The sequence below is a fragment of the Elaeis guineensis genome, chromosome 6 (genome assembly GCF_000442705.2).
Source record: "Elaeis guineensis isolate ETL-2024a chromosome 6, EG11, whole genome shotgun sequence".
Taxonomy (NCBI): domain Eukaryota; kingdom Viridiplantae; phylum Streptophyta; class Magnoliopsida; order Arecales; family Arecaceae; genus Elaeis; species Elaeis guineensis.
This window is the reverse complement of record NC_025998.2, coordinates 121,991,662-122,135,840: the sequence shown is the minus strand read 5'-3', so window position 1 is coordinate 122,135,840 and position 144,179 is coordinate 121,991,662. Positions and strand designations below refer to the sequence as shown.

The 144,179-nt window shown below is 38.3% G+C and overlaps 5 protein-coding genes and 1 non-coding gene across 7 annotated transcripts; 3 read left to right on the top strand and 3 right to left on the bottom strand.

Annotated features, from left to right (window-relative positions):
• Positions 1 to 38,315: 38,315 nt before the first annotated feature.
• Positions 38,316 to 44,506, top strand: LOC105060087 (pyruvate kinase isozyme A, chloroplastic). Its single transcript, XM_019855715.3, has 7 exons — positions 38,316 to 38,991; positions 39,502 to 39,589; positions 39,683 to 39,873; positions 40,115 to 40,233; positions 41,422 to 41,665; positions 43,212 to 43,446; positions 43,987 to 44,506. Exons 1-7 carry the CDS (start codon positions 38,485 to 38,487, stop codon positions 44,319 to 44,321), a joined length of 1,719 nt encoding a protein of 572 aa, XP_019711274.1. The 5' UTR covers positions 38,316 to 38,484; the 3' UTR covers positions 44,322 to 44,506.
• A 912-nt stretch (positions 44,507 to 45,418) lies between these two features.
• Positions 45,419 to 45,492, top strand: TRNAT-AGU (transfer RNA threonine (anticodon AGU)). The gene has a single exon. It is a non-coding gene; the product is annotated as a tRNA-Thr (tRNA).
• Positions 45,493 to 49,967: 4,475 nt separating this feature from the next.
• Positions 49,968 to 53,351, bottom strand: LOC105060088 (tubulin alpha-3 chain). Of its 2 annotated transcripts, XM_073259702.1 has the most exons (5): positions 53,121 to 53,351; positions 51,356 to 51,590; positions 50,887 to 51,257; positions 50,342 to 50,802; positions 49,968 to 50,259 (listed from the first exon to the last, which is right to left on the bottom strand). In XM_073259702.1, the coding sequence occupies exons 1-5, from the start codon at positions 53,211 to 53,213 to the stop codon at positions 50,022 to 50,024; spliced, it is 1,398 nt and encodes a 465-aa protein (XP_073115803.1). In that variant the 5' UTR covers positions 53,214 to 53,351; the 3' UTR covers positions 49,968 to 50,021. The 2 variants fall into 2 exon arrangements, with proteins under 2 accessions (XP_073115803.1, XP_010941981.3); XM_010943679.3 differs by having other exon boundaries at positions 49,968 to 50,802.
• A 33,441-nt stretch (positions 53,352 to 86,792) lies between these two features.
• LOC105060089 (malate dehydrogenase, glyoxysomal) lies at positions 86,793 to 97,183 on the top strand. Its single transcript, XM_010943680.4, has 9 exons — positions 86,793 to 86,961; positions 87,626 to 87,841; positions 88,355 to 88,669; positions 88,932 to 89,021; positions 89,155 to 89,238; positions 95,410 to 95,445; positions 95,550 to 95,639; positions 95,743 to 95,837; positions 96,929 to 97,183. The coding sequence occupies exons 1-9, from the start codon at positions 86,890 to 86,892 to the stop codon at positions 96,999 to 97,001; spliced, it is 1,071 nt and encodes a 356-aa protein (XP_010941982.1). The 5' UTR covers positions 86,793 to 86,889; the 3' UTR covers positions 97,002 to 97,183.
• Positions 97,184 to 110,403: 13,220 nt separating this feature from the next.
• On the bottom strand, positions 110,404 to 114,841 carry LOC105060090 (uncharacterized). The gene is made up of 2 exons (XM_010943683.4): positions 112,146 to 114,841; positions 110,404 to 111,461 (listed from the first exon to the last, which is right to left on the bottom strand). The coding sequence occupies exons 1-2, from the start codon at positions 114,745 to 114,747 to the stop codon at positions 110,989 to 110,991; spliced, it is 3,075 nt and encodes a 1,024-aa protein (XP_010941985.1). The 5' UTR covers positions 114,748 to 114,841; the 3' UTR covers positions 110,404 to 110,988.
• A 5,030-nt stretch (positions 114,842 to 119,871) lies between these two features.
• On the bottom strand, positions 119,872 to 138,789 carry LOC105060091 (hexokinase-2). The gene is made up of 9 exons (XM_010943684.3): positions 138,371 to 138,789; positions 137,279 to 137,429; positions 136,985 to 137,167; positions 135,604 to 135,678; positions 135,281 to 135,436; positions 135,059 to 135,157; positions 134,848 to 134,978; positions 131,135 to 131,216; positions 119,872 to 120,455 (listed from the first exon to the last, which is right to left on the bottom strand). The coding sequence occupies exons 1-9, from the start codon at positions 138,625 to 138,627 to the stop codon at positions 120,144 to 120,146; spliced, it is 1,446 nt and encodes a 481-aa protein (XP_010941986.1). The 5' UTR covers positions 138,628 to 138,789; the 3' UTR covers positions 119,872 to 120,143.
• Positions 138,790 to 144,179: the final 5,390 nt, after the last annotated feature.

Sequence of the window (144,179 nt, the reverse complement as noted above, 5' to 3'; positions counted from 1 at the left end):
TATGTTAAGGACCTTTGGACAGGTCTTCGCTTTTCGATTCCGGAGTTCGTCCGGAATGTCTTGGATTATTACGGGCTTTGCCCGACGCAACTGGCGCCAAACTCAGTCCGGTTGATAATCAGCTTTGCTTTGTTGTGTCGGCTCTTGCCGACCTTTCCTCGCATCTCTCTCTTTCAGGCATTCTTTGTCCTCTGATCCCATCCGAAAGCCCGAGGGTGGTGGTTTTTCAATCCTCGGAAGGATCTTTCGTTCATTATCGGTCTTCCATCATCGATCCATGGGTGGAAGAATCAATTTTTCTTTGCTTCTTCTTCGCTACCCTAGGGGTTTCCTTCTCACTGGGGTGACCCTCAAACTCAGCCGAACGAAAACAGTCGGATGGAGGCTGGAGACCGAGAGGACTTTCACCGACTGAAGGACGTGTCGGTGCCGAAGCAGAGAGAGCTCATCATCGAGCAAGCTCTGTACAATGTCGGTCTGAGTTCGGTTCTCCGTTTAGGTACAGTTCGGTCTGTCGGTCGTCTTTTGACTTTTTCATCCATTTTCGGACTTGTGCTAATTTTTTATTGAAATTGCAGAAATGCCGCTGAGAGTAAGACTGACAGATGTCGATATTCGGCCACATGCAGCAAGGAAGAGACCGGCACCCGGGGCCGGACCCTCGTGGCCACCCAAGAGGCCCCGACATCATCCCCGATTGTCGTTGCGAGGGCGGCTGCGCAGCCCGACACCGAACGAGCGTCAGACTTTGAATCGGTCATCGTCCTATCGGCACCGACGGTGCCACCTGAGGTGCCATCCGAGGAAGGGGCGACAGAGGGGGCAGCCGAAGGAGTGTCGGTGCCCCCGCCTATGGAAAAGGTTCGGGTCGAAGCACGTGAGCCCGAACGACCCACGACAGCTCCCGTCGCACCCTCAGGAGGAACTCAGTCGAGTTCAAGCTTCCCATCCTTCTCCGATCTTCGAGTCTGGGTGACTGATCGGGGGAAGGCTCCGATGGCGCCAGCGAACGACACAAGGTCGGCGGACCGCGTTGCATCATCCGACGTTCGGATTTTCGAAGGAGCGTCGGCCCTGGCCAACCATAATTTGGCCAGGAGGTTGTGTCAGGCAACCATTCTCCCGACCGATCGGGAGCTCTTGAAGAGTCGGCCAGTATCCGAGATGCTCTCCTCCTTTTACCCGACCATGATCCCGATGAGTTCTTCTTCCTTTTCTTTCTTCTTCATTATTGTTTTCATCATTTTATTTTTCTGACGACCGGCCTTCCATTTGCAGCTGATCTACAACATGTCCGAGTTGGAGGCCGGGTACCGGAGGTTTGGTGATGTCTGGGTGGCTTGGAAGAATAGGGCCGAAACCGTTGAAACCGAGAAGGTGACGCTGGTGGACCAGTTGAAGTTGTCGGTCGACCGCGAGGCTAGGCTCGAGGAGAAGATTTCCCGACTCACCAATGGCCTAGCCGCCTCGGAGGCCGAACTTCAGTCGGCCCGCGAGCAGGTCCAGCGCAAGACCCGTTCTGTTCACTGGCTGTGGCGTGAGCGGGACGGCTGCATCAGAGAGCTCGAGGCCGAGCACGAACAACTTTGGATTAGCCTGGAGAATCTGGCTAAGGTCGAGGAGAACCTGTCCTTCACCCAAGCCGACGCTGACATAGCAAAAGCCGAGGCGGAGTCGGCTAAAGAGGCGCTGGGCCGGGCGGTGGAGGACTTCCGCGGCTCGGACGAGTACCGGGAGGAGCTTCTCGAGAGTGACTTCGCCTCCTACCGGGTGGGGTATGAGGATGCCCGGGATGCAATTCAGAGTCTGCACCCGGAGCTCGACCTGAGCAGCATCATCCCTTCGGGGTCAGAGGACCAGGCCGCAGAGGAGGAGGCCGACCCAATGCCGGAGGATCCGACGGCTGCGGAGGAGGCCAACCCTGGGTTGGTGGAACGAGCTGCCGAAGGTGAGGTGGCTCCAACCTCCGGTCCCTCTCCGACCCAAGCGGGTATACCGATTGCTCCCAAACTATTTTTGGTGCAGGAAGTCGATTCCGACGAATAGTCGAAGTGTCTGCCCCATTGTCTTTGTATTTTTTGTTTTTTGTTTCATCTTGGATATTTGTAATCGGGCTTTGGCCCAATTTTGTAAGTCTAATTTCAACTAAATAAAATCAAAAACTTTTCAAACTTTTCTCCGCATGCGGTTCAAAGTGTATGTCTCGTCGAGCCATCCTCGAGAGTATAGGTCGTAGCTCCGACATTCCTTGTTAGGATATTTGGTAGGACCCAGCGTAGTTGATCAAGGTAGTCAGTAGCGCGCGTCATGCTAAGGGCAAAGCAAGCCCCGATCGCAGGCTGGCATCCTGACTATCGTACAGGTCACATAGGATCCGATGGTCGAGAGTCGTCCCAACTGTAGGTCGAGCGTGCACGTCGAGTCGGGTGTCGGCCAATCTCCGAACGTGGCATGTCGACACGATCATTCCATAGAATCTGATAGTCAAATAGTGTCCGACGTATTCGGATAGGATAACGATGACAAGTCAAATATCTGTTGTCCGACCTTTGGTCGGGCGTATACGTCACGATGTATGATAAACGGTGGCAAGCCGAATATTCTTCGATCGATCGTGACCAAGTCGGTATGTCGCAAGTGCGACGTAGCTTGTTGACATGATCATGCCGTAGAATCTGATAGTCGAGTCATGTCCGACGTATTCAGATAGGATAACGATGACAAGTCGAATATCTATTGTCCGGTCCTTGGTCGGGCGTATACGTCGCGATGTATGATAAATGATGGCAAGCTGAATATCTTTCAATCGATCGTGACCAAGTCGGTATGTCGCAAGTGCGATTGCGGTCGTCTTGGTGTTTTGCCCTTCTTAGTCGAAGCTAAGTCAGCAAGTTAGCCAGCCGCATTGATCGAGAGTCGACTGTGGAAGGAGCGCGGCGTCAACTTAGAGAGGTTTCATCGCCAGCACTGGCCTTCCGTTAGTGTAGACAGAATGGTTCTCGTAAGAGTCCGATATGCCATCGACGATCGGGCCGTAGGTTTCCAACGAAACGTCGGGGCCCAAGTCGGGGCGTCGAGGCTCGTACTTCTGGCAAGGGCCAACCCTCGATAGAGAGCCGAACTTTGTAGACTCTGGGACTTTAAAATTGAGTTGTATTCCGAACAAGGGCATACAGAACTCACTGATGATACAATTTCAAGTTGTCAGCATTTCAAGTCTGGGGAATAGCCGTCCCTTCCAGGGTCTCAAGTGGATAGGCACCCGACCTGCAAGTATCCACTATCTTGTAGGGTTTTTCTCAGTTCGGGGACAGTTTTCCTTGATCCTGGGGCTTCGAGACTTCCGCCTTCCTGGGGCTTCGAGACTTCTGCCTTCTTTAAAATCAGGTCTCCAGGTCTGAAGAACTTTGGCTTAACTTTAGCATTGTAGTATTGGGCCACTCTTTGTCAGTAGGAAGCCATGCGGAGTTGAGCCTCGCGTCGGAGTTCGGGTAGGAGGTCCAAGTCAACTCTTCGACACTCGGAGTTGCCTGGTTCACAGTATTGCTTAACTCTAGTCGATGGTAGTCCGATCTCTAGTGGGATCATTGCCTCCATCCCATAGGCCAAATTGAAAGAAGTTTTCCCAATCAGGACACGGGGTGTCGTTCGGTACGCCCACATGACCGAGTGCAATTCCTCGACCCAGAGGCCTTTGGCTTCATTCAGTCGAGTCTTCAATCCATGCAGAATGGTCTGATTGGTCACTTCAACTTCTCCGTTGGACTATGGATGCCCGACCGAGGTCAGCTTATGCATGATATGAAATCTCGCATAGAACTCTCTGAAGTCATGGTTGTCGAACTTGTTGCTCCTTGGATTGATTTTGATGATTACAAAGCATTTGAAGAGGTTACTAATAATTTTCGCTTGAAAAAGACTTATTGCATTTCAGGGGCAAAATCATAATTTTACCAAACCATGATTTGAAAGCATCAAGTGCTAGAACAAAAGATTTATGATCCATTAGTGAAAATTTTATAGTTTTTGGACATGTATTTTAAAAGATATTCATGATTGAAAATTTGAGTCGACCCCATGAGTCGACTCATGGCACAAAGAACTGATTGGCACATAGATTTTTTGGCTGGCACAGTCGGTGAGTCGATCCCATGGGTCGACCTCCAGGCATGAGTCGACCCATGAGTCGACCTCTGCTGTTTTTAGGCCAAAATTACAGAACCATTATTTTCTGCTGTTTTTCACAGAGGTCGACCCCATGAGTCGACCCATGAGTATGAGTCGACCCATGAGTCGACCCCTGTGACGGGAAAGTTCCACAATGGCTAGTTTTTAACCTGTTTTAAGTATATTTAATACTCATTTAATATGGGCTAACGGTTCTATTTCAGCCCAGATTGCTCTCCACCATTCTTTAAAGATATAAAAGGGACTAAAAGGTGGGAATCAAAGAAGAAGAGAGATTTTTGAAGAGAGGATTTCAAGCATATTTTTCAGCCCTAAGCAAGAGCTCACTCAAAGCATTCAAGAAGCTTTTAATTCAAGCTCACCAACTCCTCAAGTACTTATTCAAGTCTCCAACCACCTTGAGAAAATCGAAAAGAGCCTTCTTCTCTTTGAGTAAAGTGTATTTAAAGCCTCATTTGCTCATTAAAGGAGCTTCTTTTGTATTTTCTGTGCTATTAATTATAACACTCTTTTTGAGTTATTATTTTTATTTTGGAAGGATTCTAAAATAAGGGAAGGTTGATCCGAACCGTGAATCAGATTGTATTGAGTTGGCTTGTACCCGAAAAATAAGTGGACTAGCTTGGGATAGCTAGAGTCAGAGGTTCCGATGAGTGTATTCAAGTTGAATACTAGTTAGTGGATTGGAATTCTCAAGTAGGAGTTTGGAGAGTGGATGTAGGTACAAGGTTGGCATCGAACCACTATAAATCTTCTTGTTTGTGTTGTGCCTAATTGCTCTTCTTTAGAACTTATTTATTCTCTTGCTTTCTTGCATTTAACCATTAGCCTTGAATCAACTATACTCTCCTTATTTATCTAGCTATTGTTAAATAATTTTTATAAGATATAAATTAAGGTTAAAATTTTTAGAAATCCAATTCACCCCCCCTCTTGGGTTGCATAGCTGGGCAATAAGTGGTATCAGAGCCCGGTGCTCTAGCCCTACTTTGATCTAACCAATCAAAGAGCTAAAGATCTATGGCAACTCAAATTGACACTTCTCTAACCGAGGGGCAGTCCACTAACCGACCTCCACTTTTCAATGGGTCAAACTATACCTATTGGAAAGCTCGGATGAAAATCTTCATTCAAGCACTCGACTATGATATGTGGAGTATCATAGTAAACGGCTCTCACACACCCACTAAAATTATTGATGGTGTGGAATCAGCTAAATCCAAAAAAGAGTGGAATGAGGTTGATAAGAAAATGACCCAACTAAATGCTAAAGCTATGAATGTTTGGTACTGTGCTCTTGATGCTAATGAATTTAATCACATTTCAACTTGCTTGTCTGCTAAAGAAATATGGAATATATTAGAAGTAACCCATGAAGAAACTAATCAAGTAAAGGAGTCCAAAATTAACATGCTCATGCATAAATATGAATTTTTTAAAATGGAGCATGATGAGTCTATAACTGAAATGTTTACTCGCTTTACTGATATTATAAATGGTTTAAAGAGTCTTGGTAAGTCCTATTCTAACAGTGAGCTTGTAAGAAAGATTCTCAGATCCTTACCAAGAACTTGGGAAGCCAAAGTGACCGCTATCCAAGAAGCCAAAGATCTAAACATCCTACCCTTGGAAGAGCTTCTTGGATCATTGATGATACATGAGCTGAGCATGAAACAACATCAAGAGGAAGAAGTCAAAAAGAAGAGAACAATCGTCCTCAAATCCACAGCTCAACTAGATGAAGAAACTGATGACACCGAAAATGAAGAGCAGGATGAAGAGATTGCACTCATTACCAGAAGGTTCAAAAAATTTTTGAGGAAAAGGAAACAAGGAATGAGGAAGAGGCCACTCATAAAAGGGAAACATAGCAAAAAAAAAGATAAAGACCAACTCCTTATCTGCTATGAATGCAAGAAACCGGGATATTTCAAGTCTGAATGCCCACAACTGAAGAAGGATCTCAAGAAGTACAAGAAGAAGGCCATGATGGCCACTTAGAGTGGAAGTGATGACTCAAGCTCCGAAGAGAAAGACTCAACTGAACAAGCCAACTTGTGCCTTATGGCATATAAAAATGAGATAATTTTTGAAACTCCTAGTGACTTTACCTTTGAAGAACTTAATGAAGCTTTTTATGATTTAATTGATGAACTAAAGAAACTATGGGTAAAAAATAAAGATCTAAAATCAAAAAATAAATCTTTGCTGAAACAAAATGAGAGTATTTCAATTGAAAAATCCATCCTGCTTCAAGAAAATTAAAATTTAAAGAATAAAATTGCCAAGCTAAAACTGATAGTTAAAAAATTCACCTTGAGTCTAATAAACTTAATATGATTCTTGAAAATCAAAAGGCCGTGTATGATAAGGCTGGACTTGGATATAACCCCTTGAAGAAATAAAAGTATCTGAAAAACATCTATGTAAACTCTTCAAGTAACAAATTTTTTAATATTACTTGCTTCAAATGTAGTAGAGTAGGACACAAGTCATACACTTATTTCTCTAACAAATCTGTAAACTCAAATGTAAAGAAAATATGGGTTCCAAAAGGAACCATTATGACTAACCTAAAAGGACCCAAGAAAGCTTGGGTACCTAAAGCAAAAACTTGACTTTTGCCTGCAGGTGTGTCTAGCATCCCAAGGAGAAAATAGAAAATGGTATCTTGATAGCGGATGCTCGAGACACATGACTGGTGATGAATTCCAATTCATCACACTTGATGCTAAGAATGGAGGGATGGTCACTTTTGGAGACAATGGTAAAAGAAAGATCATCGATATAGGTAACATTGGTATCACTTCCTCCAAGTACATTGAAAATATTTTGTTAGTAGATGGTTTAAAGCATAATTTACTAAGCATTAGTCAATTTTGTGATAAAGGATATAAAGTTATTTTTGAATCTTCTGTTTGCATTGTAACTAGTCCTATTAATGAAGGTATTAAATTTGTTGGACATAGACATGGTAATGTTTATATGGTAGATTTGAATGATCTATCCAAGATAAACATGCAATGCCTAGTATCATTGAATGCCAAGATTAATGAGACTAGTTGGCTTTAGTATCGTAGGCTTGCACATATTAGCATGCATTCACTTTCAAAACTCATTAAGATGGAATTGGTTCTTGGTTTGTCAAAATTGAATTTTGAAAAGGATAGAATCTGTGATGCATGCCAACTAGGTAAACAAACAAAAGTTTTATTTAAATCTAAAAATATTGTTTCAACCTCTAGACCTTTAGAGCTATTGCACATTGATTTATTTGGACCTACTAGAACTACTAGTCTAGAAGGAAAACGATATGGTTTTGTAATTATTGATGATTTCTCTCGTTTTACATGATTTTTCTTTTTGGCACACAAGGATGAAATTTTTCAAGTTTTCTCTAAATTTTTTTGAAAAGTCACAAATGAGAAAGGATTTTCAATTCAAAATATTCGAAGTGATCATGGAACCGAATTTGAAAATCAAGACTTTGAAAAAATTTATGATGAAAAAAGAATAGGCCATAATTTTTCTGCACCTAGGACACCCCAACAAAATGGTGTAGTAGAAAGAAAAAATAGAATCCTAGAAGAAATGGCCCGTACCATGCTATGTGAAAGTAACCTTCCAAGATACTTTTGGGCGAAAGCTATTAACACAGCATGTTACATATTAAATCGTGCTTTAATTAGATAAATTTTAAAGAAAACCCCTTATGAGCTTTAGAAAGGAAGAAAACCTAATATTGCATATTTTCATATTTTTGGCTGTCGATATTTTGTGTTAAACAATGGTAAAGAAAGACTTGAAAAATTTGATGCAAAATCCGATGAAGCAATCTTTCTTGGTTACTCCTCCTCTAGTAAAGCTTTTAGAGTTTTCAATAAAAGAACCTTAGTAGTAGATGAGTCAATATATGTTGTCTTTGATGAATCTAACGATCTTCCTTCAAGAAAAAATGAAGGGTTGATGATGCAGATCCTCTTATAGAAGGAATGAAGGAGATCACTCTGAAAGATTCAACAATTCAAGATGATAAGGAACATGAAGACAAACAGGATGAGGGAGGTGAAGAACAACAAGAATAACCTCAAGGTACAAATGACCTACCCAAAGAATGAAGGTATGTTCACAATCATCCTAAGGAGCTAATTATTGGTGATCCTATGCATGGGGTAAGAACTCGTTCTTCACTTAAAGATGCATTCAATCATTTTGCTTTTGTCTCTCATTTTGAACCTAAAATCATTGAAGAAGCTGAAAAAGATTATAATTGGATTAATGCAATGCAAGAAGAACTTAATCAATTTGAAAGAAATAATGTATGGACTTTAGTATCAAGACCTAAAAATTATTCAATAATTGGTACAAAATGGGTTTTTAGGAATAAATTAGATGAACATGGAAATGTAATAAGAAATAAAGCAAGATTGGTTGCTGAAGGTTATAATCAAGAAGAAGAAATTGATTTTGATGAGACCTTTGCACCTGTTGCTAGACTAGAAGCAATTAGACTTCTACTTGCATATGCTTGCTTTATGAAATTTAAATTATTCCAAATGGATGTCAAAAGTGCCTTTTTGAATCGATATATTGCTGAAGAAGTCTATGTAGAACAACCTCCAGGTTTTGAAAATTATGCTTTTTCTAATCATGTTTTTAAATTAAATAAAGCTCTATATGGTTTGAAACAAGCACCCAGGGTTTGGTATGAAAGGCTAAGCAAATTTTTACTTAATAATGATTTTTCAAAAGGTAATGTAGACACAACCCTTTTCATTAAAAGAAATCAAGATGATATATTAGTTATACAAATATATGTTGATAACATTATCTTTGGGTCTACTAATGAATCTCTTTGTCAAGATTTTGCAAAGCTCATGCAGGGAGAGTTCGAGATGAGCATGATGGAAGAACTTACATTCTTCCTCGGACTCCAAATCAAACAAACAAAAGAAGGAATCTCCATCACCCAAAGTAAGTACACAAGAAAATTACTTAAAAGATTTGGAATGGAGAACTCCAAAGCATTTGGCACACCCATGAGCCCTTCATGCAAGCTTGACAAGGATGAAGAAGGTAAAAGTGTAGACTTAAAATTTTATAGAGGTATGATTGGCTCTCTACTGTATTTAACTGCTAGTAGACCTGATATTATGTTTAGTGTCTGTCTTTGTGCTCGATTTCAATCTAATCCTAAAGAATCTCACTTGAATGCTGTTAAAAGAATCCTTAGATATTTGAATGGTACTCAAACTCTAGGATTATGGTACTCTAAGGACTCATTAATTGATTTAATATGATATTCAGATGCTGATTTTGCTGGATGTAGATTAGATAGAAAAAGTACTAGTGGAACTTGCCAATTTCTTGGAGTTAACCTAATCTCCTGGTTTAGCAAGAAACAAAATTCGGTAGCACTGTCTATGGCCGACGCCGAATACATTGCAGCCGAAAGTTGTTGTGCTCAAATCTTATGGATTAAGCAATAACTCGAAGATTTTGGTATCAAACTTAATGAAACTCCCATAAGATGTGATAACACTAGTGCTATAAATCTTACTAAAAATCTAATTCAGCATTCTAGGTCCAAACATATTGAAATCAGGCATCATTTCATAAGAGAACATGTTCATAATAAAGATATAATTCTTGACTATATTTGTACTGAAAAATAATTAGCCGACATCTTTACAAAGGTCCTAAGTGAAGATAGATTCTGTGAAATTAGGAGAGAACTAGGAATCCTTGATCCATCTGCTTAAATGTCTCTCCAATCCCAAGGGATCAATGTCAAAAACTCTTTGAACTTAATTCTCACCATTTTTCTTGGGCTTAAAAGCTCAAAATTATCATTCTCATAATTGATCATTGAGCAAATATCCTTCTCCTAAAGTTTCGAATTTTTTGGAAATTGTCTCATCATTTTTTTGAGTTTCAATGTGCCATGAGTCGACCCCTAGGGTCGACCCAAAGGCAAACTTGAAATTTTTTGGCTAAAATCCCATGGGCTCTTTCTTTTTGTTGAAAACCCGTCTTTTGAGCCGACCCATTCCACCATCTTCTTCTTCTCTCCAAGCCATAGGTCCCCTTTCCTTCTTCTCCAAACCCAAGTCCTTCCCCCAAGACTCTTCTCCCATCACCCCTTACACCTCAAATCGACCCTTAGGAATCAAGCTCTTCCCCTTCTCCACCCTTGTTTGGAGCGGATTGAGCGTGCCCTAGATTCTACCCTTCTCTTCCAAATCGGGGTATCACTCCTTCAAAAATCCCTATCCTTCCACTAGAAACTCTTCATCTCACCCTCACATTTGCTCTTCCAAGCTCCGTGATAGTCTCATCAGCGCAAATGGCTCCGAAAATGAAGCTCCCACAAAGAAGAAAGTCGGTCCGCGAGTTGGAAGAAGGCGTGCACAGGAAGAGACAGGCAACCCATACCTCATCAGCTTCAATCCCTGCTTCGGCATCTGCTCCAGCTTCTTCTCGATCTCCATTAAGCTCCAGTAAGATTTTCTTATCTGATAGAAAGGTAGAATCCAGAAAAAATATAGATTTTAGATTTTTTGAAAAAGAGGGGTTCTCTATCGGTTCAAAAATTAAAGATCAAGGTTGGAAATTCTACTGCTCACTTAAAGAAATTACCTATGTGGATTTGGTTAGAGAATTTTATCTGAACTTGAGCTATAGCAATGGAACAGTAAGATCCACTGTTAAGGGTATAGAAATCTGTCTAGATCTTGTGCTTTTGGGAGAAATTCTTCATTTGCCCTGTGAGGGATACTCAAACATAGAACTCCCAGTCAAGAAAGAAGGAATTAATGTGATTCTAGGAAGAACCTTCTCGGGAAGCCTAAACAAACTAGAGGCCAAGATCCTTTCCATTGAGATGAGGATACTACATCAAATGGTAACAAAGCTTTTTTTCCCTAGAAGTGGTAGACATGACCTCCTTTCAGACCGAGACATCTGCATTATGTTTCATGTGATTATCCAAACCCCCCTGAACCTCCCAGTATTAATGATTGAGGCCATGAGAGAAACACTGAATAGATCCAAGGCACATCTGCCTTTCGGTATGGCCCTCACTTTGGTAATCAGGAGGTTTGGAGTTAGTTTTGAGAGAGAGGCAGTAGCTAGGCTTTCTCACTCTGACACCATCAACCAACATACTCTGCACCGCATGGGATTTACTAGGACTGATGGTGGTTGGACTAAAGGAGTGGAAGAGAGAGCTGAGGAAGAAGAACCATCTTCTCCCCTCCATGATCTCAGGGCAGCATCTCCAGACATTCAGTTCGTTTCGGATCACGAGGCTGGCCCATCAGAGTCTACGAGGAGGGACACTCCAGTCCAGTAGCTAGACAGTAGAGCACTTCCCTCAGAGATCAGATTGGCTGACGACCAGATAGAGATGATCTCTCAGCATGTGGCTTCCATACTTTCTCGACAGTTGGGCACTTCAGCTTTTGCACAGGGATCAACATCACTTGATGTATCTGATCAGACATTGATCCCTCACATCTCCACTATCTTCCAGATGATTACAGATCAGTCAGTTTGCATTCAGCAACTTGAGGGTTGTGTAGTGAGATTAACTGCCAGGGTATTCGACTTGCAGAGGCAAGTACTGGATCTAGCCCATCCATAGCCACATGGGGACATCACTGAGGTCTCAGACCTATCTGCAGAGGCAGCCAGACTTAGAGGAGTCTTGGAGAACGGATTTGACTTTCTGAGGAGAGAGATCAGAGGCTCTAGTGAGCATGCTTCCACCCAGTTCACTGCACTGCTACAGTTTGTTTCGAGAGCCTTAAATCTTCTGGACACTATCAGACTATCACTTGTAGCACATTCCTTTGCTTCACAGCCTTCAGGATCCTCACATCCCTCCACTCGTGCCGGCACCTCCATCCATGGCAGAGGCAGACAGGGTCGAGGACGAGCCCTTAGTCGTGATCCTTCATCTCCTTACCCCATCTCCGATTCATCTGACTCTGATCCATCCAGTCATGATCTCTACTAGATCCTGTGTAGTTAGTCTTTTCTTTAGTTTCAGTCTAGGATCTATCTTTTGGGCCATGTAATAATGTTGACTGATTGACTTTTATATTTTGGTATATGTATTGGAACAACTATGTAATCAGTCACTTTTTGATTATAAATATATACTCCTTGACTTTCAATGAATGACTTTCAAATTGAGTTGCTTTTAATTATGTGCAAGCAAAATAACTCATATCCATGATGTAAAATACTATGAATTGCAATATGGTATCCAATTGGTATATCTTTTATTTTTGCCATATTAAGGGAGAGTAAAACAATAAGCAATTAAGAAACAAGCAATAAGCAAAAGGAAGAAATAGAGTAAATATATTCAAAAAAGGGGAGACTAAAGAATCTCTATTGATGCTGTCAAAAAGGAGGAGAAATAATAAAATGAGCAAATGAGATATTTTCAAATGAGCAAATTTTTAAATTTACAAATTGAGCAATTTTCAAATGAGCAAATGAGTAAATTTTCAAAATGTTAAGCAAATGAGTAAATTTTCAAATTGTTAAGCAATAAGCAAATTGTTAGGCAAATGAGCAACATAAGCAAATGGGCACATGTGTCATGTGACAAAGAATCAAAATCATCAGCTCTTCTTTCCAAGCAAATGCATTAATAAGCAATTTTCAAATTGGTAGCAAAATTTACATTTATCTTCAAACTACCTATGATGCATTTCATTCCAATACATGGCTATAATATTCAAATAATGCATCTTCATAACTTTGAAATTCACGCTCAATGTTTTATATATGCTTTTACTCAAGTATTTTATCATCATCAAAAAGGAGGAGATTGTTGCTCCTTGGATTGATTTTGATGATTACAAAGTATTTGAAGGGGTTACTAATGATTTTCGCTTGAAAAAAACTTATTGTATTTCAGGAACAAAATCATAATTTTACCAAACCATGATTTGAAAGCATCAAGTGCTAGAACAAAAGATTTGTGATCCATTGGTGAAAATTTTATAGTTTTTGGACATGTATTTTGAAAGATATTCATGATTGAAAATTTGAGTCGACCCCATGAGTCGACTCATGGTACAAAGGGCTGATTGGCACGCAGATTTTTTGGCTGGCACAGTCGGTGAGTCGACCCCATGGGTCGACCCCCAGGCATGAGTCGACCCATTAGTCGACCTCTGCTATTTTTAGGCCAAAATTATAGAACCATTATTTTCTACTATTTTTCACAGAGGTCGACCCCATGAGTCGACCCATGAGCATGAGTCGACCCATGAGTCGACCCCTGTGACGGAAAAGTTCCACAACGGCTAGTTTTTAACCCATTTTAAGTATATTTAATGCTCATTTAATGTGGACTAACGGCTCTATTTCAGCTCAGATTGCTCTCCACCATTCCTTAAAGATATAAAAGGGACTAAAAGGTGGGAATCAAAGAAGAAGAGAGATTTTTGAAGAGAGAATTTCAAGCATACTTTTCAGCCCTAAGCAAGAGCTCACTCAAAGCATTCAAGAAGCTTTTAATTCAAGCTTACCAACTCCTCAAGTACTTATTCAAGTCTCCAACCACCTTGAGAAAATTGAAAAGAGCCTTCTTCTCTTTGAGTAAAATATATTTAAAGCCTCATTCGCTCATTAAAGGAGCTTCTTTTGTATTTTCTGTGCTATTAATTGTAACACTCTTTTTGAGTTATTATTTTTATTTTGGAAGGATTCCAAAATAAGAGAAGGTTGATCCGAACCGTGAATCAGATTGTATTAGGTTGGCTTGTTCCTGAAAAATAAGTGGACTAGCTTGGGATAGGTAGAGTCGGAGGTTCTGACAAGTGTATTCAAGTTGAATACTAGTTAGTGGATTGGAATTCCCAAGTAGGAGCTTGGGGAGTGGATGTAGGTGTAAGGTTGGCACCAAACCACTATAAATCCTCTTGTTTGTGTTGTGCCTAATTGCCCTTCTTTAGAACTTATTTATTCTCTTGTCTTCTTGTATTTAACCATTAGCCTTGAATCAACTATACTCTCCTTATTTATCTAGCTATTGTTAAACAATTTTTATAAGATATAAGTTAAGGTTAAAATTTTTAGAAACCCAATTCACCCCCTCTCTTGGGTTGCATAGCTGGGCAACAGAACTGTCGCCCATTGTTGGTGATGATAGTGTGTGGCAGTCCGAATCTGAAGATGATGGACTTCTGGATAAAGTCTTCCATCTTGCGCTTGGTGATTTGCGCCAGGGGTTCGGCCTCCACCCACTTGGTGAAGTAGTCGATTGCGACGACTATGAACTTTCTTTGGCCAGACGTCGGAGGAAAAGGGCCGAGTATGTCGATTTTCCATTGGGCGAAGGGCCACGGGGTGACAATAAAAGTCAGCTGGTTGGTGGGCCGATATTGTATGTTGGCGTACTTTTGACATGGCTCACACCTTCGAACCAGATCAGCCGCATCTTTCTTCATGGTGGGCCATAGTAACCTTACCGTAGGACTTTGTAGGTCAGGGATTTGCCCCCCAGGTGACTTCTGCAGATCCCTTCATGCACCTCTCTGAGTGCGTAGTCCGCGTCCATCGGCCCCAGGCACTTTAGCAAGGGAAGGGAGAACGACCTTTTGTAGAGTCGTCCGTCCATCATTACCTATTGGGATGCCATCCACCGGAGTCACTTGGCTTCCGCGGGGTCTTCGGGGCTGGTTCCATCGGTCAGATACTTAACAATCGGATCCATCCAGCTTGGCTCAATCATCAGTTGTAGCACCTCCTCAGCCCTATCGATGCTCGATTGCTCGAGACTCTTTACGAACGTCCGTCCCAAAGCACCGTAGGTGGATGTCGCGAGTCTGGAGAGTGCGTCGGTCCGAGCATTCTCCATCCTGAAAATGTGGGAGATCTCAAAATACTTGAGGTGTGCTACGAGATCTCTCACCTTTTGAAAATATTTCGCCATGGTCGGATCCCGCATTTTGAATTTGTTCCTGACTTGTCCCATAATCAGCTAGGAGTCGGAAAAGACTCTGAGGCTGTCGATCCCGAGCTCCTTCACCACTCTCAAGCCAGCGAGAAGCGCTTCATACTCGACTTGATTATTAGAGGCCTTGAAGTTGAATCGAAGGACGTATTCAGTAACTACTCCCTCCGAGTTGGTAAGCAGGAACCCGGCCCCACTCCCTTGAGCATTGGAAGCTCTGTCTATGTGTAACACCCAGGTTGACCCGGGGTTATATTCATAGGTCGCGGCTTCTTTGGAGCTCCCATCTTCCGACATTCGATCGGTTGTCGGGCATTCTGCAATGAAGTCGGTTAGGACTTGGACTTTCAAAGCAGGTCGCGGTCGGTACTAGATGTCGAACTCACTCAGCTTTATCACCCATTTCGTCAGTCGTCCTGATGTGTCGAGGCGATGCAGGATCACCCTCAGGGGTTGGTCGGTGAGGACTACGATGGCGTGCGCTTGAAAATACGGACGGAGTCATTGCGCTGATATGACCAAGGCAAATATCATCTTCTCCACTTTTGAGTATCGAGTTTCGACTTCATGGAGCACTTTGCTGGTATAATATATGGGTCGGTGAATTCGGCTCTCATCCTCTCGGATGAGTACCGAACTAACCACCTCTGGGGTGGTTGCCAAGTAAAGGTATAATGTTTCTCCGATCTCTGGCTTTACGAGCAGGGGTGGAGAAGTCAGATATTTCTTCAAATCTTCGAAGACTTGCCGGCACTCATTCGACCAAGAAAAGTTCTTTGTCTGCCTCAGGATTTTGAAGAACAGGAGGCATCTCTCAGCCGATCGAGAAATGAATCGGCTGAGCACGATGATCCTTCCATTGAGCTGCTGCACTTTCTTTTTGGTGTTCGGATGCCGCATGTCGATGATCGTCTTTATCTTCTCGGGGTTGGCCTTAATTCTGCATTGAGAAACGAGGAACCCGAGGAACTTCCCCGAAGTCACCCCGAAGGCGCACTTGGTTGGATTTAACTTCATCCGATGTCGTCGAAGAGTCCGAAAAATTTCTTCCAAGTCTTGGACATGATCTGAAGCCTGTATGCTCTTCACCAGTATGTCGTCCATGTACATCTCCATGTTGCATCCGATTTGAGCTTGGAAGACCTTATTGATGAGGTGCTGGTAGGTGGCTCCGACATTCTTCAAACCGAAGGGCATCACTTTGTAACAGTAAAGGCCTTTGGCGGTCACGAAGGCCATATGCTCTTCGTCCTCGAGTGCCATCCGGATCTGGTTATATCCGACAAAGGCATCCATGAAGCTGAGCAGTCGATGATCGAACGTCGCATTCACCAGTTCGTTGATCTTCGACAGTGAAAAGCTGTCCTTCGGACAAGCTCGATTCAGGTCGGTGTAGTCGATACAGATTCTCCACTTTCCATTGACTTTCTTCACTATGACGACATTGGCGAGCCAGTCGGGATATGTGATTTTTCTGATAAAGCCTGCCTCGAGTAGTTTATCTACTTCCTCATCGATGGCCTTCTATCTTTCGGGGGTGAAAGATCATTTCTTCTATCTCACCGACCTCATCCCAGGGGCAATGTTGAGTTGGTGAGTTATTGTTTCCGGAGGGATGCCAGACATATCCATTGTCGACCAAGCGAATATATTGACGTTGGCCTTCAGTAGCTCTATCAACTGCTGTCGCTCCGGATCGGACAACTGCGATTTGATCCAGATCACCTGTTCAGGATTCTTGGCCATCGGGATGGAAATCAGCTGTTCAGCCGGTTCACCCCGTTCCTCCTCTTCCCGTTGGTCCAACTTATCGACCGACAGGAAATCCTCGATTTATTGTTTTGAGTTGAGATTTGGAAGCATCGCCGAGCGAGCTGTTGATCCCCACGTATTTTTTTAGCTCCATTTTTAGTCAGAAACCAGACCAGCAAGTGGTATGTCGAGACTATCGCTTTGAGAGCGTTTAGTCCGGATCTTTCAAGTATGGCATTGTAGGCCGAAGGTACTTGGACGACCGTGAAGATCATACAGACGGTGCTTTATCGTGGTTCGGCCCCAGCCATCATAGAAAAAGTAATTTTTTCTTCCACTGCGACGGCATCCCCAGCGAAGCCTACTAAGGACGTAGAGACTCTCCTGAGTCGGTCGATCGACAGTCGCATTCGAGAGAAGATCGAGTAAAACAAAATGTTAGTCGAGCTTCCATTATCAACAAAAATCCTTTTTACATCATAATTCGCTATTGTTGTCGAGACAACAACAGCGTCATCATGGAGAGTTTGGATTCTTTGAGCATCTTCATCTGTGAAGATGATTACATCATCTTGGTGCGGCCTCTTCGTCGACTCCTCTTCAGCGGCCGTTCCTCGGTCCAATCATCTGAAGATCATATTGATGACTCCGACAGTAGACTGATTGTTCCCTGCCTCTTCAGTCGGTTGGGGTCGTTGGTCGGGAAGGGGCCGAGTCGGTGGGTCCCTTCGGTACTTTTCGAGATACCCTCATCGTATGAGGGCCTCTATTTCATCCTTGAGTTGGATGCATTGCTCGGTGTTGTGACCGTGACCTCGATAGAATCGACAGTATTTTCTTCGATCGAGGCTTTTTGCCTTCAAAGGCGGAGGCCGTCGCAAATATTCCACTCATTCGATCTCCATCAGGATCTACGAGGAGCAGAGAGAGGAGTGTAGGAGTCATATATGTGATGCGTCGGTCTCGGACTCCGTCGTCAGGGCGATCTCGGACTCCGCCGTCGAGGTGAGACCCGTTTGTCGGTCGGGGACCTGCTGGGTTCAGCAGGAGCCTGACTTTTCTTCTGCTTCTCCTTTTGGCCCGTGCTCTCGGTCAGGCATCGGTCGGAAGCTCCTTCGTCCGCGCGCATGTATTTGTACGCGCGCTCCAGCAATTCGACGTATGTCTGGGGGAGGGTCTTGTCTAAGGAATATGTGAACCAGGACCCCCTTAGCCCTCTCTTCATGGCCAAGATAGCCATGTCTTCGTTGAGGTCTCGGACCTCAAGAGTGGCCGCGTTGAATCGGGCCACAAAGTGTCGGAGTGTCTCATTTTCTCCCTGGTTGAGGGAGAAAAGACTGTCCGAGGTTCGTGGCGATTTTTGGTTGGTGCTGAAATGGGCCACAAAAGAATGCTCAAGCTACCCGAAGGAGTGGATACATCCTGAGCGGAGGCCAGAGTACTAGGCCCTGGTAGCTTTACGAAGTGTGGCGGGGAAGCCGATGCAGAGGAGGGCATCGCTTGCCCATTAAATTATCATGAGAGCCTTATAGCACTCCAGATGGTCAACTGGGTCAGTGGAGCCGTTGTAAGGTTCCACATGAGGCATCTTGAACCGACTAGGGATCAGTTCGTCGAGGATAAATCGGGAGAGAGGTTGGATGGTCCAGAAGTCGACATCGTTTGAAGACTTCTGACCATCCACCTGGAGCTGGGCAAGTCGATGGTCGATTTTTTCGAACTTACGTTCGTTGTCGTCTAACCATCGATGTTGAGAAACCCCAGGAGTCGAACCTCCCGACGAATTTGAAAGTGAGGCGGACGGCGTCCGCGGCCGCTTCTCCTTCCTCGCTCGCTCCAGCTGGGAAGGAGAGGGACATCGAGACTGGCAGGTGTCGCGCTGTGGCCGCCTCCCCCCTTCTCGATGGGAGTGATGAGATGGCTGCTCTTGAGGAGGAGGCGGGAGTTGATGTGGGTGTCGGTGGCTACTTTTGGACGGCATAGGGTGTGCCGTCGGTTGTTCCACCGACGGTTGCGCCAACTGGGTCGGTTGCTGTTGGAGGTTTTTGACCGCATCCGTCAGAATGATCATTTGCCGCACGATCGCCGCGATCTGTGCCTCCGTGGTCTCCACCGGGTGCAAAGAGCTGGGTTCTGCCATGGAAGGTGAAGGAGGGGCCTCTTCCCGGCGGGAAGAGTGCCTCACCGATCCGGTAGCTCTCAACCGCTAAGCCCTGATTTTTGTCATCCCGAGAGATTTTTCAAGCTCTGTGGAGCTCGCTCTCTTACCTCCATCGAACCCCCTACCTGGCGCACCAAAAATCTGTTGCGGCCATTCCCCTCATCGTCTGATCGCCGGGAACGGACACCTGCAAAGAAAGTCCACACTGACCGAAGATGCCTCTGACGGAGACTCTCCGACGGTCAAGTCAGAGAGGAGGCTAGGCAACAGAGGAGAGAACCAGGGGCTCAGCTTGAGAAAGCTTAAGAGAGCTTGAGAAAGCTTGCCAAAACTTACCAAAACTGTTGCCTTACCCCCCTTTTATAGTAGAATGCGGTATGGTCCCACCATTAATGGTGCAGACAATTGGAGAGTTGTCAAATCACTAGGGGCTGTCAAATCGACGTGGATTGTCAGGTCATCAGAATTAATCCATGTCCTTGGTAGGATAATACCCCAGGACGGTCGCACCACATGTCCTTGACAGGACAACAGCCCATAGTGGTTGTATGGCGTTTGGACGGACTGGCCGACTATATGTCGGTATTCGACTGCCGGGACGTCGGGTGATGATTCGAAAACACCGTCGGCTGATCTGGTGCTTTGCGGAAGTCGGACGTCGGCTGCCACCTCCGACAATGAGTCGGTGATATGAGTTCGACCGTTCGGCCGGTTGAAAATAGTATTGGTCTGTTCGGCCGGCATACCTTCGGTCGGATATCGTCAGCAGTCATTGTCGGAGTCGTCTGTTCGTTCGATGAGAAGAGTCGGGCGTCGATCGGATCAGTCCGAGGATAAGTCGGTGTATGGGGGTCAGTCGGTATATCCCAACAAGCTTGAATAGGGCTGGCTTAATGTCGAGCTTTCAACTGGGTTTGAAAAGGTCTGGGTGGAGCTGAGGTCTAAAATCTCAAGGTATTTCAGTAACGCTAGAGCGTCAAACTTGGGACCATGCGGTCGGCATGTGCGTCCCGGTACGGTCTTATGGCTCATGCATCCTAGTCTCACATCCCATGTAGGTTAGAACTTACTCAATAAGCGAATCCTCGACGTCCGACGTTATTTGGGGTGTATCTGAGCAATCCTAACCAAAATTTTGGCCTACATTAAGCGTGTTACTGCAAAGCCAGAAAGAGATTTATTGGAAACCGCGTGAGAGACCAGGGAAGATGAGCCGGAAAGAATCACAAGTCTACTTACTGAAAATTTATACGATAGAGAGTCGATCTTCTGATGCTTAAATTAACTAAAATTTTAATAATAATTAAAAAAAATTATGTTCGAAATTAAATTTATCTTAAATTTTTTTTTTTTTATATATATAGAAAAAAAATAACCGATCTTATCGTAGTTTTTCAGGACTCGGAGATATTCAATAAAGGACCCAAAATGTGCACGGCCACATTACAACCTGGATTCCACAAGATCCCATTAAATCATTTTTTTTTTTTATAAAAAAAATTAGTTGATCAATTGATTTTATCAGTACTTCATCACGATTGGTTCTCGATGATCAAGATCGAGAAATGGGAAGGCACCACCACAAAGTGCATTTTACGCACTTAACCTGTCTTGTCCCTATGCTTCCGATAGATCAATCAGAACCTCTGGGACCGATTCCTTTCTTTTTGGTACATTGGAGGCGTAGACCTCAAAATCTGAAGAAAATATAACGCTGGTTTTTTTTTTGGTAAAGAAAATATAACCCTGGTTGCTAGCAAGAAATAGGTGAGGGATCACATCTCCACGGCTCAAATTGTGACCACAACCAACCAGCTAATCCGCAGGCTGCTTTCCGCCCATAAACTAGAATAGTAGCAACCTCTTGTAGTTCTTTTTGGTAGTAGCAGCAGCCTCTTGTAGTTGCTGACACATTACCATCACATAGAAGGAGATGATCCATGCTCTACGTACTCAATGATGTATTTATCCATGATATGACATTCAAGGAATCTCCCCCAATGCATAAATTATCGATGCCAACTGGAGTCAAATCCAAGAGAATAACAGGCAATCACTGATGACCTCGCAAAAGGCTTGGATCAAAAAAGAAATTAGGAGAAGATGGTACGTGCCACCAGAGACCTTCCAACAGCAATCTGACCACCATTAGAATCTGAACCAAAGCTAATTGCCATCAAAAGGAACCAAAGCTGGCTTTCTCATCATTATTATAGAATCTAAAGCGAGTTTTCTTAGTCTATTTGTGTTAGAACTTTCGGTTTTTTTTTTTTTTTTTTTTTTTTTTAATAATTTTCTGGCCTTGGTCGAACTTCCAAGGGTCTCCATGAGTTTTCTGCAATATAAGAGCCTTGAAACTTATAAATATCCCCTCTATATACCTATCATTTCATCATAGAAAATATTAAAACTCTCTTTGAGACTTTTCTCAATTCTTGTATAGCGAGAGGTTGTTCAAGAACTTGTGGTGCGAGGTCACAATTCAAGAGGAGACACTGGTGAGCGGCTAGGAGTCTTCTATTGAGATCATTGTTTGAAGACCTAAGGTATAAGAGGCTGAAGGACACTAAGAAGAAAATGTGCAAGGCCTTCTGGTTATCCATAGCTTTAGTATATCTTTAAATTGTTTTTCATTGATTTTCTAACTTCTAGTTTGAACTTCTTAGTTCTAGATTAAATATTTGCTTTTAGCATTATTTTTGCATACTACTTCAATCTCATGTTAACTAAGAATTCCTTTAGGGTTCTTTGTTTGTACCATTCGTAATTATTGTAAATCGTCTCATTTGTAATGGTAGATTATAAATTGCAGATTTAAGTCCCTTCCATATAGACCACCATCCACTATCAAACCCAAAACTCTACTCTGTCAAGCATGTTATATGCTGCAATGGACAATAGATAATATAATGAATGGCAAATGGTGTCCTCTATCTCCCATTTCAAGACCTCTCTCCACCCTCCCCTCAACAAACCCTAACCTTAACTTGCCACCAACTCACTCCAGCTCTCTCCTCTTTTGCTACTCTTTGCCAAAATTCTTAGATCCATAATTCCTACTCCTAACTTCATCTTGTTTCTTCCTATTTCAAGGCATATATTTTTGGGCTAACTTGAGCTTGATTCGAGTTCAAGATTGCTTGGGCTCTGAGCAATTTGGTTGTGATTCAAGTCGAGTTTCGGCCAATGTTTTTATAAAATTTTTGGACCTAGGCCCAACTGAAAGCCCCAAAAGAATCAGGCTAGCTTCAAGCAAGTGTGACCCCATCACTTTCTAGCTTAGTCCTCGTTACATTGGCTGATAAATCTGTTGACACATTCTTTGTTTCTTTAAATAGATGCTCTAATTTTGGATAATTTCATAATCAAAGCTTAACATAATTATTAGGTTTTGATTTTTCATTAACTACCAAGATTTGGATATCTTGATACTGTACATTAGATAAGATTTTGAAAAAAATATTTATCTTTCCAATTGTCCCATCTACTATCTTGGTCATGATCCCAATCATTGGCTAACATGTTTAGGATCTCAATTTTTCAGAAATCTTACATCTAGAGTATGTATGGAGATCTATGTTCTAAGAGCAAGATGGAAGACACAGCATCAGCTAGAAGGTGCATCGCTTGGTAACATTTTCTTTTTCCAAATACTCTCTGTTGCGATCAACTCCCTGTCATCGGTGATGATTACCTGTAAAACAACATCCTCACAGACCGGAGTTGTGTCGATGGAGACCCTCTAATGCTTAAATCAGAAAAAAAATTGGTGAACAGTAGATTTTTGAATGTCGAGAGTAGCAGAGCTCTAGCTCAAATGTATCTTACCGGTGCTGTTCACTTATCCTCCTTTTATAGATGATTCTGATGTAACCATCGAGCACGTGGTCTCGCTTTTTATGATGCTAAATTATCGGGCCATAATTGTGGAGTTAGTAGGTTGCTAATTTTCATTAATTGCCGTAACACGTAGTCGATAACCGTTCATAGCGATTATAGTATGTGGAACAGATTAGCCAACTATACGTCGGTAGTGTTGATATGTCGGTAAAAGATCCAAGCGAACCATCGGCTAGTAGTTCTGATGTACCGACGGTCTTGGGTCGAAGATTATTCAAGCTGTCTACTGTTGATCGATAGTAGTCGAATATCGGTCGGTCTACCGACAATGAGTCGGTGTTATTTGTTCAGTCAGCCGAAGAATAGTCGAAGTTGTATGTTCAATCGATCAGTCTTTGTTAAATCAAAGTCGGGGTTGGTTGACTTAAGTCGGGGTTCGATTGATTTACCCCAACAATTGTCCCCCACTCCTAAGTCCAAAGTGTGCCATCACGTGATTTCGTCACGTTGGACGAAGGGAGTCATTTTGTATCATATCGAACTCCGATTTGGCTGCTAGTTTTTTCGAGATATGAGCGTCGGCTGTTTTATCATTTCGATGAGTACAAAACCATCATTAGACTGTCATATTGACAGGACGATTCGGTATCAAATGTTAGTGTTGACGTCGTTTTCGGAAGACGATTCGACGCTGGATGATATGATTCTGACAAGTAGATCTTTGTCACATGTTCGAATGTCATTGGGTTGGAGCTATTCACGTGGATAGTAGTGACGTGGCTCGATCTAGAGTAGGTGCATCGAACCGTCCGATTAATGGTCGGCTCAGATGTTATCACGTGTCAACATCTGGTGAGATTTTGATTTGGGTGCTTCGATCCTGACCGTTGAAGGATCCTATATATATATGATCGTTTTCAGCCAACTTTTTACTTTTCATTTGTTTTTTTTTTGCTGTGAAAATTCTGCCGGAGAATCATCCCAGCGTCTGAAGACTTCTTTACCTTGTCTTCAATGGGTCTTTGACTTCAATGGGCCTTGATCATTTAGAACCTCACAATTTTATCTTTTAAAAGGCACCTCACGTTGGGAGAGAAGGTTCCAATCCATATAAGCCATATTTCTCTTGACCCACGACCACAACACCCCCATTTACAATATTATTTAGATATTTATGAACTTTATTTTGTTTTAGTTGGGGTGGGGGTGGGGAGATTATTTCTCCTTAAATGTTAACTGAGGCAAGATATTTTCACATGAAAACTTTTGTGCACCACCATTTTGATTTTTGCATGTTTGAAAGGCTTTGCTCTTCTGAATAACATATCTTCTTTCCAACAAGTTTTCCAAATTAATGGGATTACCATCTTCAAATGAAAATGCTTGAAAAGAAATACATAATAGAAAGTATTTTCCTTTCTTTTTTCTGGACCTTAATATTTGTCTACTAGGCAAACACATGGGTATTTTGTTAGTCACCGCTGACACTTGTTAGTTACTAAAGGCGAAGCGTGACAGTATTTTGTAGTGTTTCACTACCTGGCGTCACATGAAAGTTATGCAGTACTTTTGGGAGCAAATATTAGAAGTTTTTGCTAATCCTTGATTAAATTATCCCAAAGCAGTCCAACAAGGTTCTTTGATCATGAGGACGTGGCAAGCGCTGCGTTCTGAAGAAGCTACCTACGCATCGTAGTTGTGGTGTTTTAGACCTTAGCCCTCGTCGTTAGGTCACATCTAGAACCATGGCTCAGGAAAAGAGACCAAGGAAAATAACCGGCTTCGCCTTGATTTCCATTCCCATCCTGTCTTGCCCAGTACTCCCTTCTTTCTATGCACCTTCATTGCTCTAGATTTTTGTCGGAGAAAATCGACCGACTTCTATTTATCGATCAATCTTCGAAACAGTCTGATCGATATTCGACTCTGATCCATCAAATAAATAAATGATCCTGAAAGTGACTATCGACTATATATCGACTGAGCAGATCGACACTACTTTCAATCGATCGATCGAACCCTCTTTACCGATCTAGATCAATAAACGATCGATGTTCAGACTCTACAGACAAAAGACTACTTCGACCATCGGTATTTCAGAGTTACTAACCGATAACCGATCCCTGACGCATAGTCGGCCGACTCATTCAAATATATCATAACCATCACGGATGGTTACTCCACTAATATCGGAGTATAATCCATGGGGACTAATAACCCATTGCGAGATTACCGTCCTGTGATTCTATGCCGCTAAATATGGAATCATATCCGACGGATATGACCATCTACTCTATAAAAATGGGGTAAGGCAACAAGTTTCGGTAAGCCAATTTTTGACACTGAGCTCTGTCACCGTTTTCATTCTACTGTTACCCATCTCCCTCTCTGACTTAAGCATTGGAGGGTCCTTGCCGGAGATAACTCCAGTTAGTGCGGACTTCATTTTGTAGGTGCTCGTTCCCGACGAACAAGCGACGAGGGGATTGGCCGCAACAGATTGGCGCGCCAGGTAGGGGGAGGCCAAGAAGAAAACTCGCAATGATGAAAATCAGAGCTCAATGATCAACGGCAACCGGATCGGCGAGACACTTTTTCCACCGGGAAGAAGCCCCTCCCCTGCCTCCGATAGTAGAGCCCAGTTCTCCACGCTCCGTGGTTACCACAGACGCTCAGATTACTGCGATCGTGCAACAAATGAATATCCTCATGGAGGCAGTCAAAAGCCTCCAACAACAGCAAATCCAGCCACCACAACCACCAACGGAGCAACCAGTGGCGCATTCAGTGCCTTCCAAGCATAGCAGCCGTCATCCGCAACGATCTCCATCTCCTCCACCAGAGTGGCGATCTCGACTCTCTCAACGGGATGAGCAGCGGCACTCGCGGTACTCTCACGTGCCACCCACCATTTACGGTGCCTCTTTCCTTCCCAATTAGATCGAGCAAGGAAGGGGAAGCGACCGCGAACACCATCTGCCTCTAATTCATCGGGAGGATCAACCCCAGGAGTCTCCCACCACCCGTGGCTTGAAGACTACGAACATAAGTTTGAAAAAATCGATCGCCGACTCGCCCAGCTCTAGATAGATGGTCAGAAATCATCAAACGACTTCAATTTTCATACCATCCAGCCTCTCTCCCAACTTATTTTGAACGAACCGATCCCGACTCGATTCAAGATACTGCATGTGGAGCCCTATGATGGTTTCACCGACCCAATCGATCACCTCGAGAGCTATAAGGCTCTCATGACAATCCAGGGAGCAACCGACGCCCTCTTATGCATCAGCTTCCCAGCTACACTTCGGAAAGCTGCTCGGGCGTGGTGCTCTGGGCTTCAGTCAGGAAGTATCCACTCCTTCGAATAGTTGGAACATTCCTTCATGGCCCATTTCAGCACCAGCTAGAGGCCGCCACGAACCTCGGATAGTCTCTTTTCGATCAAACAAAGAGAGACCGAAACACTCTGAGATTTCGTATCCCGATTCAATGCGGCCACACTTGAGATCAGGGGCCTCAATGAAGACATGGCCATATCGACCATAAAAAGAGGTCAGAGGGGGTCTCGATTCATGTACTCACTGGATAAGATCCTCCCTCGGACGTATGCTGAATTCTTGGAGCGCGCGTACAAATACATGCACGCGGATGAAGGAGCTTCTGACCGACGCCAAACAGAAGGCAAGGGTCAGAAGAAGAAGAAACAGAAGAAAGAAGAAGCTCCGACTAAATCAAGCCGGCCACCTACCGATGAACGAACTTCGTCTCGACGATGGAGTCTGAGGCCGAACTACGACAGGTATAACTCCTATACTCCTCTCTCTGCTCCTTGTGCGTAGATTCTTATGGAGATCGAAAAAGTAGAATATCTACGACAACATCCACTGATGAGAGCGCCGTCGAGGGGCCACGATCGAAAGAAGTACTATCGATTCTATCATAATCATGGTCACGATACCGAACAATACATCCAGTTCAAAGACGAGATAGAGATCCTGATTCGATGAGGCTACCTCAAAAAATATCAGAGGGATCCACCGACTCAACTTTCTATCGATCGACGACTCCAACCAATTGAGGAAGTTGTGAATAACCAACTGACCGCGGGAGTCATCAATATGATCACCAGACGGCTGAACCGGGAGGCAACTTCCGACGAGGAGTCAACGAAGCAACTACAACTCCATGATGTAATAACTCCCTTGAAAAATGATATTCGAGGAATTCAAACTCCTCACGACGATGCTGTTGTTGTTTCGACAATTAGCTAATAAAAGCATGACGGATGTTTTATTCTATCTTTAAATTTTATCTTGATCCAATGTTCATCGATCAGAAGATCGTATCTCCGTATTCTAACTTTTGGTCTGATTTTTATCGATCAGAAGATTTTATCTCCATACTTTAACTTTCGATCTGATTTTTATCGGTCAGAAGATCTTATCTCTATATTCTACCTTTTGGTCTAATTTTTATCGATCAAGATATCTTATCTCCATATTCTATCTGTCGGTCCGATTTTTATCGGTTTGGAGATCTTTTCTCCATATTCTATCTTTTGGTCTGATTTTTATCGGTCAGAAGAAGCTATCTTTATATTTTAACTTTCGATCTGATTTTTATCGATTAGAAGATCTTATCTCCATATTCTATCTTTTGATCTGATTTTTATCGATCAGAAGATCTTATCTCTATATTTTATCTTTCAGTCTAATTTTTATCAGCCAGAAGATCTTATCTCCATATTCTATCTTTTAAACTAATTTTTATCGGTCAGAAGATCTTATCTCCATATCTTAATTTTCAGTCTGATTTTTATCGGCCAAGAGATCCTATCTCCATACCTGCCCTCATGAAGATTTTTGGGCTGGTGTTTCCGTCGTCTGAAATAAATACGTTGTGCTTTGATAATATCAAAATTTATTACTTGGTGGATTACAAAGAGATTTGATTTTTAGGGATATGATTCACCGTATCCTCCCACTATCATTGCTTGAATAGGCAGTTTGAAAACATCAAATAAGAGCATGCTGTTTGTCGGAACCTGGTTAATGGATCAGTTAATTTATGGATCAATCTGACGTGGCCAAATTTGGGGAGGGGTGTGCCAAACCGCTACCTGATAGAGTTGCTGGATTAATGCCAAATGTCATAAATCGGCTATAGGGCCAGCTCATCTGAACCTTGATCAACCTTTAAAAGGGTTTTGCCCCCAACAACCATTCATATTTGCCATCATCTTGCGGAGGCACTGTCGAATTATTTTCAGAAGCTTTTCTATGTTGAACGGCTGTCGGAAATAGCAAGAAGTTCATCGGAGAAGGAGAAGAGTGGCCTATTCTTCATCTTTTGAGAGGATTTCACCTGTTTCCCTTAGGTATCGGCCTTTTCCTCATCTATTTTCTTTCAGCCATAGAGTAGCCTTTCTTCCTTTTAGTCCTTCTTATCTCTCCCTTTTCATTTTTCTTTCAAGAACCTTCTTCAAAAATCATGTCTAAGAGAGGTAGGAAGGGGAAAGAGATTATAGATGACCCACAGATTAGGTCAACCCAACCTATATTGGCTTTAGAGATAGAAAATCCTCCTCGAAAAAATTCAGATATTGATCCGACAGATGAGGGGAGTTCAAACTGTAGTGCGGAATCTCCTGTACATGGTCTCATGGACTATCTTGGTCCAAAAATAGAGGTATTTATTTTGATCGAGGAGAACCTGATGAATCTTCAGGAAAAATATAATATACCTAATGAGTATGAGATGTTGGTGCCGAGTCTCGAAGGTCGGATTTCTGAATCTCCTGAGGGTTGTATAGATTTCTGTGATGAAGCCCTCCGATCTGGACTTTGATTTTCACTACACATTTTTTTCTGTAATATTTTCGATTTCTATAGGATCCATCCTACTCAGATTACCCCAAATGCAATTAGGATTATCATAGTGTTTATAATAATGTTTGGCCTCCAAGGTATAGAACTTAGAATTTTTTTGTTTAGGTCTTTGGTTATTTTGAAAAGACATCTGAGTGAGAAAGGTTGGTGGTACTTCCTATCTAGAAAAAAATATAAGTTTGGACTTAGTCTGTCTTCCTTCATTCATGGCTGGAAAGATCATTTCTTCTTTGTCCGAGCTTCTCTCCCATGAGATTTTAGAACTTCTTGGGGGTGCTCGAACATCAAGCACAATTCCAATACTGAAATCCTCCCCAGAGATGAGGTGGCTGATTTGGCTTTGATAACCACCAAGGTGCCCAAGCTTTTCAAGCTTGTTGATGATCAGATATTATTTGATACCAATATCTGCCTATACTCTCATCAGGATAAGATCGATGTATTTTTTTTTGCTTTCCTTTTCTCCTCTTGTATTATCATATTGTTTTTAAATGTATAACCTTTTGGTGTAGAAATGAGGTTTAACCTGAATAAAGTGGAGGAACGAAAGAGGAAAGAACAATCAAGGCCGTTCGTCGCTGCTCCTATACCAAAGAGGATTAAGGAGGTAGAGCCTCTTCCCACTCGGGCACCATCTCGGTCCTCATCTGCCACCCCCTCTCTTGTGAATTCGGAGAGAGGTAATGCTCCTCGGGGTCCACAGAGTACCTCTCAAGTTGAGCCTCCACTTCGTCAACCGATCGAGGTGAGGAAGAAGAATGAATCCCAACCTGTACCCCCTCCCAAGGAGCCAGGATGCAAACCGACCGCAACTGCCATAGCCCCATCAACTTCAGTTAAGAAAAATGCCGTGACATAGATGTCACTCTTGAAGCAGCCTCGAATAGGTCACGATCTTCTTGAATCAGTGATGCCAACAGTTGATCTAGAAGTATGTTGGAAGAATAAGCCAGAGGAGATCGCAAATCACTGCTACGAGCATCTCATGCATGTAAGTTTTTCTTTCTTTTTTTCTTCTTTTTTTTTTCTCTTCTCTCTTTTTTTTTACGTCGATATATGACTGATCTAAACTTTTACCTTACAGGTCATCGTCGATTTCAAGGTCATATATGAGAACATGGCCTACTTGCTGAAAAATAAATCGGCCATGGATGCCAACCTGATAGTCCTCTAAGGGGAGAAGGAGTCCGAATGCGTTGAAGGGCTCAAAACTCAACTCGAAGAAAAGTTGATGTTGCTGAAGGAGAAGAATCACAATCTCCTGAACCTTCAGTGAAAGATAAATAAACAGGAGATGAAAATCTTTGACTTGCACATACAAGCCGAGAATAATAAAAAGCTGGGGCCAAGGCTGCAGGAGGCAATTAAGGCCAATGAGGCCCATGAAAAGGCCATCGAAGCCCCGAAGAGACAGATCAAGAAGGAACAGGATAAGGTGGTGCAGCTATACAAGGCCTCAGAGAAATTCAAGGAGGAGGTGAGTGAGAGCTTCGAGGGGGCATATGACTATGCATTCAATCAATGCAAAAATCTAATCAAAGCATTATATCCAAAAGTTGATATTTTCAAGGTGACTCCAAAGGTCGCCATCGAGATGGGTATAAAGGGAGAGTCCGAGCCGCCTGCTGAAGCATCCAAAAAATCAGCTAAGGAGTCAGATCGAGAGTTGACCAAGGTGAAAGATATCAAGATCATTGCTGCGGTGCTAATAACTGCGGTACCCCCTACTACAACTGAAGTTCCTGAGGCCGTCAAAGAGCCAAGGCCCATCACTTTTGTAGAGCCGGCTATCGTCGAGACTACCAAGGAGCCAGAGCAAATTAAAGAAGGGTCAACAAAGAAGAACTCTAATGCTCTAGTAGTTATCATGTAACTTTTTCTTTTTGAGATGTATTGATCTGATAAGGGTCTTTTTGGTCCGTAACGACCAAATGTAAGTCTTTCATTTTTGAATGTAATGACCCAATATATGGGTCCTTTTTCCTTTTATTTTCTTTTCAAATTAATGAAAGAAATATTTTTCAAGATGTGTCATGACCCGATGTATACATTCCTGCTACTTAGCAAGTTCTATAATCTTTCAAAGTAAAATAATAGTATGCATTGTAGTTCAACAGAACTCAAAGAATCAGCAATTTTAACTCTTACTAGCTAGTAGCGGATTCAAAGTTAAGCTTCAGATGTACCTTTGTTTGTACAGCTTTTAATAGATTAGGTTCAAGATCTGATTTTGAGTCAGAGATCGATATTTTTAATAGTAATTTCAAGATAATCATTGATTTGGAGATCGGTAGAAGATAACTTCGATCTCGAGATCGGTATTTCGTAAAGCTTCAAGATAACCTCGACCCATAAGTTGGTATTTCATAAAGCCAAATTTATCCTCGATTTTGAGATTGGTATTTTATAGAACTCCAAGATAATCTCGATTTGTAGATCGATTATATTTATTCATGGGGAGATTGTGCCCTTCGAGGCTTCACCAGTTTGGAGATTAGATTTAGGAAGATCTTGTCTCCGTTTGTGCCTCACGGGGCTCTACCAATTTGGAGACTAGATTTGAAAAAGCTTTATCTCTATTTATGCCTCATGAGGTTCTATCAATCCAGAGATTGGACTTGAGGAGACCTTATCTTTATTTGTGCCTCATGGGACTCAACCAATCCGAAGATTGGATTTGAGGAGATCTTATCTCCATTTGTGCCTCACGAGGCTCTACCAATCCGGATATTGAATTTGAGGAGATCTTATCTCTATTTGCACCTCACGGGGCTCTACCAATCTGGAGATTGAATTTTCACAAATTGAAAGACAATATACAAGAATAAGCTCATTGGAATATTTTTATTGATAATATTTTTGAAGATTTTCAAAATTTTAAGTGCGGAGAATAATAGTCCCATCCAGATTTTCAATTCTATATGCTCCTGAATGAATAACATTAGTAATTCGATAAGGTCCTTCCCAATTCAGAGCAAGTTTGCCTTATTTTATAGGCTTAGAGACTTCAGCTCATCTCAGGATGATGTCACCTTTCTTAAACGACCTCAATTTTACTCAGGTATTATAATACTTAGCAATCTTTTGCCTATAAGCTGTCATTTTGATACGGATTTGTTCTCTTATTTCTTCGAGAAGATTCAGATCGATCCTCAGTCAATCAAAATTTATTGTTTCATAAAAATTTCTAACTTTATTAGATGATAGATCAATTCGACTGGAATCATGATCTCGATCCCGTAAGTTTAAAAAGAGTTTCCCCCATTGGAATTTGATATGTGGTTCTGTAGGCCCATAGGACACGTGAAGTTCTTCAGCCTATAACTCCTTTGCTTCTGTGAGCCTTATCTTTAGATCTTGAAGAATAGTTCTGTTAGTGACTTCGACCTCACCATTTGACTGCAGATGTCCAACAAAAATGAGCTGATGATCAATATAGAGCTTAGAGTAAAATTTATTGAACTTGAAATTATCAAATTATCGACCACTATCAGTGATGATTATCTGAGATAAATCGAACCGACATATTATAGATTTTTAGATAAAATTCTGCATCTTTTTTTCGATTATCTAGGCTAAAGGTTCTGCTTCCACCACTTTGTGAAGTAGTCAATAGCTATGACCAGAAATTTTTTTTGACCTGTTGCCACTGGGAAAGGTTCCAGTATATCCATTCCCCAAATTGCAAAGGGTCAAGGGATAGTAATAAAAATGAGCTCAACAGCAGGTTGATGTTGGATGTTAGCATACCTTTGGTATTGATCGCAATTGTTGACAAGATCAGCAGTATCTTTTTGGATAGTTGGCCAGTAATAGTCTTATCGAATTACTTTATAAGTGATCTATTCCTCAAATGATTTTCATATATTCCTTCATGCACTTCTCGAAGTGCATAATCAGCTTTAGACAGTGTCATGCACCGAAGTAAAGGAAGAGAATAAGATTTTTTATATAATTGGCCTCCTTGAAGAACATACCAGGGGGTATGTCATTTAATACTTCTGACCTTAATTGGATCATTGAGCAGAATCTCCTTAGATATATAGTCTACGAGGGAATCAATCCAGCTCGATTCTTAATCGACCTGAAAGATAAAGAGTACTTCAATGCTGGGCCTATCCAACTGTTCGATAAGCACCTTTTGATTCAGCTCAGAAAAACCCGACATGGCAAGATGTGATAGAGCATCAGCCCGAGCATTTTCTGACCTCGAAATTTGGAGTACTTTAAGTTCCTCAAAGCCTTTAGATAATTTCTTGACATTTTGCAAGTAGTGAGCCATGGTGAAGTCCTTGGCTTCAAATTGACCCATACTTGATCGATGACAAATTGTGAGTCAATAAAAATCTTTAGCTTTCTGACTCCAAGTTCTTTTGCCATCTTGAGACCCACGATTATAGCTTTATATTCAGCATCATTATTGAAAGTGTTGAAATTGAACCTTAGGGCTTACTCAGTATTGAATCCTTCGAAACTTGTCAGAATTAGACTAGTACTACTTTTTTGAGAGTTTGAGGCTCTGTCCATATGTAGAACCAAACACAAATTGTTATTACAATTTTCATGATTTTTTAAAATTGATCCATCATCAGGAATAGTGCATTCCACAATAAAATCAGCCAGCACTTGACTTTTGATCGCAGTTCAAGGTCGGTATTGAATATCAAATTTACTAAATTCGATGGCCTATTTGACAATCCGACCTGAAGTATCAATCCGCTGGAGTACCGACCTGAGTAGTTGGTCCATCAACACTATAATAGCATGAGCTTTGAAGTAAGACCTAAGTCTCTGGACTGCTATGATTAAAGAATATATCATCTTTTCAGCCTTTGGTTATCGGATTTCGACATCCCGCAATAATTTGCTTATATAATAGATAGGCTTTTGGATACCCACTTCTTTTCAGTTAAAAACTGAGCTGACTGCATTTGATGAGACTGATATATACATGTATAACTTTTCTCTTTCAATTGATTTTGATAAGAGAGAGAGAGAGAGAGCCAAGATATTTTTTCAGATCTTCGAAGGCAATCTAGTATTCTTCTATCCAGCTAAAATTTTTTATCTTTCTTAATACTTTGAAGAATGGGAGATATCTTTTAGCCGATCTAGAAACGAATCGGCTCAGGGCTACCACCCGTCCAGTAAGTTGATGGATTTCTTTAATGGAAGTTGGACACTTGATCTCCAACAGGGTGCAAATCTTCTCAGGATTTGCTTCTATTCCTCTTTGATTTATAACAAAGCCAAAGAATTTATCCAAGGTCACTCCAAAAGCATATTTGTTTAGATTAAGCTTCATTTGGTACTTTCTGAGCTCTCCAAATGCTTCCTTCAAGTCGGTAATATGTTGGTCTTCCTTAGTACTTTTTACTAACTTATCATCAACATAGACATCCATATTTTGACCAATCTGGTGTTTGAAGACTTTGTTGACAAGATGCTGGTACGTAGTATCTATATTTTTAAGATCAAAAGGTATCATTTTATAACAATATAAATCTCTTTCAGTGACGAAGACTATATTATCTTCATCTTCTAGAGCCATTTTAATCTGATTATAGTCTGAAAAAATATCCATAAAACTGAAGAGTTTGTGATCCGAAGTGGCATCTACTAGCTGATCTATCCTTTGCAAAGAAAAATTATCTTTCGGACAAGCCTTGTTGAGATCTTTATAGTCAATGCATATCCTTCATTTACTATTGGCTTTTCTCACCATAACAACATTGGCTATCTATTTTGGATAATGAGCCTCTCTGATAAATCCGACCTTCAGAAGCTTATTAACTTCCTCATCGATGATCTTTTGCCTTTTTGGAGCAAAGCTTCTTTTCTTCTGCTGAATCGGTCTAAAATTCGGATCTACATTTAGTTTATGAATAATCATATTGGTAAGGATGCTAGACGTATCAGAAGCTGATCAGGCAAAAATGTCAGCATTCATTCGTAGGAATTTGATTATTTTATCTCTCAAATCAGATCTGAGGTTTACACCGATCTGAACTATTTTTTTTGGGTCATCTTTCAAAAAAATAATTTCAAACTTTTCTATTGGTTCACCTCGGACTTTTCTGAGCTCATCTAGCGAATCTGGTACATCAATTGGCATATTCTTTGTAGGCTGCTTCATCTTAGAGGTAATCATAAAATACTATCAAGCTACTGTTTGATTACCATGTATTTTATCAATTTCTCTTGTTGTTGGAAATAGCACCAAAAGATGATAAGTAGAGACAATAGCTCTAAGAGTATTGAGACCAGGTCGGTCAAGGATAGCATTATAAATAGATGGGACTTTAACCATTAGAAAAGTGAGCTGTACTGTTGATTGCTTTGGTTCTCATCCTGCTGTGACTGATAGAGTGATTTCTCCTTCGACAGTCATCAGATCTCTTGAAAATCTGATGAGGGGAGTGCCGACTTGTCTCAGCCAGGCTGCTAGATTTATTTTTGAGAAAGCATCGTAGAACAATACGTCGGCCGAACTTTCATTATCAACTAAATTTTTTTTTACATTATACTTCGCTATTGTCATAGAAATGACAACAGTGTCATTATGAGGGGTTTGAATCTCCTTTACATCTTTTTCAGAAAAAAAAAAAATTTCTTCTATCTTCTATGTTTTGAGGGAGGGACTATCAGCCTTCTACAATGGTCTGGATATCATGTTGATGACCCTGACGGTTGGCTGATTATGATCTTTAGATGTACCTTCTGATAGAGGTCGGTATTCAATAGCTTTGGTCGGCCTAGCATATTTACTGAGGTAGCCTCGATGCATCAAGACTTCAATCTCATCAAGCAGTTGCCTGTATTCCTCAGTATCATGGCCATGATCCCGATGGAAGTGGTAGTACTTCCTTCTGTCCTTTTTCTTTGGGGGAGCTTTCATAGGACCAGACTTTCAAAAATATCCTTCTTTTTCTATCTCCATCAAAATTTGTGCTTGGAGGGTGGACAAAGGGGTGTAAGAATCAAAACACCGAGGTGGATTTCTTGACCTTGAATTTTTTCGAGGTGGATCAGGGCCTTTGCTCTGGGGAGCTTCATCATTCTCTCTTGATCGTTTCTTCTCATTTTTGTCCTTCTTTGCTTGCCTTAAGCTGGCTTCTTCTTCTTCGACCTGAGCGTACTTACGTACTCGATCGAATATCTTATCATAAGTGTCTGAAAAATTTTTATTCAGAAAAAAGATCAGACGGTTGCTCCGAAGTCCTCTCTTCAAGGTAGATATAACTACTGCCTCATTGAAAATTTTCACTTCGAGGGTGGCTGTATTGAAACGGGCCACATATTTTTGAAGATCTTTCCCTTCCTATTGCTAAACAGAGAGCAGGCCATCCACATGCCTCAAGTAAGGCCGGTTAGTACCAAAATAAGTGACAAACAACCTCCCAAGCTGCTTAAAAGAAGAAATAGACCTTTGTGAGAGTCCAGAGAAACATACCCTCGCCGTCTTCTTAAGGATAGCAGAAAAAGCAATGCATAGTAGGACATCAAAAGCTCCTTGTAAAGTCATGAGGGCTCTGTAACCCTCAATATGATCCATTGGATCAATGGAGCCATCAAGGGACTCAATTATGAGCATCTTGAATCAATTTGAAATCGACTCATTCAGAATTTCAGGAGAGAAAGGAGATCGGAGATTGTAGCTATTTTTATATTGGGATCGACCTCCTACCTGCATCTCCACAAGGCGCTTCTCAAGATCTTAGATCTTACGCTCCAGATCACCTCCTTTTTGGACTTTAGCAGTAGTGGAGGTAGATTCACCGTCGTCCTCATCAATGTGATATTCATCTTGATGGGCTGGTTGATAGCTGTGTTAAGGCACAACTTTCAGAGGAGGAACCTCTTTCTGCTGTTGCTCCTCCTTCTTTTGAAGCTATTGAATAGCGACTGTCAGAGCTTGAACTTGTTGAATCAAGAAGTTGAATTGTTGGAGATCAACAATAATTGATTATTATTATGGCGGCACCTCTGGTACCCCTTCAGGAGAGAATGGAGAGGGTTGCTGTGCTCGCGGTTTGACCATCTTTTCCATAAAAGAAATTAAAAACTCCTTCTTCTAGCATCAATCTGCTGCTCGAGGCTCAAAATATGGAATATAAGAGGATCAGATGAAGCTGGATTAGAGTGGCTATAGCGATCTGATCCAATTCTTCTTTGAGAAATTCTACAAAATCAGTCAAAAATCAGATAGAGATCCTCTGGTTCTTAACCCTCCGATGCCTAAGTCAGTTCAAGCCTCGAGAACAGAGGGTAAAAAAGAATAGAAGAGCATGAGAAAAGGGTTTGAATGGAACTACAAAGATCAGACTGAGTGAGAATTAGAGTTTTTCTTCATGAACTGACAGAGTTTCCAGCGATAGAATCTCCCCTAGTCCTAGAATTGTGGACTTACTGATGGAGGATCACTGATCCTCTATTATAGAGGGCATAATGGGGCTGTTACAGAGTTTGTTAGGCCGTTAGAGGAGTTTGTTAGACAGTTAGGGAGCCACCTGTAAGTGAGTCAGTGTACAGTTGTGTATATTAGCCAAAAATGAGGTCATATTTGGTTATATTTGCCAACTGTATGTGAGATCATGGCCAGCTGTGGTCCAATTGAGAGATCGTGGCTAGCTCTCGCGGGATGACGGTTGCCCCTAATGTAGTAATTCACTTCGGTAAATGACCGAGGTGAAATAGAGACTATCAGCCAAGAGATCCGTCATCTCGGATACATAAGACTTTGTGATTCAGGTCGGTAAATATCCGACCTCAATATTCACTTATCAGTAAATTATCACACTATAATTTAGTGCCTTGAGATTGATGATTTCTTGATCTCATATGATGATGCCATGTAGCTTACAGTCGATTTAGTGCGCCAATACTTAGATATACGAATCAAGTTTTCTAATTATCAATAAATTATTTTAAATTTATACATTTCATATTTCAAACATGTGAATGCATACGATGATGGATGGTGACGGAGATTGTTGATGGCTATGGGCCATAATAAGCTATCATAGAGATTATTTATAGTAGTTGGTGCCAACGAGGGTTATTGATGATGGTGGACAGTGGTAAGAATTACAAATGATGACAAAAGGTAGCGAAGATTCTTGACGGTAGATGACGATGGTGAAGGTCATTGGCGCCTCAGGGTGATAGTAGAGATCATGAAAAGCATGTATAATGATGCAAATCGGAGATGATGGTGGGACGGTTGGGAACATCGATGGCAGTATGTCGTAGCAGGGACCATTCATGTGGTGAATGGTGATGAATATTGTATGTTGTAAATCAAGGACGGTGGTCTGCAAAGGAGAGTACTCTTGCCTAAACGGCCTGGGTGAGATCTCACGCATGGCTTTCATCTACCATACATCAGATTCACATGCACAAATCTAAATGCACACAACCCATTCCCAGCCTTGGAGGGAAAATAAATAAACTACCGGCGCCGCTGGCCGTTTGAACCCAACTATTTCCGTGCCCTGCACCCCGTTTTCAATCGTAGTGGGGGAACAATGGTCTCTTCGCACTTTCCGTCTTCGGTTTCTCCGTCCCTTCGCCTAGAAATGGTCTCCCCTTTCCCTTGTCCTCTCCGCCCCCGTTCCCTCTCGGAACCCTAAACCGATAGTCGCACCCTTCTCCCTCCCACCAATCCCCGGTCGATGGCGGCCGCCGCCTGCACCCCCTTCACCCCCCAGATCTCCGCCAAACCCTCCGTCTCTCGGTCCAATTCCCGCCTCCATGGCCTCTCCATTACCCGTTCTAGCCATGAGAGTGTTAGAGCTGGAGCTGGACTCCGAATTCGGTCGTCATTGGTGGTGGAGACCGAGGAGAAGAAAGCTCCTTCCTTGGAGGGGTTTGGATTCGATGTGGTTTCGGAGGCGGAGCTGAAGGAGAGGGGGTTCATGGGGCTGAGAAAGACCAAGGTGGTGTGCACGGTGGGGCCAGCGTGCTGCGGCGAGGAGGAGCTGGAGGGGCTGGCGCGGGGAGGGATGCATGTTGCCCGGCTCAACATGTGCCACAACACGAGGGAGTGGCACCGAGAGGTGATCGGGGCTATCAAGAGGTTGAACCAGGAGAAAGGGTTCTGCATCGGAGTGATGATCGACACTGAGGGGAGCCAGATGCATATGGTCGGTCATGGGAGCGCTTCGTCCATCAAAGCTGAGGTTTTATGCTTCTATTTCTTATCCTAAAACAGCTTGAGTGATTCAGTGGACTGCCTCAGAGAAACTGAATTCGTATTCAAAGTTATTATTATTATTTTTTTCATGTTAATTTAATTGTCTGTTCTGCAAATTGCCTCATTTGCTCGCTGCTATTTTTTTTTTATGTTAATTTACTTGTCTGTTCTGCAAATAGCCTCATTTGGTCGCTGCTAATATTTCTTGATAGTTGTTTAGTTTGTCTTTTCAGTGTTAAGAAGCCCAAATTAGTCTCGCCATGTAAAATAAGTGACGTAGATTTATTGCGGCTGTAGTAATGTTTCTTGATGATGGTTCCGTTTGTCTTTTAGGTTTTAATAAGCAGAAATTCGTCTGTTCATTTAAAATAATTGTTGAAGGCACATTTGGATTTTGTTTCTGCTTATTGTCTGATGATATTTCCCTTAGTTTGCTCCTTATATGAAATGGCTGCATGTTGATGTGGTATTTTTCCTTTACTTTGGTGTGGTACAGGATGGATCTGTATGGTTATTTACTACAGAGAAGTTTGAGGGTTCTCGTCCTTTCACAATTCAGGTGAACTTTGAAGGATTTTCTGAAGGTATGACCTCAATAATTGACATGGATTTGTGGGTTTGGAACATATTGCCTTACAATCCTTTCTTGCATATGCTTTTAAATTTATGTTTGGCAGGTATTCTGGTGGGCGATGACATTGTCATAGATGGTGGGATGGCAACATTTGAAGTCATTGAGAAGGTTGGGGATGATTTGCATTGTAAATGCACAGACCCTGGCCTGCTCCTGCCTCGAGCTAAGTTGTCATTTTGGAGGGATGGGAGACTTGTGGAGATGAACTCTGGGCTCCCAACCTTATCAACAAAGGTTAGCTTTTTCTTTAAATATTTTATAACTAATGATATCATGAGGCTTGTACATAATCACAAGTATGTGTTTAATGGCATTTTTTAACACTATCTTGATTCCTGGAAAATAATTACTAAGATTTTCTGTTATCCATTTTCTCTCCTTTTTTTTTGCCTATAAATTTCACTACTTGATCCAGAACTTAAATCTATATTGGCTATCACTTCCTATTAATTTGTTTTAACTTATCGACATGTAGGACTGGGCTGACATTGAGTTTGGAATATCTGAAGGAGTTGATTATATTGCCGTCTCATTTGTAAAGGATGTTAATGATATCACCAATTTGAAGAGTTATCTTTCCACAAGATCATCAGAGTAAGCAAATCAATAGCCTCAACATGATTCTTTTCTCTTTCTCTACATGGAAACAGATGATTAACATGGTCTATGGTTTCTTGAAATTCAACAAGTTGTATTGCTGTTAATATGGGTTATAGTTAAGAGAAATCATAAATGTCTTGGTTTTAGGTTTTTTTATGCAGAAAGATTGACATTATATTCTTATCTATATTGAATTTATTTTGTTTTCTTTGACATGTACTTTGATCTGGATATGGTTATCCTATGCTTCTGTATTACTTTATCATGAGATCTTCTAAACTAACTAGGTAAATTCACTTTAATTTGCACTGGTTGTATTGATCAAAGAGGCTATGGTGGTGAGCAGGTTTGATGTTCACAGCAGAAAATACTGGAAGCTTACATTCTTAATACTGTAATGCTAATCTATATAATCAAAATTTAGCGAATGAGATGATTTTTGAATATTTTAAATTTTCTTGACTATAGTACAATATCTACAATCACCTTAGGCTATAGTCCTCTTGTGCAACATATGTATACAATGCATGACTATGTCAATGAAAATACAATTGCCCGGTAGATACTAAATTACTGATATGCGTACTGTTGTCATAGCACTATATCAGTAGGACTGTGTTAGACTCACTCAAGAAAGTCAGGCTGATACAATTTGACTTCATGCTGGGAGAGGTATTTAGTGGTATGCAATAAATTTTGGGCATTATGTGCTTAGTAATGGTTACAGTTTAGTGTTATTGGTCAATTATTTGATTTAGAGGGGAAAAAAGAAATTTTTGGAGGTGATTTGACCAATTTATTTTCATTCACTCTTCATCTTTAACTGGTTGAGAACTTCTTTTCTTGTATTGATTGATTAATTGATCAAACCATTTTCATACTCTCAGCATAAGATTTTTCAACTTAAACACTTACTGCATTTCAATATGTATTTATTTTTGGATTTTGAAATAGTAGGATATGGAGCAATAATATGCTAATATATGGGATCTCTTTCTTGTTCTGAAAGCAACCGCTGTTTTTCTTGTATCATATCTGACAAATTATGGATGTCAAGGTCATTCAATTTTCTAGGACTTATTTGTTGAAATTATTCGAAGCAGGTTTCTATGCATCATTTGTTCGCGGTGTTATTCCCTATTTGCATATTCATTATCTTATTTTAAGACTATTATCTTACAGGTTCATTAAAGTTCTAGCAAAGATTGAGAGTTTGGAATCTCTCAAAAATCTAGAACCCATTGTAAAGGCTTCTGACGGGTTAATGGTGGCACGTGGTGATCTTGGAGTTCAGATTCCTCTAGAACAGATCCCAACCATCCAACAGAAGGTTACTTATCTGTGCAGGCAGTTGAACAAGCCTGTGATAGTAGCTTCTCAGCTTCTAGAATCCATGGTTGAATATCCGACCCCAACACGTGCTGAGGTATTATTTATATTTTCCACTTGCTGTTGCTAAGTTTATGTTGCGCTTATTATATAATGCTGCCACTTCTAGGATATGTTTGGGGCTCATAAATCTTTCCTGAAAATTTAATTATTTAACTATCAATAAGGTGGCAGTCCTATATCTGCATCTATAGTTTTTTACTCATCCATTATGTGTTTGCCACTGAAGCCAATCAGAATAACAAGAAGTTTTCTTGGCTATGAAGATTTTGAAGCAATGTGTTTATAAATGGAAAAAATTAATCTTTTACTTTTATGTCTAAAAAGATGACAAATTGTGAATTTATGCTGGCATCTTCTCTGTCTGCCATGCTGCATCAGAATTTTCTTACTTATTATTCTAAAACAGGTGAATAGAGCTGATCATGGGCCTGGTCTCGGGCCTAAACTCTATTCATTTTTAGTCAAACTTTGGTCCAGGCCAACTTAAAATTTGATATTTTCTATGCCTAAGCCCGGCCAATGATCAGCTCTATAGGTGAGTCTGTGTCATATAGCAAACATAAGTACATATGTATGCATGCATACTAAATACATGAGTTGCCAAGCATATATATCAATGAAATACTCATGATTTATTGCACTTTAACATGTTTAACTTTTAAATGAGCTATAGCATAATATAAGCAAAACACATGAACCAAGATGCATGAACAAACATTTTTGTGATGAAAAGGGTGAATCTAGCACAAAACTCATTTGTTATAATTGATTCAAATCTGAAGGGAGAAAGATTATAGCTGATTTATACCAAATTTTACCTAAAGGATATGATAAAACACAAAAATCTTTTTTTTTTCTTTTTTGGGAATTATGAGGAGCTACCATTTTCTACTTGCATCTTGCCCATGAAACCCGCATCCGACGTGTTTTTGTGTTCATAGCAACCCGGAGGTGTTGTAGAAAAAATCATTGCTACTACAGTGATCTCCAGGTGTTTGAAAATTGTTGCCAAGGATCACTTGATGTATATACAGACTAGGAAATGAATTTTGCTCCCATTATGTCTAATATGTGAGCTATGCCAGTAACTTCTGTTGGTGATGGTGATGAAGTCTAAGTACATTGTTAAAGTAAATATAAATATATTACCCTTTTAGGTTATTTCCAGGAGGAAGTCATGTTTTATTGTGAATGCAGAATAGTCTGCAGTCTTATGATTCTCTTATCAGTAATGTATGCATGCATATGCATAAAGAAACAGGAATTTTTCCAGTGTATTCCATCCATCTTAGCTGGATCGCAGATTTGAGGTGTTGCTTATACTCTGATGCTCAAATTTGTGATCAAGTAGGGAGTAGTGACTATTGGCCCCAGTTTTGAGTTTAATAAGGTAGTCTTAGAACAGTGAATGCGTCCTTCTGAGCATTTATGCCTGTTACTGCACCTTTTCTCTGGTTCTCTTGTCAGATTTCATTGCTTTCTTCATCTGGATAAAGTATTTGGTTCCTCTTAATAGCCCTTGGCATTTCTCCTCTTTAATTTTTCTTTTTTAATTACAATTTTGTTTTTACTTTAATAAGGTTGCAGATGTTTCTGAAGCTGTAAGGCAGCAAGCAGATGCCTTAATGTTATCAGGTGAGTCAGCAGTTGGATCGTATGCAGAAAAGGCTCTCTCAGTCTTGTGCATGGCTAGTGGAAGAATGGAATTATGGAGTCGTGAGGAAAACCGGCAAAACCTTCTCTTCCTACCTCAACTTGCAGAGACCTTGCCTGATCGGATTGCCGAGCAGATTTGTAACTGTGCTGTGGAAATGGGTATATCTTTTGCTTCTTTATGTTCTAGTAATGTGGTTTATTTTAGATCATGGAGTAAAAATTGATTCTGATATATATATTCCTGATTGCAAGAAGTTGATGTTATTCCTGTTCAAAACCAGCAGATATTATTTCGCATTTATAAGCCATTGGTTGCTGGATATAGTTATGCGCAACAAATTATAGATATTCTGTTTTCACTTATATGCCATGATAAATCTAGTCACTGGAAAGAAAATTGTGTGACATCATTTATAATTATTTCTATACAAGGTTTGCCGTCTCGGTATCAGATCTCGTATTGATCTCATTCTATTATAGTATCAGTATGCGGTATGGTACGAGACGATGAATTATATCAAGTATCGGTACGGTATGAGATTGTGTACTAGTTCGGTATTGATATGGTATAGTTTATCCGATACAATATAGTAATACAAGTACAATATTGACCGATACAGAACCTTGTTTGTATACTTTGTATCAGTGTATTTTTCTTTCTATTATGCTGAATTTCAACTCTTTACTCTCTATATGCAGCTAATAAACTTGGTGTTGATGCTATATTTGTGTACACAAAGCATGGTCACATGGCATCACTTCTATCACGCAACCGTCCAAACCCTCCAATCTTCGCATTCACTGACAATGATAATGCCAGAAAAGGTATGAATTTGCACTGGGGCGTTACTCCACTTGAATTTCCATTATCAGATGTCGTGGAGGATAATTTCAAGCAAACAATTAGCCTTATGAAGAACAGAGGTACTGTGAGACCAGGGGACATGATTCTGGTGGTTTCTGACTCTGATGTTAGCTGCTCATCTGCTCGACCATCTGTGTCCCAATCAATTCAAGTCCGAACTATAGATTAGGGTGTTTGTTTTTCACTTCATCATGTATTGAAATCAGCTTATTTTTCAGGGACGTAAAAATAAAAAGAAATGACTTGTTTGCGAGCGACGATAGATGCAGTGAGAGTAGTTGTATTTTTACCGGGCACGCTATTGTATCAAGGAAACCTGAACATTTGTTATATTGGAATCTCTGTCCGTCTAAATTCATGTCTTGTGACAAACTTCTAATTTAGGATTATAGCATAAAATAAAATCAGCGTGATGGATAATTTCTCTTGTATGTGAAATCCTAAATGTATTAAAAGATTGTAAGATGCCTCGCACTTCTAGAGGATGAGGTAGCTTGAAAATAATAATTATAAAGAAATAATAAATATACAAAGAAACTCAGAAAGCTTAATGCAACCAAAGAAATAAAACAAATCAAGTAATTATAGTGAGTTGAAAATATTAACATCGCAATAGCATATACTAATTTGTAAATTGATATCATATTCTACGGTTAAACATGATTCAAACTTTTCATGTAGGTGCCTGGATAGACCATGCGAGGCATTCTCTTGAAACAGTGATCTTGACTTTATTATTTAGAGCGTTTTTGGATAAATAGACTAAAAATGTTATTGATGCATGGATTGGGTTAATAAAATTAGTTACATAATAAATTTATCGGTAAATTACAATGATCTCTTTCAAAATTTAAGATAATTTTAATATTTTAAAAATATACGTTTTACTATCTAACTTTTGCTATATATATATATATATATATATATATATATATATATATATATATATATATATATATATATATATATATATATGACGCATAACCACCTACGAATTTTTTTTGTTAAATACATTATCAATATCAATCTATTTTACTAATATCATCAACTATCTAATCTATTTGGGTCTTAAAATATTTTATAATTTTTTTTATTTTTTAAAATTTATATTTTTATATTTTATCAGGAGGATTATATGTATATTTTTAAAATATTAGATGGGATCATATAATTATCTCAAATCTTGATTCCGGAGTTTTTTTGAAGGGAGATGTGGCGCCCTCATCCAATATAATAAAGATAATGAATAAATAAAACAAGCGTTCTGCTTTCGTAGCTCAGTTGGTTAGAGCACCCGTTTAGTAAGCGGGAGGTCTTGAGTTCGACTCTCAACGAAAGCATTTTTTTTCTTCTATTCTGTTTGCTTTTCCAATGGATTCTGCTTCCTTGCTTTTCCAATGGATTCTGCTTCCTTGTGTGCTGCCTTGATGTTTTTTTTCTTCCATTCCGTTGATTACATAAGAGCTGGTGTCCAAGTACAGCTTGCCGATGAAGAAGACCTACTAATAGGCTTGGATTCTACTTTTATTTTATTCTATAATAATGGATTATTCTGTTTGCTTTTCCAATGGATTCTGCTTCCTTGTGTGCTGCCTTGATGCAGCTTGATGGGTGGTTGTGCAACAAGGAAGCTGGTTTCTGCCCCTCTCGTGCATGTTTGAGAAGAAAATCCCTGACGAAGAAGAGACTGCAACTTAAGAAAAACCTTGTCGAAAGGCTTGGGCTCAGTTGGGCCAGCTACTGAAACTAGTCAGCAGCTCGTCCACGAACTGAGTAATCACTTCTGGAGTAAGATGGGCGTGAACTGTTTTGATGTTAATTTTGCAGTAGCGTTTGGAAGAAAGAAAACTGAGAAGAATAAAATTTGTTGTGATCCTGGTGCTCTTGCTGAGGCATCACTTTTTAAAGTAATTATGTTAAAAGTTTCATGCTATCATGTCAAAGCTGTTCAGGCACAACAATAGAGGTTTATTTCATAACCTCGTATATGGATGGCCTGCAATGAGGTGAATCCCGTTGTTAATTCTATGCTACGGAATCATTCCTACGGCTGCTTCAGTGACCATGCATTTATTTAATTCTACGATGTGATTCTCTTGACATTGGGCTGCTAGGCAGGCATTGACTTCTACCTATTTTGATCCGGGCTCAGGGTGTTGTAGTATAATTGTCTGCATACTCTATCATCAAATAACCTTACAATTCAGCAGTTCCCCTTTTTTTTTTTTTTTTTTTCTTTTTTCTTTGTGGGTAAAATAGTGTAGACTGTTTATTGAATACAGAAACTATCGAAGTCACTTACAAAAAGGCCTGACGGGTTTAGCCATAAACCAGACCAAAAGCAAGAACAAAAGAGTATAAAAGATGGTACAAACTGAAATATTGAAAAACTATATATACAAGGAGTATTCCACAGCCAAAAGTAAATGGCGTAAGTACTTCGAGAAAAACCTATGTATAACTAGTGTAGATAACCATCCAAAAAGAACTGCATATGAATATAAACAGAAGAGCACCATCCAAAAAGAAGAGAAGACCTGTATTGTTGATAACCCATATTGTAATAACTAGCTGCTATAATCCACTGATAAGTTGAGCATCTAGAATGGACAGCACAGAAGATAACTTAGTTGCCGACAATAGAACTCATAATAATGAGTGTGTCGATTTGAACATGGAACATCATGCATAAGCTGGAAATAGCAGTGAAGTAACCTCAAGCTGCCTGGTCTGGGGTGATCTATGCCTGAACTGTCTTGGGGGCACACCGCATCGCTATTGAGGGTGACTCCACTGTGGTGGTGTCGTGGCTTCAGGGGGCGGGCGTATAACCCCCTTTTGCAAGATATGTTTACCCTCCTTTCTGGCTATGTTGGTCATGCAGTCAGATTTGTTTTCAGAAAAGTGAACTCTGCAGCAAGCTGGGTAGTGCCATATGTAGCGGAGCACACTAGCGACTGGTTGTGGATTTCTTCTGATGCAATCCCAAGATAATTTAAGAACATTTTATTTTTTGATCTTTCTGGATGTATTCACACAAAATCTGTATGAATGCTCTGTCTCCACCAAAAAAAATAATAATAATAACCTCGCATGTAATATAGTACCATTAAGGCATCCAAATATTTGTAAGAGTATACTTCCAGAGTTTCATTTCTTGAAGAAGTACGCAGCTGCCTAACAAAGCGGATATGTGCAGAAAAAACACAAAAGTAGCTAGCAGTAAGCTTTGAAGAAAAGATGCACTCCTGAGGATAAATTATAGAACAGGAATTTGAACCCTTGACAAGCATGCAGGAGCCGATGTCTTCCTGGCTAATTTTATGGAGCATCAGATGATAGAACCATTGCCGAAGTATTAGCAGCAAGCTAGTATGAGTGACGATATTATAAAACTACAACCCAAAACTATGGGTATCTATTAAAAGGAAACTGATGCTAAGCGCCGCAGTCCAAATATTCCAACTGAACTAGTTAGGTGAGTATGTAGCAAATGTTAAAATATACCTCTCAACACCGGAAGGCAACACCAATGTATATGTGAAGAGTAGGACCATGCTACACCAGTAATTAGAATAGCTATTTGGCTAAGAAATAGCTAACATCAGCAAGATAAAAAACAAAGAAAATAGTTAGACATAACCCTCCTTTGTCCTCCTCAATTTTCAATTTCTCTTTGATTTTTTGTTTTTTCCTTTTGTCCATTTTTCCTTTTTTTTTTTTAACTTTTTTGTTTTTTCTTTTCTTTTTTTTTCCTCATTGTTTCCTTTGGTCATAGTAAGTAATTCTTTCTTTTCTAATTGAGCTGGTAGTCTTTCATCCCCCGTTTGAGTATCTTGTTACCACTATTTATTTTTAATAGTAGTGATATAGCAGCCAGTTTTGAAGTACAGCATCCTGAACCAAATGTAGGGAAGTAAGAAAAGTATCCGAATGCAAAATGATTGACCACTGATTGAGATACCAAACAGTCTAGATTGCACATATGAATCTCGGTTAGTCCAGAACCTTCCTCCTCCGTATGATAAAAGTATGATGCATCTCCACAAATGGCTTCTACAATTTGAATGAAAGTCTTAATTGTAAATTGAAGTACAATCAACAGAGCTTGAGTATCCATTCTCAATACAATATAATCTATATAATAATAATAAAATAATAGATAGATATTAAAAATACCATTCCGTATTGACACATAAGATTATAAAATAATCTCCTGTAATACTATACATCAATTTTTTTATTTTTTATATTTTTTAAATAAAAAATAAAAATATAAATAATATGATAAAAAATAAAAAATATTTTAAATTTATATAATAATAATAAAGCGATACATGGGTATTAAAGATGGTATTTCATATTGACACGCAAGGTTATAAGATAATCTCCCACAATATCACATGTTAAGTTTTTTTTTATATTTTTTAAATAAAAAATAAAAATATAAATAGTATGATAAATATATAATAATAGTAAAGCGATATATAGATATTGGGAGTAGCATTTCATGTTGACACATACAATTACAGGATAATCTTCCATGATACCATGTGTCAAGTTTTTTTATTCTTTATATTTTTTAAATAAAAAATAAAAACAAAATAATATGATAAAAAAATAAAAAAATATTTTAAATTATTATAACTTAGTTTTATTCTAAAAAGGGAAGAAAATAAGAAGCAAATAAGAAGCAGACAGAGTCACGGTCATTAAAAGCTAGAACCCTTTGCCTTCCTTCTATCCCATCGCCAGCATCGCCTTCGAAGCTTGTGTTCTTTATCTACCATCTTCAAAAAAATTAAATCTTAGTGATGTTGATCACGATGAAAAGATGGGGAAAACTCCTCAGAAACAAATGAAACAATCATCTGGACCTAACTTTATGGTGCTCGAGTCTCCATCAGAAGATGCCAATGATATTTTCAAGAAGATATAGAAGATGGAGCTCATCCCAAATGTAGTTACCTTGTTTGATGGGCTCTACAAAGATGGATTGATTCAAGAAGCACTGAAATTATTTAGATTAATGCGTGAGAAGAAAACAATCCCTGAGGTTATAATTTACAAAGCGGCTGTGAAAGGCTTCTACAAGGCATTAAAGTTTGACAATGTAAAGAGAATTTTTAGAAAAAATGTAGAAAAATAAAATATGCCAAATGCTTTTAATTATGCAATTTTGATTTAGGGCTTATACAAAAGAAAAAAATTGGATGATTCTGTTGAGTACTGCATAAAGATGTTGAATGCCGAATATTTATCAAATACAGTAATTTTCATTGATTTAGAAGATCATTTTTGAAAAAAGAAGTTTTCATGGGTCCTTTTGATCTTATCACGAGACCAATTGATGAACATAATTTTTAATATAAAATATTATTATTATTATCAATTAAATTTTCACAATGTAGAGGTTGCTATTTACTTTCTAACTTAAGAAACATCCGCATAAGCAGCTTAATGTCATCAGGAGTTCTTTATTTAAAATTCAGCAGTCCTTCGCAGTAGCAATGGTTTTCCAGCGCACGTTTACTCTTGCGGAAGTAGAAGTCACAAATGTTCCATGTAGTGGCTTCAATTATTGGCTCGTGTGCTTAAAAACTTTTCAGGATGTATTGGAAACTCGAGAATTCAAAGCTGGGAAACATATTTTACAGCTTGTAGAACAGTGTTGACTAACTGCACCGTTGATTCCAACGCCTAAATGCTTAGGCTGATTGGGTCGATTCGCGCCAACTAGAAATAAACGTGACAGATGCCGTCAATGAAGAATTCTGAAAGCAATCAAACAGCCGCGAAGAGACAAAGCCACAAGTGGTAACAACAGATGACATAGTAAATAACACAACATTCAAATAGTACAAGTGATTCAGGGTCTTAGCATCCAACCTAAACAAGCAAATTTAAGAGCAGAGTCACAACCAAAAGACAACAAACATAGAAACATTGCGAACCACATGTGACCAACAGATGGAAGACTGACAGACCGCCCTTCAATATTCATCACCTTCATCACCATCTTCACCCTCAGCAGACTCGGCACCAACTTCCTCATAATCTTTCTCCAGTGCAGCAAGATCCTCACGAGCTTCAGAGAACTCTCCTTCCTCCATGCCCTCACCAACATACCAGTGAACAAAAGCCCTCTTGGCATACATGAGGTCAAATTTGTGATCGATGCGAGAGAACACTTCAGCAACACTGGTGGAGTTAGAGATCATGCACACAGCCCTCTGCACCTTGGCCAGATCACCACCAGGCACAACAGTAGGCGGCTGGTAGTTGATACCACACTTAAAACCAGTTGGGCACCAATCAACAAACTGGATGGTACGCTTGGTCTTGATGGTGGCAACTGCTGCATTCACATCCTTGGGAACCACATCTCCACGGTACATGAGACAGCAAGCCATGTACTTGCCATGGCGAGGGTCACACTTTGCCATCATGGAAGAAGGCTCAAAAGCACTGTTGGTAATTTCAGCAACAGAGAGTTGCTCATGGTAGGCCTTCTCCGCAGAGATAACAGGAGCATAAGACGAAAGCATAAAGTGAATCCTTGGGTAGGGGACCAGATTGGTCTGGAATTCAGTAACATCAACATTTAGGGCACCATCAAACCTCAGCGATGCGGTCAGGGATGAGATCACCTGTAAACCAACAAGATCATTTAAAAAACTGCCCAAGGCGTTGAAAGAGTAGGCCACATTCTATAGAGAGCAATTACAACAGACCTGCGAGACAAGGCGGTTGAGGTTGGTGTAGGTGGGGCGTTCAATGTCAAGGGAGCGCCTGCAGATGTCATAGATGGCTTCGTTGTCAAGAAGCACAGCGACATCAGTGTGCTCAAGGAGTGAGTGAGTGGACAGGACGCTGTTGTAGGGCTCAACAACAGAGGTGGAGACCTGGGGAGAGGGGTAAACAGTGAAGCCAAGCTTGGACTTCTTGCCATAGTCAACAGACAGACGCTCAAGGAGAAGAGAGCCCAGGCCTGAGCCAGTGCCTCCACCAACAGCATTGAATACAAGGAAGCCTTGAAGACCAGTGCAGTTGTCAGCAAGCTTCCTGATGCGATCAAGGCAGAGGTCAACAATTTCCTTGCCAACTGCAAATATACAAGCATATATTTAGTATTTGAAAAAGCATATGAATGCATAGAGACAGCATAGCCATATCAAAGAATAGATAGAATTGAGAAATTACTCGTATAGTGGCCACGGGCAAAGTTGTTAGCAGCATCCTCTTTGCCACTGATAAGCTGCTCTGGGTGGAAAAGCTGACGGTAAGTTCCAGTCCTCACTTCATCAATCACAGTGGGTTCCAGATCAACAAACACAGCACGAGGGACATGCTTTCCAGCACCAGTCTCACTGAAAAAGGTGTTGAATGCATCATCACCTCCACCAATGGTTTTGTCACCGGGCATTTGGCCATCAGGCTGCAAGAAAGCACAGAGTTATAAAAAAAGGTATGAAGAAAAAGCATAAAGTATCACACCCAAATGCTATCCAGACAATCATCAAAGGAAGAAGGATATAATAAATCCTTGCATAAAGGAAAATGACTAAGATTATAAAGCCATTCTAATGATAAAATACAAACAAGAAAGTGGAACCGCAGAAAGGAGGTCACAGTTACAAAAGGCTCTAGATTCCTTATCGTAGATTGTAGCCCTACAGTGGTCACAATCAGGATGAACAATAAAATCAACACATCATGACCATACGTAAGTCAAATACAATATATAACCGATTACTGTCAACATATGCCAATATTATTAGACAACTAACAGAGGAAGGCAAAATCAAAAATCGCTCAGAAAATCTAGAACGCACAAAATTATAGAATAAACAAGGGGTTGGATGTAGAAAGAAAATAGTAATGCTAATTATAGCAGAACAGAGAAGCAGGAAATGTATTTCAAGTACAAGTACATGAACATGGACACATAGAACCCATTTACGAGGGGAGATGATTTAGAGAACGAAAGCGCAGATTATTGGCACATATATCGCCCCAGGCTGCAGAGTTCAAATATATGACAAAAGATGCAGTCAAAAAGTGGGCGGACAACTTAAATTTAGGGACCCATCAAATTAGATCACACCAAGACGAGAGAGCAAAAAGAGATTTGACAGTATCAAATACAAAGGAGAGCACCTATTATCGATGAAGCAGAAAGAACAACGTCAAAAGAATCGATCTAAAGAGATGATACTCATTTTGCGCAGCCGATTCAAAATAACACTAGCAAGCACTAGATCCACAGTGCCACGTAAGGAAATCGACAGCAAACATGATAGGGGAATCTAAAGATTCAGATCAAGCAAAACTATAAAAGAACGATAAAAGGTAGATGTGGCCGATGGGGATTTCGTGCATTTCAAAAACCAAAAAAGAAGACATCATACTAAACGAACATCTGAAAGAATAGCCACCATTCCACCACATCGGTGACCAAGGCGACTCGAAAAACCTAGATCTGAGATCTATAACGACTAGATTAACCATCAACATCACCAAAACCCACATTTCCTACGGATCCTCAACTACTGCAGCATAAAAATCCTAGATATGATAAAAAATCTACCAGGAATCACAGAAACAACTATTCGACGAAAAAAGATCGACCCATCGCCCCAAAAAATAAAATAAAATAAAATAAAACTCACGAAATGCGCATATAAACACGGAAAAGAAACATTTCGTGTTAGGTCCAAACAAAAGGCGGAGGGAAAAACAAATTTCATAAGAAAATCAGCCATTAATGACAGCAAAACCCATCTTTCTAAAAGATCTACAACTATTTTCACCACAAGAACCCGGATCTGAATATAAATCATACAAGAATCAGAGAAACCAAGATCTAGCTAGAACCCGGATGAGGAAAGCAAGGTATTGAAGGAAACCACATAACAGCAGAGGAAAAAGAACAGATCGCGGTAGATCTAAGGAAGCGAGATCGAACCTGGATGCCATGCTCGAGGCAGTAAAGTTCCCAGCATGCATTGCCGACCTGGATACCAGCCTGCCCGATGTGGATCGAGATGCACTCTCTCATCTTCGCTAGAGGGGGGAAAAAGGAACGGAAGTGAAGGCTGCGAAAAGAAAGGGAGAGAGAAAGAGAAGATTAGAGAAGACCGGCGTGTACGAAGACGCCTTCCAATGTCTCCACCACCCTCGCCTCTCCAGGCCTTTTATAGCGAAGGAGGGTGGGGTGGAGGAGCGGGGCGAAAGCAACGCGCTAGGGTTTCTTTTTTAACCGGAGTTAGTTAACCGTGATTAAACGGACGGCTGGCAGCGAAAAGGGACACGGCAACCACCCTGGCGCCATTAACCATGGTTAAACGTCGCGGTCTCACCTCTTCGTGCCTAATTTTGCCGCTCGATTTGATTTCTTTGTGGAAGAGGGCCGAGCGTTCCATCAAAATACGGAATTGCCATTTTGTTCGGAGACCTCGAGATGCGTTCGCTCTACTGATACGGTCTGATCGATATCTAGCGGAAGAAGAAATTGGAGCTGGACTGGTTAATCTGTACCTGCGGGGCAGCTTAACGGGTGAGCCAGATAGACCTGTATGATGCGACGCTTCAACGGCTTTTGCTTTAAAATGAAACCATCTTATTACCAAAAAAAAAAAATCAAACCATCTTATGCTCAATTTGGGCTCTTGGATCGTCTACAATGTGGATGTATGGTTTTGGTCCGCCTAGCACACGTCGCGGATGAATATGATGGTGGGTTTTTAGCCATTCGATGCTTGCGTGCGACGTGGATGGGAAGCAGCAATCATATGCGACCAGGGTTGTAGAGGATCGGCGGCCGGCTTTCGATGTGGGGTCCACCGCGGATCACGGGGCCTCCCAGTGCTGTGACTCTGCATTCCCCTGCCATGTGTTCTGTCCGGGCTTTGCCGGCCAGTGAAGCATTCCCGGTTCGCGATGGGGCCATCCGTCCAAACAATCAAAGGTGAGATTCCCCTGAGATTAGGCATCGATGAAGGTGTGCTATAGATGCAATTTAAAAGCTAATATTTATACATGCAATTAGAAGATATACGATTGTTGCGTATGCTTAATCAGATCTTTAGTCCAAACGTATTAAGAAATTTCTATAAGAGTGTCTAATTTTTAATTTGGTTTTCTTCTTTATAGAAGTTATAAAATTTTTTTTTTTTGCAAAATAATATATAATTGGTGTCTTCGAGATGTTTTTGCCCCACATTTAAGTAAGAGACGGGTGATACAAATCTTATATATACATGCATCATCATATAACTTTTGGATGAAGATAAATTTTAACCATCATCCCAATATGTTCCATCATAAATATCTGCATGTGTATATATTTGTATGTCTATATATATATAAACGGTCCTTAAGGCAGGGATAAGAGGTGCAAATCGATGTATTGGATGAAATATGGTTTGAAAATTAAAAATATCAAAAAAATGATGTTAGTGATAAGTGGAATCCTAATAGGAGCCATCTCTACAGACGGAATAGTGTAGTATACAAATTATGAATATCATGCATAGTATATAAATAATTCTATATCTCATTATGTCCCAGACATATTTGGTTAGATCAAAAATCAAGCATACTTAAAGCCCTCAAAAGTTATACTTGATCGCTTTTCTCTCAAAAAAATATTTGTTTACAAGTATGTTTGATTTCCAATTAAATCGAACGATGAATGAATTGAATGCATATATATAATATAATCCACAATTATCTTCTTTCTATATTTATATCTATCAGATTCGAACTAATCGCTTTTGTAGATATGCTCCATAAGACTACATTATTTTATCATCGTTGAAAGCATATTAAAGTAACAAACATTAACTCATCATATCAGAATATAGTCAAAAATCTCTAAGAGCACCAATGATGCTTTATTAATGATTAAGCCTCAAAGGATTCACACAGTGAGAAAGTAGGGATTCATTGAATTCAATCTTCAATAATTTTCATTTTTCTCATATGTCACATATGCACATATAGTATAAAAGACATGCTATACTAGACTTTCTCTTTTAAGAAGCATATGTCAAGTCTTATATCAACATCGTACAAAACTCAATTCAGATATTTTTTTTACATCTATCTAGAGTTCTCTCTAAGCCCATCTATCAATATATCTCTTAGAGAACTTATGTTTGGCATTATGCACCTTCGAGGCTTACATGATTGTGGAATCATTATATTTAGTCCAAGTAATGATTTCTTAAATTTCAAGATTTCATCTTGATAGTTATTAGGTGACATATTTATTGTATGTACACTTTTATATTTTTTCAATAACATATTTCTGATTTTAATAAGTACACACATATCTAGGACTGGAAGTGGAATCGGGTCGGCCCGAGGCCCATCGGGTCGGACCGGCTTCGGGTCAGACTTCGATCTCGGTCCAAAACTATTCAGGCCAGGCTTGGGCCTGATTTACTTTCGGACCAGGCTCGGGCAGACCTTTGGCCCGGCCCGAGCCCGGCCCGAGCCCAAGCCCGAATCAGGCCCAAAGTCAGGCCCGATATTTCTTCCGCCCTCTAGCCCCTCCTCCACTTTTGCCCGGACTCTAGTTCAATCAAATCGGAGTCGACGGAGTGGGAAGTCTCCCTCTTGATCGGAGGGAGCTGCTGTCGGAAAAAGATGATGCATCGATGTCGGAGGTGGAGGCGGCAGCAGACTTGGCTGTAGGAGATGGCAGTTGCGATGGAGGGGAGTCGAAGGTACTGATAGTGGCGGAGCTCTTCGATCATCAGCCCTAAAAGGTCCCAATCTCGGAGCACCTTATCCGAATCCTCTTGGAAGGGGTTCGGAAAGACGATCAACTTCAGATTGCTGGCGATCCACGACAGATCCCACCAGATGGTATCCCAGATAGGCTCCGTCAGCGTGTTGGGTGGCGATCCGAAGCCGTCGGCCGCAATGCTGCCATAGGAGCTCTTGACGGAGGGGATGCTCGGTGGCACGACAGTGGGAGCCTTCTGGTAGGCGGTGTTCTCTGGTACTTCTCCATTCCCCCCGCCGACCTCCTCCTCCCGCTCTTCCCTCCTCTCCCTTGCCTCCGACCGTCCCCTCCCCCGCTCATCCCCTCCCTCTGCAAGGACCGCAACAGTCTCACCCAGGCCCAATTGGGTTCGGACCTTACACCTTATATCGATTTGGAATCGGGCCAACCCAATTGGGTTCAGGCTCGGGCCCGAGCTCAAACCTATATTTTTTCAAAAAAATCGGGCCTACGCCCAGCCCGAAGCTCGAAAAATTGTTTCAGGCCGGGCTTGGGCAGGGATAGAACCCGGCCTGGCCCAGCCCAATTCCAGCCCTACACATATCTCATCTAAACCCATTATCCATAATGTCTAAGACTATCGCTCATGTGAAAGAGCCGATACATGCCTTCTGGCATACTTTTAATTATGATACACATTCATATATATGCCAGTGCTAGCTCATCATGTATCTGCATTCATTTGATAATTCATAAAAGTAAATAAAGATAAAATTCATTAACATATAAATATCATTGTCTTACAAGTTTTTGATAAATAGTCTCAAATTCTATGCAATCCAAGAGATCTAACATATGATTGGAATAAACCTCTTGATATTGGTTTCATAAATAGATCAGCCACTATCAAATGCGTAGGAATATATTTCAAGATTACTTCCTTTCGAGCTATAATATCTCTAACAAAACTATTCTTAATATCACCATGATATTTTGGATCCTCCATATAACTAATAGCTGCTTGAGTATCATAATTAACTCTCACTGCCTTAGATGTATCTTTTATAATTTTCAAGCTTTGCAAGAATCACCTCAACTATACAATTTCTTGGATTGCATTTGAACATACTATGAATTCAATTTCCATCATCGATAAGGCAATATAATAGAGTAAGAGCCCAAGGTTCTCCCATACCATGCCACTATCTCTCTACTTTCTCCCCAGCTCTCCATCACCAGCACCCCATGCCTTGTTAGCCCCTTCGTCTGGGTCTAGCACCCCTATAACCAAGATATGCTGAACCGGTACCACCAACCGTTTCGATCGACCAACGATATGGTTCGGTATGGTTTCATACCGTACCAAATTGACGATCCAAATCGGAAGAAAAAAAGAGAGAAATAGAGAGAGAGAAAGAGGAAAAAAAAAGAGGAAGGGAAAAGAGCCGGCGGGGCCGGCGGATGGCCTCTGACTGACTGTCGTGGCCGTCGGAGGGCACAGTCCACGCGCGCGGGGCTGCAGGCGTGAAACAGAGGCATCGCCTCTGTTTCGTAAAGTTTTTTAAAAAATATGATTTTAAGTGAAGTCGACAAACGATTTGTCAGCTTCATGATTTTTTTTTTTAAAAGTTCTTAAGTCGACAACCCAGTTGCTGATTTCATAAGCTTAAAATAAAAAAAAAATTGAAACAGACGTCGTCTGTTTCGAAAAAGAAGAAGGGGGCGGAGCAGTGGAGGGGCTCCACTCGCTCGATCGCCCTCAGACCGTCAGCATTGGCTCGTCGGCCATCAAGAGCCTCGCAACGGAGGCACCGTCTGTTCGGTAAGTTCTCCACCCCCCCTCTGAGTACTCTCTCTCTCTTTTTTGCTCTCTTGAAAGTCCTATCGGGTGATACGGGATTCGGAAGCCCTCCGACGATCGCAGCCGGCCACCGTCAGCCTCCGACGGCTCTCACCTCCCTCCCTTCCCTCCTCTCTCTCTCTCTCCCTTTTCGTTCTTTTTTCTTCGATACCGCTGGTGTACCAATTTTACTGATCGAATCATGTCGGTTTCCCATCGATCTGGTACGAGACGGGATATACCGATCGATTCAGCATGGTATGGCAAACTTTGCCTATAACATTCTTCTCCCCCTGCCTCTACCTCCATCTACGATCTCGTCCGGAGACCCCATGAATTGGGCAATGAAGGTGCTCCTTATTGCGCATGGTGAGTGCAAGGTTGGCTTACGGTCGGATTTGGTCGGTGGGTGGTGGCTGACGGTGGGGCTAACCTGCAAGGGTGAGCGCCAGGCCAAAGCTTTAGCTGTTTTCAAGGTGTGAGATTTACTTATGTGTACACATCGTCATTGGATCAGGCGAGGGCCTCTGTGGCCTTGATTTATACCAAATACATAGTAATTTGATTTAGAAATATTTTAAAATTTTAATTTTATATTATCAATAATCTGATTGTCATACCAAATATGTTAATCAAGATTTTCAGTAATTTTACTACAATATTACCTGATGTACCAAACATAATAATTAACATTACTGACAACTTAATGATGGCAATCTATCTTGAAGACAATCTACATTATCTTTCAAGATTGCCTAGCGATGAGCCAAATGCAATGTAGGAGTCTTAGGGCATATGCTATTATTTAAAGTTTTATATTTTGCCATGGAAGTATCTGTGGGAGTACAATCTTACATATAAAATCATTCTAGAACCTTTTTAAGATAAGACTCTTATGAAAGTGCCGACATTTTTTTAGAACCATCTCTATGAATTTTCACTCCAAGCATATATGTGGCTTCTCCTATATCCTTCATTTCAAAACTGATAGACAACTATTTCTTAGTGGTATTAACATACTTCTTATCATTCTCAATTAATAGTATGTCATCAATGTATAAGGATAGAATTATGAATTTATCTTGTTGACATCTGACATAAACACAATGATCCTTATCGATCATAATGAAACCATAAGACGTTAGTTCTCTATGAAATCTGAAATACCGGATGATTGTTTGAGACTATATATTAGTCTTTTAAGTTTGCATGCTTTGTTTTCTTGACCTTCAACTATAAAACCTATATGTTGTTCCATGTAAATTTTTTCATCCAAATTTCTATTGAGAAAGATAATTTTAACATCCATTGGTATAGCTCTAAATTCATAGAAGCCAGTATAGCTAGAATAAGGCGAATGGAGGTGAGTCTTATCACGGGCAAAAAAGTTTCTTCATAATATATACCTTCTTGTTGAGTATAATCTTTCATCACTAGACGAGCCTTATATCTTTCTATAGAACTATTTATCTTATGCTTAATTCTGAGAACCCATTTATTTCCAATATCTTAATGATTTGGAAGCAGATTAACTAAGTCTCAAAGCTGGTTAGTTCTCATAGACTCTATATCCTCTTTCATTGTAATTTTTCATTATTCCCTAGCAGGACAAGCTAAAGACTCTTTAATTGATTTTAGTTTAGTTTTATCATGTGAAGCTATCAAAAAGGCTTCACCATCACTCTTGAAGTGATGTCTTGGAATACTCTTACGAGTCCTTAACCATGATTCTTGTGAAATGTCTACATCACTCCCACTCAACCCAAGAGATTGAGGTGCTATAGTGTTCTTAAGAGTTTTCATATCTTGTGTTCTCATCATCAAGGTCTTCCATCTCATATAGATAATAGTCCTTATCGATTTTCCTCATATTAAAAAATTCATATTCTAAGAATATGACATCTCGAGATCTATCTCAATAATACCTCTATCAGCATATTCACCCATGAACACATATCCCTTTGAATATTCAGAGTATCTTATAAAGATATATTTCTTTCCTTTAGGACCCAATTTACCATATTTGTAAGAAAAATCATGAACATAAGCTATTAACCCCCATGATCTTAAGTTAGATAAATCAAATTTTTTTTCCATCCATAGCTCATAAGGAGTCGAGGTAACTAATTTAGAAGTCACACAATTTAAAATATGTGGCAATCGATAAAGCATCTCTCCAATATGAAATTGGCAGATATGCTTGTGCCATCATATATCTGATCATTTTCAACAAGATCCTATTTCTTCTTTTAGCAACTCTATTTTCTTGCAGTGTTCTAGGAATGGTCAATTGCCTTTCTATTTCTTTTTTATCATAGAACTCTTTAAATTAATAAGATAAATACTTACTTCTTCGACCAGTTCTTAGAGTTTTAATAATTTTTTATAACTGATTTTCAACTTAATTAACATAACATCTAAAGCAATCTAATGTCTTTGATTTATGAGAAATTAGGTATACATAATTGAAACGGATGAAATCATCTATAAACATGATGAAAAATGAGGCTCCATGCCTTTCTCTAATATTCATGGGACCATAGATGACATAATAGATTAATTACAATGAAAATTTTGAACTAATTCCTTTATTAAATGATTTTCTGATTGCTTTTCTCACTAAACAATGCTCAAAATTAGGTAATGCAATTTTATCAATCGAGCCCAAAAAATCCTCTTTAGCCAATCTATTCATTTTTTCTTACCCAATGTGGCCTAATCTAGTAAGCCAAATATTAACATCCATAGTAGAATTACTTGAAAAAATAACCACAGAACAATAATTGTAAATATAATTATGCATATAACGTTCACAATCCAACATAAGGAAACCATTCAATAGATGTCCAGTACCATAATGAACAATACCATAATATAAATCTACACAAGTACTATAAAAATTAAGAATATAATCTAATCCTAGAAAAATAGTTACATCGATCAAGTTTCATCGAATCTCTGATACAAATAAAACATCATATAGGATTAGAGTTTGGCCACCATACAAAACAAGTTTGCAAGTACCAATTCCTTTAACTTCTACTCTATCATTGTTTCTCACATAAATTCATCTTATGCCAGCTGGAACTTGACAGTACTCTACAAATGTATTTTGATCTCTTTCTACATGATCGATTGCTCCTAAGTCTATAATCCACATAGGATAAGAATCAATAAGTAAAATCATATTAAAAATATAAATAGAATGTAAAGGAATTGAGTATAGTGCTACCTTCTCTTGCACGATGCAATTACGAGCAATGTAACCTAGCTTGCCATACTTCAAGTACTTAATCTTGCTCAGATCCTTCTTCTAGAACCATTTGTCTTTTGTGTTTTTCTTAAACTTGTTCTTTTTAGGCCCTTGACCTGTTTCTTTCCTTTTCTTATCTTTTTTTTGAATTTCTTATACCTTGAGCTCGAAGCTTGCTAAAAACTAGATTTAGCCATACAAGCTTATCCATTGGGATTGACGGTCCAGAGACGCTCATCTTCTAGCTCAATATGGTAGGCAAAGTCTTGATGCTATCATTGTGAGTCAAGTTAACTTTTAAATATTTTCAATTACCAGGAAGAGATGTTATAACATCTTGAACTTATTGTTCATTGGTGGGGATATGATCAGTAGCTTGCAAATCTTTTATCATGTTTGATATAGTTCTCAGATGCTCTTTGATAGTATAGTTTGGATGCTTCTTCTATATACAAACTTGATAATTAACTGCCTCAGTCTAGTCATTATGGTATCATTATTTTTTTTTTGAGAAAAGCCTATATATCATGTGCAGTAGAAGATTTTAACAATCAGAAATAAGAACATCAACCATAGAGCTTATCAAAATACCACAAACTTTTTAGTCTCTTTTTTTTCTGATTCAGTAAGCTTCTTGATCTCTCCTATTTTGAGTACTAGTATCCTCACTTGGGTTATCCATGGTATTGTGAACAGCCTCAAACACCTTTTGTTCCTCAAGAACATACTGAATTTTCAATTGTGAGACATTATAATTTTCATCATTAAGTTTTTTACCTTTCTTTAACTCAGTTATGATGTTTAGTGATGCTATATTTAGTGATAACGACATAGAGATGTTAGTTCCCAAAAAAAAAAACTAGCACTTTTATTAAATCTAGCGCACGCACGCATGCGCGCGTGCACACACACACACACACATATATATCAATTTGCCATAAGAAACATACTAAATTAATGATAACCTAACATAAGTAAGAGAATCAAAAGATTACTATATTCCTTATCATCATCTGCATACAAATATCAAATTATCATTAATATAGCATCATCTAGGCAAATTTTTAAAAATATTCTCACTCAATTAAGCAATTACAAAATGAATTAGTGGCTAAACATATATAGCATTCATTACATCATACTTGAAATAACGTAACAATATATATAACATAAATATATACAACTTTTATTACATCATGCTTGAAATAACGTAGCAATGTATACAACATAAATATCCAAAATATTTACAAATGCATAGAGTTAATATCTATTCAAATCTCCTCAAGGGCAAGTTTGATTCCCATATTTTGAACCTAGTGAGGCAAAAGGCCACTATCTTATTTTTCAAAAATAGTACATCTTTCATTATGAAAATTAAGATACATTAATAAGAAGACGGACTGTTTAGCTGCTTTACTCATAAAGCAACTCTCGTATTTTTTCTTAAAAATAGTTATGATTTTAACATAATACAGATTCTTATTTGGCTCATACAATTTTCGTACCATCTCGACCACTCATATAATAAAGATCTAAGTAGGGTTCTAATTAATCTTTATGCCATTCATAACAATGTACCATTCATTTTCCAAAGTCTCAAATATTTTCTTTACAATTTCAACATGCTGAATTATGTCATGTTTGGGAGTTATCCTATAATCCTTGATAGGGGCCCATTTCATCTCTCTAATTATTCCTCTCAAAATCTTCTTAGTCTTTATTGTTTGAACCATCTTTTAATTAAAAAAAAATAATCATATATTAATAATAAATTATATATGATATTTTTTAAATTAATTAAAATATATAAGAAAAAAATAAGCATAAAATAAAAAAAATTTACAGAAGTGGAATTATATTTTTTTGAGTAGTATACTATTTATTATGAATTTTTGAAGAAAAACAACTTTAAAATTATTTTTTGATGAATACGTAATGGCACCTTAAAGAGTATAGGGTCTTGGCTGTAGTGGAAACTCAAAGTAGAGCTTCACTTCCTTTGATCTAATTATTCTAAATCTATCTATAATTTTTCAGACTTTTCTAACATCATTGAAATATTTATTGAATTTTTAAAATTTTAAAAACAATAAATTAAAATTAATTATTTCTCTACCTAGAAAATTAAAATAAAAATTATAGATCATTTTATAATTTTTAGAAATATGGTCTAGAAAAATTTCCAACCAAAATATCTTTGGAAAGATATTTCATGTAGTAGGACTTGCAATCATCCTCAACCTTTGGCAAATAAAATTTTCAGATTTCACTTTTTCTTGAACCAATTTTGAAGGCTCATATCTCTCATATCATGAATTCAAATAATATGTGCCATATATTATTGGAAAGCTCTCAGATCATGCTATTGAATGATACTAATTTTAAAGGCTAAAAATCAAGAGAGAGAAAATTGATCCAAAATTCATAATCTTATCCATCTTTATCTTAAAACTTTCAGAGTCCATAACCTTTCACACTCTCATCCAATTAACCCCAAATTTTGTTGGCATATTCTACATCATTAGAGCTATTGTTTATGTTAAAACCAGTCCTAGATATTCAGTCTATAGGTATATGCCTCTAGAGAATCTAATTTCAATTTTAAGTAAATAACTCATGTAACTTTATAAGTTTAGGCTATAAACAAGTTTTAAACATGTCATATAACATCAAGGAGTAAAGAGATTCGATCATAAAGCTTTGATATCAACATTAAATCATAAATATAAAAATCTATAATTTTAAATTTTTTTATATCAAAATCAAATTAAATTTTTTTCTCACAAGTCAGATCATGATCAAACCACAACTACTGGATCAAAAGTACAATCACAAGATGGAATACACTTGATTTCTACAACTTAAATACCTCCAAGATGAGTGTTTTGTTTTGAACAAGTTTTTTTCAAAACTTTTTATTTGAGAGTGAAAGAGAGCCATCAAAACTATATTTCTCGGCTATCTCAAACCAGTTTTCAGCCAATTGTCGATATGGGAAGTTACCAAAGTAACTCCCAAAACTTGCACTACTGAGTTGGATCGGATTTTGCCCATATGGGCGATCCAAACTCATATTTAAAAACCAACAATTTTGTTAGTGTGGTTTGAAAAAGAGGGAAGTTGGCCTAACAAAGATGAAAAGTAACGATTGCATAATATAAATTTTTCGGCTTCATCATCGAAATACATACATATACATACATATATATATATATATATATATATATATATATATATATATATATATATATATATATATATATATATATATATATATAAAGTGATACATTAAATCAATGGACAATGATTCACATTATTGTATGAACTTATATACCAATAAAGATAAAACACACCTGCATGAGCAGGTTCTCTTTTTGAGGTTAACAACTTCATTGTGGTTTCCTACGCTAGCTTGGTATTTTGTATGAGTTGATGCATATGATATTTAGAGAGTATAAGAGGGACGAAGAGAGTGATTTTGAGGGGAGGTAATAAGGGTGATAATTTACTCTATCCTATTATCCTATTAGATATTCGACTTCACTCAATTCTAGTAGAGTGGATTTTTTCCAACCTACAGCAGCTAAAATCCATCCTAAATCCAATTTGAATATATACATACATACATACACACACTATATATATATATATATATATATATATATATATATATATAATTTTTACAGCTTCATTCGGCGCAATCGATCCCCTCTTTTGAGACTTTCCCTGCTGCATCTCGGAGCAAGTACGGCCGGGGCAGATTTAAGGTTCATAGATTGGAACCAAATTTTTTGAGCAAATTCTAGTATTTTTTGAGAAAACTTTGATAATTTTTATTTGGGCCTCCGATGGTTGAAGTTTCTAATGAGCTAGTTTAAGTTTGAGCCGCAACGGTGCCCAACTGGATCTGAGTTTTACAAGCCCCCACTAGCAGCCTAACAAACTTGCATGCACGAGCCATGATGACCTCGCCTCAGGACTCGCCCATTTGAAACCAACTAACTTAGAACTCTGTACCATACACCGGTATATAATTATTTTTTTAAAATAATAAAATAAATATAATAAAATAAATAAATAAAATTAAATATTATTTTTAAAAAATTACATCTCAATGTATATGTACTATGCATCGTGCATATGCTTTGGGATTTGTCCCGCTTCACTTGCATCTGGTGCATGCAATAATTTATCCTGGATGCGTCTTGGGCCTTTACTATTTTTATGAGAAATCGGACAGTCGGAACTTTCATGATAGGAAAATTCATGGCTACTAAAACCCTTGTGTCCATCTCACGCACGACGAAAGCCTCGGCCGCACTACCACTACCACCTCCTCCCTCCTTGATCCCTCCTCCGTCTTCACCACCACCACCACGTCTCCTATCCCTCCCTCACCGACGTCGCCCTCACCTTTGTTGGGAAAAAGAAATAAAGCAAGCTAGCCTGGTCTGCCAAAGAATTATAACACGAAGGAAAATGAGTTGACCAATAAATAAATAAAAATACTGTTTTTGAATTTTTCTTGATTTTTTTTGACTGGCCTAATTTGTTGGGCCTAATGCATCGAGATTGGATAATCTTCTTGGGCCTTCCTTTGGACATATGGCCCAAGTCTATCCACCTATTGGTCACCGAGTGTGACCTTTGTAACTTTCTCTTCCTCCTTATTTGTAGATAAATCTTTATGGTCATTGTCAAGCTTTACCCTGTTTTATAACTTTATACATGTCTGGTTCATGAGCTTATCTATATTTTATTATTATTTATATATGCTTGATTCCTTGAACAAATTTGACAATGAAATTCTTGGTAACACAATGTCTATTTTTTTTTTTTTTTCAGAAGTAAGATGCTTACTTTATTGTCTCATCATTTGCTCGATAACTTAAATAAGTAGATTTGGAGATACAGAAATGGAAAGTCTTGTTCTTAAGCTCACGCTTGGTACTCAATAAAACTCATCTTTTCTTGGACCGTCAAAAATCAAATAGTTTTGAATTCATATACATATGAATAAAATACCTCATAAACTATCATGTCTCTTTCAAGTTATTCGTCAAAATTCCTAATTGTGATGTTGTAACAGTAGAAGCAAGAAAACCCAAGATGGAATTCCTAATTGGATTCGTGGATGGTGTCAAGCACGGGTCTCCACTGCCGGTAACCACCAATTCTTTGATCGAGAAATTTGGTGAACTTCCCATCCAAAAACCCCTTCTTCCCTCCCTTCTTCTCTTCCTCCTTCCGACTGGCTGCCTTCGAAAACACCCGATTCCCAGATCCATAGCCCTTCTTCCCCTTCCTCCTTCCATCTTTGACGGCCCCAACAATGACCGCCATTTGCTGATTGGAAAGCTTGGATCCGATCTGCTCCACTGAAAGTAGCAAGTACAACTCTTCGGGCCGCAACTTCTCGTCAGCCCACAGATCGGACATGCATTGTGTCCTCACCACCTCCTCAGCAAGCGCCATCGGGTGACTTGGGGCCTCCAACATCAGCTTCGCCACCCCGATTGGAATCTCGGTGCTCCAAAGATTTCCCTTGGCTTCCACCAGGTTGGCCGTGCACGGATGCTTCCCATCCTCTCCATGGCTCTCCATCACGCCGAAGCTAAAAAAAAAAAAAAAAACATGCTACCTTGGACATGTGGCGAATGATTGCTTAGGAAAAAATATATACGTGGCGAATGGAGGCTTCTCTATTCAGAGATCTCTATTTTAATATATATATATATATATTAGATGTTTTACCAAGTGATAAGCAATTAGAAAATAATGTTTTATTTTCCTACTACCACCGGGCAAATAGTCTAATGTTGGGCTATATTTAAATTGAAATATGGTTGGACATGTCAAGCCCATGTACACGCTTCTGTTGGGTTCAAAGTTTTATAAGAGAATCAAATGGGTCCTGCCAGTTATACGTTTTTAGCTTCTCTTTCTTTTTCTGATATTTTTTTATTTCAAAAATAAGCTTTCAGCTAATAGCAAGTAGAATGCAGGCTCCAGTGATATCTTCAATTAATTCCAAATCTGTTTTAGGATTCAATAGACTAATTATAAAGCGTGCAGATCCTCTACTGTGCACCAGCCCGCATGTCCCCGCGTGCAGCTATGTGATGCATGCTGCACACACCATCTATTGTGCAATGGATAGTACGTGTGATGCATCGCACTGTGTGGTGTATTATGTATATAATATGTTAAAATGAAGCCCATGTGAAAATAAGTTTGACCCAGAACCACAGATAGGCCAGGCTTGGCCCAGAATCATACGCGAGTGTGGCCTAGTGCGAGAGTGGTGCACACGGTCTACCATATTTCATGGTCCATGGTGAGGCGTGTGGACTGAGCGCCCATTTTTCGAACGTTTCTCACGGTCCACGGTGGACCGATGTCCGTTTTTCAGACATTTCTTACGGTCTATGCAAGATCTGGTGGATCGGAGGCACGATCCAATGGTAAATCTCGCTCTCGATGATGATCGGATGGCTGAGGTTTTTTTTGACTTGATTTGGGCTTGATCCAGGTTATTTTGAGCGCAGATCTGGGCCGTTCGATGCAGATTTAACAGCTGAGCTTCTTTCTTCGATTCTACAGTGAATAGGACTCCATTTTTGATGAGGTTTGGACCTGGATTCATCTGGTGATAAGCTCTATTTAAGAGAAAGATTTGGGAGAAGGTTCAGCAGGTTGAGAGCAGTGAAAACAGCAATCAAAGAGAAGATTTAAGAGAGGAGAAAAATAAGAGACATGAGATTCCTTTTTGAGAGAAAAATAAGAGTGTTTTTCTTTGTAAAAGAGAGTCTGTGTGAGTTTTTATTTTTCTTCTTCTTCCTCTTCTTTTTTCTTCAATTTTGTACTTCATTGTGCCGTAGATTATTAATAAAGATCTCTTGTCTGTGGACGTAGGCCAACAATCAGGCCGAACCACTTAAATCTGGTGTGCTTTCTTTTTCTCTTATTTTTATTGCTTGATTATCTTTTCTATTTTATGTTCTATGTTTGTTCTATTTATCTTTTCTGTATAAAATGATCTTATTTACGTTGTATTTTGTATGCTGTGTGGATCGAGGTGTGCTCGATTATCCATGGCCTGTTCTTTCTGTTTGGTATCAAAATGCAAGAAACTCTTTTGTAGTTGGATTGATCTGAAATAATGATGGACAAGATGACAATAATAAAATATGGGATATCGAGGTTTGATAGATCAAACTTTGCACTTTGGAAGATAAAGATGCAAATGGTATTGATCAAAGATGGTTGTGAAATCATTTTGCAAAGAAAAGAATGCAAACCTCAAGAGATGACGGATGTGCAATATGAAGAGAAAGACAAGCTAGCAATGGCGAACCTCTATCTGGCGTTGGATGATTCGGTATTGTTCAATATCGATATCGAGACTACTGCAAAAGAAGTTTGAGAAAAATTGAAGAACCTCTATGAAGGTAAGTCTTTGGTAAATAAAATCTATTTAAGACGATAATTATACAATCTGAAGATGAAGGATGGAGCATCAGTTCAAGAGCACTTAGGTATATTCAATTCTATCGTGAGCAAGCTTGCGGCCCTAGATGTCAGAATTGATGATGAAGAAAAGACCAGCATTCTATTTTATTCTATGTTGGAGTCTTGGGATAACTTTATCATGAACTTGAGTCACGTTGAAATCTTTAAAATGGAGTCTATTGTTGCATCATTGCTTATAGAAGAGATGAGGTGGAAGTCTAGCCAAAGAAACTCTTCAGAGAAGGCCATGGTAGCACGAGGTAGGCCTTTCCAAAGGGAACGTGGTGATCAAGGGAAGACAAGATCTAAATTCAAAGGCAAAAAGAAGGTAAAATACTAGAATTGTGAAAAAACAAGGCATGTAAAGAAAGATTACCAAGCCAAAAGAGTTGATACAAAATCTGAATCGAAAAACTTTCAAAGCAATGTAGCAAAAAGTAAAACTGTTTTGGCTACTTCAGATGATGGGGATGCATTGACGGCATTGGAAAGATCTGAGCTTGCACGTTATTGGATTTTGGATTCAGGGGCATCTTTCCATATGACTCCTTTTAGGGAGTGGTTTCATACATATAAATCATTGGATGGAGGAGTTATTTATTTAGATAACAATACAACCTGTCCTGTGATTGGAGTGGGAGATGTCCGGATCAAGATGTTTGATGGTATAGTTTGGATAGTTTTCAATATACGGCATGTCCCTACACTATGTAAGAGCTTACTGTCACTTGGAAAGCTTTGTAAGCAAGGCTTAAAGTTTATCGAAAAAAAAGATCAATTGAAGGTATCTAAAGGGTGTTTGGTGGTGATAAAGGGAGTCCAAATAGGTAGTCTTTATAAATTGATGGGCGAGACTCAAGTGGGAGAGATGACAGTAGAAAGCTCAAAGATAGTGTCTCTGATAGTTTGGCATCGATGTTTGGGACATATGAGCGAGCGTGGGCTATAATTATTATCAAATAAGGAGCTTCTTTCGGGGTTCCAGTCAGCACCACTGAAATTTTGTGAAGCTTGCATCTATGGCAAATAAAGAAGGACCTCTTTCTCTTTATTATAGCAGTGGAGTAAGAAATTTTTTGTGTTAATCTACTCAGATACTTGGGAGTCGTCTGATAGATTATTGGGTGGATGTTCTTACTGTGTCTCTTTCATCGATGATTTTTCTCAAAAGACTTGGATATATATCCTGAAGCGGAAATCCGATGTCTTTGAAATCTTTAAGAAATTCAAGGCTCCGATGGATAATGAAAAAAGTTTGAAAATTGAATGCCTAATGGAGGGAAATATTGCTCCAAGGAGTTTGATAAGTTTTGTGGTGAGCATGAAATTCGGTAATAGCTTATAATTCTCGAGACACCACAGCAAAATGATGTGGCAGAGAGGTTAATAGAACACTCATGGAAAGGGTCCATAGTATAATGAGCACTGCAAAACTTGATAAGAGATTTTGGGCAGAGGCTGCATGTACGGCTTGTTACTTGATCAATCGAGTTCCGACAAAATCCCTTGGGATAAAAATTCCAAAAGAACTTTGGAGTGGCAAGCCCGTAAATTATTTCCATCTCCATGTCTTTGGATGTGATGCATATATGTGGATTCCAAAAGAAAAGAAAACAAAATTGGATAGGAACTCTCGAAGGTGCATCTTTCTTGGCTATGCTAAAGGAGTAAAGAGCTATCAATTGTGGGACCCTATTACCCATAAGATCGTTGTTAGTCGAGATGTTGTTTTCAATGAAGAATCTTTTCAAGATACCAAAGAAAAGCAAGATGATGAAGCCATTACTTTTGTTGAGTTCTTTGATGCAGGTGACGAAGTGCAAGCAGAGCAAGCATAGGAGGTTGATGAGATAGCTGATGATGGACCAGGTGTGGAGCTTCCGCAATCCTCTAAAGATGCTAACCCACTGGAAGAGCCACCAACAGAGTTTGAACGGCCTAAGAGGATCATTAGACCTCCTGCTAGGTATGATGACTATGTCACTTCTTTCATTCCTTCTGCTAACTATATTTGTGATTATGTTACTTTGGCAGAGGAGGATGAGCCAACTTCATACAGGGAGGCATATGAGTCCACCAATACTGAAAAGTGGCATTATGCTATGGAGGAGGAGATGGAGTCACTTCGGAAGAACAAGACGTGGGAGCTTGTAGTTCCATCGGAGGAGAGGAGTCCGATTGGATGTCGGTGGGTCTATAAAGTGAAGAAGGATACAGATGAAAATGTGAAGAGGTTCAAAGCACGTTTGATGGTGAAGGGTTATGCTTAGAAGATAGAAATTGATTTTGATAAAATCTTCTCACCAGTGATTCGTCTTACTACTATTCAGATTGTCTTAGTGATCGTGGTAGTTATAGATTTGAAACTCGAGTAGATGGATGTAAAGATGGATTTCTTGCATGGTGACTTGGAGGAGGAGATTTATAGATGCAACCTAAAGGTTTTGTTAAAAAAGATAAGGAGAAATTGGTTTGTCAGCTGAACAAATCATTGTATGGTCTCAAACAAGCGCCGAGGTGTTGGTACAAGCGATTTGATTTCTTTATTATGAGTTTGAAATTTGATCGACTGGAGGCAAATCATTGTGCATATTTCTACGGCTATGATGATGGGAGCTTCTACATTTTGCTGTTATTTGTCGATGATATGGTGGTCGCAAGGAACAGTAAGAGTCAAATATCAGATCTGAAAGTTCAGTTGGCTGGGGAGTTCGAAATGAAGGACTTAGGAGCTGGGAACCAAATACTCAGGATGAAGGTGCTACGGGAGATAAAGGATAGGAAGATCTAGCTTTCACAAAAGAGATATGTAGATAAAGTTTTGTGGTGCTTCAATATGCAGAATGCAAAGCCGGTGTCTACCCCATTTCCTATTCAGTTGAAACTGTCAGCAGAGCAATCACCCAATACGGAAGCAGAAAAGGCTGACATGGCCCGGATACCATATTCATCAGTAGTAAGGAGCTTTATGTTTGTCATGGTATGCACAAGACCAGACATTGCACAAGCAATGGGAGTTGTGAGCTAGTATATGACAAATCCAGATAGCGACCATTGGACAGCAGCAAAATGGATCCTTCGGTATCCGAGAGGGACTACTGATCATTTATTTTGTTATGGTTCAGCTGGTTTGGAGTGCATCGGATATGTTGATTCTGATTTTACAGGTGATCGAGACAAGAGGAGATCTACCACAGGCTATGTGTTCTCCATAGGTGACGGTGCTATTAGCTTGGAATCTAAGCTTTAGTCAGTGGTGGCATTATCAACGATGAAGGTAGAGTATATTGCAGTGGCACACGAATGCAAAAAAGCTATCTAGCTCAAAAAGCTTCTTGGAGACTTCAAAGTGAAGCAAGATATGATGAGGGTGAATTATGATAGTCAAAGTGCATTGCATTTGGCAAAAAATCTGACGTTTCACTCTCGGACAAAGCATATTGATATTCGATATCACTTTGTAAGAGATGTAGTTGATAATGGTCTAGTCTCATTACTGAAAATTCATACAGATACAAATCCAGCAAATATGTTGACAAAGCCGATGGCTCGGGAGAAGTTCAATTGGAGCAAGACTTCTCTCGGTCTTGGAGTTACGTGAAGAGTGGGAGGTTGGCAAGGCCTCCAGGGATGACGTTCTCGTGAGTTCGACACATGTCTTTAAGTGGAAGAATTGTTAAAATGAAGCCCATGTGAAAATAAACTCGATCTAGAACTACAGATAGGCTAGGCCAGACCCAGAACCACACGTGAGCATGGCCTAGCGCGAGCACGGTGCACGCGGTCTACCACGTTTCACGGTCCATGGTGAGGTGCATGGACTGAGCGTCCATTTTTTGAATATTTCTCACAGTCCACGATGGACCGACGCCCATTTTTCGGACGTTTCTCATGGTCTACATGAGATCTGGTGGACCGGAGGTGCGATCGAACGGCAGATCTCGCTCTTGATGATGATCGGATGGCTGAGGTTTTTTCTGACTTAATTTGAGCTTGATCCGAGTTATTTTGAGCACAGATCTAGGCCGTTCGATGCAAATTTAGTGACTAAGCTTCTTTCTTCAATTCTACAGTGAATAGGACTCCATTTTTTATGAGGTTTGGATTTGAATTCATCTGGTGACAAGCTCTATTTAAGGGGAGGACTTTGGAGAAGGTTCAGCAGGCTGAGAGCAGTGAAAATAGCAATCAAAAAGAGGATTTAAGAGAGAAAAAAATAAGAGATGTGAGATTCCTTTTTGAGAGAAAAATAAGAATATTTTTTTTTATAAAAGAGAGTCTGTGTGAGTTTTTATTTTTTTCTTCTTTCTCCTCTTTTTTCTTCAATTTTGTACTTTGTTGTGCCGTGAATTATTAATAGAAGAACATTGAGGAGGTCTTGCCTGTAGACGTAGGCCAACAATCAGGTCAAACCACATAAATCTGGTGTGTTTTCTTTTTTTCTTATTTTTATTGCTTGATTATCTCTCCTATTCTGCATTTTACGTTTGTTCTAGTTATCTTTCCTCTACAAAATGATCTTATTTCCGCTATATTTTGTGTGCTGTGTGGATCGAGATGTGGTTGATTATCCATGGTTCACAGTAGAGGATTTTTGTCCAATTATATAAACCCTAGTGACTGATATACGAGTCCGTACTTTTATTACAAAGCTCCCCTGAAGTCCTTGCACGGCAGGTCAGTCCTGGTAACGTAACGCATGTAGCTCTATTTTTTTTTTTTTTTGCTAGAATGAAACTTCATTAACCCAAAGAAAGATGTCCTACTCACTTGCAACAGGCCTGTAATATACAAGCAAAAACAGGCTAACTGAAAGATGAACACGAAAACTAGAAGACAAAAGGAGACTGTGTACAAGCAAAAACGGGCCAACTGAAAGATGAACATGAAAACCAGAAGACAAAAGGAGACTGCTTGCTGTGATTGAAGCAGAAGTTGGGCCCACCAGAATATAGAAGAATAACAGCCATGTACTGTGTGGATTAATCTGCAACAGATGGGCAAGAATTCCGAGCCATAACAGAAGAAGATGACGCCAAAATGCTGTATAACGATGACGACACAGCGAGAATGCAAAATATGCCTTCTGTACAAGAATATGAACTTATGTTGTGCCATAATCGGAAGTTGAAGCTGTGTCTATTGACTTAATAGGATAACAACCACGCACACTTTGATGCAGGTGGAATGCAAAGATAGAACCAGGAGCCAGTGTGCATAGGTTCCTGTAATCTGTGATTACCATCCGAACAAATACCTTAGATAAGAATGGTTGACTTGTATCCTGTAGAGACCTGCATTTGACGTGAACTGTGTGTGTAGAAGATATTGTAATGAAGTGACAAAATCTGTGTAATGACCAGCAGCAACATTTGAAATATAAGGGAATATAGTAAGAAATCTGAACTCAAGCAAAAATCTAAGTCATTTAGAAGTAAGCCATACAAGAATGCATGGTAGAACCATGACTGTAAGTAAGCATAAATGATATGTAAGATAGCAAGAGCAGCGTTCCCACACGTGCCGGACGCTGTATCAGGCAAAGAAACGATAAGCTGAAGTTGGAAGAAATATGGTCAAATATGGAGCAAAAATTGTACTCCAGCTGCATCAGCCTGTAAAAGATAAGTGAACCGACAAGGCATCATCCTGGAAGGAAATCAATATCCTGCTCCGAGGCTAAATTGGCAATACAGTCGGCTACTTGATCTTCTTCACGACAATATGGGAGATCTTTAAGAAGTGAAGTTAGAGACCCACTGCTTAATATCTGAGAGAAGAGGGGATGAAGATGTAATTGAATTAGCGATATATATCAGAAAGCCAGCGTATAACAGTTAAAGAGTCCCCTTCCAACTATATATGAGATAAGTGCAGATGAATGAGTGCTTCCCAAAGACCAAGCCATGCAGCAAGTAGCTCAGCTCGAGGCACAGAACACAAATTAATCTGTCTCCCTACCCCTTTAATTAATCTCCCGTAGTGATATCGCAGCATAAAAGAAACAGCTGCCTTGGTCTGATGTACGGTGGCATCACAACAACCATAGCTGCAGAAGAATCAACATTAGCTGCACAAAAGCTGTTAGAAGTATAGAGGTATAATTGCTACAACAACCATAGTGGAGTAGGAGAGGTATAATGAAAGATTCGCTCGTTCCGTGCTGCCCAAATGAGCCATGCAATGGTGGCACTGACCGCTTGTTGTCTAGGCTCTACCCAAGGTCTTGAGAGAAGATCAATACACCCGACAAAGTCCATGGACAAAAAAGCAAGCCAGCCCTATCACAAAGGAAAATCCAACAGCTTTTTGCAAAAGGACAGGCAACAAGGGCATGATTTTGATCTTCCGGGCAGTCGGCACAAAGATCACAATTCTACTATGGCCACATATGCCCATGACACAAAAAAACTTTGCACGTATGGTAAAGCCTTCCATAGAACCTTGCACCAAAAAAAAATAATTCTCAAAGGCACTTTCAGTTTCCACACCCAGGTAAAATTTGCATCATGAGATGGGGTAGACCGATGATTGAGAATGACCAAAACATCATGCAAAGAAACAGCACCATGGCGGCCCAGCAAACCTGGTCATTCCATCGGCAAACAGAGCACTCAACCTTCCTGTATTTCAGGTCCTATGTTTAGATAGTTATTGACATGCAATGAAGGCGAGCAAGATTGAACATCGAGGAAAGTAGGCCAACGGCTCAAGGGAATGTTAGAGAGCTAAGAGACAAGAATTAATGGAGACATGAATGGCATCGTTCATCAAAAAAGGTCATCCACCCTTTTTATCTTGAGCATATAAGAGACAATTAAAATCTCCAGCAAAAAGCTGAGGAAGGCCCGTAGACAAGGAGATGGTAAGTTGATCCCATACCTGACGATGCTCAACAAAGGAGGTGCTAACATAAACCACCCCCGATAACCACGTGGCTCCGGAAGGCTCCATAACAACACCAAAAGCAAGCTGCCTATCAAAATGCATAAAGGAGAGATGATCTGTGTTTTTATGCCAAGCAATAACAATGCCACCAAATAGCCCAACAACAGGGATCATATAAATGTCCCAACGAGGACCCAACGAGGACCCAACAGTCTCCTTATTCTAGGAAGAGCATCTACAGACAACCTAGTTTAGCATAATTAACAAAGGAGAGTTTTGCTGCCTCCCCTATAATTTCTAAACCAAAATCTGCATCTAAGAAGTGGAAGTGGAAGCCTCAGACCCACTCGGCTCCTGGGGCGTGGTGGACATGATTGGACTTTGACACACTCGATTAAGTTGACTCATTAAGTAAAGTAGTCAATTCCTAAACACAAGACTCATGGGAGGAAAGCCTCTTACCAGCTATAATTGGGGATGAAACAGGATCAGCGCCCTGAGAAGGGATCGGCTGAGGAAGATGTGCCTTAGGTCCACATGCCGGTAGACCCCTTCAGAGGCCATTGGTGCTACCACCTTTTGTTTTGTTGGAGAAATATTAGAGGAAAAATTATCTATCTGCCTCTAATTTGATTCAAAATTATTTTTAAGTTCCTCAAATTTTTAATTAGATTAAAATATCTCTGGACTGCTAATGATTTATTTTTGGATCCCTACCGTCTACTGTTGCCATCTGCTGTCGTTTAAGCCCATTCAAATGATCGAAATGGTTTTGACAGTTTTGAAGGAAAAGATTAACCCTGCAGAAACTTACTTAGTGATGGATTTTTGGATTATTTGCAAATGCCGCCCCTCTAACTCCCTCAAGTGAAACTCTTTCTTAATGCTGCATCCGCAGCCCGCCACCACCGCCGCCCTCAGCAGTGGCACTTGACGTTGAACCTTTTCACTCTATCTCTAGCAGCAGTGAAGGTGGTAATATCTCTTTTATACCCTCTATTTTATCCTCTATTTTTTCCTCTCTCTTTTCCTTCCTATTTTTTTCTTGTTCCTCTGACCTCTCCGTCGTTCCTACGATTCTTTGGATCCGTGGCACGATCTCAGGTGATCTATCTTTATTCCTATTTTATTGGTTCCAAAATACTGCCACTCATTTTTAAACTAAAAAAAAAAAAAAAGGATATGGTCTCCCTTTTTTTATTTATAGTATTTTTCATTTATTATATAAGTAAATAGTTAAATATATTCTTAAGTATTTATTTATTATGTTATTTAATAGCTTGATATGTAGATGGAATACTGATATCTATTTCATATTCTCTTTAACAATATGTTATACTACACATTACTCATAAAGCAAGTAATTGTAGATGGATTATCATATGGTGGTGGCAAAATACGAACAAGAGGGAACATATTGAGGGTAAACCGAGAGAGCATATTCAATGAAATTACAGATAGGATATGCAGTAGGTAGGACATAGATAAAGATATTCTGATACTGAAATATCAGCTTCCCACCCTAGAAAACTCTATGTTTAAACTCAAAAATGATGAGGATGTCCAACGCATGCTTGATTTTCACATTGCACTGAAGTCTCCGTCAATAAAAATCAATGTGGAGACCAACCTTAATAATAGATCAGAATCAACTCATCTAATTGAGTCGGGGTAAATTTTTTTTCTTTAAATTTTTTTATTATTAATTGATTCATCCAAATTTCATTGCCCACAGTAATTATTTTATATTTTTGACAGCATACTTGATCCACAAGACGTTGGGAGTATGGCTCTCATGGTCATAGCTTCATCCCAAAGTTCTACATCTACATCCGACCTTCGATTAGCTAGATCATGGGAGAATGCCAATAACAGGCATTGGTCAGTTATTTAAAGATGCAACTTATTTTAAGGAGGCACTAAAAAATTATTCAATCGCCCATAACAAAGATTATCAATTCGTTAAAAATGATAAACTAAGAGTTACTGTCAAATGCATCGATGAAAGTTGTCCATGACGACTGCATGCATCAAAGGTTTGGCAGTAAGAGACTTTCAAAATCAAAACATTCAATAACATGCATACTTGCGGCAGTGGCGTCGGGAGGGCCGGACATCCAAAGGCATCGAAAATATGGGTTGCAGATATAGTACTTCAGAAAGTTAGAGACAGATCATTGTATAGACCAATTGATATCAAGAAGGATATTCAAAAAGATTTTGGTATTCATCTTTCTTACAGGCAAGCTTGGCTTGGTAAAGAGGTTGCTAGAGTTGCATTATATGGTGAAGATTATATATTATTTGATCTCTTGCGATGGTATGGTGAAGCAGTGGCTGAGACTAACTCAGAAAGTTTATTTGTACTTGAGTATCCAGATGGACATTTTGAGAGGGTGTTTATATGTTTTCATGCATATTTAGTTGGATTCAAAAGTGGATGCCGCCCTTTATTGTTCATGAATAAAACCCATATCCTCAATAGATATGGTGGTGTAATGCTTTTAACAATGGCACTTGACGCTGAGAATGGGATGTTTTCAGTAGCTTTTGCTATTATTAGTGCAGAGAATGATACCAATTGGGTTTGATTTTGTGAGAAACTCCATGATATAATTTATAACAATAAAGATCCTTACTATCATTAATTATGTTTTATTTCCGACAGAGCAAAAGGCTTGACAAAGGGTGTGAGGACTTCATTTCCTAATATCATCTAAAGGAGAATTTCAAAAAAAAGCTTGATGGATTGTCGGCAACACAAAAAGAAAAGGTGTTGAGCCTACTTGATAGCGCAGCTTATGCACTACAGATATCATAATTCATTGGTTATATTAGTGACATAAGAGAAATTTCGCCGAAGGCATATGAATGGATTGAATGTGGCTCAGATATTGATCACTAGCCAAATGCTCTATTTAAGGGAGAGCGATATGGGGAGATATACTCTAATGTTGTGGAGTCATTTAACAATTGGATGAAAGAGGCACGATAGCTTTCAATAACTCCTATGGTAGACATGCCATGATATAATATGATGGAGTTGATGCATAAGAGATGTGATCGCTCTCATAAATAGCAGACATATTTAGTTTCTAAGATTAAGGAGCTAATAAATATGAACATTGAAGATGGAAGGGGTCTTACAGTCCGATATTCAGATGGCGAGCAGTTTGAAGTAGTCGCGGATTGCCTGTACGAAGTTAATCTTAACACTCGTACTTGTTCATGCAGGTATTGGCAGGTCTATGGTCATCCTTGCTCACATACATGTGCAACGATAATTAAGAAGCATGAGTCAGTGTATACATATGTATCTAAATTTTTCACAGTGGATGCTTACCGGAGAATGTATGAGCATGCCATCTTTCCTATCACAGATATTTCTAAACCTACAGGGGTAAAACATGAGAATCTGATTGTAAAACCATCTATAACCAAACCAAAAGCAGGAAGGCCTAAAAAGAAGCGCATTGAATCCCAACCAGAGGAAGTCCGTCCGCTTAAATGTGGGAGATGTCATAATGTTGGGCATAATCAGAAGACATGCAATGCCCCAATAGCTGAAGAATAAGTATATTTTGAAGCCTGTATGGTTATGTTCTGCTGACACTCACATATACGGGGAGAATGAAATTATAAAAATTAATTTTTTATGAAGCTAATTGATTATTTCTTATTTGTTTCAAATTTATTCTCTTTTGGATGCAGCTCAACATTTGTTTAAACAAAGAAGAATTTCAATGTATCAAGAATCCATAATTTTGCGGTCTTTTTAATTCTTGAAGCTTATATGCTTATGTTCTGTTGACACTCATATGTACAGAAAAGATGAAGTTATAAAATTTTTTTATGAAGCTAATTGATTGTTTCTTATTTATTTCAGATTTACTCTCTTTTGGATGCAGCTCAACAGTTGTCCAAACAAAAGAAGGATTTCAATGTATCAAGAATCCATATTTTTGCAGCTTTTTTGATTCTTGAAGCTTGTATGGTTATATTCTATTGACACTCATATGTACGAAAAAGATGAAGTTATAAAAGTTTTTTATGAAGCTAATTGATTGTTTCTTATTTGTTTCAGATTTACTCTTTTTTGGATGCAGCTCAACAGTTGTCGAAACAAAGAAGGATTTCAATATATCCAAAATCTATATTTTTGCGGCCTTTTTGATTCTTGAAGCTTGTTTGATTATATTCTGTTGACATTCATATGTACGGAAAAGATGAAGTTGTAAAAATTTTTTATGAAGCTAATTAATTATTTCTTATTTGTTTCAGATTTACTCTCTTTTGGATGTAGCTCAACAGTTGTCCAAACAAAGAAGGATTTCAATGTATCAAGAATCTATATTTTTACGACTTTTTTGATTTTTGAAACTTGTATTGTTATATTCTGTTGACACTCATATATACGGGAAAGATGAAGTTGTAAAAATTTTTTATGAAGCTAATTGATTGTTTCTTATTTATTTCAGATTTACTCTCTTTTGGATGCAGCTCAACAGTTGTCCAAGCAAAGAAGGGTTTCAATATATCAAGAATCCATATTTTTACAGTCTTTTTGATTCTTGAAGCTTGTATGGTTATGTTCTATTGATACTCATATATTTTATTAAGACTTACATATTTATAAAAAAAATATAGTGTATATACAATTACTTTGTTGAGACTGTAAATTTTTGGACTTTCATCCAAATATAACCAAATTGCATATGAGCTATTGATATTTTTGTACTTTATTCACTTCTATCGATGGATTGTAGTAGATTATTGAACCAGACCAAGTAGATTGTACATATAAACCAGAGATGAAAACATAAAAACTGAACCTGCAGGTGAACTGGGTTCGTATAACTAGAATAAAACTAGATAACTAAGCATCAAAACTGGATAACCAGAATGAAAACTAGATAACCAGACCATCAACTCTAGCATGAAAAGCAACTGGCACGTTGGATCGGCACATAACCTGAGCATAAACCTGTGCAACCTGAATCTATAACACAAACCTGAATATAAACTTGTACATGTATATAGTTTGAATAGTAGTCAGCTACTAAAACTGGATAATCAGAATAAAAACTAGATAACCAAACCACCAACTCTAGCACGAAAAGCAACTGGCACGTTGGATCGGCACATAACCTAAGCATAAACCTATGCAACCTGAATCTATAACACAAACCCAAATATAAACTTGAACATGTATATAGTTTGAATAGTAGTTAGCTACTACGCAACCAGAGAAGAAAATCTGAAAACTGAACATGAAATGCGAAGTGGGTTCGTATAACTAGAAAATAAAATTTGATAACCAGACATCAAAACTGGATAATCAAACATCAAAACTGGATAACCAGACTACCAACTCTGATGCAAAGTTGAACTGGCACGTTGGTCCGACACATAACCTGAGCATAAATCTATGTAATCTAAATATGGCCCGACACATAACCAGAATATAAACTTGTATATCTATGATACAAACCTGTGCAACTTGCAGGTGAACTAGAAAGATTGTACATGTAAATAGCTTGAATAGTAGTCAGCTATTACGTAACCAGAGAAAAAAAATTGAAAACTGAATATGGACATGCGAAGTGGGTTCGTATAATCAGAAAATAAAGCTGCATAACCAGACATCAAAACTGAATAATCAAACATCAAAACTGGATAATCAGAATGAAAACTATATAACCAAACATCAAAATTAGATAACCAAACATCAAAACTAGGTAACCAGAATAAAAACTAGATAACCAGACCACCAACTCTGGCATGAAGATGAACTAGGATAACCAGACATAAAATATAGAAATTGGATAACTAGAAATAGAAACTGGATAACCAGAATATAGACCTGTGTAACCTAAACAGGATACTGTGTAAGCTGAATATTACTTGGGTAACCTGACCATGGACATGCATAACCAACTTTACTAACCATAAAAACTATCTTAATATAAATATGTGTAATCAAAAATTAAAACTGGATAACCAGACAACCGACTGGCACATAAGCTGCAGCTCAACAGTTGGCCCGGTACATAATCAGACAACTGATTGGCATAAAGAACAGTTGAACAGTTGGCCCGGCACATAACCTGATCATAAACCTATGTAACCTAAAGAGAGACCTGTGTAACCTGAATGTAAACTTATGTAATTTTAGTACAAATCCATGTAACCTGAACATGGACCTGCATAACCAATTATCAAATTTACATAACCATAAAAACTATCTCCACATATCTTTATAACCTGAACAACTTTCAATAAATTTTTTTAAAAGTAATCTATAATTAAAAATAAATATTAATTATATAATTATATCTCAATTGTTCATCCACAAGTAAAAGTTATATTAAGATTTCCCATCCATAAGTAAAAATTATAATTGATCCCCATTGTACTATCCCCATCCATGTTAGTTGCAGTCTCCTCATCCTCTCCATGCTAATTAGCAGCTTCACGGCCTTTTCCCATTTTATCTGCAGTAGACTTCTCAAACTATTCTTCATCATTGACAGATTTTTTCTCCACTAAAAATATACAATATATGGATAAATATAATCATATAACTATACAATGAAAATACGTAATCGGATCAAAAATATGGATAACTAAACACATGAATCAGATAAGCATACTTACTATCACTTAAAAACTATATTTCAGTATCACTTTTGGCTTTTGGACTTTCATCTATTGTTTCCTCATAGACAATCTCTCTTTTTGAACCTTCGTGAATAAGGAGTGCACTATATTCAGCTCGTAGCCTTATAATATCACTCAGTCCTATGTCTAATTGTACCCCACGTTGCAATAGTTCCATATAGCATATCATAAAAACTCTGCAATCAATGCTCCTAAAATTAAAATAGTAACCGAACATTAAATTAAAATTTATGATAAGTACAAATGAGCTTGTTTAATATTAAACTAATATCTACGTAGGGTCCTGCTGAGGACAATCATTAATTTGTCGGAGTGGCCAACTGAAGCTTGGGGCAGATTATGATGCTTAGCCAAATATTGAGAAATCTATTTTTTTTGTTACAATTAATCATCAATTTATCAGTGATTTATATCATGGCAATATGTACAGGATTAAGGAAGCATACCAAATTAAGTGCATCAGGATAATAGGTAGATAGAAAGATAGAGGAGTAATGCTTGAAGCATTTCTCCTCCATATCCATCACTAGTAGGTGTCAGTGGCACTTTGTACACAAGGGCATAAAGACCAATTTCACTGCATTAATTTCAAATTCAAAACCTCTGAGAACATTATCCGAAAATTCTCAGAGCCTCTGTTGTGCATGTTGCTGTAAGAAACATTAAAAATAGAAGATCAATAATAACATACATGATGATTTCAAAGCAAAAAAATTTCAACAAAAACTCACCAACAGTCACGGCCTGATGAATACACAAGGAAGATGCTTATTTGGTTCAGATTTCTGATGCTCCCAAAAGAGTGCCATGAATGCATCGATAATCTGCATAACAGTTCAATGAATTTAAAAATATTAGTCAATCATTTTTATCCTAAATGATTTTTATATATCAACTTACATTATCTTTCAATATCTGATCGAATAGTAGCTCACGAACTTGCATTCATATAACAAGGCTACTTCCATTGGACCAAACTACCATCCTGTAACCACAAAAAACTCATGTAACCACTGTTTAGCACTGTGTAATCAATATTGAAAAAATGTAACCAAAGGCAAAAATATGTAACCGATGATATTTTTAGTATAACTAAAAATATATTACTGGTCCATTGTCAATGAGAGGAATCTCGCTATTATCTCTCTCTCTTCCTTTGTAATATATTTTGACCCTGGGTAATCCAGTTGTTTCTTATGGTACACTTGAATATCACCAAAAGTAAAATTGAGCTTATGAGTATCGTAGTATTATTTTTGTCCTAAAAAATAAAAATCTAGTTATTTGCATACCAGATGAAATTGAGTAGTCACGCTATCTACATTATTGACAGATATAATGTGGGGGGCAGAGTATTTGGCTTGTGGGTTTCTTCAACTATTTTATTTCTTTTTGATCGACGGGTAGGTAGGATTGCATAAAGATTTTTTATCTTTACAGATTTCTCTCTATTGCCCCTACTCTTCACCATCCTAACTATTGAATTTGATTTTTTTATTAACCCGCCTATGCCCCTCCTCTTTCTAGCACCACCCTCCTCTTTCTGTTCATATTCCTCTTTCTCCATAATTTCAGCACCTATTGGAGAAAGATCAAAACGATCGCCAAAAAAATTGGATGGAGCTCCATTATCTCCAACTTCAGCTTCTTCCTCATCCTTTGGAGGCACAAGGCTTGCTTCAAGCTCAATAATTCTGTGCTTTAGAATTTTATTTTTCTTTCTTAGTTCATAAATTATCCATCTCAACTTTCGATGCTTTTTCTTGTAGTGTGAGATAATCTCTTTTATTTCCCTTAATCCTCTCCTCCTATCCACTCTCTTCTCTTTTATTTTTTCTTCCCTCATCTTCTTCTCAGATTTTATCTTCTTGGACAGCCCAATTCTCATCTTGACAATAGCATGGATGTGAGCACTGTCCTTCACTTAGTTGGAAGAGCTACTTCTCCTCCTCTTTCTCTACAAGGGATTGTATCTATAAAATTAAATATTAGAGTAAATAATCTATTGCATATAAATTTCAAGATTAAAAATGTATGAATTTCATCAATTCTGTAAAATGAAAGCACATATCTTTTACTCAAAAAAAAAGTATATTTCCAAACTTGAAAATACTTATATTCTTGAGAGACACTTTAGCAATCCTAGATTGCAGCTTTTTTCGAATTGAAAATCCCTTTATATTATAGTTCAAAATATGGAGAAAAAATCCATAATGGATGCGATCAACCAAACCTGTAACCTCATATAACTATACCTGCATCATATGAAAAATAAAAACTACGTTGCAGCAAAATATATGTAAAATTATAAAAAGCATCATAAAGGTGATGGGTACTTACACTAAGAGAGGTTACACAGCCCCTTAAGTATCCAACATTCACCTTCTCACCAGTATTTCATTTTTGTATCAATAGGACTTTCTCTTTGATAATGCTATGCATGAAATCATATACAGCATGACTCCATGCAAAATTAGAAAGTGAAAAGGGATCCTCCACATATCTACAAAATAAACAAGACTGTAAGTATTTCTAATATATTAGTTTATAAATAAATCAAAATTATAAAAATTAGAATATCTACCTAAAGATCCATCTAGCAACTTTTATGTTATTTATTGAGAATAAAAATATCCCCATGATATATAAACACATGAGACAGATAAAATTTTTAAAAGTCCGTATGCTGGTTTTGCATCCAACATTACAGCCTCAGGCCCTCCACAAGACTCAAGTAGATGACCCAACCTCCTACACGAGTAACACATTTCCAGTGGATCCTCGTAAGTAAATTGCTACCACAACAAAGAGTCTGCCACACTCACCCTGGTACCGAGAAAGATTGGTATGGTAATGTCAAGCTGTATACAAACCCTACGCATGTAGCTCTATTGATTTGCTGCTTCTCTAATGGCCATAGCTTGGTGAGTTTGCCAATAGGTTGTCCTAGTTAGTCTTCAACGAGCAGAAAGAGCAACATATTAGCAGTGTAGCGTTAGAAATATTAATCCTAACGTCCAATGTTAGCTTAACTTTAAATAAATCTTAATCATTGGCATATAAAAGTTGTCATGTACATACTTGCAGCGTATTTGTAGTGTAAAAATGTAAACTAAAGTGTCAAGAGTTCTCTTTGGATTCTTACCAAAAAAAAGAGAGTTCTCTTCAGATAAGGGGGCATGCGCCCCCAAAACCCAACATGAGGACGACAGTGGATTGTTTATAATATCCTAGCTTGATGGTACTTCAGCCATCTTAAAAGCTCATGATGCCCCTCTTCATGATATTTGGCAAATGAAACCTTCTCTACTAACCTTCGAGAACACATATTTTTCAAGAAGGAAACCAAGCAAATGATTGACTGTATTAGGACCCCGGAAATACTCCTTTTGTTTACCTTAATTTCTATTTTGCTTGCTATTTATGGGCACTTGGGACTCCAAAAGTCTGTTTTTAACTTCGGAGGACAGATTTTTTTTTTTTTTTGTCTCAATTTGCTTCACTTTGTGTTGATGCCTATGACTCTATTTTTTTTTTAAGACGTTTTTAAATTTTAGACTTATCTTTCTTTAATAAAAAATTGTCATATTTGAAAAAAACATAAAAAAAAAGAAAAAAAACTCCTACATTTTGCTTGAAATTGCAATTATCTCCTACACTTTGAATAGCTGTAATTTGCCCATTGCTTAAATAGGTTTACAGTCTGCCTAATTCTTATCATGCCTCGTTGGAAATGCTCAAGTGATAGTCGGTATGGAGTAGGGGTGTAATTGAGTTGAGACGAATCGAATAATTAGAACTAGAGTTTGGATTCAAAATATTTGGATTTAAAACTAGACTTAAGATTGATCGAGCATTAATATCTCAAGTTCGAACTCATCTCGATGAAAAAAGATAATACTCGAGACCAATTAGATTTAACTTGAATATCAACCGAGCCATATTTAAGCTCAAATTAATGCTCAAATTGGAGTCTAAGCCTATCAATAATGTATATATTAATTATATTATAAATAAAAATAATATTATTAAAAATATATAAATTCGAATAGATTCGCAAACTTTTGAGTTGAAAATTTTGCTATTCGAATTTGATTTAAAAAATTATTCAAATTACTCAAACTCAACTAAAACTTAATAATAATTAGATCAAGTCGAGTTTGGACTCCAGTCCAACTCGAAGTTCATAAGCAAATTGGTTCATCTGCACCGGGGAGTTGGGTGGTATAGATTTTTTTTTTTAAAGAAAAAAAAATAGTGGAATGGGAGAAGTAATTGTAATTTTAGGCAAAACGTTGGGGAATATTTTTTTGTTTTAACCTAAAAGTAATCATGACCATTGAATTTTTGCTTGTCCACACTCTCACAGATGTTCTAGAGCGTGTGATGAACATGTTCCTATCCAAAGGCAAAAAGTAAGGAAATAAAAAAAAGGTTGAAGACTTTAGCGACCTCGAAGCCTTCAAAATGGGCAAGCACGGGTCCCAGCAGATGGATAAGAACCGAGAGGTGGTGCCACCAAACCCATCTCCCGCGTCCCAATCTCTCGTATGCTGAGAAATTATTGCCTGGACCACGCCAAGTAGACCAGCCAAATCGGACGGTACATAACACGCCACATTAACCCTTGTATTTCGCGAATTTCCGATTGCCCGTTATCCACCGTTGACGTGCTCCGAGATTTGCACAGGCTACCTTGGCGTGGTCCGGGCAATAACTATTTATATCATCACTCGCCTCACCATTGCCTCCTTAACCGATCACGGTCTTTGGCCTCCTCCCCCCTCTCGTTCTCTCACTCTTCGTTGGAAATCGGACCTCGAAGGATGGAGCGAAGCGCCGAGGCTTCCAGACGCATTGCGAGGATCTCCTCCCACCTTCAGCCTCCCAGTTCCCAGGTTTCATTTCTTTCTTTCCTGCTCTCTTCTCTCTCGATCTCGCGTCCGCACATCCGATTGAATTTTGTCTAATTTCTTGCTGTTTTCGCCGTTTCGGATTGTGAGAATTTATGGGATTTCACCTGGGTAAGTTCCCTCATGAAAAGATAGAATCTTGGTGAAGATGATGTAAATTTTTGTCCTATTTATTAGAATTTCTTCGTTTCCTTGTTGTTTTCTTCGCTATGGTATCTGGGAATTATTGGATTTCCATCTATATTGCGGTTTATGATAAAAAGATGGGATCTTGGCGGAATTGGAGGAAATTGGTTTTCTTCTATTTATTCAATAAGTATTGGAGGATTAAATCCTCAAGCAGTACTTTGATGGTTAGGTTTCAGTAAAGATATAGCTTTTCATTATTCGTTCCTGATTTTTTTTCAGGATTTTCTGGTTAATAAGTGTTTAAATATTGTAAGATCAATATCTTCTGCTATTCTGTTTGGTGAATATTAGAATTCTATTATCATACTTGTTTTATGGATTCTCCTAGAGCTGTTTATTTCCAGTGTCCTTGTGATAGAGATATAGAATGGACTTGGAAGTTAATGGTAATGCATTTATGGTTTTACAGTGATGTTAGTATTTTTAATTTTACTGAATGACATATGGTCTGTATTTGAAGATGGAGGAGATCTCCTTGCTGAGGCGTTCGAATTGCCGTTCTAAAGGAGGGGCACCTGGATTTAAGGTGGCAATTTTGGGTGCCGCTGGTGGGATAGGTCAGCCTCTTGCATTGCTGATGAAGATGAATCCTCTGGTGTCGGTTTTGCATCTCTATGATGTTGTCAACACACCTGGTGTCACTGCAGACATCAGTCATATGGACACTGGTGCTGTGGTAATTCTCTTGACACTCTCTATCTGTCTATAAGTTTTACATAGTATGGTATTAGTATCCTATGCATAAGGGTATGTAATTTAATTTTGTTGTTTATTTGTTTTGGGTCTTATAAATGCAAACCGAGCCAAGTCACTAATGTTTTTCCCCTATTTTCTCTTTCCTTCAAGGTAGCTCATCCTAATTTACAATAACCCTCTGCAGTAAATAAGCTTGCTTAAAAAAGGGTATGGAAAATGTCTCTTCTATCATTCTCACATCCAAAATGTGATTAGAAGGCCCCCACTCATGTGTGATGGTACTTTATATAATTTTTGTTTGCTGTCATCTGAAATGTGATCATTGATTTTGAAAAATTCTTCCAATTTAAACTTTAAATGGCATATTTGGTAGCATTATTTAGACATTGATTATGGGATCTGAAAGCATTTCTGGTGATACAGCAATCAGTTTCTCAGTGTTGTTGTTTTCATCCTTGAACATAATAATATAGTTTTCCATGAAATTCTCCAGGTACGTGGCTTTTTGGGTCAGCCTCAACTGGAAAGTGCACTTATTGGAATGGACCTTGTCATCATTCCTGCTGGTGTTCCCAGAAAGCCAGGAATGACAAGGGATGATTTGTTTAACATCAATGCAGGGATTGTGAGAACACTTTGTGAGGGAATTGCTAAATGGTGCCCTAATGCAATTGTGAATGTGATCAGCAATCCAGTAAACTCTACTGTTCCTATTGCAGCGGAGGTTTTTAAGCAAGCTGGAACCTATGATCCCAAGCATCTTTTGGGAGTGACAACTCTTGATGTAGTGAGAGCCAATACATTTGTGGTATGCATCTGACTAGAACTTTCTTATTATTCTAATATATGGTACTAGACCTTTTCCCGAAATTGCTTTGGAGGTTTCAATATCATCACAGGCTTGTCCTAATGTTGGTTTGGAAATTTTGAGATCATCAGAAGCTCCATTTTATTATGAGATTTTGCATTGTTACAATGTTGATTCTCATGAATTTGATGTGCTTTTTGCAATTGATCTGAATTTTTGTTTTCACTTACATTCATAGTCTACCTATGTATGTTGTGAACAGGCAGAAGTACTGGGAATTAACCCCAGGGAGGTCAGTGTTCCTGTGGTTGGTGGCCATGCAGGAGTTACAATATTACCTCTCCTGTCACAAGTGAGACAAACTGCCTTCTGGATATAATTTTATCTCTTCCCAAGTAGATGCCTTTTTGATATTCAATATTTGGTATTTCGTTCTGGCTCTTGTGATTGACTGACTGAATGAAAATTATGTTGTTTTTATGCAGGTTAATCCTCCATATTCATTCACCACAGAAGAAATTAGATATCTGACTGATCGCATTCAGAATGGGGGAACAGAAGTAGTTGAGGTAAAAATACAATATTGATTATTCAAAACAAAAAAAGAGGTTACGCTTTTTCTATATCCTTTTTCTTTTGCAATGTTGCTTCTTGTCAAAAACTGTTTGCCTCCCTATACAGTTTTTTAAAATTTCAGAATATGGATTTTCATTTGTCACTAATTTGATATGACCTGGGAATTGCTTTCAAAATTATAGACCTTATGACCTGGGAATTTGGACTTGTTACCAATTGAGATTTGTTAGCTTTATGAATTGAGGGTTCTTATGAAGTTTTATACTGCCAGCTGGTTCTAGACATTATGAAATCTTACTTAAATGAATGTTTAAATTGTATGCTGGATTCAAGGGAAATTCCTCCATTTTTTGAATCAAAATGATTTCCACTTTGTGTGTGTTTGTATTAGTCGGTGCTTGAATATGGCTTGCTACCAATTTAGGAGTAGAAAATAATATAGTGGTGAAATATCTTGAAGTTTAGAACATATGCATCCATCAGACTTGAGTTTCCTCACCTGCCATCACACAGCAGTTCCCCTTTACCAGCAGGTGGTGTGGTGGTGCTTCTTTTTTTTTTTTTTTGATGTTTTAAGACTATTTGCAGACCTATATCCTCTAAACTATCTTTCACACTATTCATTTTTCTGTCTTACTAACTATATAATATATGTTCATATCTAGATTGGACGGAAATACTGGAGTGAATATTTTGTTTCATATGCATGTAATACTAGATATATTCAATTAAACCATCTAGACTCAATAGCACCATGCTCAGGGGTACGTCTTGAAACTATGCACAAACTCTTTGAATTCTGTCCTTATACACCTACCAATGAGTAGACCTACTTGTATGGTAGCATAGCAACAATTTTATGAATATAGCAAGCTATATTATTGCTTGAGGAGGCAAAGTACTTGATCAGGGCTAAGAGTTCACAAGCAAGAGGATGCATCAAAAACCAATGAGCATACCCTGTGTAAGTTCAATGAGGGAGATCTGCTGATAGGCTGACATGGTATTTAGAAGATTACATGGAGCATATTAGTATGTTACAACTTATATAGTATCCGATGGCACTGTAGCATGGGTACATGTTAAAAGTTAACCAAGGGAGTAAAGGAATTTGACGTCAGGCTTGGATTTAAACCAATTTAAAAGGCTGGTATAAGTTGGGAAGGTAGATCTTAAAGATATGATCAAATATGACTGATATCATCAAATCTAGATAAATTTGGAAGGATCAAATCCTGGGATATTATAAAATCTTGAAGATGATCAAATATGGCTAATATCATCAAATCTAGGCAGATTTGGAAGAATGGCTGATATAATCAAATCCTGACAGATTACAAGGATGATTCTTATTCTTTGTAAAAATCTCTTACCCTTTTAGCAAGAAACAAATGTATATGCATTCATGGGTAGGTTCAAAGAATCTTGCTAATATAAATAGGGATATCTGGTAATTAAAAAAGCAATTTGGAGTTATAATTTCTTATTTTCTATATTAAATACTTGCAATAGCATAATTTTTTCTTTTATCTCGTTGTTCTTGGAGGCACTTCTCTCCCTCGAAGCGGAGAAGCCATCGTTAAGAGCGGAACATCCTAACAAATAAGTTATGTTTCGATGCAACAACAAAATATTATTTATTAACAAGTAGTTTTGTTGGTTGGTTAATTGGTCACATTTTATTTATGAAATGGGTTGGATTGGTATTATTTTAGATACGGCAAAATCATTTTATTCGATCTAATAAGTATCTTGTTTCAAAATTGAGAAATTCTTCTCGATCTGTCATTAGACCTCGAGAAGTAGAAAGAATTACAATTCTCATTCCACCTAAAATCTTAGGAATTCATTGATAGTTGGAATAAATTCGTAAAGCGGGTTGGCTGATACATAGGTGTTTCACTCCTAACGATGGCTTCTCCGCTTTGAGGGAGAGAAGTGCTTCCAAGAACAACAAGATAGAAGAAAAAATTATGCTATTGCTGGTATTTAATGCAGAAAATTAAAAAAATTACAACTTCAGATTATTTTTCTAAAGACCAAGCACTTCTATTTATATGAGCAAGATCCTTTAAACCTACTCATGAATGCATCTACATTCATTTCTTGCTAAAAGGGTACGAGATTTTTACAAATAAGGAAAAAGAATTATCCTTGTAATCTACCAAGATTTGATTATATCAGTCATCCTTCCAAATCTACCTAGATTTGATGATATAAGCCGTATTTGATCATATCTTTAAGATTTTGTAATCTGTCAGGATTCGATCCTTTCAAATATGTCTAGATATGAATATTTGATCATACCTTCAAGAACTATTTTACCAACTTAAACCAGCCTTCGAAATTGATTTAAATCCAAGCCTAATGTCAAATCCCTTCGCTTTCTTGATGAGCCTTTGACAAGTACTGGTGCTACAGTACCGTCGGATACTGTATAAGTTGTGACAGTCCCCCTTCTTCAGTTTCACCCTATCCTTAAGGTGTAATGTAAGGGAATCGAAGTGCCAAATGATCGTGGTCCTCTCATGTGACTTCTTCACGAGTTCCATTACTCCACCTGATAAGTACTTCAGTGCGAAGCCGTCCATTGACTCGTTTGCATCGGCATTGAAGAATTTTCATAGGAATATGGGGCCGATTCTCAATCAATTATGATGGTAAAGACGTTTGAACATTTGACTCTCTATGATATGGCTTTAGTTTAGAGACATGGAAGACACCATGAATTCGCACCCCAATGGATACCTCAAGGCGATATGTTGCTGGCCCAATCTTTTCCAACACTTTGAAGGGCCTATAAAAATAAGGAGAGAGCTTAGAATAGGTCAAAGGGCGCACCATCGTTTGTCGGTATTTGGGAAGTGGAAGGAGAACCAAATCACCAACTTAGAACTCCCTTGTGCCGCTAGTTGTAAACTTGCTTCATCCAGTTTTAGGCAGCAAGAAGATGCTCCTTTAGTGCCTTTGGAGCTCGTCTTGCATGCTGTCCTAGACGTCCAACAAGGTTGTGGTGCTATAACTCTTCAGGTGGAATCCTATCAGGAGATTTGTGATGGGTTGAAATGTTGGTGGTATGCTTCGGAGGTAAATCTTGAGCAAAATCTGTCCCTTTCTGTTCAGGATCTGTATCCAACTGGCCACCCCCATAAGAAAAAACAGTCGATCCCAAATGTGTAGTATAAGAGGCGGTATAAGTCCCAAACGTCATGAGCAACACATGAGCACAGTTGCAGGACTAATGTAGTGCTGATTGGTGCTAATCCGGATATTGATTGACCCCTAAAGTATGATTTGAACCTTCTTAAAGGCAGTCAGTTGTAGACTGACGAGCTGCTTGCTGTTCGATAGCATGATGATGTGAGTGGACCTCTTCAACAATTTCAACGAGCAATTTAGGATGGCCAGTTATTTGGAGTACCACCGTAGTGGTTCTTCTCCTTAAATGGGGGCCGAGCACTTGTGAGTTCACCTTCTCTCCTTCTGTAAATACTGGAGGGGTTATGGTGTTCTCAACTCATTGGACCCTATTTGTCCTATTTCGGATTGGGATGAGAGGACTAAGGGAATCCGGCATCATTATCTCATACAGGAGCACCAGAGTGTGTTGATGGATGCTCTCCTCTTCTTCAGTTGGAAACTTTTTCTTGCGAAGAGTCTCTTCGATACGATGCATAGACTTTGTCAGAGTTTGTATCGATTTCGCCAAATTGATTTGGCTTGCCATAAAAACTCGAAATATCTTCTCGAGCGATGATTGCTCTGAGGGTTGATCACCATGACAAGTTGCCTCCGTCGAGTCCTCGATTGTCATAAAGGATTCAGTTGATACATTTGTCGATGAAGATCGTCGTAGTTATTATCCCGACAATGCAACCAATTTGTTAGGATGTTTCGCTCCTAACGACGGCTTCTCCGCTTCGAGGGGGAGAAGTACCTCCAAGAACAACGAGATAGAAGAAAAAATTATGCTATTGCTGGTATTTAATACAGAAAATAAGAAATTACAACTCCAAATTACTTTTCTAATAACCAGGCACCCCTATTTATATTGGCAATATCCTTTGAACCTAAAAGGATGAGAGATTTTTACAAATAAGGAAAAAGAATCATCCTTGTAATCTGCCAAGATTTAATTATATTAGCCATCCTTCCAAATCTACCTAGATTTGATGATATCAGCCATATTTGATCATATCTTCAAGATTTTGTAATCTGTCGGAATTTGATCATTCCAAATCTGTCTAGATTTGATGATATCAGCCATATTTGATCATATCTTCAAAATCTATTTTATCAACTTGTACCAGCCTTCTAAATTGGTTTAAATCCAAGTCTGATGTCAAATCCCTTTACTCCCTTGGTCAGCCTTTGACATGTACTTGTGCTATAATACTGTTGGATATTGTATAAGTTGCAACATGGTAGTAACAAAAATGGCATGCAATAGAACTGATCGAAGTACTTAATCATGTGGTACAACTTTGTAGTGAAACTTAAATGGTAATGCAGGCAATTAGCCTTTAGAATGGTAATGTGATTTAATTTGAAGTTTGTAATGGAAAGGACTTGACCACTATAAAGAGAAGAGATAAATTGGAGATTTGGGGGTTTTGGTGTTGATTTTCTTATTAAAGGATCGTTTGCATGCAAGACCTTGCTTAAAAGAGGGTTGAGATTTGGGGTTCATTAGTGTACCATGGAACATGCATGGTTTAATTAATGGTAGAACAGTGCCTTATACTTCTTTTTAAATTTATGAGGGCTACCCGCTTAATGAAGGGGCTGCCCTCTTAATTGAGAGCCTCACTCATTTTGAAGAGTTGAGAGTTTTGCTCTTCAAAAATCTAGAAGAGATAAAAGAGGTGTTTGGCACTTAGAGATAAAGAGGAGTTGGGAGCTATATTACGGGGGAAAACTGGCTGATGTATAGTCTACTGTAGCTGCCTTACCTTCAAGGAAAAGCTTAGAAGCATCTCTCTCTTTTGGGAAAGTAGAGAACAATAACTTGGAAACAGGATGTTTTGAAAGGTGGGATCTGCTTTTGTACATTTGAAACTTTAGTTCAGGCATCGATATCCTTCTGATTCTTTCTTAATTCTACTGTTTTCTTCCATTGATCATTGATTAAGTAGACTGCAGGTTTTTCTGCTAGTCTGAAACAATCAGATATGACAAAACTTACTTCAGATTCTGCTAATTTCAGACCTAAAACAACATTTTGAACTAATTTTTCCATCAAACATGTGCTTTCAGTGCAGCATGATCTATTGCTGGGGCATCTTTTACAGGGCTTTTCAAATAAGGTCACATAGACACAAATTGAGTTGAGAACCTTTGACTACATGAATCTCTGATTGGAAAATATTTTAGGTATTCAGCTGTTGAAGGTGAAGAATTTGTGATAAGAGAGTAATTTGGTAGATGCAAAAAGTGGAGTGGAACTCTTTCCTTTCTATCAGAATGTAGGACTTCTTATTACTAAATGGTTTAAGTCTTTACCTCAAACAGCCCTATTAATGCAGAGCTGATTTCCCAGACCATGCACTAATTCTGTTGACTTTCAAGGCAACAAAATGTGTACGGGTGGCTTACTGATCATGGATGGAAGCAAGTATGATTTGTTTTTCTAGGTTAATATGAATGATCTTTACTATGAAGAGCATCAACAAAGTGGAGTCCAATAAATTTTGGAGATCGCTTGTAGCCAGTGTTAGTCTGCAAAACCTCTTGTTCTCAAGGATGCTAGAAACCTTGGCATGGGTATATTTGGTCCGTGAAGTGTGCCTTTGATTTTGATTTTTACAGCAAAAAAAAAAAGTGATGAAAAATGGAGAGCACCTAAATCTGCTTTTGTTCGAATCCTGGGAGATTAGATTCTCTTCACAGGGTACCAATTTGCTGTTGAAGTTTGGGTTTCGTTGCAAGTTTCTGTCAGCATAGTTCAACCATATGCCTGAGGCTGTTTACATAATTTCTGATTCTGATTATTGTGACCATTATTAGCTAAGCCTCTTTAACCTTATACTATTCTAAGCATTTAGCAATTGTTGGTCAGACAAAACATATGTGGTTCACTGTGGTCAAAATCTTATTTTTCAATGTGTTAATAGCTTGTACAATCTAACACCTTGTGAAACTGAATTATTTGTTTTCTGGTGCAGGCAAAAGCTGGGGCAGGCTCTGCAACCTTGTCAATGGTGGGTGTTTTTTGCTTTGTGTTTTGTTTCTAATTCCTTTCTGAACAAACTAATGTTAATTCCTTGTACATGGTGCAATGGAATGGAAAAAACAAATTATGCAGGCATATGCTGCTGCTAAATTTGCTGATGCTTGCTTGCGGGGATTGCGAGGTGATGCTGGTATCGTCGAATGCTCATTTGTTGCTTCTCAGGTGCTCTTACTATCTGATTTACCATTTACATCTCTCCCTTCTCCCTCCCCCTCTTATTTTCTGTTTTAGTTGCTGATGAAAAGTTTCATGTTTCTTCTCATAGGTGACAGAGCTACCCTTCTTTGCGTCAAAAGTGAGGTTAGGTCGGAGCGGAGCTGAGGAGATCTTCCCTCTTGGACCATTAAATGAGTTTGAAAGGTCAGTAGCTTTAATTTAATTGCTTTTTTTTTTTTGTTATGCTCGCGACAGTTTCTGGTTTTTTGCTCTTATTTTATACTTTGTGTACCCATAATTTCAAAAGCCCAACTACCTGTTTATCCTTAGGGTGTCTTTTCTGGGGCACTAGATCCTCTACAACCAAAATAGTAGGAATTCTTACCGTTTCATATTTGGCAGCCTTCGGTAGCCTATAAGTGGGGTGAAATGTATAATAACTCTCCTCTGGTTATAAATGCCTACACTCACCAACATATTTTATTTAGGCCAAGAGCTGCGCTGAAACCTATTAAATATTGGGGATGGTGATTCTTTACCTGGGCCCGCCAACCTGCCCGAATCCACCCAAAATAAATGGGTTTGAGTGAGGACCTTTTATAATTGTGTTGGGTGCAGGTTAGTTGAGACCAACCTGATTATAAATGGGTTGGTATGGATTTGGCCTTCCAAACTCATTGTGACTGTGAGTTGATCAAATATGAAAAATTCATCATAGAACTTTGAATGTTAATTGAGTGGTGAGCTATGACCAAGGATTGATTTTGATGATTAGGTAGGCATAGTTAATGATCCAGAGAACAAAAGTTGAAAAGATAGAGGAAACAACTGAGTTTGAGATTTATAATTTTTCTTTCTTCACTTTAATTTCTTCTTGCTTTCTTGCCTTATTTGGATGCCAACATTGATCATTTTTGGGGTCATATTTTATTTTCCATTTGCTAGGTTATGCAATTGACAAGTGAATTAGTGGGTGGGTATGGGCCCGAATAAAATAAATGGGTTGGTATGGGTTTATAATGTTCAACCTGATTATAAATTGGTGGGATATGGGTTGAATATTTTGTGACCTATTCCAAACTTGACCTGGATCGCACCCAACCGATCGCCACCCATGTTAAATATACATGCGCCATGTAGCCAAGTTCTCGGAACTCTCACTGCAGGAATTGTAGGGGGTTCTAAGTGGATTTCAACTATGGAACTTGCATCATAGTTCTCTTGTGTCCTAATCAATTCTAACCATGGCACATCACAGATTTATAGGGTCTGATCCATTCCTTATGATATTACAGGGCTGGCTTGGAGAAGGCAAAGAAAGAGCTGGCAGGAAGCATTCAAAAGGGTGTGTCTTTCATTAGGAAATGAAATGGTTGAATCAAGTCTTAAAAAAGTTCTGTATACCTGCATTTCCATGCTGGAGAAATAACTCTGCTAGTGTCATAATTCTGCTGCATGATCTTTTGGAGGAATGTAGTGCAAATAATTTCTTATGAGACTGCATGGAATTTGAACGAGAGACGTTTTCGGAGGAAATATGTTTGCTTCTATGTGCGTTGTCAGATGAGAAATGACTGCATGGACATGTACACTATAAGTCTGAAGAGATGAGCAAGGAGAAGCCTCTGTTTTGTTGTAGTATAGGATCAGAAAGGCTGAGGGAATAGCAAGTGGTTGGAAAGAGTGAATGGTCACCAAAATTTTTTGATATAAAATCAGGCTTTTGCATAGAAAATGGGCATGGGAGACTTAAAATTCTTAGAAGCTGATAAGGTGTAATAATAGTGCTTATGTCTAAGAGGATGTTGAGCAACAACAATATGGAGGCAAGGCAAGGGCAGTTTGAAGTGGGGCAAAGCTACCAACGCCTGAGGGCGAAATGAAGCCGAAGTCCATCTTCAGTTTGAAATTTTAAATCCCAAGGACTAATTCAACAAACTAAAGATGAGTTTAGACAAGCTTGTGAAATGAGAAGTAGTATTGTTACATTCGAGATCTAGAGTAGTACCAATTATCAGGAATTTGTCAACAAGGAAAAGAAAACATGGCTTTAGGTTTGAAGCCTCAGCAAGTTTCATCGTTATAGATGAGGATGAGACATTAGAATGAGATGATGTGATCACAGACTGTCATGTGGCTGCTCACCCCAGCATACATGGCAGATAAGAGAGAGGGAGTTGTTGGTTTTCTTCTAAAGAAGGCCATTAAAATGATCAGGGATTATATACACAATTAGCCTATTGAGTTACCTTAAATGGCCAAGTTTCAGGGTAAGCCTTGCTGAAGTGCATGACTCATTCCTGAAAATTGTGTCAATTTTAATTACTTCTTTTAGGGCTTTGAGAAAGCAATCATCTGATGGTGTCAGCTGACTTATTGTGGGATCACTTTTTAAACTAGATGATTGATCTAAGAATTACCTAGTTACTGTACTACATCGATTTCAGTCCATGGGATATGGACCAAGAAAGATACCATGGATTCCTATCCATTATGGTATCTCTACTACTTTGAATGCCTATTTATTTAGGTCTGAGTCCTGAGATTTTTGTTAGTTGCTTTACTTTTCTCCCCATGTATTCATGAGGCATGGCACATCATATGAGACCTTTGGTACTAACATTAATTATGCCATGGAAGAACTAATATCATTAAGGCAGTGTTGGCATTAAATTTTAGTTATTGAGACTAGGAAGAGGACACTTCACATGGCCCTACTACTTCAATTGCCAAAGCCCCATATGTCTAAACGTGTGAGCCCTAAGGACAGGCCAATGCATGGATGCAGAGGACTGCAGCACTGGCCCCTCCTTTTGTTTTGATTTATAGAAAAGTCTAAAGGCGGTCTCCATGATTGCTTTGGTATTGGTTCATCACTAATTTCAAACATCACTTGAGAAGTCCAAGCATGGTTTGGTTGCAGTCAATTTGATGGTATGTTAATAGGAAAGGAATCTAAGAGAGCCCATGTTCTCCTTCTGGGTCCATACCGAAGACAGTGGTGGGGTTCATTCATAACCATGAACGTAGATATGGATAGCTTTGTAAAGAGTGGGATTTTGTCTCTATGGTTGTATAAGGCCAATGAATGAGTCTTGGTGTTTGTCTTCTTCACCACACAACATGCATGGTAGAAGAAAAAGCTTCACTCGAACCAAATCAAGCACAACATTTAGTGTTCCTCCCCAGGACCAGCGTTCTGATCAATGAGCATAAAAAACAAAAGAAATCCTTTGCTGATATCTATATGGGCTCCATGGCATTCTTGGAAGCTTATCAAGCTATTCTTACTAGGATTCATGAGTCCGAAAAAGCTGTGGTATCTGTGACAGGCTCCAGGTGTCACAACTCCACCTGCCACTAATTCCAGTCTCATTTGCTTGCATTCCTTTTCTCCATCCACTGCTACTTTTTATGCTTTTAAGTTTGGGACATGTTAAAGGGTGCAGGTCATCCACTGCATGCTGTCGTTTCCCATACTGCGTTTGATTCAGATGGGGCTTTCGACCTGCATGCTTTCCTTTCTCTTTTTAATTGCCGAGCTTTATGGGGGTTGCCAAAAGCCCTTCCAGAGTCCAGGGCAAAAAGTATGGCCGACTTGATAGTGGGGCCAAGACCATATTTAACAGTAAAAGTTTCATCTCAAACTTTGTGGTTGGGTAGGAAAAATTCAGCATAGAACTTTATCTTGGGATAAAGTGCATAATTTGTTAGGTCTAGTTTTCCCATGCAACTTGTTCTATTTATTTATTACATGCATCCTCTGAATGAATTTAAGTTAAATTATGGGCATTTTGTTGATAACTAAGTTATGGGCATTATTAATCCTCTATAATTTGAGGCGTCGAGAATTTTTGAAGCTTAAAAATGTGGCCAACTTGATCAAGTTAATTTTTGTGAATATAAATGTGCTACCTAATTCACTGTAAGGAGCCCTCGTTAGAGTTTAGAGGTTCAGGTGTGAAGGCAAAGTACTATGCCTTTTGACTTTAAGCTATAGATAAAATTTACCTACAGGTTAGCTCAAGGGAAAGAAGAAAGATTGATATTGTAGCATGGCCGACAACATACAAATGGTTGCCCATTAGTTTATCACGTTAGACCATCAATACAAACTCGACTAAATGGCTATAGATGTTATTTGACTGGTTGCAATTCTAATTGTTGTAACATGAGCTGCCTTAGCAATTGGAAATCTTGCAATTGAAATTACAATTGCAAAACTTATTTTATTTAATTGCCTATAGTTGACAAATGCAAATGTATTTGCAAATGTTCGATCGTACAATGATGAAACAAGAGGTGGTAGATTTGTAAATGATTGATAAAACTAAATCTTTGAAATAATAAACTATTTATTTTTTATGATATTTGACTAATAGATGGCCAACTATCTAACATTTGTATATATTATATGAAAAAAATTGAAATTGTAATTATTATTAAATTTTTACATTATAATTATTTCTATGTTATATTATGATATATAACAATATTTATGATATTATTTCTAATTCTTATATATAATGCATATTATCCTTTTAATTATTATGCAGTTGGGCTTCCCTCCCATTCTCTCAAAAAATAAATATTATAATAATATAATATAATATAATTATGCATTATATTTCATGTTATAATTTCAAAATAAAATTATATATTAGAACTAATATAATATATGACCAATTTAATATTATATAATAATATAATCAACAATAAAAATACATAATAATGCATTGTAATCATATTGTCTATTAAGTATTTAATTAGCCTTTACTTTAATAATTACTTGATATTCATATTAATAATGTCAAAATAAAATATAAGGATAATAACTATTATTTTTAACTTTTATAATATTTATTCAAATTTTTTGTTATATTTATTAATATATTAGTACATAAACTAATATAAATAAGATGCATATAATATCTGTTATAATAATTAAAATTTGTATGTACTAACTATTATAAGAAATAATTATAATTAAAATTGATTGCAATAATAATTTTTATAACATGATAACAATTTTTTTACTATGACTATTAGAATACTAATATTAGTATTAAATAATTATGATAATATTATAGCAATAATCATTATCATATATTTGTGTATGACTATAATAATAATTATTATGCAGTGATTATTATAGTGTAATTATTATCATGGTAATATTATTTAATAATTATAAGAGGGATAAACATAGTGTAATAATAACAATCTTTTCATTAGAATTAGATGAATAATAGAATATTATTATTAAACCATTATTATACTAACACAGAAGTTATTTTATTATAGCAATTATATCTTCGTAATATTATTTATATTAAAATATTTACATATTATTATAGTAATAATTTTATAAGTAATATGAAAATTATAGTAATAATTGTGATATTGTTAGGTAATATTATATATATATATACATATATATATTAAAATGGAGGCATCTATATTGGCAAAGCCTCTGTTTGACATGTGGGGCTTTGGGTGGGGCTTTCCGTTTGACATGTGGGGGCTTGCAAAATCATGGTACATCTTTTTTTTCTTTGAAGTTTCTCCTAAGCTCGTGATCTCCCATCAAATTATCCGCTTGACCTCTAGGGTAAGAGAAAAACACACATAGAGAAAATCTTAATAGGGCTCACTAGAACGGTCGCCATGGATTCGATGTCGGCGGTGATGGTGTGGCAAACGTGGGAGCTAGAGAACAATATCATGGCGATGGAGATGGAGATAGCGGAGGCGAGCACGATCTACTATGACAATGAGGTGGCGCAAGCCAATTTCCAACAAGAGAAGTCATGGGTGCACGATCCCAACTTCTTTCGGTAAGTGACGATCTCCACCTTGGCCCTCCTCAAGATAGTGGTCCATGCTCGCTTCGATGGCACCATCATTGTCATGGACACCTTCGTCCTACCTGTAGAGGGCATCGAGACCCTCATTAACGCCCAAATCAATGCCTATGAGTACATGGTCGACTACTCCCAAACCAACAAGTATGTTAATTTCCTTTTCCTCTTCACCATACTCGTAATGAAATAAGTGATCCAAGCATGTAAAGTTGCATTATAAGATGGTCCTTTTGTGCATGGTTGCAATTCAAAAATGAAAGGACTATATATATAATTTATTGACAAAAAAAAAACAACAACAATCGATGATGGCCGGCAGCAATAGTGATATAATAAAATATATAAATAAAATTAAATATTATTTAAAAAAATTTCATCCCATACATCGCATGGGGTTATAAGCTAGTATATTAAAATATTATGATATCAAGATCAATTAAGATATTATTTCATCTCAGTTGAGTATAAGGTTGAATAATTTTAAGCTAATCAAGATATCTTAATTTTTTGGACAATATATTAGAGTTTTCTAATATCAAGACAAATTGGGATATTAATTCATCTCGGTTGAAGGTTTGAAGAATTTTAAACTAATTATCTCAATATCATGGTCAATATATCGAAATATAAAATGATATGGGACCATTAACGATGATTTTATGCACTAAATTAAACATCTACCAAGTACAAATCATCAAAAAAGTCTCACAAAACATCTTAGAATAAGTTTTTACGAGGCTAAAGAATGTAAACTATGCATTAGTTTGATGGTAACATACTAACACTCCTCTAAACAGAGACTTCTAGATCGAGATATAGAAGGTCGTGCCATGATCAATACCATCCAAGCCACCTCGTCATCATCTATTGTGCAGCCTTCCTTAGTTATGGACTGATGTCAGGCACTTCCTCTTAACCAAACTTCTCACATTTTTTCCGTAATATACGCAGATCTAGCATAAGACCCTTCCCTTTTTTTATGTAGCCACCCTCACCATGATCCTTAGCCAGATGCTCCATATTGTGAATTTTGTAGAATGGATGATACGTTGTTTATCTAGAAAATATATGCATGTCTTCCATCATACCATATTATCAAACATAACTAGTATACTAAATATGATGAAAGATTCGCTACAACCATCCATTTTTGATATAAAAAGATCTATCATATATGTTGCATATATAAAAAGTTTTCTGTGGTGCATATTATGTAGCTAAAAATAATAATTTAATAAAAATTAGAAAAGAAGAAAAAGACACCTTTAGCCCCCTGCAGAAGATACGGCCTTAAATGATGTGTCGGGGTTGACCAACATCCTGACGTTTTTAAATGAACTAAAAGCTAGGGGAGGTGGCATTCATTGCCAACCATTCCATTGTCCGCTATCCTACCTCCAAATCTGTCCACGTGGACGGGCCCCCACTGCCATCTCCTCATTTAAGTTGCCTCAGCCATGGCAGGTGGACGGTTGGGAGGTTTGGGACAAGTCACTCTTGCCTCGCTCAGAGGCAATCTAGATGCACTACGTGCTCTTAAATATGGCCTTCTGTTCAAAAATTAAGGGTGGGTAGTGCAAAGGATCCACCATGTGATTCTCAAGGGAAGATTGTCCTGGTGTTCAGGTGATAGAATGTGTCTAGTCGCCCTTGAAGGGGACACTAAATTTGTGGGGATTGTCCCTGCCACAATCTCCTCCATTCTAGGTCCAATCACTTCACCATCTCTCTATCTGGTTTGTGTCACCATATCCTTGATTTAGGTTCATTACAAGTTAGAACTTTTCGAAAGCCACATGTTAAACTAGCTGGATTTGGATTAGTTGGGAGACTTGGGACAAGTCACTCTTACCTCGCTCAGAGGCAATCTAGATGTACTTCACACTCTTAATTATGGCTTTCTGATCAAAATTTAAGGGTGGATAATGCGAAGGGTCCACCATGTGATTCTCAAGGGAAGATTGTCCTTGAGTTCAAGTGATAGAATGTGTCTGGTCATCCTTGTAGGGGACACTCAATTTGTGGGGATTGTCCCAACCACAATCTCTACCATTTTAAGTCCAATCACTTCACCATCTTTCTATCTGGTCTGTGTCACCGTATCTTTGATTTAGGTTCATTGCAAATTAGAGATTTTCGAAAACCACATGTTAAACTAGTTGGATATTTATTAGATCTGTGATTATATTTTTTGCTATTTGAGTAAGGCCTTTCGAAGTAGTTCGTGATGTCACTGTTATATATTCCGCCTCTTGGGAATATTGAGTTAGACAAGTCGGGTTAGGTTAAATTATGTTGAGTTTTGACTCGATGTGCATTGAAGTTGGTTTATATATGATTTTAAGCTTACAAAATGGTATCGAGCTAGAACTTTGTTTGACCTAATCCATTCCCACATCTAATTGTGAAGTTTGTAATATATCTCGAACTACTTGATTTTTTGTAGAAATGGATGACACCTCAAATTCCTGATCATTTTTGAGATGCCAGATTGGCTGCATTTAGGAGTCTTTATTGGTCATAGGTTGGAAGATTTCCAACCAATGGAATTCCAAATTTGTTCTTCTAGCTATGTAAATTATCCACAGTCCTCTCAGGTGGTTCTCGCTAACAAAGGATTTGTGATTGAACATGACATAACAGCAAGAATTTATGTTCCACCATCTGTTCAGTTGTTTAGGGTTGAATGAAGAGCCACACCTGAATGGTTGGTGCTATGCATGTAACTACAAATTACATTGTCCATTCATTAATTTAGTTACTATTAATTTGTTATCCACCTGAAGGGATAGTAGGTGGTATTATTAAATAGGACTTCACAAGGACAAATCTAGGGTTGCCCATGCTAGGGACAAGCCCATGGACTTGATCTAAATTATAATCCTGAATGAAATCTTACACCAATGCGCCGTTTGTACAGGCGACCAAACAAAATATTATTAAAAGAAGATTGCTTCCATGTTTATCAAAAGGAAAGAGAAAACTCATCCAAATTTATTTAGTAAACATCTATTTTGTTGGAGAATCAAGGTGGGCAGCAAACAGAATTGCCAACAGCTATGATTGAATATACTAACCAACAAATTTCCCATCCTAGAATTCCCTCAAAAGCATAAAAGCTAATGCTAAGCAAAACCTCAAAGATCCCTTGATAGTAAGGTGCAAACAACCCGCATGAGCCAAATAATAGAGTGATAGAGCTCAATTCATTGCATAAAAGTGGTATTTGAACTTGAGTCGAGCTTGATAAAAATAGTCCAAGCTTAGCTCATGTATCAAGTGAAACAAGCTCGAGCATGCTTCTTATCAAACCTAGCCAAACTTTTATTTATTTTTACAAAATCAGAATATTTAGGCTTGGGTTATTTACGAGCTAAGCTTCAATCTGAATCCAAGCTTGACTACTTTCCTCATCACACAAGCTCAATCTAGTTGATTCAATCCATTTTTAGTCCTATTCAAAAAATAACATAGGAAAGTAGTTGGATGCTGGCTAGATTCATTCCAATAATGGAACTGGTCCTATGGATTCTAGAATTTGTAGTCTCTCTTGTTCGCACTCTAGCACATGGAAGGATGCACAAGTGGAGTGCATTGAAAGGGATATATCCCAACATGGTGGTCCTTGTGACAGTGTCCATCTACTGGTGTTATTTAATTTCTCCAGATTGTGATGGAAGGCACTAACAACAAATAGCCACAAGAGAAATTATGGTACTCTACTGAAAAAAATTATATTTATATATGTGATAATAATTTGTGGGGACCAAGTAGGTTCCATTGGAAAGAATTTAACAGGAAAAACAAGATGATGACTCTGGCCCATTCTTTCCGGTGGCCTGGACCAGACTTTAAACGAGATGCAGGGGGCCACCAGTCTTCCACCCTAGGTTTAGGAGCCAGATAATGGTACTGTTCCTCTTGAGGACTTCGAGTGGACCCTATGATAACTAGTCCTTTGTAATATACGTACATGCCTTCATGTAGGCTGTCACACTTACTAAGATACTGCCAAAACTAGCTGAGATAAAAATCCCCAGGGGTTGTGGGAAATATTAATACATCAGAGCCTACCACATCTAATACTTTGTTGTTGGTGGAGCTTTCTGAGGCTTTGGCATTATAATGCTAGAAAGATGAACTACTATTCTGATGCATGACTCTTCTTCCAGCTCACTTTTTAACAAGCAGTGCACAGAAGTGACTACTTTTGTCTGAGGTTGCTCTGTTACCAAACCATTATTGCTTACCAACTCCACTTTGTTTTGGATGTGACATAAGGATATACAGGAATATATCATGCACCATTTGGATTCATGCATGAGTCATTATAGATGTCTTCCCTCTTTAATTTCCTAGAGCTTAGGTTTTCAGAAAGGAAGCCAGCTAGAAAAGGTGGAGATAAACCAATGAACAGGGGGGACTCAACACCCTGTCTGCTATTTTAGCCCTTAAGACTTCAGATGTTATGTTTAGCATTGTACGCACTTAGATCAATGTTTTACATGCAGTTATATCTATTTTGTGCGCATAGTTTTTCTTTTAGAAGAACACCTGCTTATATTTTTATGTACAGCTAGATTTGTTTTGCATTCAATTACATTAAAGTTTGTACAGAGGCAGGGGACCAAACTTTAAGACTTAGTTTGTATATAGGGTAGGAGATGGGTTAAGGCAATGTTTATCCTGCCTTTATCTTCAGGACAAATGCCTAGACCTAATGGGTTGGAATCGCTGATCCTTGATAATTCGGTCAAAGCAGGGACAACCAAGAATCAACAATTCTCTAAGATGCTAACAATTTCACCTATAATCTCTAGTTGATTAATGAAAATATCCACTGCCATCACTCTCTCTTTTCATTGTCCCCATCACTCATCTTTATCACTTTTATTAGACGGTAGGAGAGTGTTTAAAACATATCTAGTGATATATTATATTGACCGATATTTCTGACTCTTTAGGTGTATAGCAGTTGAGATAACAATGGCCAATATTTTTACAGCTGAGATAATTTGTAATCTGTAAATATTTTTACAAAGAAAAGCCGGGTGGGGCACCCTCCTATTTCATCATTTAAAAAAAGGCCAATTTTCTTGTACTTATTCTATCAATGGATGCCAAACATGTATATAAGTCAATATCTCAGCTGAGATAAAAGCTTCCCACATACTAAGAGGACTGGAAGAAAAGGAAAGAAAATTCTGAAATAATAGGGTGCTTGTAAAAATCGTAAATAAATCCATCTTGCATTACCACTCCCTCTCTCCTACATAGATTTATTATATTTACTGCATCAAATACTTTGGAGGTGAAATGATAGAAAATGAACTACTATTCTGATGTATGACTCTACTTCTAGCTTCCTTTTTAACCGGCAGTGGACAAAAGTGGCTACTTTTGTGTGAGGTTGCTCTGTTACCAAACCATTATTGCATACCAACTCCACTTTGTTATCGATGTGAGAGAAGGGTATACAGGATATGTCATGCAATATTTGGATCATGCATGAGTGATGATAAATCTCCACTCTCTTTCCAATTTGCTGGAGCTTCGGTCACACAGAAAGGAAGAAAGCTAAACAAAGTGGATATAGACCAATGACCAGGGAAGACTTAACATCCGGTGTGCTGTTTGGATGCTATGAATTTGATGTTTAGTCCTCAAGACTTTGCATTTTATGTTTGGCATCATACACCACTAAGATCAGTGTTCTGCATGTAGCTACATCTATTTTGTGTACATAGTTTTTCTTCGAGGAGAGTACCTGCTTGTTTTTTTTTTTTTTTTTTTTTATGTACGGCTATATTTGTTTTGCATTCAATTACATTTAAGTTTGTACAGAGGCAGGGACCAAACATTGAGACATAGTTTGTAAATAGGGTAGGAGATGGGATAAAGAACTTATCCTGCCTTTATCTTTAGAATTTCACCTTTTATCTCTGGTCGATTAATGAAAATATCAAAAAGGAACTTGTGATTTTTGAAACAAAAAAAAAAAAAAAGGAAAACCTTTTCATCGCCAAACTATTATTGCTTACCAACTCCCCTTGGTTATATACATGCGATAGTACAATAATAATGCATGCAACTTCTGAATCATGCATGACTCATTTTGATTCTCCTTTCTCTTTAATTTTCCCCAGAACTTGGACGATAGGAAGCTTGGTCAAAATCGATGGGAGCAGAATTCAAATTCAAGTTATTAATATCAACGGCTAGTGATTTTACCAACTCAGTCACCCTCTAGTAATACAATATTTTAAGTAGCAAAGAAAAAAAGATTGTAGATAAACCATATTAACCAAATATCAATTTTTTTTTTTTTGAAAAAAATGATATTGTAGTCATATTAGCCGGGACCCGATATTGAAACAAATTGACATCAATTTATCTCGACCGAGATCGAATGATCGGATGAAGTCTAATATTATGCCAAATCTAGATTAATGGGCATAATAGGCTTAATTTTACTAACTCAGTCAATTGACACCCTCTAATAATACAATATTTTAAGTAGCAAAGAAAGAAAGATTGTAGATAAACCACATTAACCAAATATCAAAGTATTTTTTTTTTTTTGAAAAAAAATGATATTGTAGTCATATTAGTCGGGAGCCGGTATTGAAACAAATTGACACCAATTTATCTCGACCAGATCGGATGATCGGATGATGTCTAATACTATTCCAAATCTAGATTAATGGGCAGAATAGGCTTAAAATAAAATATTTTTTTTTATTTTTCCTTCTCCATGATTGTGTCCCTCGATATATCACTTTCTCCTGCCCTCTTTCTCTTCGGCCTGGTCTCTTCTGGCCCTCCGCCCAGTCACTGCCATCATTCTCTGTTTTTTTTTCTCCCCATCACTCACCTTTGCCGGCCATTGTTGATTCCACCGTCATTGGATACTGGGGGAACGTTTAAAAAATATCTGGCAATATATGATATCAACCAATATTTCCGATTATTTAGGTTTATAATGATTGAGATAACAAAGGCCAATATTTTGTGTTTATTATATCAATGGATGCCTAATATTAATATAAATTAATATCTCGAATTGAAAAAAATTCATACTTAATAGGGTGCTTGTAAAAATCATAAATAAATCCCCCACATATCCACTCTCTCTCACGGACATAGATTTAGGAGGTGTTTGATTTGCAACCAACATCTGAATAGAAATAGATTGGAATGAGAACTGGAATGACTATATCTCTCAAAATATTTGGTTTGTGATCAGAATTAGAATCAAAATTGGAATGGAGATTTAAATCCTTAGAAGAAAGACGTGATTAGTTTTTAGAAGGGTTTAGCCATTCCCATTCTATTCTGAAATTGAAATCGGAATGGGACTTGTTAGCCAAATAGTTACAATGTAAGTCATCTATTTTTATTTCCATTCTTAGTCTTAACTCTTCCAACCAAATACCCCTTTAGGTCTTTTTGCATTATTTAAAATGTTCATCAGTATTGGGTGGTGTCTCCAATGTTTCCCAAATTAATTCTATGCCCAAGAGCTACCAGGAAAGACGACAATGAACAAAAATCATATCTGGTGAGCATCAAAGAAGGGAATATGGGATGAATTTCTTATTTTGCTATGTTTTTCTTAGTACTCATCTCAAAAAAAAACTCGAGAATCAGAAACTCCTATTAAGAGAGTTGTTAGTCTTGTGATTAAAAAATAAAAAAATAAAAAAATTCATACATGACATTTTTTTTTATTTTCAAAATATTTTTTTATCGATATATACTGTATAGCCATACGATACGTACCAAACAAATTAATCATCTACTAAATCAATATATATTTTTAAATAAATTAATATATAATTTTTAGAATATGATGTTCATCAATATATAATATATGGCCAAATAATACATGCTTCCTAAATTATTCATTGGACAATCCAATACATACTTATAAGCAAATTCATATAAACTTTCTAGAAAATCATGTGCATCAATATATATTGCATTATTAGATGATATATACTTGTTGACTTTCTAATATATTATATAATTATCTTTGATACACACTCAGTGTTGATCTTATATATATACCTCCAAGTAAATTAATACACATTTCAAAACATGCTTTTTACTAAAATATATTATATAGATAGATGAATACACTAAATAAATTCATCATCTAGCAAACTAATACATATTTTTAGATAAATCTATAAATAAATTTTAAAATATAATATTCATCGGTATCAATATAAGATGCATAATTTTCTAATTTTTTTTAATATAAAAAATTATATATATATATCATTTTTTAGATTTTAAGAATTCAGATGTAAAAAAAATTCAGAGAAAAAAGAGAGATTTGGAGGAGGCAAACATAAAAAAAAGGAAAAAAGAACTCAAAGATAGGAAAGATGGCTTGATGGAAAAAAGATGGATAAAGAGTCCTGATAAGGATGTTGTACGTCCAATTTCCTTTCATTCTTTGTCACTATTTTTTTAATTACAGGACCAATGACTTCATTAACAGGAGAAGCCTATAATTTTTGATTTTTTTTTTAAAGATAGATATTAGAGGAGACGTGGCAAAATATGAAGCCCACGTCATATTTTCTTCTCCAGTGCGTGCTCCATACGATTTTTATTCTAGAGCAACACTGAACAACATAGTAACATTTTCTAACTCTATATTTCTTCTATCATATCATTTATCATATTATTTTGTACCTATTGTCCCTCACGTTTTCTTCTGCGTTGCACCATCAAAAGAAAAGCGCTATAAATTTACTCTAATCATAAGCACAACAAATGCCAATGAACCTGTGTAATCGCATCCAGGAACCAGTTCTTTTCAGTTACCTGGATTATTTACGTCAAAACAAATAAACAAGAGACCTTGAAACAGATGACAAAGTTCACTCAGATGATACTAGTGAAAGAACCTTCATTAGATAACCAAAATTAACCGTTATCTACTTCAGCTTCCACAAGGGTTCTTCTCACCTGTCAAAACCTCTGGCTACGGATCAGCTTCAATAGTTAACTGATAATTTTAAAGGTATCGAGTAGATTTGGAACGGTTGACTTCTAAAAAGCGCAGGCACCTGCCCTCTTTTCATTTACTCCTGCATACCTTCTCGAGTCACCAGTCACGCTGGTGAACGAAACCTTGGGAACCGAGAAAGTCAGACACCTTCTTCTCTCTGCCACTCTTCAATCTATACGCATCCATATCAATTAAATTTACTGACCGAGCCACACAGATTTCAATACCATCCCGCATCAGCTTTGGTGTATGTTTCCTGCCTCTCATTTACTAGTGAAAGAACCCTGACACCATCACCTTTGATGTTTCCGGAGATTGAGCAGCAGCAGCAACAGCAAGTGAAAAAAGTGAACAAAGCATAGCCCATCCAATTCAGCTGTACAGGAAGTCTAACAACTTAAGCCTATCCTACAGCCGTAGATCAAGCAAAAGAAAGCACAAAGAAAAAAAAAAAAAGCCTAAGACTTCAAATACTAAGGAGATCAGGTGGCGGTGACTGTAGAGCTGGTTGCTGCTGCTGCTGCTGCTGCTGGTCCTCCTTGGTTTCCTTGCTGGATGTTTCTTCCACAGGCACAGGTGGTGGCGGTACGGATCCTTCATTTGCTGATGAGTCCTCTCCTGGTTTTGGCTTGGGGAACTCGGCGAGGATCTGAACGACTTCCCTCATAGTAGGGCGCTCGACGCTCTGTTCTTCAACGCACAGCATTGCCACGTGGAAGACATGAATCACTTCCTGAAGGGGCACTGTAGAAAGCCTGGGGTCCAGGATTTCAGACACTGCCTCCTTGTTAGAATCTGTCATCTTCCTCACCCATTGGACAATGTCAACACCATCTCCAAATTCCCCAACAGGCTTTCGTCCGCTTATGAGTTCTAGGAGAACCACTCCGAAGCTGTAAACATCGCTCTTCTCATCCACCTTCAGGGTGTAGGCGTATTCTGTACATCCAGATGACAAAAAATTTAATTACTATAAAGTAGAAACCTTAAAAATTTCATGCCAACTTCCATCAAAATAATAATAATAATAATAATAATAATAATAATAATATAATTCCACTTAACAAGTTCATACGAATTGCTGAAATTTTACTAATTACTGTCACATAGCAGAAGTAGAACAGAAATAAAATGAGACCGGTGACTCTATTGGAATGGTTTATGGTTAATTTCATTTGAGTTATTCATTTTTACTGGTACCAAAGGCCGGATTAGTTCACCTGAAAACTAGAACATAACAGAGGGAAACAAGTGACATACTCAAAGATGGTTCCAGATAGCCAATGTTTTATTTGCAGTTGGGTTACGAAACAGATTAACGAGGAGAAAGAACAAAGGACACGCTAAAAATTCCACATGCATGAGCTGAAGTTTACTAAGAACAAGTATTAGCCAACTTTTACCAAGATGAAAGGACCATCACTATAACATTAACAGAAGTAGAACAGAAACAAAGGGGACCGAGGTAAGAGGGAACACTTTCAAGCACACAGGCCATCTTATCCTTACTAAAAACCTACCCTTCCATTAACAAAGCAATCACTGTATGAATCTTGCACCCAAATAAAATGAAGACCCAGCAGCTCAACTAAGAATCTTAATATAAAGGATGAAAGGGAATACCTGGAGCAATATATCCATAAGAGCCAGCGATAGCTGACATGCACTCTGAAGTACCGGAGTCCTGCAGGAACTTGGCGAGCCCGAAATCAGCAACATGGGCTTCAAAATCTGAATCCAGAAGGATATTGTTCGACTTCACATCACGGTGGAGGATCAAAGGAGAGCAATCATGGTGGAGATAGCAGAGGCCCTTCGCGGCTTCCACAGCAATCTTATACCTTGTGTCCCACTGCAAATGGCCTCCTTTCTTCCCGTGGAGAACCTCTCCAAGGCTCCCATTTGGCATATACTCATAAACCAATAGCTTGGTTTCGTGGTTGGAACAGAAGCCCAGCAGTCTCACAATGTGCCGATGCCGGATCCTGCCAAGAGTCTGGATCTCCGCAGAAAACCCGTGGTCATGTGATGAACCCCGGCTCATCGCCGGGAGCCGCTTCACGGCCACCTGGTCGCCGTTGGGCATCACACCCTTGTAGACAATGCCGGCCCCTCCTTTCCCAATGATGTTCTCCTCCTTCAAACAATTCAAAACATCATCGCAGGTGAAATCGAGCCGCTGGAAAGCTGTCAGCTTCCATGCTCGAGCTTCGCTGGCCTTCTTCAAAGACCGAGCTTTGATGATGGCGGCAATGGCGAAGGCAATGGAACAGAGGAGTAGGCCAATGACAAGTAAGAGCTTGAAGGAAGAGGAGAGGGAACCTTTCGAATGAGATGGACGCGAGCCATCAGGAATTCCGGGCAGGCAAGGCCCGAGATAGGGGCCGCAGAGATCGGGGTTGCCGACGAAGGATGTGGCATTGAAGTAGCTGAACTGGCCGGTGCCCGGCACCAGGCCGGAGAGGTTGTTGTAGGAGAAATCCACGGCAGTCAAGCTCTGCATTGTGGAAATGGATGCCGGAATCTCGCCCTCAAGATGGTTCCTTGACAAGTTGAGGTAATTCAGGATCCTCATTCCGGTGATCTCCGCCGGGATCTCGCCGGAGAGATTATTCCGGCTGAGATCGACGAATGTTAGAAGTTTGCACTTGCGGATCTCCGGAGTGATTGGGCCGGAGAACCGGTTGCCGCTGAAGTCCATCTTGGAGAGCTGCTGCAGCCTCCCGATCTCCAGGGGGATGCGGCCGGAGAACTGGTTCTGGTTGAGGAGGAGCTTCTGGACGCCGGAGAATTTCCCGATGGATGGAGGGAGAGCGCCGGAGAGGCGATTGTTGGAGAGGCTGATCTGGCCGAGCGTCGACGAGATCGAGGAGCCGGCGGTCTCCGGGAAGCCGCCGGTGAGAAGGTTGTCCTGGAGCTCGACCTGTGCGAGATTCGGCAAGCTGAAGAGGCCACTGGGGATCGATCCATTGAGGTAGTTCTCCCCCATCCGGATCCGACTGAGGGATTTACACCGGCCGAGGGATTCCGGGATGGATCCGAAGAGGAAGTTCCCGAGGGCGATTAGTACTTGGAGATTGTTGCCGGAGCAGAGATTCGGAGGGAGGGAGCCGGTGAGCTTATTGGAAGAGAGGTCGAGGAGCTGGAGGCGGCCGTTCGTACCGAGCCGGCGGGGAATCTCGCCGGTGAAGTTGTTCTCCCAGAGCTGGAGCACCTCCAGCCTCGGAAGATCTCCGATTAGGTCCGGGATGGCGCCATGGAGCCTGTTGCGGAAGAGGTTGAGAAGGGTGAGATTCTTGAGCTCGGCGAAGGTCCTTGGGATCTCGCCGGTGAGGGCGTTGTTGGAGAGATCCATGGACTTGAGGCTCCGGAGCATGCCGAGCTCCGGCGTGATCCCCCCCGAGAGACCGTTCACCTGGAGGAACAGTGTGTCCAGGTTCTGGAGGTTACCAATCTCCGGAGGAATCTTGCCCGAGAGGCCGCAGTTGGCGGCGTCAAGGCGGACGAGGGCGGTGATGTTGCCGATGGCCGCCGGGAGGCTGCCCTGGAAGCTGTTGAAGTAGCCGATGTAGAGCTCTCGGAGGGTGGTGACGTTGCCAAGCTCCGGCGGGATGGGGCCTCCGAGCTCGTTGCCAGAAACGGCGAGGTACTCGAGATGCTCCCAACGGCCGTACTCCGGCGGGATGGCACCGGAGAAGAAGTTGCCGCCAAGGTGGAGGTGGCGGAGGGCGGGGAGCTCCGCCACCTCGAGAGGGAGGACGCCGGTGAGGTTGTTGTTGTAGAGGTCGAGGACGTGGAGGTTCTTGAGGCGGGAGAGGGCGGAGGGAAAGGTCTCATTGAAGGCGTTATTGGAGAGATTGAGAAAACGAAGGCCGGAAAGAAGGGAGAGCTCAGGCGGTATGGGGCCGGAGAGCTGGTTGGCGGCGGTGGAGAGGCGAAGGAGGGAACGGAGGCGGGAGACGGCAGGGGGGAGAGGGCCGGAGAGGTTGAGGTTGGAGATGTTGAGGGAGACGACGCGGCCGGCGGCGTCACAGGCGACGCCGACCCAGGCTTGGCAGTGGTCGGCGGCGGCGTCCCAGCCAGCGAGGGCGCCGGAGGGGTCGCCGAGCGCCGCCTTGAGGTCGAGGAGCGCGCGGTGCTCCCCCACCCTTCCTCCGCCGGAGGCGGCGGCGGAAGGTCGAAGGGCAGCGAGGAAGAGGAAGAGGAGAAGACACAGCAATCGCATTTTCTTTGTTCCGTTTCTTCGTCGTTTCCTCCGCTTCTTCTAAGTAGCGAGAGGAGAGAGTGTGTGGTTTGCTTCGTTCTCTCGAGGAGAAGGCCGGGGGGGGGGGGTTGTTTATGGTGGTGTTATCTGGGTTATTTTTGGGGTTTTTTTTGTCGCGTTTCGTTTTCTTACTCGCGCCTTTTTTGTCCCTTTGTTTTTTCCCCATTATCCGATCGAGAACGGCCGCGCCAAAAAATCTTTTAAAAATAAAAATCGCAAAAGCAAGTTTACGGATATAATTACACTCGTTTTTTAGTGATAGATACATGTATCGAATAAACAATAATAGATATCTATTCATGAGGTAAAAATAATGGCGTGTGTTTATCGTTTGGACTTGAAAGGCCATCGGACTTGGATGCGAATATGGTGTCTGGGCGAATATGGTATCCTTGGGATACGATGGACACGGGATTGGCGGGGCCATTTACTTCAGCACGTGCTGCATGGCTTAGCCGGTGGGCTAAAACGGAGAGAGATTGGAGATATGGTTGAATGGGATAGCAGGGATAGGGAAGATGGAAGCTACAGTTTTCAGCTACTCCTACTGTGCGTGTGTAAATGAGTGGAAATTAATGTTTTGGAGCAGGTTGGTCTCAGGCTTTCTCAGGTAACGGCTATCAATGGAGTCTGGTGGTGGACTACCAACGGGATTTTAGATTTAATTTGGTTTGGAGTGTTTTACAGCTTTACTTGTAGGGATACTTCCTTTATCCTTCTAGAGTTGGGGACCATTATTAAAATGGGATACAGAGAAGTAATGACTAGTAGAGAGGTCCTAGCTCTAGTCCTTGGGCTTCGTATTATAGTGCCCTAGGGCTTTTCCTTATCCTTGAAACCTTACTGATTTAACTGTGAAAAAATAATTGGATGAGTGATGTCAAGACACGCAAAAGCATGCAGAAGAAGCTACCGAAAGTACCACCACACTTCCTTGATGTATGGACCTTGGTCATACATGAGATGGATGCTAAATAGAGATGGAGTATGATTTGCATGCTGCACATAAAGGGTAGTATGGATGGCTGTGATTATCCGAGAAATATTATTTGATGCAATTCTTATTTTTAGATGGTGCTACTTTTGTTCCTTTGCCTCAAGTAAGATGTGAATTCTGGACTAGCTAGGATGTGTACGTATTAATTAGGATCATCCTACAACTATGAAAGGTAAGGAGTCTTTGCAAGGTATGCTACGCATGTATGCTTGTACAATTCGTACAAATATGGTTGAAATGTGGATGTTTTCAAAATGCTTCCATGTAATTCATGCACTTGATGTTAAAAACAAGCTAGAATATTGGTTGCTTGGATTAAGCCACGACAAGAATTTGCCGGAGTAGAGCTTAATAAGATCCTATGCATGGGATATTCATATAGGTTGTGTAAGTGGATAGCTTATTAGATATAGGTTTATGTATGAGTCACCAATATAATTACAATAAGCATTGTATGCACTAGTTTAGATGAAGATGAGAAAAGTTAAAATTGAGAAGCTACCAAGGACACCATACAGTTTCCCATTCCAACCAAAGAAATTTAAAGACCAAACAAATTGAGAAGCATAGAAATCAAGCTATTAGATGTTCTGAAGGCTGTGAGCCAATTAAGTTCTTAATGGGCTGTGATACATTCAGACGACCAATTATGGTTTGTTCTGATTCATTTGGGAATCTTCTTACTAGCTTTTGTCACCATCTTGATTTCCTTTTGGTGCAGTTTATAGTAGTTCAAGAAGCAGTAGGAATGCAGGTGGTTAGTCAATAAAAAGAGTGGAAGGTAAGGAAGCCATGATTCCTTTGAAGTGGCGGTCAAATTTGGTCCCGCAGTTGGCCGTGATGATAGCGGCATGAAAGGAGCCCAGAGAAGGCCTGCTTCTCTCTCTCTCTCGTGCAATAAAGATCTGAACCCAAAGTTTTTATTCTGGATCACCTCCACCAGTAAATGTTACAGTGGTCCCCCAGGAGCCCAGCCTTCTCTTCTTTAGAGAGGAAATGACGAGATGACCCCATTTGAAACGAAGCCTAATCACCGGTTTTTGCATCCACCGACTACTTTGGCGAGGAAGGGGCAAAGTTTCAGTTTTTTTTTTTTTTTTTTCAAAAAATGTGCCACAAGTTGAGGAAGAATTTGAATAATTAAAAGTTTGATAAATTTATAAAAAATACAGCGTATAAGATCTGTGATGTATTTATATATATATATTTAATCATGTGAAGACGTTTGGTTTTTCCTTTTTTTGTGATGAATTACAAGGCAGAAGCCGAGTAGTTATAGCATTAGCATGTCCAACAAAATAGCCATAACTGGGTGATGGTTTAACAAAAAGAGAGTCGTTCAAGAGAGGCAAGACTTCGGTTGTATTTTTCGTTAAACAATGAATCAATTTGAAAGAGCCCTCTTTGGTCCATGGCTTTCCATACTCAATGGGATGGCACTCTACTAAGATGGCTATCAGATTTTATATAATTTGCGAGTCAATCTCGCATAAATCATGAATTCTTATTCTTAAAATCATGACATAAATAAATCATTGAATCTATATCATGTATACACATACAAAATATCATGAACTTGGATAACATTGTTACTAGAAATAGGACAGCACCGAGCTAGCCATCAAGCCTTTATCACAGAACTTTAATACTTACGTTACAAACTTCGGGATAAAAGATGCTTTGTTTAATATCCCGACAATTGGTTCCAGGGAAAGCAACATGTGAGTTTGAGGAAATTGGAAGCAAGATTCTCTCAATGTTATTATTTTATTCTACGAATAAGTTGACTTTATTTGCTTTGAAGATAGTAGAAATTGGAAATGCGTGCTGCTATCGCTCTAATCAAATTAATTAACCGCACCTAGGTGGTTAAATTAGTGTACATGTTGCATGTATCATTATTGACATTAAGAAGCTAGCTTTGGGAACCAGGTTTGCGTCTCTAATGGTGGTGTGATCGTCTAAGGGTCTCGGATGCCAACCACCACATGACCAAACTTTGGTTCTATGACTGACCCGTCACCAACTACCGCCCTTCAGGAAACAATCATTCCAGCCACCTCCTGCTCTTGGATGAAATGGACCATTGCTCACAATTTACGTGCTACCCACTTTTTAGCAGTTTGAGAGTAGCCAGATTCCCCAGACTGTTGGGCTGCTCTTCAGTACTGTTCAATGCTAGATCAACTAGAATCATTGATGTTGCCATTCAAAACCCGACCTGACGGATGAACGAACTGATGAATGAGCTGCTCTACTCAATTGAGTTGGAGCGGAGCATGGTGTTGAAGTTGTTCTACAACTATAGAAAACAATCAAGAGGTCACGGTAATGTATCTGGCTGGGGGATCTTCTGATGTTTAGGTCAGATGGAGTTTCAAGAAGAAACAAAAAGATATAGAAGTATAAGAATATGATATTCAGATTTCTCATCATACCTCGAGGTCCCCATCTAAATGGTTAGGATCGTGCTGATCATAGATGAGTAGTTGAGCTCTTTCTATATTCATGGATTAGAATGGTTAGGATATTCTTCTTCAAGTAGAAAATTGTCGGACGCTTTTCTTACCTGTTGATCTCGTCAATTATGAAATTTCTTTTTGGATACATCTAATCGATCATGCTGATTGTTCACAGATTTCCTTGACCATTAATCTTGCTGAATATGTACCATCATTTGGTTGATGGCTGAGCTGTCAGATGGGATTTTATGGATGGCCAATCCAAGCCATATCAATGGACATCCATTTGTTGACAATGATTTTTAAGTTTGCATCATGGATGCCATGAAGTGATTAATAAAGGAAGAAATAAAGAAACCTTTTTGGCTTACAGCTTTCATCTCAGACAAGGGATCAGTTTGAAGTGGTTTGGGCACCTTGTGCCACATAATGTAACGCAAGACATTGGTTGTAATTTGCCTAAGCCAGTGTTAATCGAGATATGAGTATATTACCCAGTATGATGTCCACAAGGATAATGTTGATATCCCGGTCAGTATAATTAGGCCAAGGTATTAAGACAATATAATATCTTAATCCTTCAAGAATTTTTCAGCCTTGTACGTTAAACTACATAAACCAAAAAGTCAGTTCAACTTGGCATCATTTCTCCTGAGATAGCTGATAAAAGCTGAAATGATCAGCCTTCACGTACCTCAAACGAACTTATAGCTTAACGCCGCTGAACTTTTCCTCAGCAGTTCCATGTGATAGTTAGATCAAGCCATCCATCCTGACCCTGGACCCAATCTTATGATGCTTTCCCTAAGCTTGCAGTGGACCACTTCTGAAAGTGCTTAAGCGTGCGCCACAAGGATCCCTGATTCAGATCCTGACCTTTTCAGAAGGAGAACGAAAATGCAACACGCATGCTGCTGCTGAGAAATGCAGTTGTTCCAAAAGGGTCCGTGGCAGAAACAGCATGCATCACCATACAACTGACGTCGACCATGGGACAAAAAAAAAAAAAAAAAAGCAGATTGTGTGTCTATGCCATGATAATTTATTTTCTGATCCTCTTGGTTGTATTCAAACTAGACTTGTACGAATGTTCTGCTTTATCACAGAGAGAGAGAGAGAGAGATGAAATGGTCACCTCCATCACACTTCAGGTTCATGAATGGATATACTGGTTTGATTACAGGTAATGGATATGTTGTAACGCTAGTTGAAATGAGTGATCAAGTTCGTCTTCTTGCTTGGGCTTTCGTTGGTGCAAACCGTGGAACTAGAACTTCATAAAAAACCTCAGTTGCATTAACTTGGTCATATGGAAGGACAAGTTGATGCTGAAATTACTTACAATCAATTAAGCATTATAGCAGGAGCCACACAAATAATTCACGTGTGCAACCAAACGGCAGCGAAGAACTAAAGTTGTTGCAATAACAGCAACATGTAACCTAGCTATACAACAAAAACCGGTTATGCTGAAGCCTGCATACGGCCATGAATTGCACATGAGGTTGGAAAATTACGTTGTAGGTTGAAATCAAGCAGAATGTACCCAAATCTGTCATTATATAACTGTGACAGTAATCCTATCAGAGAGATGGGTCTTTCAGATCACATTTAGCAAAGAGGACATCAAGCCGAAGACTTCTCTAAACTCATTAGAACTGGCAGAACTTGGAGAGAGCAACATGTCACATGACTTGCATATAATGGCAGTGTTTTGGAGAAAGGCCTCACTGTCATTTGCACTAGAATATGTTTAAATCTCCAGAAAATCATAAATAAACACAATGGGAAATTTTTCTTGAAAAATAAGAACAACTTAAGATCAAGGATGTTCCAAAATACATAAAATGAAAAATGAAAAGATTACCATGTATCAGGATTCAGGAGTTCCTTACATGTCAGGAGTTTGAAGCAGCAAGCAATGCAGCTCCAATTACAGAACCATCGCCCAAATGCTCGATAATAACATTGTCCAAATTTCTTCCATGAAGCATCATCTTCACTCCATCATGCAAATATGCTCTGAACAGTCGGTAATGTTCGTAGAGCCCTCCCTCCACCATGACCACACTCTTCTTATCGGTTCCATCCCTTTCAAGCTTCTTCAGGATCCCTACTATAGCAGCACCAGCCAAACGAGCTCCACGTTTTGCAACAATATCACATACCTCAACAACAAGTTCTCTCATCCTTAAGGTAGTATTACGAATCTGATATCAAATAAACTCAGATAATATTAGAGAATATCACTAAGATATCAGCAAATATGAAATACCATTACAACCAACAATTCAGAAGTTGTTATTTCCTTGCAGAAAATGGCTAACTTAATTGAGGTGCTATGGTCATGTGCAAGAAAAAAATAGGGCCCAACTGTTAGATATATGTCCTAGAAGTCAATATGGCTGACATATTATAATAAATCTAGGACACAATTTTGTATTTAATTCATTGATTTGATCAATAAAAAGGCAAGTTTGTTTTTATTCAATTGTGATGTGTTCTTGAATCGTCCATGGAACTAACATTTTAATACATATTCTCAAAGTATTGAGAATTAGAGACATGTATAAAATTTCTAAATGCTCCCGATCATAGTATCATTATAAGGATAGTGATCAATCCAGATAGATCGGCGCACAGATCGTTTTCTTCGGAGTAGATGAGTCTCTGATCTACAGTGTAGAGATACTGAGCGATAAGTATGGGTAATTATTAGAAAACAACTAGTACTGAGCGTGACCACACAAGAGATCACTTGAGATTTCTACTCAATCATCAGTGATTATCTCGATGCTGTAGTTGTGTGAATGATCCTTTAACCTGCGATGGTACGACTACTCACAGTGAGGCTGCTGGAGTTTGACTGACACATAAACATGATCTCAATAAGTCGTTGTAGTGGACGTTGGCGACAGTTGGTCCACTCTAGGAGTAGGATACGCATCTAGATGAAATCTATCGATCTTGATAGAGAGGAGTAGTCCTATGAGATTTGAGAGGCTAAGTCCAAAAGTCTGTGATCACAGCAGTGTGATTGATGGAAAAGAGTTTCTATGAGGATCACAATTAGACTTGAGCTAATCGAATCTATCATATGACTGATGATGAAGTTTGACGATTTATCCATGATCTGTCATCTAGTCGGGACTCACGATAGAGGGACTGAATCATATGTTAACTACACCTTAAGGTTCTTTTTCGATTCTACTGGGTTGCCACTACATACTATTAGGTATCACTGGTGGATTGTGAGAGCTCATTAGGATTGTTCAAGATCGATAATCCTTGATGAGTTATAGTGGAACTGTTCCGATCCATTGAAAGAAATTTCAATGATACTATGATAAAGATCATTGTATATCTCACTATCAGATAGAATTGAACCTATGGGGTCATACAACAAAAAGATTAGACCTGGAATAAGCAATTGGACTTATGAAGTCTCAATTGGATTTAGAAAAATCCTATTGGATTTAGGATAAACTTGCTAGCACATGGTTGGACCCAATTTTCTCTCTGTGTTTGAATTTCTTATTTGATAAGATTAATTCAAATTTAATTACCTGCTAATAATCTAAATGAATTAGATTCATTGGGCTCTAATTGTTGGATGCCTAGGATTTTGGATCAAATGAATTAAGGATTCAAATTTTTAATCAATTTTCTTAATAGTTTTGATTGAGCGCCACTTGATTTGATCAAGTTGGGCGTGCCCACCCATTAAAGGGTATGTGGGACCAGCATAGGGCGTCCCCTAGGCCCCATGTGGCATGTGTATTTATGGGTGCAAGGGCTCCAATAGTTGGCACCAACATGATCTCCTAAAGGAGATCAAATAACTAAAGGAATAAAGATTCCTAATGCAAGTAAGACTTGTATTAAGTGGTTGTTTGATTTTGTATAGGATTCAAACCTTATGCCTATTTAAAGAGGCCTTCTCTAAGGTTCCTTAGCATTAAATTCCAATGCCCCACGCCTCCCTTAGAAACTCCCCACACCTCCTCTTTCTTTTTCCTCTCTTCTCCCCTTGAAGTCCAACGCCCAAAGAGTGTTGGGCGTCCCATATCTCCACGCCCAAGAGGAGCTTGGGCATCCTCTTGCTTGCTGGTTTCCAAGCCTTGATTGCTTCATAATCAAGGAAAGAAAAGCAAGAGAAGAAGAGAAGAAAAGATCAAGAAAAGGATCAAAGAGTTGATCGTCATACAGGCTTTGTTCAGATTCGCAGGCTGATTTTTCTTAGAGAAGAAAAATCAATACCAAAGAAGACTATTCCAGACTGATCCTGAGTGGATACCTGTAAAGGCCGAACACTTGTGTGGCTAAGAGAGAACCTATTCTCTTTTAGATCCAAATTTAAAGAAAAATATTGCAAAACAGGTATGTGGTCTGATCACATATTCAATTTCCGCATAAAATTTAGCATGTGTTCAATTTCAGCATATGAAGTAGATCCTAGTATTTTATGTTTTATGCATGTATGATGTAGATTAAAAGGTATTTTAATCTTCTATTCCACAACGTTATTTAGAAAAAAAAAATTTAAACATACATACATGTCCCGACATGAAATTCCAACAATGGTATCAGAGCCACGAGTTTCATATGCATGAAATTGACATACATATTTTGAAAGGAGATTCAAAATCTAATTTTTCTTGATACATGAGATGTATAGATGATTGCTTTGAATCTGAAATCTATTTTAAATTTAATTTTCAGATCATATAGTTGATATATGAAAGCATGCATAAATCTAAATTTTGTTCTAGAATGGTTTCTAGTTTATGTTTATGTGATATGAAGATGCATGCATAAATCTGAAAATTAATTTGACCTGATTTATGATTCATATATAAAATATGTGATTACATATTTAGGTCTGAAAATTATTTTCAATATGATTCATGATTTGTATATGAGATATATGACATCATGTTATGAACTTAATTTTTGTTTAGATCTGAATTTTACATACATATATGAGATATATACTTGTATGTTAAATCTGAAAATTAGTTTCATGATTTAAAACTTATCTTTCATGCAGAAAATTTAGATATGAAATTTAGTTTTGAGATCTGAAATTTATGTTTGTGCATGAGGATTTTGGTCATGAGAGAATCAAAATTAGATCATGTAATCAGATTGCATCTAGGATTTTTTGATTTGAACACAATGGATTTAATTCGATTAAGTAATTGATCAAAACAAATCAAATGTTGATTAGGGCTAGGTCAATTAAATTATAAGATCATGCAATTGTTGTTGATAAAATAAATTAAACCCCATGTGTAGAATCGATTAACTTAAAGACCTAATTCGACTGAATGGCTTGAGCCTGATTCGCTTAAGCTAACCTATTTAGATCAATTGATCTATTGGTGTCTAAGAAAAACAACGGAGGAACCCCCACCGATCTCTACTTACCTGACCAATTTGGAAGATTGATCCTGAATAAGGTTGCTTGGCGGTTTGGTTTAGCGCATGCCAATTAGATTGGTTATATAATGACTAATTAGATGAGACATAAACCTAAACTTCTCTATAAATATTAAGTCCATAGATCTTCCACCGTTGTAGATGTGCGGGCGTGCTATTGGTGTTGATTATTCTCGGTTGGTCACAGTGGTTCAATTGCACCGAAAACACACAACCACTCTATTAGCAAAGAATTGCTCCAGATAAGGATGGGGTTGGACTCAATAACTGTTAGGTGAGGGATCCAATGACGTCCTTGCATCTGCTTGTGAACGGTGGGTTGAGCTTAACTAAAGAGTGTGATCAATAACTGTTAGATGAGCCCATATGACTTAGAGACTAAGTTGCTGCAACATGCTTAGAAAAACATCTGGACAAAGAGTTGTCCACGTATCGGTGTACGTGTTATCAATAACTGTTAGGTGAGGTACATGGCATCGGTGGGACCGCAACACCCACTAGGAATCTAATTTTATCATGTCAGAATTTTTTTTCCCATCCGGGGAGTGGAGGGATTCGAAAAATTAGTGAAAATTATTATTTGCATCTTAAAGTCCCTAGAAGTAAATATAAATTTAAAGTACAAAAGTCTAACTTAAATCTCTACTCTCACAGTTAAATAATGTCGGCCTCAAACCCTCTAGTCTGCATCTTTGAATCCAATCGTTTGACTGGAACAAACTATAAAGACTGGTTAAGAAACCTCAAGATTGTCATGACTTCTGAAAAATTATGTACTCGACCAGGAACCCCAAGTGTTACCAAACCATCCTACTGCAGAGCAAAGAACTGCTTATGAAAAATGGATGGATGAAAATAGTCGGGTCAAGTGCTATATATTGACATTCATGACAAATGAGTTGCAAAGCCAGCATGAGCATATGCCCACTGCCAAGGCTATGATCACTCACCTATAAAAGTTGTATGGTGAGCAGAGCCGTACAGCACGCTTCGAAGTATCCAAAAGACTCTTCAATCTGAAGATGCATGAAGGATAGTCAGTCCATGAGCACGTATGACAATAATCAAAGATATCGAGGAGCTTGAAAAGCTCGAACTTGATATGCAGAAGGAATTGCAGATGGATTTGATCATTCAATCTCTTACTAATTCATATAGTCAATTTATTGTAAATTTTCATATGAACAAACTTGATTGCACGATACCCGAACTAGTCAACATGTTGATCACTATGGAGAGAACCTTAAAGAGTTCAACGGACACTGTTCTCGCTGTGGAGCAAACTTCTTCGACCAAGAGAAAGTCTGGTTGGAAGAACAAGAAAAAATCTGCTAAGAAGCAGAAGAAAGAGAGCAAGCCAAAGAAGGATGTTCCAAAAAAGGCTGAAGCAAAGGAAAAGTGTTTCCACTGTGATGCTGAAGATCACTGAAAGAGGAATTGTCCACTTTACCTGAAGAGCCTAAAGATCAAAAAGGGTGATAAATCTTCAAAAAGTATGCTCGTAATTAAATCTAATCTTACGGTTTCTTCTACTTCTAGTTGGATATTGGACTTTGGTTCGAGTGCTCATATTTACCTCAATGCAGGATCTAATAGAAAGTAGAAGGTTGAGAAAAGGTGATATGATCCTTTGGATCAGCAATGGAGCAAAAGTTACTGTAAAAGCCGTTGGCACTTATCCTCTTCGATTACCATCGGAATTTAAATTAGATTTAAAAGACTGTTATTTTGTTCCTGTAGCTAGTCGGAATTTGATTTCCATGTCTGTGCTAGCACAGGATGGTTTTGAATTTAATTTCAATAAAGATTTTTATTCTATTTATTTATGAAATAAATTAATTGCACAAGGTCTTTAAATTGACAGTCTATATCACTTGCATATTGATGCGAATGTGAATTTGAACGAGCAAATAGTGAGTGTCGTAGGTCAAAAGAGATGCAGAGATAAAATTAACCAAAAATACTTGTGGCATCATAGACTAAGCCATATTAGAGAGGACAGGATAAACAAACTGAAAAAAGATGGGATCCTTGGCTCTCTTGGTTCAGAATTGTACCCAATGTGTAAATCTTGTCTTTGAAGAAAAATGACCAAGTTATCTTTTGTAGAATATAAGGAAAGGGCCACTGAGTTACTTATCCTGGTACATACCGATGTGTGTGGGACATTTGATGTGCAGATCAGGGGTGGTTATGGCTACTTTATCACCTTTATCGATGATTTATCTCGGTACAGATGTATATCTGATGAAACACAAATATGAAGCCTTTGAAAGGTTCAAAAAATTTAGAAATGAAGTAGAAAAACAAATAGATAAACCCATTAAGGTTCTTCGATCTGATTGAGGAGGTGAATACCTTAGTCGAGAATTTCTGAAATATCTTAAGGACAACAGCATAATCTCTCAATGGACTCTTTTCGGAATACCTCAACTCAACGGAGTATCCGAAAGAAGGAATAGGACCTTATTAGATATGGTCAGATCCATGATGAGCTTCACTGATTTACCTTTATATCTTTGGGGACATGCCTTATTAACTGTAATTCACCTATTGAATAGGGTTCCATCAAAATCCGTTCCTACCACACCATATGAGATATGGCACAGTAAGAAGTCGAGTCTAGATTATCTAAAGACTTGGAGATGTCCGACCTATGTCAAGAGATAGATGACTGATAAATTAGAGGATAGATCTGTAATAGCTCGTTTTATAAAATATCTAAAAGAATCAATAGGATACAACTATTTTTTACAAGATCACAATGTGATTATGAGTCGGAATGCCATATTCCTAAAAAAGTAATTTATCTAAGATGATGGCAGTGGAAGGTCAGTTGAGCTCAAATAGAAGGTCTTTGAAGAGCAAAGAGCTATGGATCCTCAGAAACCCATTATTCATGAGTCAATAGTTGATGTTCCTTTACCACCTCATAGATCAAGTAGAATCTTTCATCCTCCTAAAACATACATGAGTATACTGAAAGAGGATGTAGAGGAAGCGTTCCTTATGGGAGATGGAGGTCATGGTGATGATCCTAGTATTTTTAACGAGACGATGTCTGACATCGATTTCGAGAAATGGTTAGATACAATGAAGTCAGAGATTGACTCGATGCACTCAAACCAAATATGGACCTTAGTGGATCCACTTGAGGGTATAGTATCCATTGGGTGTAAATAAATCTACAAAAGAAAAATAGGTGCTGATGGTAAGGTAGAGACCTATAAAGCTAGGCTCGTGGTAAAAGATTATAGTCAGTGCAAGGATATTGACTATTAGAAAACCTTCTCGCCCGTAGCCATGCTGAAATCCATCCGCACTCTGCTTGTTGTTGCCACTTATTATGAAATCTATCAAATAGATATGAAAATTGCTTTCCTGAATGGATATCTGGAGGAAGATATCTATATGGAGCAACCTTTGAATTTCACATCTGGTGATGACGATCATAGAGTCTGCAAGCTGCAAAAGTCCATATACGGATTAAAGCAAGCTTCTCGGAGTTGGAATCTTTGCTTTGATGATGCAATCAAATGATTTGGTTTCATCAAGAACAAAGAGAAATCTTGTGTATACAAAAGAGCCAGTGGGAGTGCAATAACATTTCTCGTATTGTACGTGGATGATATTCTTCTCATTGGGAATGATGTTCGCATGCTGATCTCGGTCAAAAGATGGTTGTCCAAAGAATTCTCCATGAAAGACCTAAGGGAAGCATCCTATATTCTTGGAATAAAGGTCTATAAAGATAGATGTAAAAGGATGCTAGGCCTGTCACAAAAGCTGTACATAGAGAAAGTGCTGAAGAGATTCAGCATGAAAAACTTTAAAAGAGAACTTCTATCTCTTAGGCATAGGAGTATGCCATGCTATGTACTTGATCTTTTATAGCCATTGCTGAGTATCACGAGCGGATATCAGTTGAATCCAAGCTAGGAGTGCTAGATTGCTGTAAATACATCCTTAAGTACTTGAGAAGCACTAAGGATCTATTCCTGATCTTTGAAGAATGGACAGAGTTAAGAGTGAGAGGATGCATGGATGCTGATGATAGAGTGTCTACATTAAGGTGTATTCTTATGCCATGTTGGCTGGGTATGTTGGAAAGGTTCCAAACAACCGATTAATGAAAGCTAAGTACGCTGTAGATGTGTAGGATGAAATATGATTTTAATTACAAAACTGGATGTCATACCATTAGATGCTATGACAACATACTGCAAAGATAACGGTGCCATAGCTTTCGCTAAGGAGCATAGATTTCACCAGAAATTCAAGCATATAGAGCAGCGGTATACGGAACTACCTCGAAAAAAAATATATTAAGGTGCAAAGAGTAGACTCTGCGGATAATGTGGCAGATCCGCTGACAAAGCAATTGAACCAGCTAAAGATGGAAGCCCATCTTGAGAAGATGAGACTTAGATTAGTGGCCAATTGGCTTTAGTCCAAGTGAGAGATTGTTAGATGTATGTCCTATAAGCCAATAAGATTGATACATTGTAATAAATCTAGGATACAATTTTGTACTTAATTCATTGATTTGATCAATAAAAAGATAAGTTTATTTTCATTCAAGTATGATGTATCCTTAAATTGTCCATAAAATTAACATTTCAATACATATTTTCAAAGTATTGAGAATTAGAGACATGTATATAATTCCTAAATACTTTCGATCATAGTATCATCATGAGAATGGTGATTGATCCGGATAGACTGACGCACAGATCTCTTCCTTCGGGATAGATAAGTTTTTGATCTATAATGTAGAGACACTGAACAACGAGTGTGAGTAGTTGTTAAAGAACAACTAGTACTGAGCGTGACCATACGAGAGATCACTTGAATTTTTACTCAATCATTAGTGATTATCTCGATGTTGCAGTTGTGTGAATGGTCCTTTGATCTACGATGGTACAATAACTCACAGTGAGACTGCTAGAGTTTGACTGACATATAAACATAGTCTCAATGAGTCTTTATAGTGAATGTTGACAATAGTTGATCCACTGTAGGAGTATGGTATGTATCTAGATAAAATCTATCGATCTTGATAAAGAGGAGCAGTCCTATGGGATTTAAGAGGCTAAATCTAAGAGTCTGTGACCACAGCAGTGTGATTGATGGAAAAGAGTTTCCATGAGGATCACAATTAGACTTGAGCTGATCGAATCTATCATATGACTGATGATGAGGTTTGACGATTTATCCATGACTTGCCATCTAGTCGGAACTCATGATAGAGAGACTGAATCATATGTTAACTACACATTGAGGTTCTTTTTCGATTCTACTGGGTTGTCACTATATACTGCTAGGTGTCACTGGTGGATTGTGAGAGCTCATTAGGATTGTTCAGGATCGACAATCCTTAATAAATTAGAGTGGAATTATTTCGATCTATTGAAAGGAGTTTCAATGATACTATAATAAAAATCATTGTATATCTTACTACCAGATAGAATTGAACCTATGGGGTCACACAACAAAGGGATTAGATCTGAAATAAGCAATTGGGCTTATGAAGTCTTAATTGGATTTAGAGAAATCCTATTGGATTCAGGATAACCTTGCTAACACATGGTTACCCAATTTTCTCTTTGTATTTGAATTTCTTATTTGATAAGATTAATTCAAATTTAATTATCTGCTAATAACCTAAATGAATTAGATTCATTGGGCTCCAATTATTGAGTGCCTAAGATTTTAGATCAAATGAATTAAGGGTTCAAACTCTTAATCAATTTTCTTGATAGTTTTGATTGAGCACCACTTGATTGATCAAGTTGGGCGTGCTCACCCATTAGAGGGCATGTGGGACCAACATGGGGCATCTCCTAGGCCCCATGTGGCGTGTATTTATGGGTGCAAGGGCTCTAATAGTTGGCGCCAACATGATCTCCTAAAGGAGGTCAAATAACTGAAAGAATAAGAATTCCTAATGCAAGTAGGACTTGTATTACGTGGTTGTTTGGTTTTGAATAGGATTCAAACCTTATGTCTATTTAAAAAGGCATTCTCTAAGGTTCCTTAGCATTAAATTCCAGCACCCCATGCCTCCCTTAAAAACTCCCCATGCCTCCTCTTTCTTCTTCCTCTCTTCTCCCCTTGAAGTCCAATGCCCAAAGGGTGTTGGGCATCCCATATCTCCACGCACAAGAGGAGCTTGGGCGTCATCTTGCTTGCTGGTTTTTAAGTCTTGATTGCTTCATAATCAAGAGAAGAAAAGCAAAAGAAGAAAAGATCAAGAAAAGAATCAAAGAGTTGATCGCGATCCAAACTTTATTCAGATTCGCAGGCTGATTTTTCTTAAAAAAAAAAATCAATACCAAAAATGACTGTTCCAGACTGATCCTGAGTGGATACCCATAGAGGCCGGACACTTGAGCGGCTAAGGGAGAACCTATTCTCTTCTAGATCCATATTTGAAAAAAAAAATTACGAAACAGGTATGTGATCCGATTATATATTCAATTTCAGCATAAAATTCAGCATATGTTCAATTTCAGCATATGAAGTAAATCCTAGTATTTTATATTTTATACATACATGATGTAGATTAAAAGGTGTTTTAATCTTCTATTCCGCTGCGTTGTTTAAAAATTTTTTTTTTGAAATATACATGCATGCCCCGACATGAAATTCCAACACCAACTTTAACCAGGATACAAGTGATAAGGAAGCCACTGAAAAAGCTAATGATGATGATGATCTAAAACTTTAAGGGCCTGTTTGGGTGCTGGAATGCGGCACACGTATTACAATTTGTCAGATGAGACAGTTGCTTCTTAAGACGATCGAGGAAGGAAGATGAAAGGAGAATAGAGAGATTAGAGGATGCTTGGGATCTATTTATCCCTACTTTTTCCAGAATAGTGGAAATAGCCTCATAGATGTATTCCGTTATCTCTATAAAATAGGGATACACTTTGCTCAGACTCCTCAGGACTCCTCCAAGTTCTTTTGTACTCTGCCCTATGGAGAAACTCGAAGGATGTTTGATAGATTACCTAGATAATAGGTTTGGCCATCCAAACAAAAACTAAACGAATGGCACAGAAATTTGTAAAGCTGACCTAATAACCAAAGTTTATACAAATGGAGCAACATGCCATCACTACTTAAAAGTTAAAATTTAAAAAAATAATTATGCAATGAGTAACATTGAGCTAATAACAACACCATGATATGGTTAAAGAAAAATCCTCTCAACAAGACATAGGTTCAACTTGAAAGTGGCATAAAGGCATGCTGAAGAACCATTGTTTTAGAAGCTGATTAGTCAGTGTGAATTTCTTGGTTATCTATGATTATAAAACCCCATGTCAAAGGAGAAAACATGCAGAAAGCCGAGTTTGCTTTTTAAAAGCCTAGTGTAAACTCCAACATCTTCCTCCTACGACCTAACAACAAGGTTTCATGTTTTATAAAGGTAACATACCCCTAAACATTCCTCCAATTTCTCTCCAACAATGCTGAGATCCTGTGATAAGTCTTGATGCATGGAAGCCACATCAGGAGTTCTGCAAGAACAAGCATATTCAGAATTTAGTAGTCACATTAAATCATAAGGGACTTGACTTGTAAAACAGCAGAAAGAAACAAAAGAAATTATTAAATCCAGTACAGCAATGGCAATCTGTCTGCACAAGCAAAGAAGAAAGTGGCAGGACTGTAAATTTTAGCAAGCAGAAGTTACATGATGGGAATTAGCACAAGGATCATTTTTTTTTTAGGATTACTGCATAATAATTTGTTGTTTTGTTGTTGATCCTCATGCATGCTTTTAAATCAGTCACAATACTTGGTTACAGACTGTCATAATGGCCTTCTTTCTACACTCCTACACTAGAGAAAGTTGAAAGTTCCACTCAATGACTTCTGCCTAAGAGCAGTGTGTCCTGATGGCTTAATAAAGCATGTTCTAAATATGTTCATCAGAAAACCAGTAGGTATTCTAGGCCATACTTGATTTATGACACCCGGCCCAATGGAATCTCAGTTTTATTATTACAACCAGAGAAGTTTTAAATCTATTTAGCCTAGATCAGAGGAAGTGTTCACAATTATCATGTATCCCCTATGAATTGTTTCTCAAGACATCATTGAGACAAGGGGTTTTGAAAACTTTAGTGTTGAATACATCTGAAACTTACTGTTTACTCATGTAACAAGCCACGTTCATAAGAGGCAAGAAAATTCAAAGCATCCGGACTCAACAAGATCTACATGCTACGGAGCTAATAGAAACTCCGTTAATATCATGACAGAAATGGATCCATCTTTAAGCTCTATCAAATGGGATTTTTGAAGGTAGTATAAACTGAGTCTGGGATTGGCTAGGAGCTTTTTAATATGTGCTACTTTTAAACACTGTTTGAAGAGATCAGTAGCAACTCTTACATGAGTTGGTTTCCCTTCAAAAGGAAATTGAGTCAACTTGACCTCCTCTTTCCACATGTTCTTATTTTTGATGCAAGGGTTCTCACTAGATTTCAAACAAAATCTGCAGAAAGTGTCCATGGGTATGCCTACATCTATAAGACTTCCCAAAACAACTACTGTGTACTCTTTGCACAGGCCATTCAACTAAAAGCACCCAGTTAGTAAGGTGGTGCTTGATTATCCTCTAATAGTGAGAAATATGTCTAACTTCTTTATGTCTTGGCTATTTTTCGCTAGTACAGAACCACAAGTAGCATCCAAATATCTTGACATCAAGGAAGGTGGCCAAGTTCTCAACAATTTTTTGATTCTACATCAGAAGTAGGCACAATACTTTTGCTAATTTCAGGCTGATGATAGGATGATTCATGACTTTATTCTTTTTCTAGTCTGATCATGTCAATTTAAGTGGTCTGGCAAAAGTTCTGCTTTCTTCCATATGATAAGTCAATTTCCACATTAATTTGGATAAGTTGGATGAAGAGTTTCTACATTCTTCCTATAAAACCATCGCCTCAATATTTGCCACTAAAGGTTAATTTGATTGCACGTAACAGCAAAAAGTAAGGATCACTGACTCAAAACTGGACCCCATGCCGGCCAACTAACAGTACAAGTTGGTACGCCCCTGTATCGGGCCCAAACCGATAAGAAAAAAAGAGATGAATAGTGGAGGAAAAGAGAGAGAAAGAGAGGGGGGATAGAGAGAGAGGGAGGGGACGGAGAGGAAAGGAAGGCTGGTAGAGACACCAACAATGGTCACCAGAGGGCCACTGAGGCCCTCGGAGACACTGAGGCCTCCCGGGCTCCACGGTCCTCCATAAGAGGAAGTGAGAGTAGAGAGAGATAAAGAGAGAAGGAAAGGAAGAGAAGATGACCGAGGGGAAAGCAGTGGGGAGGCCTCCGACCCAATCCCTCGCGGTTTCAAAACAAGGTTGTTCCCATGTTTTATCACATTTTTTTAAAAACATAATAAATAGTGAACACAAAGGCCACCCGACGTCCCTCCAGTGGCCTCCCCGCCACCTTCCCCTCCCTCCTCTTCTCTCTCTTCCCCTCTCCCTTTCTCTTTCTTCTCGCATCTCACGGAGGATCAAGGAGCCCCAGAGGCCTTTGATCCTCAGATGGCCTCAGCAGGGCACCGCCGGCCTTTCCTTCTCCTGCCCTCCTCTCCTCTCTCTCTCTTTTCTTCTCTTTCCTTCTTCCTCACTTTATTTTTACCAGCATTCTAAATTAAACGGTCGAACCACACTGATTAACCACTAGTACAATTCGAAATGCCCCGAACTGGCGGTTCGGAGCAATTTGGCCAACCACAGCAAGAAGTTCATGAAATTAGCTCCCGAAACATGAGCTTCAAATCTAGGCATTTTGCACTGTGGAACTGAGCTTCTAAGAGTGACAAACATAATAGGTTCAACAATAATCAATTATGATTGACAATATGTGGTCTTCCACGTTCAACAATGGTTAACCATATGTCGTTATGGCAACCATGCTCAAAAATAGTAGCCAAAGTCTACATATGATTACTAAATAGGAGTGATTCTGAATCCTTTTCAAATTGAAGTAACTTCATAAAAGTGCAATGAAAATGTATAAACTGCATCAATAACTTGACTTCATTTAAAGATCTAAAGTAAACCACTTAGATCACAGACTTCTGGATCACTTTTATGCAATCAATAAAATCATAGTGTCATCTTTTCTTTTCACTCTTGATTTACATGTATTCTGTCCCATATAACCTATCTGCGTCTATCTAATTTTTGGTACATAAACAAACATGCACACGCACTTGATACAAAACTAAACCAGACAAACTAAACTATAGTCCATAAGCACATATAGAATTATAAAGTTTTATAAATCAGAGTTACTAATTAGATTAAATTATTATTATAGTCTTAAGTGTTCCTCATGAAGTAATAAAGAAAATTTAAGACTATGAATTTGTTGTTAGAGTATAGCAATCTTCAGCCAATTATGAGGGAAAGTAGCCATCTCATATCACAACATAGAACTACAAAAGGGAAAAGAGTATTCCAGTGCATAAGGCTCCCACCATTGTGGGGTTTGAGAAGGGTCAGATTCACACGGCCTTACCCCTCTATGCAGAGAGGCTGTTACGAGCCTGTGATATCCAGGTCACAATGGAGCAACCTCATTATTGCACCAAGGCCCGCCCTTATATGAACAACAATAGAAGAAGGAAATAGAGGAAAAAAACTAGAATTGCATTTCTAGCATATGAAGTATGCTACAGACTTCTCAAAACAAGCTACATAACTACTCGAAGCATATCATGCCAAAAATGAAGAGTAAAAGAAGGATTTTTATTCCATTGAAAGCAAATAAATAATGAACTTAAGCTTTCTAGAAGTACCTTGATCAGATAAAGTTATTAGTCCATATGAAATTCTTAAGCACTCGTCTTGGTCACACACCATAGGAAGAGTACAATATGATTCCTCTAACTGTAGAAACATGTTACCCTTCCTTTCTTTTCTCCTCCAGGTTTGTTGTTTCAGTTGAGCATATTGACAATGTTTCCATTTATTGTGATAGGATTTGACAGTAATTTGCTCCAAAAACTTTACATACCAAAATGATGTTCTAAACATAATAGCTTGTTCCTCCAACACAATAAACAACAGCATACTATAATTAGGAATTGGTAATAAACTTCAAGGGAAAAGAGGGCCACACCTTAGAACAAATGGAAGCCTAAGCTTCAAAGGGACAGAGTCTCCAAAGAGAGCAGTTTCTTCAGCCATTTTCAACAAAACCCTTCTAACAATATCTCCCAAATACATTCCAGAAATGAGCTTCTCAAAGATCTGAATATACAAAAAGGATTCAAGAAGAAGGCGAATGAAGAATTCATTGTAGCTCCTAATTACAAGATCAAGTTTCTTACCTTCCCCCCAGGTTTGGGACTTTCAGCATCTATCTGAACATCAAATTCCGTGATAGGAAAATGAGAAGACTGGAAATTTCCCCATTCCATGTTGATGATCTGGAAAAGAGCAGAACAACAGCATATAATGTAAGATAGTTTCCATCTTTTTCACGAAGAAGTGCAACTCTAAGCCACTAAAAGACCAGAAAAAACTATTACAGATTCAGGGAGCACACTGACCATTACTCCCTGCATCAGATGAGGGCCTTGCCATTTGGGAATATCATGAAGAGGCTCCATGTAAGCAGCATTTGTCCCCATCCCTAGAGTTACAGCAGCCACAATGTCATTGCTGCAGTATCTAGCTGCGGCAAATGTCCCAACTGTATCATTAACCTGACAAGGTGCTGACAGAGCTTTAAAAAATCTTGGTGATAGACTACCAGAAGAGTAAAAATTAAATTAGTGACTACAGATCTCTAATCAGCAAGTAATGCAGAAAGGCAATGCACCTAGACGTGTCATATTGTAGAAAGATGATAATTTCAAAGAGTAAGATATACCAGCAAAGAAACATGCATGTCCACACCGTGTTTCTCCAGGGCCTTATTAATCTCTGCTGCAGCATCTTTTCCCTCCTGATTCCATTTATATGGGGTCAAAACACAGATATAAGAAAATTGCAAAATTAAAATGAAAACCATGCACCTGGTTTTTATAATTTTCCAAATTCAAAGGCTTTACAGGAGATCATCCAGTATGCTAGTGGAAGAGACAACAATTATTACTTTACTCTGTCATAAGATTCTTTTCTTTGTTCCATTAGTTGTTTTCAATGAACTTGAAATTTTTGTTACGATAGACACCTTTGTAAAGCAAGTACAATGTTAATGACTCAAACAAGTGAGTGTATCAAGCATGCACGGTTAAATATTTAAAATAAAGCATCATAATCAAGTAAACTAATGCTAGTAACTACATGTAAAAAAGGCATAAGACAACTCTCATGACATAACATGCCAAAAGAACTTTCAGAATTATGAAGGTAATTTATGCTAATGACACACCTCAGTGGAAATGCAAAAGACAGTAATGGATGCCAAAGAATCATGAAGTGTTGCTTGTCACATTCACTTTCATCTGATGCAGTGAGTTTTCCAAACTCAGACCTTAAACATAAATTAAGCTCTTGTATAAATACTAAATTCTGGGAAAAAAGGCAGAATGTAATGTCAGATAAGACTGACACTGTATAGAATGCAAAATATACTAGATTTTGTGGGACAAGGTATTCCAATTACAAGTTCCATTTTTTATATTTTAGATAGGGGATAAACATACGTTTGTCAAGAAAACCAGCAAACAAAGAGACAGGTAAAGTTATCACATAAACCCAGCATATACAGACACATGTCAGCGGGACAAATAGTCTAGGAACAAGGCTTGGGATTTAAAAGATCCAATTTTTTCATGGTATGATCATACCACCCTATCTCCCCACCTGTTCTAGTTAACAAGAATAGGATTGACTAGCTGGAAACAGTCTTTTTTTTTTTTTTTTTCTCCTTTTAACTCATCCTATAGTAAATAAAAACCTGATCTGATTCAAAATGAAGTGCTTTTATGCTCGGATTGAATTGGAACATATAAGCATTTAAAACTGGTCATGATTTTATATGAACATCAGATTGATGGATGACAACTAAACAAATTAAATTCTGAAGTTTTAAGTAAAAGCAAAACAAATTTAACCTCCTGCCAGATAAGATCCAGAATATGAAGAAACAAAGAGAACCACGATCTGACTGCAGTGTCCGTTAGCTTTTCTATCAGATAAAACATTTCTATCCATGAGTATAATGAAAAGCATAAAAAATTGCACATCTTTATCCGATGCGAATGTCTTGAATACAGACCAACCAAGGAACAGAAGGGGAAACTTACTGTCTCCTTGATAGAAAAACCATTTGTCCACTCAATTATGGTCCCATTTGATGCCAAATTTTGGATAACTGGAAATGAAAAGGTAACACCAATTTCTTTGAGTCTTCCATCCTGAATATTATAACTTAAGTCTTCTGCTGAGATGAATTTTGATAGTTCTGCAGCAATAAAATCATACAAGTCCTGAAATCAATGGACATAAGTCTGACTCATTTCTGCTGTCTAGTTTTTTTGAACAAGGATATCAAGAAATTAAATGAACAGATTCCAATAATTGAAGTTGGTTACTCTCACCTCAGAAGTACCAACCATTAAATTGGATGGCACAGGAATCTCCGCTGAACCTTTCTTGATGACACAAGCATCCCTTCCTCCCAGTTGTACACATAGCATACGAATTGCCATTCGGCCGATTTCTAATCCATAGAAAAGCCCTTCTTCATTGCTTCATTTAAAACAGACATTAATGGTGAGAGGAGCACAGTCCCATCCTTCTCATATGAGTTACAATGATATCATGTTTCCATACATTTCAAGTCATTCAGATGCTTTCTTAATTTTGGAAAAATAAATGTAGAAGCTAGAATAATATTTTCTTCTCTTTCGTATATCTATTGAGGTGAGCTTTTGGAAGTCATGTTGAACTAGCTAAAGTTTACATGGCTAAAAATCTGTTACATCTTTGTGAAAGTCTTCATTGGAGGCTTTATAAAGATTATGTACAAGGAAATTAGAAGTCCCCTTTTCAATCAGAAGTTTATGGAACATATTTTTTACAGTAAGGTTGCTCTATTATGACTTGGATATCACAGACTCTCCACATATGGGCCTAAATATCCCAGAATAGCAGGAGCCTCATATAGTGGGACACCCTTTTATAATAATAAGTATATTAGAAACTAATGATTGTGTAATAATTTATATTAATATCGCAACTAATTGCTTTAATCCTATAATTAAAATATGACTATATTATATTATATAATTTCATACAAATTAGATGTTGTAAGGAAATAATATATCAAGATATCATGTCTGACAAGATTTGCCTCTTTCTACTAGAGAACATGACCGCAACATCAACGTGATATACCGGGAATGGAAAACAAGTTCTTGATTTTTCCATTCTTGACAAGTAAACGTGGACCTAGAGTCTATAATCCCTAAAGAAGCAAATGGTGATAGAGAATGGCAGGTTAATCTTGATAGAAGGAAGTTCCAGAATATTGAGAAGCGAAAGGATAAGCAAAGCCTATGAATCCGTGATAAGAAATCTTCCATCAAAAATCACTACCATCAATAGATTAATTTCTTAGTAGGAGAGAGCAATTCAAACCATTTATTTTTCCCATCAAACAAGAGAAAGGCAAGTAGAACGAAAGCTACCCAGTGGGGAGGGACTTGATTGGAGTGACGAGCATCCGGAGACTGCTTCCTCCCTCGGAGGAGAGCCCAGCCCTCATCTCGCTAGCCATGGCGTCGGCCACCTCCCACAGCCTCGTCACGGGCGTCTGGCACCCCTCTCTGAGCTCCTGGACGATGCGCTCCGCGCGGTCCCACCGCCACGCGCTCCGCCTGGACCAAACCAGCGCGACGGCAAGTCCCGCCGCCGCCGCGACGGCCACGATTACTCTCTTCCTCATCTCCTCCTGATCCGACAAGGAGCGCAACGAAGCAAGGGTTACGGTTTTCGGTGCACATCTCTCCTGATGACCGGCAACGGCGCCCGCTTTTTTCTCCGATGCAGGTACCGGGGATTTCTCGCTTCCATTAGGCTCCGCAGGCCGGGAGAACGGGAAGCAGTTACGATCAGACGGTTATAAAATCAGATCAAACGGTTGGCCAAATTAAAATCTCGTAGACCTGTTAAAAGTCTACGAACAAATTATGCGATCCGTCTTCCACCGTTAATATCACGGACAAATGTGCTCGATCCCATCATGGTTACGAAGTTGGAGAAAAGTTTCTCTTTCCTTTTGTCATCCAGATTTATTTTATGTAATAATTAAATAGAATAATTAGTGGGTTTAAGCCTTGTCGATCTAGAATTTTGTCCTCGATTTCTTCGATCTTAAGCCTTGTGGTCAAGGGACTCCGCACTATTTTTCATTCTTTAGATTTTTTGGTTTCTTTTAAATCCAGAAACGAGGTAGTTGCTTCTTTTTATTTGGACAATCAAAAATTTTCAAATTTGATTGGAGCTGTGCCACATATTCTAATCTCATAGTAATAATTAAGGGAATGGATCCTCTGCGATACTCAAAAAAATAGCACAGGGTGCTGTGCATGTTTCGGAGATATCTATCAAAAGATGAATAATCACGTAAGTGCTAAAATATTAAGAAAAAAGAAATGGATAAATTTTAGAGATATTTGAATAATTTAGATAAACATCGTATAACCATTTTTTTTATAGACGTCCCGATATGTGCACAGCACCATGCAATATTTTTTGAGTACTGCAAAGGATCCCGTTTCAATAATTAGAATCAGAAAATGATCAAAATGCACATCTCGTAAATGCTTAACAACAACTTGAGCAACAAATTCATGCAATAATCATTTACTATAACTCTTTCCAACCTTTTCCAAACACGAGCCGATCCATCCCAATTATTACGCCATGTGAATTTGAATCCTAAGAATCTAAGATTTATAAGACCTTCCTTGTTGACAAACTCTCTGAATTCTCAGTTTCCAATTAACATAGTATTTTTTTCTTTGATTGGTAGGTAGAGAAAGATTTGAGTTTTGACCATAAGCTTTTTCTACAAACAAGCACCATTTGTATTGGCATATGTTGGAAAAATCTACAATCACAGATAATAATACAGTTAACTTCTTTTCTCTCTTTGTACAAATTAAATGGTATACTTTAAAGTAACAACAATCTCTACAATCTATTCAGATAATTAATAAACGAAAATAATTAAACAAACTATAAAAAAAAAGATACCATAATTTTAATATAAATCTTCTATTATTTAGAATAATAAGATTACTGCAGATCTTCTCTAAATCAACTATATGTTATATAAATATATTATTAAAAATAAATTTTGGATTCTACAATAAAGACAATAATCACTAATAAAGTGGATTGCAATAATCAACGAAGATAGATGACAGATCTCATCAAATATATGGATGCTTGAAGTAATTAATGAAGAAAGCTTTTCAAAGATCAAAACTATTCAACTTATAGCTCTCGATGTCAGAAAAAATATACTGAAATTTCATCAAAATTAAAATACGAACAACCATCAGATCTTCTGATAAAATAGTATCAAAATCTCTTTTTCCTTCTTTTTTGTTGCCATCGCCTCTGGCTTTTTCATTCTTCACGCTAGCTTCTATACACCACAGAACTTTTCTGCACTCACGACTTTATAACCCACGAGCTAATTAATTCAAGTCCTACTTGGACTCTTTTCTCCTGTTTTTTTTATTTCAAAGAGATGTGGATCCCACATGATCAGGAGGGACCATCCAACAAATCTCTCCCTTCCAACTCATGTGAGAGGTTCCACCAAATTCTAATGTATGGTTCTCATGCGAAAATTTTATCTTTTTCTACATGATTTTTAACCACTCTATTTTGTTCATGATTTATGGCCTCTTGGTAGCATTCTAGTTCTCTCTAATCAGTGATCATTACATACTCATGAAGAGAATATCTTTGAGAAGGACGATGCTCTCTAGTAGATCTTTTTAATTGAGGCTCAACTAGTGGTTCTGGAGGGACTTATTCAGCATGTTCGTCTGGTATATTATTATTTGGTATAGACCTATCAATTGCATTATCATCATCTTCTTGTATGTCTTTTCCGTTATCATTATTCACTATGGTAGGAGGCATTGGACCCATATCAATATAATTTCTAGTGATAGACTTTGGCTTCTCAATTTTTTTAAAATCTTTAATAATCTGATCTTTTAGAAATATAATATCTCTGCTTCAGATATCCTTTTTATCAATTGGATCCCATAATCTGTAACCAAACTCTTTATATGTATAACTTAGGATACTATTTAGACTTTCCATTAAACTTGAATATCTCATCTTTAGAGATGTGAATAAATATCCTATAGCCAAATACCCTCAAGTGATCATATAAAATATCTTTTTCAATCCATACTTTTGTTGGCACATCACTTTGAAGAGAAATTGAAGGAGAAAGATTAATCAAATCTACTGTAGTTCTTATCGCTTTACCTTAAAGAATTTAGACAATTTAGTATGAGAGAGCATACATCGAATTTTTTCATAAATAGTATAATTCATTCTCTCGACAACTTCATTATGTTGAAGTATTTTAGGAATAGTTTTTTCAAGCCGATGCCATTATCTCTGCAATATTTCTCAGATGGACTCTTGTATTCACCATCATTATCTACTCAAATACATTTTAATTGCCTTCCTGTTTTCTCTTTCAATGCTAGCATAAAAATGCTAGAACATATCGAGCATCTGATCTTTAGATTTTAAAATAAAAGCTCATATTTTTCTAGAATGATCACCAATAAAAGTAATAAAATATAAACATCATCAAGAGTTCTAGCATCCATAATATAAATATCAGTATAAATCAAATCCAAAACATATGATCTTCTATGTAGATGAAATTTATGAAATGCAACTCTATATTGTTTGTCAATTAAATAATCAGCGCATGTCTTCAGAGAATACCTTCGATAGGAAGGAGTTTCTTTCTGACAACGATGTCAGATCTCTTCTTGCTAGGGGTGTAATGGACTGGATTAGATTGGATTATACCTAAATTCAACTTCAATCCGAAATATTTTGAACTTGAAAACTTGGCTCCGAAATCAAACCAAATACTCTACTAGTCCAATCCAATCCAGTCTGAAAAGTTTGGATTAGATTAATTGGACTAAATTTTTGAACTTTTATATACATTAGACTGTAGTTTGGATCATAATTCAAAAATAAGTTATATGAATTTGAAACATATACTACCTATAGGTACTCTAAAATATCGCCCTACATCTAACAACTAATATTATAATAGCAATGGATAAAAAATAAAAAATATAAATTTTAATATCAAGGGTCTTAATAAGTCGTGCTCTAATAGCATCATGTCAAAAATATAAGTTCTAAATTTTTAAGAAAAAATATATCACCAAAATATAATAAGTTCCATAACATATTTAAAAGAAATTAAACTTGAAATACACACACACAAATATATATATATATATATATATATATATATATATATATATATATATAAATATAAAATTCAAAAGTCCAAACTAGAAGAATGGATTGGATTTGGTTTGAACCCATAGTTTAGATTTTGGATTGGATTTAAATTTTATAATATTAAATCCAAATCCAAGACTAAAGTTTAAAATTTTTAAAAATTGATTTCAAATCCAAAACCAAAGTCCAAAAATCCAATCTAATCCTTTAGTTCGATTTGGATCAGTTTGGATTTTGGATTTTCTCCAATCCACTTACACCCCTACTTCTCACTCATGTGGCTAAGGCACTTATGTCATAATTCAATGAAGAAATCTTTAGTAATATTCACATTTATCTTTCATAATTTTGCCTGCATCATATAAGTGTGCTTGATTTTTTTTCTGTTGCTACCACTAGAGAATCTTTGATGAGCTTCTATTTTTCTTCATCGAAGTGGCTACGGTAACCTTCATCATCAAGTATTTCAGTGGAGATCAAGTGGTGATGGATATCTAAAACATGTCTTATATTTTTTAACAATAGTTGGCATCCAATATTGATTTTCAAGCAAATATCTTATATGCCCACAATCTTAGTTACTCCATCATTTTTCATCTTGACACTATTAAAATCACTAGTGTAAGATATGAAGAAGTCACATCGAGAAGTAATATGAAAAGAGACATCTGAGTTAACAACCCAAATATAATCATGACATGTAAGGTTTATAGTATCATCATTATAAATAATGACGACATCAACATCAGATGCAATTGTGGCTGTATCTTTTTCTTCCTTCTTTTTTTCATTTCTCTCTCTTCATTATTCTTTTTTAAATTTTTTGCACTTCTTTTTCATATGCTCTGACATATGATAATAAAAATATTTGATCTTTATTTTGAATTTAAATTTTTTTCTTGACTTATCATGCTTTTTAAAATTTTGTGAGTTTCTGATTTTATTCCTCTCCTGCCTTATTGTAACCAATGTCTCTGACTGCATAGTTACATCCTATCCTTTTTTTCTGGTCTCCTCATTAAGCATATTATTTTTTACCATTCTTAATGTCACCACACCATTGGGATCTGAATTACTGAGTGATACAACTAGAGTTTCTCAACTATCAGACAAAGAACTGAGCAACAACAATACTTACAACTCATCATCTAGTATCATCTTTATAGCAGCCAACTGATTTACTGCATTCTGAAATCTACTCAGAAGCTTGCAGCTGAATTTTCCTCCTTATACTTCATAATTATGAGCTTTCTGATCATAAATGCTTTGTTCTATGTGGTCTTTCGTTTATAGAGGTTCTTCAATTTCTTTAATAAATTATGGGTATTAGTTTCTATTGTAACATGATGAAAAACACTATCATTTATTCATTATCTGATGAATCCAACTATCTTTCTATTTATTTTTTACCACTCTTGCTGAGTTTTTTGACTTGATTTGGCACTATCTCCTTCAATATGATCATACAAATCTTTACAAAATAATAAATCTTTCATTCAAAATTTTTATATTAAATAATTAGAAGACATAAGTCTAATCATATTTTCACCCATATGTTCTTCCATTTAATCAACACAAAAAAATTTAACCAATAATAACCTTGCTCTAATATCACTTTGTTAGAAAAAATTACAATCACGGACAATAATATCACTAACTTCCTTTTTCTCTTTATATAAATTAAATGGGATATCATAAAGCCACAACAATCTTTACAATCTACTCAGACAATTAATAAGAAAACATAATTTTGATATGAATCTTTCATTATTTAGAATAATATGATTACTATAGATCTTTTCTACATCAACTAGAGGTTACATAAATATATCATCAAGAATAAATCTTAGATTTCATGATAAAAATAATTATCATCAATAAAACAAATTTCAATAATAAACGAACATAGAGGATGGATCTTACCAAATATGTGGATGCTTGAAATAATTAATAAAAAAAAAAATT

Excerpts from the sequence above, each read along its gene's own strand:
- LOC105060089 (XM_010943680.4), top strand. The coding sequence starts at position 86,890 with ATGGAGCGAAGCGCCGAGGCTTCCAGACGCATTGCGAGGATCTCCTCC. Across the intron at positions 86,962-87,625 it reads TTCAGCCTCCCAGTTCCCAG|ATGGAGGAGATCTCCTTGCT; the intron begins GTTTCATTTCTT and ends CTGTATTTGAAG. Across the intron at positions 95,446-95,549 it reads GCTCTGCAACCTTGTCAATG|GCATATGCTGCTGCTAAATT; the intron begins GTGGGTGTTTTT and ends CAAATTATGCAG.
- LOC105060088 (XM_073259702.1), bottom strand. The coding sequence starts at position 53,213 with ATGAGAGAGTGCATCTCGATCCACATCGGGCAGGCTGGTATCCAGGTC. Across the intron at positions 51,258-51,355 it reads TGCCCGTGGCCACTATACGA|TTGGCAAGGAAATTGTTGAC; the intron begins GTAATTTCTCAA and ends GTATATTTGCAG. Across the intron at positions 50,803-50,886 it reads TCAACCGCCTTGTCTCGCAG|GTGATCTCATCCCTGACCGC; the intron begins GTCTGTTGTAAT and ends GTTGGTTTACAG.
- LOC105060091 (XM_010943684.3), bottom strand. The coding sequence starts at position 138,627 with ATGAGGAAGAGAGTAATCGTGGCCGTCGCGGCGGCGGCGGGACTTGCC. Across the intron at positions 137,430-138,370 it reads ATCAAGTCCCTCCCCACTGG|CAATGAAGAAGGGCTTTTCT; the intron begins GTAGCTTTCGTT and ends TTTTAAATGAAG. Across the intron at positions 135,158-135,280 it reads ATCTGATGCAGGGAGTAATG|ATCATCAACATGGAATGGGG; the intron begins GTCAGTGTGCTC and ends GCTCTTTTCCAG.
- LOC105060087 (XM_019855715.3), top strand. The coding sequence starts at position 38,485 with ATGGCGGCCGCCGCCTGCACCCCCTTCACCCCCCAGATCTCCGCCAAA. Across the intron at positions 39,590-39,682 it reads CTTTGAAGGATTTTCTGAAG|GTATTCTGGTGGGCGATGAC; the intron begins GTATGACCTCAA and ends TATGTTTGGCAG. Across the intron at positions 39,874-40,114 it reads TCCCAACCTTATCAACAAAG|GACTGGGCTGACATTGAGTT; the intron begins GTTAGCTTTTTC and ends ATCGACATGTAG.
- LOC105060090 (XM_010943683.4), bottom strand. The coding sequence starts at position 114,747 with ATGCGATTGCTGTGTCTTCTCCTCTTCCTCTTCCTCGCTGCCCTTCGA. Across the intron at positions 111,462-112,145 it reads TTATGGATATATTGCTCCAG|AATACGCCTACACCCTGAAG; the intron begins GTATTCCCTTTC and ends CTGGATGTACAG.